Below are 142,656 nucleotides of genomic sequence, written 5' to 3'. Positions count from 1 at the left end.
TGCAACAGGACAGTGATGCTAAGCTCATAAGAAAATGCCTGAAAAAGAAAAGAATCAAGGTGTTGTAATGGCCCAGTCAAAGTCCAAACCTTAACCTGATTGAAATGTTGTGGCAGGACCTTAAGAGAGCTTTGTATAAACAAATGCCTGCAAACCTCAATGAATTAAAGTATCATTGTAAAGAAGAGTGTGCCAAAATTCCTCCACAATGACGTGAGAGACTGATAAAGTCATGCAGCAAACACTGTGAGCTACAGAATCATGGGGTGTACTTTGTTTTGTTTTTTTTACAAAGTCTTGTGAAAACTTTCTTTTTCACATGACTGTTTGAACAGATGATACCGGATGACATCAACAAAGCCAGTTCCTCAGGAACCTACTCCATAAATCATACATGACTGATGTACTGAAGAGGAGCCAGCAGGAGAGCCCTGCACTATAGCATTATCAACACTCACTCACAGTTTCACTATCGCTTGCTTTTTACCCAACCCCCAACTCCTGAGGCTCTAACACACATCTAAAGAGTCAGAGAGGAGACGTGCAGAGGATCAAAACTTGAGGCAGAACACAGCAGATAAAGATGTGCATCAAGAATGAGACAGTGGTAGGAACGTGTTGATAAAGATGTGACAGAGCTGGATAGGAAGAAAAATGAGACAGACAAGGGGGAAGAGGGGGAAAGAGAGGATTGAGACAGTTAGGGGAGGTAAGAAGCAATGCTGTGACCTACTAATGCAGAACTGAGGAATTCTCACTGCTGACTCCAAACACATTCCTACAGCTTGCAAATATTAACCCCCACCTTACCACCTCTGCTTGCTTTTGAACACAGAAGGCAGCCACCTGGCCCGTATATGAGGAAACTATTCATTCACATTAGAATAGTATAGAATAGAATAGAATTCAACTTTATTGTCATTGCACATGCACAGGTACAGGGCAACGAAATGCAGTTTGCATCCATCCAGAAGTGCTTTAGTGATATAGATATATTAACAATATATATTAGCAATAATATAGATATGTGAGTATATTACAGAAATGGGTCTATTATGGTGTGTTATAATGTACACGGTATGAAGTATGTTGTGAATATTCTATAACTATAAGTATGTACAGGCTGTAGTGAGTACAAGCTATGTACAGGCTATGAACAGGATATAAATATGAAAAACTATACAGAATATGAAATAAATAACTTTACAGAAATCTGAGATATACAGCTATACAGAAATGGGAACTGTGCAAGTTGTAAACAGTTGTAGGATTAAAAATTATCGAATGTACAGAATGATTATTTACACAGAGCTATACAGTAGTGCAGTTAAGATAAGTGAGATATAATTCCTACAGAGGCTATATAAAGTGCTAGTGGTTGTGAGTGGTGGTGGTTCAGTCCAGGTTAGCCAGGTTCAGAAAAGATTCTGACACACTAATAGGTGGGAGGACAAAAAATGAAAACACCCTCCACCCAGCGTGACACAGGCTCACTGTCCTCTCTGTGCTCCAATGCACAAAAATCAGGCAACACCATGGAGGCAAATGTACCAGAAGACTCATTTCACAATACCAGAATATAAAGAAGAGCTAAATAAGCAAACACATGTTAAGTGTATACAATTTTCTGTTAGTCTCATTGAGTTGAGAGAGAGTCATGTTACATATTATCATATTTTATTTAAATTCTTAAATTCAACGTGTTTTATAAAAGCCATAAAAGAGGTGACTTATACCAAACACTAAAAGATTGTAACAGTAGCCACTGAAGTTAGAGGCTGATATGGATTCTGAAATTAATTAAACATACATTTTTAAAGAGATGTTACTAACATATGTGCTAAGCAATTGAGAAAAAAAGCAATCATGATGATTCTAAACTATATGCACATCTCAGAAGAAGGAGTGCAGTAGGAGTGAATTTTTCTAGGCCTACAGTTCTCTACTGCACTCCATGTTAAGGCTTTACTGTTTAATGGGTACAGCACTATCGCCTGTACCAAGCTCCTGGGTTCAAAGAAACTTCCTGTACCCGTTCCTTTTCAAGTGTACAAATGAATAATAATAATAATAATAATAATAATAATAATAAAATATATGAATAAAGAACCCCTGTACCTGCACATTTTTAAAGGTCAGCTACATTAAGGTACAAATTTGCCACCAGAGGTTCAAGACTGGGCTCTGTGAGGTACAAATAAGTAAAAGCACGCAAGTACGGTTGCAGCACCTTAAAGAATGCCACTCCAGTGACAAGCCATGGTTCCCCCTAAAATACAAGAAGGTACTTTATGTTCTAGGAGCAAAATATCAATGTTAGCTATTAAAAATAACAGCAAATGAGTGCTATCAGCTCCAGTTAAGCATTGAATATAAACAGAAAGTGCACTACCCCGCTTAATAAAAAAAAATCCCTGCACTGAAGATTTTACTTGCATGGAAGTACAACATATTTTAACAGTGTATTCATTTATATCAATTTGTATAGCATTGCCTGATGGATATTTAGGTGTTAATGTGTAATTAACGTGCAGTTGGTTAATGTGTATGGTATAAAAGATTGAGCCTTTTATTGCATTCAATATACGGCATTTGAACATTTACACATTTCAACAGAGACAAAGCATCTGCAGTAATAAACCAGCTTGAATGTATATGAAACATTGCTAGGCAGCTGAAAATAATTCAACCCATGCATTTTTTAGAGGTAGAAAATTTTCTTTTACAAGGTCAGTTAGAGATTTAAACTGGTGCAAAAACTTGCATCCTATGCAACAGAGAGCTTCGTGCCAATAAAGGAGGAGGGCCCTATGGATGTCCAGATGGAGCTCTCGCAGCTCCGGCCCCATTTCAGCCCCATATCCTAGAGAAGGCAGACAAACACTGATGCAACTGGAACACTGAGTCCAGGGGGAATAGTTCTCACTCAGACCGTGAGAGAGCATTAGTACATCTACAGCAGTCACGTGGTTCAGCGCTTTCTCACGCTGGGCCTGGCTGCCTGTTGTGTGTGGCCCTTTTTCCTATCTCTTTCACACCAGAACTACATAATTGATAGCGAAGGCCAAGTTATGTTTTATAAAGTGAAACACATGAATGGCTTCCTCTCCACTCTAATGTTTAGATATACTCGGGTAAGTAAGTGGCAGCCTCAAGTTGAGAGGTTTTAAATAACTGATAGGTTCTTTGTCACTTCAAAAAGCCATGGCAATCCATTATTTCTGCCAAAGGATTCAGTATGGCAAGACACTTCTGTGGCCATGTAGTCAGCGTCGAAACTGCTTATTTGCTCTGAGTGTTGAAAAGTGATAATTAGTGCTTAATTAGCTTTTTTTTTTTTTACAGTTTCCTTATTTTTTAGTTTGGCATAACATGATTAAAAATAAAATATACAACCCGCTGATGTATTAGTACCAAACTCAAAATGTGGGTAAATCAAGCTCCAAGGAATTTATCATTAGTGTAAATAATGTCTAAATAATCCTACGTAAAGGGCAAGAACAACAACAACAAAGAAAATCGCTATAATAATTCAAAATGATGCACGGATCCCAAATATCATCATCCCCCGTGCACCGTGTATACCACACAGCTACACTTTGTGATGTACAAGCTGAAGTGCCACTCACTAATGCAGGAATTAAGGTCAATGAGCTGTACAATTATCCAAATTATTTCTGTGATTTTGCTGTACGTTTTGGTTACACTGGAGTTGAAGTTGTTGCTGCTTAATACAAACTAAATCAGTAACTGCACTGATAACGATTAGACTTCTTAGATATGAATATTTGTGAGGTTAATGAAGTTTTCAATTATAGTAAATTGAGTATGTTGTGGTTTTAGATGTTTCGGCCACACTATACAGTTGACAGCTTAGGCAACATTTTGACTATGCTTTGATATTTAAATCCACTACTGGGAAAACACCTGCCACAATAATTATTGTGAAAATAAGCTATTTACTATTCTCTTATGTGTTTCTTTTACACTAAATCTAACTCTCATTATGCAGTCAAATGCCTGAATATGGGGGTATTTTGTGCCTTCATTTTGTGATAATACAAAAGATTTTATACTTTTGGCCAATAATGCATGGTACGTAAACTGGTATTCCAAAGCATTAAATTGGGTATCTAGCAGTGAGTTTTTGGTGCAACCATTAGCACACTCTCCGTTTTGGTTCTCTTCCGGTCAATCAAAGGGATTTCTCATATCTACTACTCTATATCCATCTCCCAACTATGAATTTAGAAGGAAAATGAATAAAGATTTGCTCAAATTTAACTGGGCATGGTGATTTGGTGATTGATCTTCATTGTTCCATTGCTACAACCTGTACAAACCAGCCACCAAGGTCGGCGGCCTGTTAGTTTTGTACCAACACTAAGTCTTGGTTTAAATCAGATGTATTCAGATCAACACTCGGAACTGCGATCGTCCCCCTATTCAAACTCTAATCCTAGTCACGAAAACCTTTTTACTCCCCTTTGTCAAATGGCACACCCTTGCACAGAGACTCACTATCTGTGCGTTTTGGAATGAGCGCCTGGATCATATTTTCTTCAAAATGGACAGGATGGATTGTTAAGAATATATTTCAAAGACGAGGTTATATTATAGATTTCCAATATGACAGTAACTTGTCAAAACTACCTAATGAAGGCGAGGCCATGAACAAACAGCGGGGTGAGGACGAGATGAGAGGGATGCATACTGATACCACAAACAAACAGTGAGGGGAAGTAGAGGGTGGGACGTGTCGGTCCCAAAGTCGGGAGCATGATGGCCAAATAATCCAAATTCAATCCAAGTTTCATATCAGCTGAAGCTGAAGATCCAAAACTGGGCCGAAGACACATTCACTATGTAACACAATCATTATTAACGCATTATTAATATATTGAAGATTTACAAAGACAACGACAGACACAAAAACGACACAAAAGTGAGTGCCCCAACCCCATTCTTCTTTCCCCGTTATCCTCCCAGCTGGGCCCCAAAACCAGCCCTGAGCTGTAACTGAACGAGACTTAAGGAAAAACGGTTTTAAAGCAAACGTGCAAATTCTGCTAAGCAAACAAAAATGATAAAAGACATGTTTGAAAGATTGGAGAAGGATGGAGATGGGAAAAATGTTTCAGTGGGAGTGGGAGGAAGGAAAATGACTTTATGTGCACAAATCAAAGCAGATCCGAGAACAGGAATGAAAGAGGCAAAAAAAGGAAAGAAAAAAAACCACGATTACTTCCCAAATAAAACGCCGAAAGAAGGAAATAAGAAAATATTATAATAACATCTAATTCCATTTTTCTTTTACCTTTTCCCACGTATATTTTCCAACTTGAATCTTCCTCTCAGTCCCCTCATCCTTACTCTCGACTTAGTGCTTTGCCTCTTGACTTGCAGCCCTGCATCTCTATGTCACTCCAGCCGCATCACATTTTATCCACTGTTGTCTCGCCTCGTCTTTCACACAAACCATTAAAAAACAAACAAAAAAACCCCCATCTTTTCTTTATCCCGTTGTGGACGTAAGGGGAAACATGCCTTACAGACAAAGGAAATTAACACCAACCATGAGGAGGAAAAAGTGCAGGACGGAAAGGCGGCCGACAAAGTCAGAGGCAGTAAAGTGAGAGGCAGGCTGATCCGCTCCTGCTGCGGCTGCTTCTCAGTTTGTAGCTGGGACAGCATGGTGCTGGAGCTGTGCAGAACGGCTTCCACCGCACGGTTATAACCAGAGGACAAAAAGCCAAAAGTCTCAGAGGTGCCACAGAGAGCTGAGAAAACAGAGAACGCACGAAGAGGAGGGAGAAGGCATCAGTCATCGTGTGAGTGTGTGTAGCTGTGTGTGTGTGTGTGTGTGCGTGTGTGTGTTTGTGTGTGTGTGTGCATGCAGGAATGAAGGCGAGCGAGAGGGAGGGACGGAGATTGAGAGAAAGGAGGTGGGAGGGAATAGGAGGAGTGTATGTGGAAAGAGGAAAAGGGGAGGAGACATTTTTTCCCCTTTTTCCTGTTCACATTTTTTAAATTTTCTTTTTGTGCATGTGTGTGTGTGTGTGTGTGTGTGTGTGTGTGTGTGTGTGTGTGTGTATTTGCGAATGAGCCCTATACTGTCCTCAAGTACATGGCTAACATATCAGCAGGGTTATTATTCCACCTTTCCATGCCTGTTTTCTCCTCATCCTGTAACCCTTTGTTTATGGCCAGCTGTGTCTTTAAGCCCGTGCACTTGAACTCAGAGAGTGCTTTTCTTTCTCTGTGTACTTCCCCTCTGCTGGCCCCCAGCACACAGGAAAGAGACACAGCTTGCAGGAGAGAGAGAGAAAGACAGAGAGTGAGACAGAGAGAGAGAGAGAGAGAGAGAGAGAGAGAGAGAGAGAGAGAGCAGGACAGAGGGCCAGAAAGGGGCAGAAAGACAAATGCAGATGGGGGATGGGAATGGATTTTTAAATGGTGGTTCAAGGCTATGGAAGACTTAGTTTAAGAAATACAGTAGCATGTAAAGTGTGCAGACATGAAAATGAAACGAGGCTGAGCACTCTTTTCATTTTCATGGGCTTCTCTGATATTAAAATAACGATTGATATGTGTGAACATGTGAAGGAGAGGTGGGAGAACAGGCTCCCTTTTGAAATATTGATTTACAATATGAAATATTCCACTGTGATTGTTACATCATGGAAGCATACAGTGGAGAAAGTGCAAGGTTAAGGTCAGACCATTAAGCAGAGCCCTGCATATCTCCACAAAATCTCCATGGCAACTGCTGACATACAGGTGAAATGTTTCATAATAAGAAAACTCATTTGTGCTGTGGGTCATAGAGTGGACTATTATGGACTATTATACCAGCTTATCCTTTTATCCACTTGCCCATTTTTAAAGAAATGTACAGTTACCTCACCTTCACTGGTTTAATTGTTGAGACAGCAAAAAAGGGGGAAGGGGTGGACATAATGGACTCCATCGGAAGGCCATGGAGGTACACAGTAAACTGAACCTTACGCGACGCCTCTCAGACTTGCAAATGTTTAATTGCTCTTCAGCTGTCCCTCAGCATTTTCCAGTTTGCATAACAGGTTCTAAATACACCCTGTGACTGGAGGGTGCTTTAAACGTTATAGGGTTCATTTAAGAATCAATAGCATAAACATATTTTAAACAATGACGAATCTCCATATGTAAATCCTATTTTCCTAACTTTAATACCAAACTAGTTGAAATCCCAGAGCTTATCAACTCACTTCTCAGGTTTTTGAAATTCTGCCCTGACCTTGGAGTTTCACATTCACATGTAAATCTAAAAACCATCTAGCAGAGCGCTAGGAGAAAATTTAGGGGAATCAAGAGAGTGTTTCTTGAAATTTTATTTTATTTTTTAAAAAAACAGGAAATGCAATTTGCAAGCTTTTTGAATCTGTTTGCAGGCTGGTAGATTTTCCACCCACCACAATTCCCACCTGGAAATGTTCATTTATGAAGTATTTTCCCTTCTCAGATTGTTTCTTGTGTGAACTACTTATCTGTTTATCATCGGTCACTCGTTTTTAACAGGACTGCCTTCCAGCTTACTTCTTTTGGGCTTTTTCCTTTTTTTACTTAGCAACTTTAATCCTCCTAATTTGCCACACCTCTTGAAATTTAAATACTATCTGTCCACAAACAAGGAATAAACTGAGGAACCACTCGGAAAATATTGTGGAGAACTGGTGCTAAAGAAGAGAAAACAGCTACTTCACCTTCCTCCTTATTCCCAATAGCAGATATCTCCACAGGTTTGATTTTTTTATATCCTTCCTGGTACACACCCAGTGATTTGATTAATTCACCTAATTAATTGGACTCACTGTAAGAAAAAAAAAAACCCAAAAAAGATATTTCTATATTACATGGTGGAAAACCTGGAAATTTTCTGTCATTTAATTGTTAATCTATCAGTTAAGTACCGTATTTCCCGGACTACAAAGCGCACCCGAATATTAGCCGCACAAGCTAAAATCAGGGGAAAATCCTGTTTTGTACATACATTAGCCGCACCTGACTAAAAGCCGCAGGTGTTTCAATGTTGACTTATCTTATGTAAGAGAATATGCACAAAGGGAATTGTCAGGAAAGAGATGGCTGTTTGGAGACATCACTTTTATTAATATTTTGATATTTGCATAACTTTTTAGGTATATGTACAAGTACCGGTAATTACAAGTACAAAACATGTACTGTGCTTCATAAATGAGTAACAAATGTAGTACATAACAATAACCTACAGCACACCAGAAAAATAGATTCGGACTACCTTTTAGGCTCAGGTGCAGTGACACGGCTTTAACAAGAAGAAAAGTCAGTCATTCACCACCATCTGCGCACTAAAACCACCAAAGTCCTCTTCTCCAGTGTTGGAAACGAACAGGCTCAGGATGGCTTCGTCATCCACTCTCGTCATCCCAAAGAAATCCTCGTTGTCAGTGTCAGAGTCGAACACCCTCTGAAGGGCCGTGGCGGTGTCCTCCTCGCCATCATGCAGCAGTCCAGCCCTTCGAAATCCGTTGGTGATCGTGGATGTTTTCACACTTTTCCACGCAGTCAGAATCCACTGGTGGAGTTGGGCATAACTTGCTTTTCGCAAGATTATTGCCGCTCATCATCCACGCCTCCCGCTGAACGCGTAGCACTACTTTGAAGTTTGTTTTTCGCGCTACTTCGTACGGCACTACGTTGCCTGTGACATGTGACCAACATACCACTCTTGAACCCCGATCCTTCCGCCAGGCAACGTAGTGCCGTACAACAGCGGAACAAACAAAACAAATCCTCTTACGATATCACAAAAATCATGGACAAGCCATAGAAAAGCCGCACCTGACTAAAAGCCGCAGGGTTCAAAGCTTGTGCAAAAAGTAGCGGCTTATAGCCCAACAATTACGGTACTTTGTGTAGTATGGATTGAACTAAGGGGAGGGGTGCTGTAGTTGTGAAAGCTGCAAAGCCTATAAAAATACAGTTCAAAGTTTATAATCTATGCACCCCTTCACATTTTCTAAAGCTGTCTAGTGGGCAAGATGAGAGTCTTGGCTGGGCCGATTCTGGTCCCCGGGCCTTATGTTTAATACACCTGCACAGCACTATAGCACCATCAAGGATTGCTGTGAAAGACCCTTCTATTAAAAATGAATAAATAGAGGAGGGCTGTTGAACTTAACGTAACCAGATAATGAGCCATTCGTTCATTTTCACTTTTACAGTCAGATGTGGTAACAAACTTTTTCTAACAAGTTCACCGCATAATTTAATGGTGGCGTTCTGGTAAGAGTTTCTTTCCACTGCCCCCTTGTGGCTTACAAAGGTATGTTTAATTACATCTCCTGTCTTCTTTAGCGACATTTTAAGAGCATTTTTCTTTTGACATTCCTTCTCAAATCATGAGTCATTTTAAAACCTCTCAAAGACCAAAACTTTTACACCCACAGGTTGAGAGCAACACAGCCCCTCCCTCATGGAGAAGATGAAGGCTTGTTTCGCTCTTCCACAGCTTTAAATCATTTATGACGGGCTGGAATCTGGATTCTCTTCTGATTTTTGCTTGCCCTCCTTGACCTCCTATCTTTAATTAGAAAATCAGAAAATATGACTTTCTGTTTTTTTAACTGCTCTACGTCACTGGTGATTTTTTTTTTATTTTTTTATTTAGTATTACTTTTTGCATCATTGTGGCTGTGCATATGCCAACAAATTCTGAAAAGTTTGAGCTTCTTGTCAAATTCCCCAAAGCTCCCCACTACTTGCGCAACCAAAATAATGCCTCTGAGCATCTGAAGCACACTCGAAACAGGCAAAAATTTTCAGCATAGTGTTGTAATGGACTTAGCTAATTTGCTAAAATATCAGGTGCTCCCTTTATTACTGTCCCAGACAATTTTAGTTTTAAACTCTTTATTAGCAAACAGTAATTATCCTTTTTTTTTTTTTTTTTTTTTTTTTTAAAGAAAAGAAAAGAAACAAACACGTGTGGCTCTACAATTTCCCTCATTTTAAGAGTTTTGTCTTCACTTTTCGCTTTTTTTCTGCCCAACTGCTTTACTCTCACTGGTCTTCTCAAAAAAAGACAGCCCACCGTCATCTCCAAAGAGCACACAAATAAGGCAACCAGCTGGTGAAACTACAGGAGAACTACAAGCAAATGACAGGAGCTTAAAAAACAAACAAGTAAATGCTGGACTTACCTCAGATGACGACTCCACATCCATCCGCCCTCTGTTACAGAAAAACCCGTGTACATGGTTTGGCTAACAACTCTACCATGGAAAGAGAGTGTTAGCACCGCCCCCGTGTGGACGACAGAAGGTAGGTTTAAACTATTGCTACTATTTCTTGCAAATAGTATGAGAATTTTTCCTTTTTCACATTCTCGTTCACATACCTTTCTAGAGCAACTGCAGTTTGCACATTATGTCAATAATTATGTACATGGAGAGCATTTTATAATATTATAAAACACAATAAAAAAAAGAGTCTTTATAAACTACATCTTAAAACTTTAAACTTTGCACTGATATAGGTTTATAACTTCTCCTGAAAAATAATAGCATTTAGGTTCTCATAACAGGGACAAAGAAGTTACATGATACAGGGACACGCTTTGAACAAAAATCTTATTTCCTTTTAATTTAGCCTTTTCTTTATTCATGTTGTATTTATGCAGAATCAAAAATAATTTATGCACTTATACACACAAAACAACATTTTGTGTGTATAAATCCCAGAGCTTACCTTCTCTCTCATCAGAAATCTGAAAGTTGGCATGGGAACTGAAGATTCACATTCACGTTTGAGCTTCAAACCATCGGCAGTGAGCTACTGTACAGGAGGAAATTTTAGGGGATTCAACAGGGTGTTTCTTGATGGTTATTTTTAAAAAACAGGAAATATATTTTGCAAGCTTTTTCTAACAGAACCAGAATAGAAGAGCTTTTCTCCAAACAGAAAGTCAAACTGAACCAACAGTTATTTTGGTTTTTGTTTTTTCAAAATGATATTCTGTATTGAAATGTTTGTCCATTAATGTATGACTGGAGCTTTATTGTATGCCGTGTTTAAAAAACAACCACGTGACAACCACAGAGACATTGAGCCTTCTTCAAAGCATTAGAGGATAATTAACATGCTTTAAGCAAAAATTGTGTTTACTTATAATTAATCAATTAAAATATCAATGGGATAAAGTAATGCGAGTTCAGGTTTGTCCTCTACATTATTACTCCATGCACCTATTTTGGTACAAACCCCTTTTATTGCCAAACACAGTGATTGGCCTTCCCTTCACATTCTTATCCTATTATTTCTCAGTTTAGGTCAAACTTCCAGTTTTGCAGTCCAATCTCACTACAAGGAGTACAGGTTTGAAATATACATTATTTACCTATATATCTAATGTGTATACATATATAAAATAAATTTCCATGCGGGGGCTTGTGACAAAGTGGATGAGCAGTTGTAATACTCTCCACTTGTCCCAGAAGTATTGACTTATTGACTTTTTGCACACTATGCACATTATTACCTCTATATATTTATTTGCTATAATTTGCTATTGTCAAAGTAACATTGCTGCACTTACTATCCCGGGTTTGTTTGTGTAAGCATTATGTTGCCAGCAAAACAAACATTCAGCAAATGAAAGCAAATACTCAGTTACATGTTGCTTTATATTTTGTTATGTTGCATAATTAATTCATTTGTGCATACTTACTTTGTTTTTTTTTATTTGTTTTCAGTCAAGGTGTAGGTCAGGTGTAGGGAAAAGCCCGCCCAATGTTTCCTGATTTTTAAAGTACTGATGATGTCATCTCTGACATGAGCTGGTTAAACCAAGAGGAGGGGTTTCTTTTACCATAGGAATGCTTCCTTTTGTTTGTTTTAAGATACAAGGGGATTTATTGAATATTTTTTCTTATTTAGAGCCATTTAGTTAGTAAAGATGTCAATCAGAAGAGTGGGGAGCTAACTGCAGGGAAATTGATAGCATTATATATAGTCAATCTCTGCTTGATTCGGAGGAGGAAGGAAAGGTGAGCTGTTTTACTGAATCCATGTACGTTTGAGTTTTGTTAATTAAGTTAATTTGAGGGAGTTTTGTTAAGTTTCACATATGATGGAGGTCACTGTAAATAAATTGCTCATCTCTAGGAACCCCAAATTTCTGCTGACCTATTACCTTTCTTGACGCTCGAGTAGGAGTACCTCACAGAGGTCTGGGAGTTTGAGAATCCTACGCAGTATCTTTGCTGTTCTTAGGACTGCGCTCTTCCGCTGGGGTTCCTTGCGTAATAGTAGTCCAACAGCATCCTGTTCTCATCCCTTGTCCATCTATGCCTTCTTGTTCCAATAGTAAACTTCTCATCACTGTGTCCTGGTTCTCCCAACACCTGAATGAATCAATCAAGCAATAGAGCAATTTTTTACAGTTTTTAACACAAAAATCTTTCAAGAACATGATATTTGAAGACCCTAATTATAAAAATTAACAAATACAGTTGACCTTATACCATTGTCCTGAGAAAAACAAAGTACACTCCAGGATCGAGAAGCTGAGAATCACTTTTAGCAGCAGTAACTTGAAGTTATAATTTTCTTTATGAGTTTTTATCAGTCTCTCACGTCATTGTGGAAGGATTTTGACTCACTCTTCTTTACAGCATTGCTTCATTCAGGTTTGCAGGCATTTGTTTAAGCACAGCTCACTTAATCACTTAAGATTCTGCCACAGCCTTTCAGTCAGTTTGAGGTCTGGAGTTTGGGCCATTGCACCACCCTGATTCTTATTTTCAGCCATTCTGTTGCTTCTGTATTTGGGATCATTTTCCTGTTGCATGATAGAGCTTTTGCTTAACTTAAGCCGTCTGACAGACGGCCTCACGTTTGACTCCAGAATACTTTTGGTATACAGAGAATCCATTGCCAAATCATCGGCTCCCCATCACCATGCTTGACAGCTGGTGTGAGGTGTTTGTGTTGATGTGCTGTGTTTGGCTTTCACCAAACATGACACCGTGCATTACCATCTCCTCTTTGCTCTCCTGTCCAAAAAACATTGTTCCAGAAGTTGTGTGGTTTGTTCAGATGCAGCTTTGCAGATTTAAACTGTGTTGCTATGTATTTTTTCAAAGAGGGTTTCTCCTGGTAGTCTTTCCAAAGAAGTTGTGCTTGTTCAGTCTTTTTCTAATTTTACTGTTATGAATTTTAGCATTTAACATGCTAGCTGAGGCCTCCAGAGTCTGAGATGTAGCATGTGGTTGTTTTGGGGGTTTGGTACGGTCTGACCTTTGGGCTGTGACATCCACCCCTGGTGAGATTGTGGCATTGTGTTAAGGCATGCCTGAAGTGCTCACACTTCCCAATGATCAGTTAATCAAAAAACATTTGATTAGCACCATCTGGCTGCTACTTAAAGTCTTAATTCCTATGGAAGCAGTACGGGTGTATAATATATTTATTTGTTTATTTATTTAATTTCCAGTTGATTTTAATGGTGAAATTGTTAACATTCATTTAAAATCAAACCTGCCTGCAAGACGGGAACTTGAGAAAGACCAACTTTTTTTAATCTAAAAAGAGGGAAAGGGTGTAATGCATTGCAAATACAAAGAGGTATCGATCCACTGACAGGTGGGGAGAAGGAGTGGGGTGTGGTGAGGATTGATAAAGGTCAAAGCATGTGTGTGCTGCATCTGGCATACCTTTTGTTAAAGAGGAAATTAAAAGTTCCATACTCATCCGCATTACTGGGGACCAGAGAGAGGAGGAGGAGGGGGATGGATGCCCAGAGAAACAGTTTTCTGTCTTAATGCAGACAAACTCTTCCCTCAGGCCAAGGACAATCATTAGCTGAAGGGAAAGAGCCAGCATGTGTGTTATAAGAAGAGATCCTTATACTGGCACTGATCTTGAAAGAGCCTGGACGATCGATCGCATTAAGCTCCCTGTGAAAGAGAGAAATCAATATGTTTTTAAAGGCAAGGCAGGCTGCATGTGGCGTATGCGTGTGGGCTTCATTGATACGGCCAGATGCATTCAGGGAGAAGCTGTTCCTGAAAAAGAATCACATTTCGAGGTCAAGTGGTCTCATTTCCAATACTTCCACAAAATGGCAATGCTTCTGAGAGAGCCATATAACGGGAAAAGGTGGCAAAGTGTGTCTGAAGAGTCCCAGTTTGGGTTCCTGTTATCACAGCAGAGTATCAGTCAATGTTTGAAGAGCCCAGATGACACACTGGCAGGGGGAAAAATCAATAGTTTTCAGTTGGATAAAGTTATACTAAGTGAGGAGTGTGAGAAATACGGGAGGGAAAGGAAAAGATAAATGACCTGTGAGTGTCAGAGAAAAGTCAGTGTTAAAGATACAATTCATTGCCTGCATGGGTTAATGGGAGAATATGGAGTGGGGCAGAGGTCAGCGAAAGAAAAACAAAGAAAAACAAAGAAAAACAAAGAGAGAATTGAATTCCAGTCAATTGTCAAAACAATGCTAATCAATACAAAACACAACCGCCACGCAGCAGATTTGTTGCTCTCACCCTTGCCTTGCCTATCTCTCTCTCTCTCGGGTATACTCACAGTAATAATTGACTCTTTTCATGGTATCTGGGTGAGTGAGTTCAACCCACTAAAGGCAGGAGTGAAGAAAAATGAACCCAAATGAGACAAACTCCCATGAGGCACACACACACCGACACACACATCTTATAAAGCGGGCTGTTTTTTAAAACAACCCTGATCTGATTTGATTAAGGGTGGTTCGGGGGGGGGGGGGGGGGGGGGGGGGGTACCAGTCTGTGGTTGCATAAAAAATTGAAAACAATAAATGGGTGGGTAAGATTTGAGGGGGATAATTCAGGAAGTAATATGTGAGAATGAAGATAAAGGAAGCAAGGCAAGAAATTTCAAATGTGGCTCAGTGTTGTAGAACAGGCCAGTGACTCTTCTTTTAAACAAAATACCACACTGCCCTCACATGGTCACAAAGAGAAACAAACTGAAGTGTTGAAGCACACTTCTTGCTTGAGTTTATCTTCTTTTTTGCACATAATTTGCCACTATAGTCAGAAACATTGTACATATATTTGTATTTAAATTGCTGGAATAACCAAGACCTTCACTAAAATATTTTTCGGCATTAATATAACCTTTATATGCATATTCTAAGTATTTTGTTTCACATTTGTTAGTAGTTTTTTTTTTTTTTTTGCTGGTATATACATAGAAAATAAACAAAAATCTCAATTTTAGCACTTCATACTCTCTCTGTAATATATATATATATATATATATATTTAATTTAATATAAAAACAAATGCAAACATTTCTTCAGTGATTTGAAAATAGTCACTGCATTACATCAAAATGATGAAGAAAAAACAATAAACCACCAAGATTGACTCGGGTGGTGGATTTTCTGCCATTTGTGATTCATGTGGAAAAGGAAAGTTTATGACATTTTTTGGTCTGTTTTTCAAAGTCTAAAGATTGTTTTATGATTAGTTTGTTATACACCATATTTTAGGAAAAAAGTCTACTTTTCAACATTGTAACAGTTGAAATATGTTCTAGTTTGATTTACTGTGAATTTAGAATTCCCTTTTTTGTCTTTTCCCCCAAATTGTTTTCTTTGATAATTTCAGAGAAAATTGTCGAAGTTTTGCTATTGTTTTCATATGTATGGCTCTCTGGCTTTTTAACTTTTAGCACCCTCTTGAGGTTAAAATATTTTGCCAAAGATGCTGGCTGATTATCACTCAGGGGTGGAGTCAGCACTGGTCTGTTTTGGAGGCTCCAAGAATAAATTTGTTACATATTTTTTAATCTATGCAGACTGTCCCATTTTTTTTCCTTTAAGAAAAAGAGAAAAGCTTTTACAGCTCTTATATGCAATTCTTGTGTCAAACTCTAAAAATGTGTTTGGTTGTTTTTTACTATACATGCACAGTAATTGAACTGTCATGGGCTGGGTCTTTTGACCCAGCATGTTGAGTTTCATGCCTTTGTATTACAAAGTTTGTGTTTGTATAGTTTCAACTTCAGTTGGTTCTGTTTGAGTTCTGTTTTTTCTATCTAGGTTCCTCTCATCTCCCCACTATGTTGTTTATAGTGCAGTGTCCTCTGTGTTTAAGTCTCCCTCGCACTTCGTGTGTTTCAGTGATGTCTTTGTCTTCCTCCCGTCATCTCCTGTTGTTTACATGTTTCCCTCCTTGTGTTTCATTCAGTCTTCCCCGTTTGTCTTGCGTAATCTCCTTGTCCATTTAGGTTCTCCTTGTGTCTCTGTCCTGTTTCCCTCTCTGTGTTTATGTGCATATGTCCCTTTTTCTACTCCCATGTTCCCCTTATGTTCATTCCATGTCTCCTGCCTATCTTGTTTATCCATGTTCCCGTGTTCCCTCGTTTAGTTTTGCTTCCCCTGTGATGTCATGTTCATTTGCATCAGCTGTTTCACCATTTGTTTTCACTTCCCCTGATCGCCTCCTGTGTGCATTTAGTCTGTGAGTTTCATTCATTCCTTGTCCGGTCGTCTGCTATGTCATGCCATGCTTCCGGGTCTTCATGTAGTCAAGTTGTCACATTTAAGGTTTTTTCATGTTTAGGATGTTTCATGTTATATTTCTGGTTTTCCCCAGTTTAGGTTATTGTTTTGCTTCAAATTGATTTTGCCCTTTTATTTTTCTACTGCTTAATCAGCCATAATAAATAGCGCATTTTCTGTTAGAGTCAAGTTTAGTTTTTGCGTGTCTGCATTTGGGTCCTCCTCCTCACTCCACACAGTCAGCTTCCACCTGACTGTGACATGAACTTAGCACATGAAGCTCAAATTATGCAGTGACTCTATAAACTAAAAACGCTGCTGGCCCATGCCTACAGTTTTAGCAAAACTGCAAGAATTACAGGCCTTTCCTTCCACATTACCATATGTAAAAGCATGATTTTACCTACCAATCAAACATTTTGTCTGGATAACAGCACAAATAGTAAAGAGGGACATCTGAAGAAAGATGAGGAGAAGGAATAATAATAAGATGGAATGAAGATCACTAAGAATCAGTAACACAGCTGTGTAACTGATTGAAGCAGAGTCGATGTAGCTGACTTTGTTGTGGATCATGCATGTGCAAGGCTGAACAAGTGATTCAATTAAATCAAGCAGTGTGTCCGAAAACACCAAAATGATACATGCATCATCCACATATGTTGAAATTAAAAAATAAATAAATAATGTGTTTTCTGTAATCCTACTGAACTTTTATAACGACCAACATACATCAGCAAGAATAAGTTCGAGTAAGCACTTCTCATCACACTTCTCTGTTCATACTCTCTTCTTGAATTTTTCTCTGGATTAGAAGCTGTGTGATCATCAGCCCACTGATCAGCTCGTCTTCACAAGGCTTGAGCAGACACTGATCAAGCTTCATGTTAGGAATGGAAACAACACTCTGGGTGGCCCTCTTCATGTTGCCTAGCTAAAAATACATTTTCACAACATGAAACAACAAGTCAAACAAAAATGAACTCATTCTGAGTTGGGATTCATAGTAACATAGCATTGTTCCACAGCTTTTGCTCCAAGAGTGGTTGGTATATTTGTTTTTCAAATGCAAGACGCTCAACTATGGAACGCCAGGACTGCCATAATGAATTAATTAAATACACCATTAAATAATTAATTAAATGTGTCAATAATTAATTAAAATTGGAATTAATTAATTAAATAAATAGTTATGACACATGTAATTAATTAATTATTGACACATTTAATTAATTATTTATGTATTTCACATTTTAATTAATTATTGACACATTTAATTAATTATTGACACATTTAATTAATTATTTAATGATATATTTATTTATTTCATTTTGGCAGTCCTGACGCCTGGCTCTCGTCATGAAATAATTTTATCTGTCAGCCTCACCCATCAAACTCAGGGGGCGGGGGTTAACGCTGCCCATGCAGCTTCTCTAACATTTGATTGGTTGCCGTGCAAAGTAAGTCAAAACAGGTCGATCCTAGAAAATCGATTGCTTGTGTAGACTTGGGGCAGCCAGTTATCCCAGAATGCAGATCAAATCACAGGCAGCAATGGTGGTGGTGTAGTTTTAAAATACCCCGTTTTTCTGTCACCAGCTACACTTTTAACAGTGTTTTAGCCGCGAATGTCGCGACGTATGTCTGGTCAGGTTGTCAACATAGAACATGTTTGCAAAAGTGCTCAGATGTTTTCAGAGATTTCACTAGCTCTGCTAACAGTTAGCATGCAGAGTGCACCGAGGGGGTACATTAACCGGTTTGTTTACATATTCCACTCTCCGTGTTCCACATGTTGCATTCGCAGATTCTCATTTTCACCGAACGATCGTCTCTTTCCGCCTGGTCTTGTGTCTCTGTGCTTCTGTAACATAAAGAACGAGCTGACATTTTTCTCACGAAACCAGCGATCAGCTCAACAGACCCTCAGTTTACCTGCATGCATCCTCCTCCTCATCTGTCAGCTGTTTAACACCTGCTGCTAATTCAAGAAACACGCCTAGTTACCTGGTGATAGTCACAGTTTAACTGGGCAGCCGGTGCTCGATATAACGCAATGTCAGCGCATTTTTCTGCACAAGATAAGTAAATATAGTGTTTTCCCCGAGCGCAGAGCTGCTGGAGCTCGTTTCCTTACAGAGCACTTTATAGGCGAACAGCTTTATCAGCGGCTGATGTCCAATCACCAGCACACAGCTTTCAAACCTCAGCTGAGTTTTAGCTCTCAGTGGTTAAATGCTGGACTTCATTCACTCAGGTTCTGTCTGTCGGGTCACGTTTACTTCGCTGTTTTATTTACAACTGAGCAAATCGGTTTGGCTGAGGTTAAAGTTACGTTTCATAACTGCATAGTTTCACAGACGTTTAATGGTTCACTGGCACATGTGTTAGACTGAACTATCATCTAAATATCATCTGTTTTTTAATAGTTATTCAACTGTATTCTAAGCACCAGCTGTCTGTTAGAATGTGATTTTTTTTCTCTCTCTGTTGGCAGAGGTATAAAAATGCGCAGGAAAATCTGACATGCATGGCGAACTTCACCGACGATATTTAGGGAGGAATAAACACACATCAAACATAAATGAACCATTTGTCTGTCTCCATAATTGAGAGAATTTTCTCTTCTTATGTCAACACTCTCTCTCTTTTTTTTTTTGCTTTTTTTTTGCTTTTTCGGTCATGTTATGTTTACCTGTCAAAGGCTTGTTACAAACTATGAAACACATTGTGCAGACTTCTGGATGTTAGAAGAAAACTAATACTGCTCATGAATGAGACTAAAGGCAGGAAGGTGTCCTTTAAAACTAAACATGTTAATAGGACCTCCCTGTTTATATCATAGTTTATGATATAGCACGTGTATTTCAGCAAATTCAAAAGTGTTAAATGTTTTGGTGTTAGTAGTCTTCTTGCAAAAGTAGAGTTAATTTTACTCTAAGCAGAGTCACATTCTTTTAATGTAACTCTGAGGTGTAAAATGATAGTAGTTAAAATCGAGTGTTAAAAATGAGTGTTTCTCTGTCAAATCTGGAGGTGTTACAATGGAAACATTAACTCTTGACCTCTTAACTCTGAACTCCTAGAGGGGCTATGACACCAATAGAGTAAATTCACAGACTCCGCCCCCAGCACGGCTCCAATCGAAGCTGAAGTGAAGCCGTTTCAGAACATTTTGCTCTACATATTTGAGTTGTTTGCCATGCTTGGTAAGTCATTTTTTCAAAGATTGTTTCAATTATTATCATGAGCTTTTACTTCTGTGGCTCTTTGGAGTTGAGACAAAGCTGTGTGAAAGGCATTAGCCATGTTGCTCGGTGATAGCATAATATTCTGTTTTAGCTAGCTGAAAGGTATTGTTTGCGGGCAAATACCACAGCCATGAAAAAAGCTTGCATGTGAATTTTCAGTCAAACTTTTGGTCAAATACACCTAAAACAATGTCTAGAATGTGAAATGTTGGTATAATGGTGCTACTTGAAGCCTGAAAACGATCGCCCATAAAAAAAAATCAAAAAATGAGCAAACAGCAGTAGCAGACGTCCTGACTGGGTTCTACGTTAGCATTTAGATCCCTCCAGAGTTTTGTGCACACGGTTTAGGTAAAACTGAAAAAGGTTGAGGTTTTACATTTGGTTCAGTATTACCTGTTTCCTGTGTCTTTGTCTTTTGGGAAAATACTTTACACAAGTAATGACTCAAAGAGGATTCCTTTTTTTTTTTTTGCTGTGCTGCAATTGTTTACTGGATTATTTGTGCCATTAATTAGTGTCAACCAATTTTTATTCAATCCCCGCACAGGATATGCTTGTGAAGATGGAATATGGGGGAGAGCAGAAGTGCGTTGAAGTTCCACAAAGGGATGAATGAAGGACATGCATATTGTATTGAAGAAATAAGTGATGAGAATGCTGTTATTTGCATTTACCAGCTCACCTATGTCAGACCTTTTGATAAACAAAATTCTAATGAAAGTGAGAACATGTACACTGTTACATCTTTCAGAAAATGTTTTGAAATTGTGGTGCACAGTTCAGAATAAATGTTTTTCAAAAACCATTGCATCTTTTTAGTAAATGTTTATTTCCAAAAGAAATTTCTAGAAGTTCAGAACAGTAAAATTCCCGCTTTTTACAATGAATTAGAAGATAACTCTTAAGTAGTTAAACTAAAATACTCTTTGAGAGTTAATATATAAACTCTTAACACTAAGTGTTAAATTATCAACTCCAGACAGATTTGGTGTTTAACACTAAATCAGAGTTAACGTACCAACTCTCCAAAAAGAGTTAAATTAACACTCTCTGGTGTGGACCCATATAGACACTTTAATAGTGTTGAAATCAAATCTGACAATGTTAATTTGGACATGCTGGATTTGCTGTGTAATAGCCTGCTGAGGCCACTATACGTGCTGGCCTCATATCAAATGTGAAGGCAGACTGAGTCTATGTTTGACGTTTTTTATATCTAATCTTCCTTTTCAAACATTTAAACAGCAGCGAGTCTGCAGCTGAGGGAATACAAATTCAAATTGTCGGAACAGGTTTGCTCGTTTCTTGGATTCATTTGGTGATTTATTAAATGTATAACTGTTATTCTAATCTGCTGCTGAGTCTCTTACACTTTTCTTTATGCTGTATATTTTCACGTCTCTGGAATAGTTGGCAGTTAGATAGTCAGCTGGGAAACTTTGTGTTAACTCATGGAGCTGAGGATATCGTGGATATGCTGACCTCGCTGCGTGGTGTACAGAGCGAGGTCAGCATGATTAATATTCACAATAAAAATATTAGCCGAACATCATGAAGTCTGTATGTGTTTCATAGTGTCGAACAACCTTTGTACAGTTAAAGCCAGCAGTTACTACATGACGGAAACACCAACGTTATCTCTTTTATGTGTTTATACACAGGTCACGCTGATTACTGAACAAAAACCCAAAGATCAGATGTTAAACAGATTTATTTGCTCTCTCTCCTCCTTAAACATGTTTTTAATGTTAGTTATAATTCAGAATTGGCGACTGAAACACGTAGGACACATAAGAACATCAGGAAATAAAACACCGATAAATATAACCTCAGTAAAAGAAGTCACCGGGGGTTACTACAGCTGTGTACTGGGGCCTGCGCTTTGTCGGTGGGATTGCTTGCGAGGCGAGCGGGTCTATCCCACGCTTTGCCGTGAGACTGGGCAGACATCTCCGAAATCATCGAAACACTTTTGCAAAGAGGCTGTATCTTGACAAACCGACCAGACACATGAAGATTAAACCACTACATTCTCGGCTAAAAAAATATTAAAACGGTATTTGGTAACACACAAACAGGGTTTTTCAAAGCTCAGTTCTGTTAGCTTCCACATGCCGGTTGTTGTGTGCTAGAAACAATGGCCACCAGGCCAAAGCAATGGTTTTGACTCGATCAGCGTTAACCCCGCCCCCTGAGTTTGATGGGTGAGGCTGACAGATAAAATTATTTCATGATGAGAGCCAGGCGCCAAGACTGCCAAAATGAAATAAATAAATATATCATTAAATAATTAATTAAATGTGTCAATAATTAATGAAATGTGTCAATAATTAATTAAAATGTGAAATACATAAATAATTAATTAAATGTGTCAATAATTAATTAATTAAATGTGTCAATAATTAATTAAAATGTGAAATACATAAATAATTAATTAAATGTGTCAATAATTAATTAATTACATGTGTCATAACTATTTATTTAATTAATTAATTCCAATTTTAATTAATTATTGCCACATTTAATTAATTATTTAATGGTGTATTTAATTAATTCATTATGGCAGTCCTGGCGTTCCATACTCAACCTGTTGCCTGGTGTTTTTAATTTAATTCATTTTAGATGTATTTTCTATGTATGTTTAGATTTTGTTTTTGAAGCAAGTATCTGCATTTCAGGGGATAGGAATTTTTATTTCTTTGAAAAAAATCTCTCAAGGTGACTGTGTGTCAGTGCAGGTTCTCAGTAAAGCTGGAATTATATTTTCTGGGCCCCTGGCTCTCATGCAGACTCATTCGGGTCTGCATGACATATCTACATTAAAATTAACAAACTATGCATGCGCCCCAGGCAGGTTACTTCAAAGGGACTTCAAGGAAGCATAACAGAAATGACTACAGGGTTCCTGGATCTCCTGCTGTCTGTGTCCGTGCCTACAATGGAGTACAATTGAGGCCTTATAGGCCAACTAACACTGTTGATAAAATAGTCATCTTAAGAGTCTTGAATGCTTTAACTGAAGGCAGCTGGTTCTTGAAGATGCTTCATCCCATATCCAAAAGACTTCTTCAGTTCTGAAAACTGATCCAGGGTATTTAACTTCTAATGAAGCTATTACTTTGTGGTGGTCCTGAGCTTAAGACCCAGTAACACACTCAGACAGAAACTGGGAGGTTGAACTGCAATGCACAGAGTGCACTGACTGAGAGGTTTTCAGAAATGCTACGAAGAGTCATGGTATGACATCATATATCAGATTCTGTTTGGAAAGCTCTATACCATGACACACAAGGATCAGTTATAATATTAATAAGCACTGGTTCACAGCTAAGCTGGTTAGGCAGAGACTGGGAACGGAGAAAGTGTTGTGAAGTGGGGACACACAGGGAGTTTCAAAGTACAGCCAGTCCAGTTTAATCCTGTCGTTATCTTTAGGCCTGCTCAAAGGAGTGACACCAGTTCTCGGGAAACGACTTCCGCTCATGTCTGGAAAGGTCTCAAGCAGGCAAGCCTAAATCCCCACTCCACAAGCAACAATTCACATCTAGTGAACAGACTAAAGGGCCAAAAGACTCCCAACCTCCACCCAGTACTTTTCACCCATGTTCCCATTTCACCACCTTGACCATTCATAATACAACAGGTCTAGACATCCCCCTTATTGGTCATCACTTCAGAGGACTCTCCCCAACTACCACAGCCCTTTAAATATACTTTCAGTGCCTTCTTTTAGGACCCATAGTAAACTTCAACTGAATAAATAGTTCAATTTATCAATGCTACATGGATGGAACCTGATTTTTTTTTTCTTTTTTGATTAATGCTAGTACTAATCAAAGCAGAACTAGAAAACAATATTGTGACATGATTAGGAACAAAGACATTTAAATTGGAATTTTAAAAAGCTCCTTGAAGTTTATGACAAAAAAATATACTTGTGGGGTTTGCACCGACCCCAGTTGATAGGCTATGGGTTAAAGGAGAAGGGACACATGGACAGAGAAGGTAGGTGGTTTGAGAAAGGAGTAAAAGAGTCCATCTACAGTTCATAATTTGTTAGACAAAGTGACAATGTTTGTAGTTTTGCCTCTGTATGCTTCTGTATAAAACAGTTAAAATGTAGTTGAAGTACTGATTTTCTGCTTTAATTGAACAGGTTAAGTAAGAAAAATTAGTTCAGGACTTTGGATTTAAGTCTTTAGTCATTTTTATTCATAGTCCTTTATTCTCAGAGGCTCAAACATATTTGGACAAACTAACATCAATATAAATGTAAATATTGTTTTATCACTTGAATGAAAATCCTTTGCAATCAGTGACTGCCTGACGTTTAGAACTCATGGACATCAAATACTGTTTCCTACCTTGAGATATTCTGCTAAGCCTTTAACTTCAGTTGATGCTTGTTTATCTGCACTCAGATTTCTATTTAATAACTGAAAAACATGTTCTGTTGAGTTGAGATCAAATCAAAGATTTAGCCATTCATGAATATTCAATTTCATTCCCTAACAAAACCCCTCTTGTGTTGCTTTTGCAGTATGCTTTGGGTTATTAGATATTTCCACTGTGAAGCTCTATCTGGTCATTTTTGTTGCATTTGACAGAGTATGATCAGCGACTATTACCTTGTACACGTCACATTTCATCCTGCTACTTCTATCAACAACATTGTTAAAATTGCATCCACCATGTTTGCCAAATGATGTGGTATCCTTTGGATAATGACTTGATTCTTTCTGCGTACTTCATTCTTCTCAAGTTAGTCTTGATTTAATGTCTTCAAATATGTTTTTCTGATATGTTCTGATGTTTACCTGCAAAACCTTCTTGTTCTTAAGTGTAACCAGTGATTTGCACTTTGCTGTAATACTTCGTTTAAATTCAACAAATAAATTCAACCTCCTTGAGCTCTCAACTCGATTAGATGTTGGAAATCATTCTGTCATTATCCATTTTAGTTTGTCATTTGTGAGCTTTCGGCCATTTGGTGTTTTTGAGATGACCAGGTCATGCCTTCTTTTTTTGTAATTTTGACCACTCCTAAAGTTTTTGCTGTCTCTATGGTAGTTTTATTCAGGATTTTTAGCCTTTTTTTAGCCTCCTTCACCTTGAATGGCATCACTTTGGGCTTCATATTTAAACTTACAGTGAAATTCTATAAAATACAAATTCATCACTTTTCATTAATATGGCTGCTTCCATGAAACTGCTTCTCAATAAAATCCGTTGAATCAAAGCTGAAAATCTGCACTTCGATCACATGTTCAACAGCTGATTTAAAATCCTCTGTGATGGTGGGCAGAGGCAAAAATAAATTTTGTCTTTGTCTTAGGAATTATGGACCTAACTATATATCCACTTGAACTAATTGAAGCTAATAGTATACAACACCAAATACCAGCCACCTATAAAACAATTCTGACATCTCTTTCTATGTGTTTCATAACCCCCATTCACACATTGAATTGACTTTAGTGATGGCAGGGTGGTGAATCGTCTCATGGATAATTCACACCTGGGTTCATGCTACCCCACCTTTTGACTGGCTTTGTGACCCCTAGTGATGACAGGGTGGGTCAACGACTCTCAAGACGACAATTTCTAAAGACAACTGTCCCATTAAAGGCTAAATACCTGAGACCTCCCATTAGCTTTTAGAACTGAAACAAACTCAAGAGATAACTGTTATTATTATTGGCAGCTAGAAATGCTATGACTGAGGTGTGTGTGTGTGTGTGTGTGTGTAGCAGGGGGTCTTCATGAATTTTATACACTGAAGTCCTTCCAGCCTTAAGCTGTTAGAATGGGCTGTTCTAATGACCTAAATAAACCTGAAGGCTGTTTGTTTGAATGGCTTCACTATATAAAATTCATGAAGACCCCCTCCTACACACACAAATGGTAAATGGCCTGTATTTATATAGCGCTTTACTAGTTCCTAAAGACCCCAAAGCGCTTTACATATCTGGTCATCCACCCATGGGTGATGGCAAGCTACATTGTAGCCACAGCCGCCCTGGGATGCACTGACAGAGGCAAGGCTGCCGGACACTGGCGCCACCAGGCCCTCTGACCACCACCAGTAGGCAACGGGTGAAGTGTCTTGCCCAAGGACACAACGACCAGGACTGTCCAAGCCGGGGCTCGAACCGGCAACCTTCCGATTACAAGGCGAATTCCCAACTCTTGAGCCATGATCGCCCCAAACATGCACACACATGCACTAAACCAACTCCCAGTTTTGGGTTTGGGAGACAGAAACTCCAGATTTTTTTCTCCAGATCAGTCTTAAAACTTTGATTTTTGTTAAAGCCTATACTTTAAGATTTGTGCCTCCCTTAGCACTAATTAGCATCTATCTGTCTCTGTTCAGTGAATCCATGCACTTTATAGATGCTGCTTATTAAACAACCAGGCTTGCAGGAGTTTACTGACAACTTCACCCTAAAAATAAATAAACTTCTAGTATAGATCTCTCTCCTCAGGGTTCCTTTAAGGAAAATTAAAAATAATAATAATAATAAAGAAATGTAAAATAAAATAAAATAAAACAAAACAAAACAAAATAAAATAAAATAAAATAAAATAAAATAAAATAAAATAAAATAAAATAAAATAAAACAACGATTTTTGGCCCTCATAGACTCGAGGCAATAATTTTTAATTAAAGTGTAAGAACTAAAGAAACTGTTTGGTATAAAATGAACATATAAGATTCAAATACATTTCATTTGATCAATTACATTAAATCTAATGTACTTATGTACCAAATTTACACAGAAAATCATCATGTGATCAAATTACTTAAAGTCAGCATTTTGGGCATAAACATTTTTTAGATCGGTCAACAATTGCTTCAGACCAGTGAGTCTAATATTTTATTGATTTTTTTTATGTAGTTAAAAGTTGAAAAAGTTAACATCCCACAATTTTAGTCTGTAAATGACCATTAAAAAAAATCCACGTTTGACTTCAGTGAAAGTGAGTTCAGCACAATAGCACCACCCATCCATTCTAGTTTATTTGGTATGTAACAGTTATGCAAATCAACCTCTTGAGCGCTTAAATAGTTGTAGGATACCGGCCAAGTCACTTCGAGGAACACTGACAAACAGCACTCACCTCAAACAGAAGGAATCTCTGCTCCCTATTGTAAGTAAAATTTGATTTCCATCGTTAGTTCTGATAAACACTTTTAATTGGTATCTTTCATTTGGTTATCTTTTGAAAATGTCCTCATTTCATGTCCGTGTGAACCGTGGACAGGTTTTTTAGATTCGTCTCAGCAACCCTGGTTACTGTCTAGCACGAGACCAACAGAGACCAATACTTCTTCTCTGTTCCTGTAAATCTTTAGTCATTTATTTGCGTTATCGTTCACACATTGTCGGACTTTTTAGTCTAAGCCACATTCAGACATGCGCGTCTTTATATTTGGTTCTATATGTTATATGGGTATGTCACTTTCCGTAAGCACCTGAAATTGGCAGAACTGGTCATTATGGGGGTGTCTCAGTCCATTGTAAGTAGTTATCTTGGCCAGGGTAATTGCTACATGTATTCCAACTTAATTTGTGTTTATATTTGTTACAAACTGCGGCCCTCTTGTCCAGGTTTGTCCAGGATTTCAATAGCAGTAAAACTTGACCGTGACATATATAAAAATTGTATTATATAAAAATCTCAGATGTAAAGCCACAATAATCTCTCCAAAATCACAAGCCTTTACCCCTCATTGGCATTAAACTGTAAGTTAAATTTAACACAGACTTAAAATTTCTACAAATTTACAAGATAAATCAGCATCTAACAGCAACAACACTTTAACAGTCTTAAGCGACCCGTTTACCCGTGACTGGGTCTTGGGTTATTAAGGTAATTTTCAAATTTACTCGTCAAGTTCATCTCACCTTATATAAGCTCATCATTGTACTAATTAAGTTATTTTCAAATGTAGCACGGCCTTCAGTTCCAGTTTCCCGAGACTTCAACAGAGAGCGTGAGAGAGGTGGTAGGCGTAGGCGTGGGGGAGTACTGTACTACTTATGCAAATGGTCACCATAGCAATGCAGCCCGCCGTTAGAATCGGTTATATGGTAATAATTAGCCAACGAACAGTTAATTAAGTCTGCTGCTAGTGAAGCTTCAGGTATGTAACAATCAAGCATGTAAATCCATTAAAACGTAACTTCATAATGATATATGATTCATAGGAACGCATTCCCTATGTGACATGTGTGTAGCTGTGGGGTACAGTTAATTACAATCCTGGGTTTGTTTGTATAGCACATAGTTGCTAAGCGCTTCACAGTTTGGGTGAAACCACACCTTTAAGAGGTGAGGACACTATTATGTATCCCCCCACCCACACCCTCTTCCGCCTAGAAAAGCAGCAGAGTGAGGGATTTCGCTCTCTTTCACGCTCATCAGCTGTTTACTCCGGTATTCCATATTTGGGCCGGGCGGGCACTAGTCACCGCTTGCTCACTACACACAGCGAAGGAAGTGAGTCACGCTGACGGTAATCCTACGTCTCTGTTGCTTTACAGCCGAAGAGAACAAGGAAGGAACGTGCCGCCACGAGAGTTCCAGCGCATCAGTACCGAGGGGCAGACAAATACAGCAGGAGGGCACCGACAATAACTACGTTAAAATGTGAGTACTCACTTCTGTACTTCTAACTTTAATTTTATCGCGTTTGGTTGTGTAATGTGTTGAAGTTTTGTCGGCTGTGTTACGTCTGTTTGTTGTTGTAAATTTTATTTGATTGTATTTTATTAATGTTTTTTAAACATTTTATTTATTTATTTATTTAGTTAGTTATCTAATCTCATCTCCGGAAATACCCCCCCATCCAAAATACATTGTTTATTAATTGTTAATTAATACGTTGTTTGGGTGAGCTGCCTACAGCTGTACGTTTCTCGTCACAAACTTTCTGAATTTCCATTTGGGGGTTTCCGCACCGCCTGAAAACTCAAGCGCGTTATTTCCACTAAGTAGTGTGACGTTCCCTTCATCACAGCTGGCTGGAGGATATACATTTTTCGCTTTCTTATATTCTTTGTCTGGCTTTTTTATTTTGTATCCCAACGGTCCACAAGCACGTGAACACGCTTTGCGCCGTGTCCTCATCTGCAGGCGCGGGGGGAATATCGACGAAACCGCTCCTAAAAATGGCTCAACTAATCTTTCCTTTTCAGGGCGACATTTTAACAGAGTTTTGCCCTCGTAGTTAAACATTAAAGACCGCAGTATAAGCAGCTGGAACAAGCCTGTGCCTGAAAATAGGTCAAGTTGTTCCAAACAAACCTGTATCAGAGGTTTGCGTATAATGACAGCCGCTCGCCTTTAAACGAGCACAGTAAACATGGTGTGCAGACTGAGAAGCTACCTCATTTTCGAGCTCACCTAACTTGTGATTATAGAGAAAACAAACACCCCCAGTGATGCGTTTAAGTTCCTTCAAAACGTAAATCATCCATCTGTATAACTCCAAATGAACGTGTGTAAGACCATCTGTCTTCAGTAACATGCTGTTACATTTTGTTAATCATCCAATTTAAGGACTTCATTAAGAACAAAAGTTCAAGATAAACCAGGGATTTAAAATAAGAACATCAGTTTTAAAACAACCTTTTATAAATAAATCAAAGCGTTTTTACAGGCATTTCTTACTCTTTGTTCGACAGTAACTAAAATCACTGGTTCAAGTGTCTAAAAATGAAGGTGTAGGCCTGCTATAAAAAAGAAAACAGAAAACAATATTTATATTCAATTCTGCAGATGTGTGGTTTAAATAACTGTTGCGGTCGCATGTACCACAATCGTTGAAGCAATTCTTAAGATATTGTGCTGTTATTAATGGCTTTAATGTCTCTTAGCACTTGTCACCCAAACCATATTGACTCTTCATTGCAGATTCTAGCCTACCCCTGTTTACCTCACGGACAAATTATAAACTGGAAGTCCGAAATGGTGTCTGAGGGAGATAACACATCGATGCTCTCATAGTTCATGCGACAGCAAAACATTTGTTAGGGATTTAAAGTTGCTGCTTGTGTCACAGGATCACGGCTACCCTTAAGGGAAGGCTGTGGCTCCATATAGTAGAGAAAATGATTATTTTCTGTGACAACACATTACCCAGACTGAAGCAAGAGTGGCACGTCGCAAGCCACAATAACAAAGTACAGTTTGCAACTCAAAAGTTCAAGGATGGACTTTCTTGTCAGGGATAACAGGAAGATGTTAGCACTGTCAGCTGGTTTGTCTGCAGTTGGCCAAAGCCTTGGCCCAATTAAGCACATTTTTTCTCTCTCTGATCAAGTTGACACTGACACTCAACCCAAAACAGACATGCTATCAGAAAATAAACAGCACAATGACCTCAATGAATTTGCATAGTCAAATTACTTGGATGTCAACCTGGCATTTATAGTTTGCATCGGATTTGCCCGTGTACAAACTTTATCTTTTTGTTGGCACAGAGCATGGCAATATATGTAAAATTCACTCAGGACATCTCACCCATGCTCAACACTGCCCTGAAGGCAAAGAAAAATAAATATACACTTCAGGGAAAACTGCACAGGGAAGTGTGATAACTGAAGTTCACGGTCTTCCACACCTCACTGAAGTCATAGCAAAACACATGCACAGAATCACATGGATAAATTGTGTGGTTTTCTTCCTTCTTTCTTTGTCTACAGTCACAATGAAGCAAGAGATCAAGGCCGGGGTGGACTTCCTCAAACGAATGGCTGTGACACGTGGTAACTTAGATGGTGCCAAAGCAGAGTTGTTTGCAGAAAATCTTCAAAGACTTCTATGTGAAAAATACAAGGATCACTGGTACCCCGACTGTCCCAGCAAAGGCCAAGCATTTAGGTAATCATCACTGTTTAAACATTTACACAGTGGTCAGTGAGTGACTTTTTCCTGCAAAGAAAGAAGGCACCTAACTTTTAATTCCTGAACTTTTCACAGATGCATTCGCATAAACAGAAGCATACCCTGTGATGAAGTGGTGTTGCAAGCCTGCAAAGAGACTAACATCATGCCCACCAGCCTGGGATTTCCATCTGAGATGACTCTGTGGATTGATCCACTGGAGGTGTCTGCAAGGTGAGTCACCGGGTGCCTGCAGAGGCAGACAAAGACGCAGCCATTTCTCAGTCTGTTCTGTTCTGAACGAGTGACAGTTGTGATGCAATATGTGAAACAACAAGTGCAAACTTGTAGGAAGTCACAGGCTGGAAAATGGATGGCATGACTTAAAAATCATTTACTCCCTTCTTCACAGATCCAAAGAGAACAACAGTCCCTTTAAAGTTGCTTCTTTCGACAAAGAGGAGGAAGAGGAGAATGAAGAGTGTGTGAAGGATGACCTGGATGTGTCCTCACTGGACTCACTAAGCCAGGAGACTTCAGATTACCACTCTGCCACATCTTCGGATTGTGGTTCAGCTTCATCGAGCGACACGGAGGAGGAGGCGAAAGATGGGGATGTGCAGCGAGAAAAAGAAAAAGAAGGGCAGGTTGCTAAGAAGGGAAAGATGGAGGATGAAAGCTGCAAAATAACCATGGTGCCCAGGATTCGAAAGCCACACGAAGATGGATCAAACAGGGTCAAATACCCAAGAAATATGGTACGTTTTTCTTGCTTTCTTTTCTTTTTGTTTTCTTTTCTTTTCTTTTCTTTTCTTTTAACAATCTGTTGGTCATTTATTTACCACAATGCTTCTTAGAGCAGTTATCTATGTGGCCAAACCTGTGCTTATGTTAGTAAAAGAAAGCACACCAGGGCTCGCAAAATCGCTAGCCCGACGGGGAGACCAAAATCTATCTCAGCCCCGCCCGTCGGGTTATCATATAGCCCGACGGACGGGGCTGAGATAGATTTTGCGAGCCCTGCACACTAATTAACAATAGTGCTACAAGAAATGACTTATTTGTTACAATGAACCTGAGTACAGTAGCCTAGTCAAAAAAACCCACATGCAGCATCCAGCTGCCACAAATATACACTTACAGATTCTCATCACATATCAGTTCAATTCAGTTTTATATAGCGCTTCATCAGCAGCAGTGATCAACATCTGTTGATCATCTCAAGGCAAACACCTAGCGTAAAGACCCCACAATAATAAAGAGAAAACCCCAACAATTAGATGACCCCTCTTTAAGCAAGCACTTGGTGACAGTGGGAAGGAAAAACTCAGGAAACCTCTTTCCATACCTTTTGTAAAATTTTTTGGCTGGCCATTCATGAGGTCTTGTTGATGATGATTTCCAATAATGGAACGACCTCTCAGAGTTGAATGAGGTTTGAATGAGCTTTAAGGACTCTTGTCTACATAAAAGCTAATCCTAGCCTGCCTTTGTTGTGGTGTAGCAGATGTCTTAAGTTGTTGTGCTGGAAATCTGGTTGTCAATTCACACAGTTAGATCACTGCCTTAGCATTGCGCGACTATAAATCTGGGCAACTGAGCTACTGAAGGCAAGATTTTTTCCCTCTTAGTTAATTCACTTATTATATAGAATTAATGGCTTCAATAACCTATGCAGCTGAACATTTCTCTATGAAATAAGCGTGAGTTATCTGTGAATTATGCGTTATCCAGTTTTAAGGATTTATGGCCTTGTTGTTAGCGACCGTATAGGTCCAGTGTTGTGATTCATTGGATTTGTTGTTGTTATAAGAAACTGGCTTTATTTCTTTTGGATTAACTGACTCACACTTTTTGCAATTTCTTCCTTTACACAAGTAAGATACATGAACAGCTATTTTTAGTTTCATTTGCAAGTTGTTGTTGATGTTAGCTGCTGCTATATTATTACAGTGTTATGTTTTGTTGTTGTGTGCTTTAGAAAGGATTCATCACATATGGAAAAAATGTGTCTGTTACCATCCTTTCAGATTTCACTCAATCCAATCTTTGTCTCTGTTCAGGTGCCTCCTAACCTTCAGGTCATCTACCACCCTACACCAGTGTGGCCTCAGTTCAAGAAGCATGCTCCAGTTTTCATCAGCACTGTGCCACCACCTCCAGCCCAGCAGGTCGTTGGATACTACGTTGTGCCGCGGACCTTTCCGCAGTTCATCATCCCTCAGGCTCCCCTGCAGCCATGGCGAGCAGGGAAGGAGTAGACCAATTGTGAACTATGGGGAGGGCAAGTTTGGGGGCATTATAAGCATTATAAGCTGAGCCGTCTGATGTCAGGCCTGAGTAGAGATCTTCTTGGACCAAAAGGTTTAGCTGTACAGTTTAATTATTCCTTTCATAATCTGAAAAAAAAAACTCTTTTGTTTCTTCATTTTTCTTTGTCAACGACGGCTATTACTCTGCACAGGGATACCCCACAGCTCAAGTGAAAACTGCTCTTTGAATCTGTTGTGTTTGCACTGCTGCTTTTGTATTGATGAACTGTACTCAACAAGAACAACATCAGTCACTGGGTGCTTGAAGTTGAACTCAGGAATTCTCAGCAATATGTTTAATGCCAAAAATATGTCTTTTAAATTTTTTTTACCATCTGTAAATCTTTGCAGGGTGTAAAAGTCACAGTTAATCACTGTGAAATGTGATTCAGGGTTTTTAAACTACTGTAGCAATAGTGACAATATCTGTCTATTAAGTAGAAGAGGCTATTTTTTTACTAAGCTGCTTGTAAATATTACCACATCCGATGAGCACTTTATAATCGTATATTTGTTGTAATTTATTCAGCCACCAATGGATGGCAGTCAAGTCACATACAGTCAGTTTTATATATATATTTCAAACTTTGGTTTTACTTTAGAAACTTCACTTTTCCAAACGTGAACATGTTTATTTAATAGCTTAAACGCTCTCTGCTGTAATATACAGAACGCTTGTGTCACTGTCTTTCTCTTGTTTGTTTGTTTTTTAATTTGAAATGGGCTTGCTTATAAAGTCGTGACTTTTTTATTGTTCATTGCTTGCTATGAGGTCCTGCTACAGCTTTATAAACCATGAATTGTTACTTTTCATTTTTTATTTATTTACATTTCACGCTTACGCATTGATTGATTTTGTTCTTAGTTCTTGCTTGAGCCGCTTGTTTTATCGCAGAAGATTAATCCATGCAGTTTTTTCTGAAATCATTGTTCTGACATGAATCGTACTTTTCAGTAAAGTCTTTGCTGTTGCGTTTAAATCCTGTTTGTGTTTCTTCTTTTTTTATTCACTTGGCTGGGAAATCACCTGTATAAAGTGTATCCTCGGGCAGAACTCTCACTGCCGTCAGCGGAACAGCAGGATCTGGTTAGCGGAAGTACTCCAGTGCGTTGGATGCGTCACGTTGCCCAAGGTCATGACGCTGTGCCTCAGTTGAAAGGGTTTAGGAGAAAGGCTTTTTTTTCTCACTTTTTGTGTAGTCTATTTGGGGACTTACCTGTGCAATTTAATAAATATGGAGACATCGAAATCAGAGGGCACAGTTACATGAATGTTTTCAAAATGACAAGAAAAACATTTTCAGGTAGAAATGGAATAGTGACAGCAAACGATGTTAGTGAACCCTGACTACTGCATTGAATATAACCTAGTGCAACTCATCCCCGCCACGGCTCTGTAGCTATTGTGAAACTTGCGCAGTCCAGGTTTCATTGCGTCAGAATCAACTTGAAAGATTAAAATAAAAGCACGGGGGTTACATAACTGAATTTCCATACATTTGCCGTTTGGCGTTTTCTCTCAATTAAAATAACAATGATTGGATTTTTTTTCTTACACATCATCAAATAAAGAAATGTACAAAAGTTTATGTCATTTCACTGCACCTGCAACCTTCCTGTGCTTCACTGCTAAGAGAGTGCGCCACGCACGTGACGAGCGCATCCACCCACGCACAAAGAAAGCGCTTATCAGACCAGCGCACACTCTTAAATAATAAGACATGCAAATAAGAGCGCAAAGTCCGCTGCAGTGTGGACAGTGTGACGGCGGTGCGCGCGAGCAGTGCGCGTAACCGCTCCGCGCCGGTTGGGCTGGAGCGGTGATTGTGGAGAAGACCCGAGAGTTTTGGTAAACCCGCATCGTGGATGAGGAACGCAAGTGAGAAGGGCCTGCTACGCGACTGTGCCATCGGACTATGCCTTACCCAGCTCTGGAGGAGAGCAACAGGCAAAGCATAGGGCGGGAAAGCGCAAGGCGACAAGGAGAGGGGAGCAGGCGGGCGTCTCGTGTGCGCTCCGGAGATGGAGATGACAAACCGCAGCCTGCACGGCGACTCCAAAGTCGACTGCGTGAGCTGCGATGGCCTGATCAGCCGAAACCGTGGGGACTCCGCAGACGTGTCGGTGCCACTGACACTCCCCGGGAAACGGACAACTCACATGGAGGGAGACGACCTTTACAGACTCCGAGACAGAAAATTATTACTGGAGGATAAAAAGCGTCTGTGCGCGTGGACTCTGGGCACCGCTCTCTTTGGGATACTGCTCATGATAATCCACGCAGAAATATGTCCCTATGTTTACACTCCGGTAGGTTTAAGACACGAAACACGTCAGTGTCTTTCAGACATTATCTCCACACCGAAATGCACAGCTTACATTTGAAATTAAATTAAATGTTTAACGATAAAACTTTATCTTGTATAGTTCGCTACCTTCTGTGTCAGCTGCCGCCTCTTATTATGTGGATTCATGTGAATATTTTTCTTAAAAGTTCTTAAAGCCCACGCTAGAAGTGATGTGACACATTGCTCTTTTGCGCATGTTGTAAAGCGTTTAAATGATAGCATCTTTAATGATAGCAACTTTGCATCTGCAAAGTTAGTCCGTTTGTTCAGCCCTTCTCTGGAAAGAGCAGACAAAGCTCTGACAGCAACATTAAGCTCACTTTCTATTTTCAGGAGCTTACTTTTTTATTGTTTGCCCTTGGACTCATGCTCAAATGCTAAATGAACAAATGAACACTACTGCTTCTACCTTAATTCAGAGGAACTAAAGCCTGTAAAGACTTGTTCCACTGCTGGCAAGCAGCACCTCAAATCAATGTCAACCTTTTAATAATACACACCTAGATTTGATTTTTCTTAGAAGCACATTTCAGGACACAGCTTTTCATGACTAAATTCTTGGTTAACAAACAACACTAACCGCTTGCAGCTCCAGCAGCATAATCTGCACCTGGTGTTTGACCGTCCGTGACCCGTTAATTAGTTAGTTCATTTCCAGACAGTCTATTTGGTAGCACAGACTCATGATATTAAGATGCAGATCTCAAGTTCAAGTTCAAGTTCAACTTTATTGTCACTTCAACCATATACAGTTTAAAAATACACAGTGAGGCGAAACAACGTTCCTCCAGGAACCAAGGTGCTACAAGACAAGTTAGTGCAAAAAAAAAAATATATATAATATATCTAGTAATAATATTGTGCAAAAGAGCATTTACAGGTTGGTGTGTGCGATGGTTTGGTGGTGTAGGTCAGTGTGTTTGCGCTTTGTGTTGGTTAGTCAGTCCAGTCTCAATGTTTTGAGGTATTTGAGTTAAGCTGAGTGATAATGTTAGTGTGTGTGTATGTGTGTGTGTGCGTGTTTATCAGTCAGTCCCTTTTTGCTGAGGAGACGGATGGCTTGTGGAAAAAAGCTGTTGCACAGTCTGGATGTGTGTGCCCGAATGCTTCGGTACCTTTTTCCAGATGGCAGGAGTGTGAAGAGTGTGTGAGAGGGGTGTGTCCGATCAGCCACAATGCTGGTGGCTTTGCGAATGCAGCGTGTGGTGTAGATGTCCTCAATAGAGGGTAGAGAGACCCCGATGATCTTCTCTGCTGTTCCCACTATCCGCTGTAGGGTCTTGCGGTCTGATATGGCACAGCTCCCAAACCAGACAGTGATGCAGCTGCTCAGGATGCTCTCAATAGTTCCTCTATAGAAGGTGGTCAGGATCGGTGGTGGAAGCCGGGCCTTTCTCAGTCTTCTCAGAAAGAAGAGACACTGTTGGGCTTTCTTGTGCAGGGAGCTGGTGTTGAGGGACCAGCCGAGGTCCTTCTCCAGGTGTACACCCAGGAATTTGGTGCTGTCAACGATCTCCACAGAGGAGCCGTTGATGCTCGGCGGTGAGTGGTCGCCTCGTGTCCTCCTAAAGTCAACAACCATCTCTTTTGTCTTGTCAACATTCAGAGACAGGTTGTTGTCCTTACACCAGTCTCAGTGGATAACAATGCCAGTCTACACAATCAGCGAATGATTGACCCCCCCCCTCTCGCAGCACATGCCAGTTCCACATGTGGAAAAAAGTTACGACACGTGCTGCAGAACATCAGACCACATCCATGCTGTGAAGTCAGGGATTGATCATGCTGTCAGAGAGTCTCACATTTCTAATGCACACCAGGTACACCGCTCTGTCTGTTACATTCAATGAGGTTGACCTGGAGAAATTATGATGGTGAAACTAAATGTACTGGCATAAATATGAGTTCAGAATTTCAGTTTACAAACATGAACCAAGAACAGGTGCTGTTCAACTGCTCCTAACAGCAGGCATCGGCTTTGGTATGATGGAAATGCTGATGCACTGGAAAAGTGTTCTCTGCCCACAGTAAAAGCATATTATTTTGGAGAGGCTTCAGTTCTGATTTAACCATAGCTTATATAACTCATGCCAGGATTCATACTACTTTTTGTAACTTCATGCAGTGCCAAAGTCATGAATGTGAGCTGCACCATGGACTCTTTTGGGGGGGGGGGGGGTTATCACATAACAGCAGCGTTAATCAAACATAGCATCTATATCTTTCCCTGGAAGTGCACCATATAATATTATTTGTTTTTATGTCATTTTTATGTATGCTGCAGCATATATTTGGAGCGGCTCTATCAAAGTTAGCAATCGTCTACAAAGTTGTATTCAAGCAAACCTTTTTCGTGGTTATGCACAAAAACAAAGCTATTTATGGAACCTTTTTCCACATTTCACCTCTTCCCCTGCAGCATGATTGTTAACAGTACTTCAGGCGATCTTTCCACATCATTTAGTGTATAATTAGAGCGTTTGCATGGCTAGGCTAATGGTCTCTCTGTCTTGACTAAGGTTGTTCTAGTTGCCAGGGGGATGCACTTTGACTTGAATGTGACCTTGTGTCATCTTTTCTGCTGCTTTTTTAATTAACTGGCTTTTACAGTTTGAAACAATTTACATGCACCGAGACTGAAAATGTGAGCATTCGATCATTATTGCAGGCATTTGAGTGATTCTGAGACTACAGGTCAAAAAGAAAGTTTGTGACAGATTGGTCCGCCTGAACATAAATGGGAGATTTTTGTCTCATACAGAAAACATCATTTGGTAGACAGCCCATACATTTTTATAGCATCCTATTGTTGTATCAAACAGCACCTCTCACTAATCATTACTTTGCAGATTATATTTAAACTTAGTCAAAAGCATTCCATGTGCCAAGCAGGTGAAAGTCCTGATAATGAATGTCAATATCATTATCACAACTTTAACGTGGCTATATTTCATCCACTGACTACACAGACGTTTGTTTTTTAAACTCATCACAGCAAAATAATCAGCAGAAATGGATCATCTGATCAAAGGTCAAACAAAATGGGGAGAACATTTTTTTTTCACACACGCAGGGCAGCCACATTTGGTATCCGTGTCCCAATCCCCATAGTGGAAATGACTTCTGTGTGAGCTTTGCTTTTGCTTGATATGGGTCAAAAATGATGTAAATCTTTCTCTTTTTGAATTTGACTTATGTAAATGTAGGCTGTGCAAGCCAGATGTGTGGGTGTGCTGCAAGTACTACACATCCTGTTCTTAAAAATGATGAGTTTAATGTTTCGGTGGTTGCTTTTCCTGTTTCACTTTTATGAATCTACATTGCCTGCAAAGTAGCTGCTGGTAGTGAACATAGGTTTGCATGATTATGCCCTTTGCACTAAGAAACTTGGGAAGTCACTGGCATTCTTTGAAAATATGAGTACACAGCATGCGTATATCAACAGGATGAGCTGGTGGTGAGCTTCAGGCTTGGTAGGTATAATGTAGACATCAAACAAAGGAGGCAGCTTGATTAGGATGGATTTTATTTTGTTTGCTGCTTCCCTTTATTGGGATGGTAGTTTGGAGGTTAGTACTGTTGCATTATGGCAACAAGGTCCTTGCTTCAGATACAGGGTGGGCATGGGGTGGCTTTAAATTAACTATAGGTATAAATGTGAGCATGAGTGATTGTCTGCAACCCTGAACTGGACAAGTTGAAGAAGATAAATGGATGCTTCCCTTTCATTTGGTTGAAAGTTTTGAGGTAATTACTATTATTTCTTTAAACATTTGTTAGCAAATGCTTTAATTTTTTCGCCTACTCTTGATTTAAGACTTACCCAGTAAACATTCACTTTATAATTTTCTGTTTCTAAATAGTATATTCTGAACTCATATGGGCATATGGCACAACAGAGAGATTTCAATGTATATCACCAACCAGACAGCAGGAATGTAAAAAACAAAATGAGATGAAGAGGCAGTCAAAACAAAGCAGCATCTCTCTGACGTTAAGAATGCAAGATTTTTTTTTTTTTTTTTACCTTTTCCACTACACTACTTTTGATCTTGTCTGATATTCTTTGTAAACCCACACTTAAATTTATTGCAGAGAATGTACATGAACGTTAATGAAACCACAGTGGCTAACAAACCAAACTCGAAAACTAAAGTCAGATGCATGTATTATTACTTTGGAAAGTATTTATTTATTACAAAACTCAACCCAGACCGCTGACTATTGCGCTAGATATAGTGTTTTGTTTTGTTTTTTTATATTGTTTTGCCATACCTTGGGTGGCCTGTTCTGGTGACACTGGATCCTCATTTGTCCAAGACCATCTGTCCAAGTCTGTTAACCCAAAGTAGGTTAAACAGGAAAATGTTACAGAAATAATTTTAGAAACTTGGCACGAAACATGCTGTTGAGCTCTGTGTTATGGTGTGTGGTGAAATGTTGAGCTTTTGCGGGGTCTTCTAATTAGTGCTGGATGAATCACAGACGTGATGTGGATGCTACGGGAGAGACTGTGGAAAACAATGTACCTTGCCAATGGACGTCACACCATACCACCTACACACTCAACTCGCCTCAAGTTTGAAAGTTTGTAATTATCTTTTTGTCAGTAAAACCACACTGAACTATGCTTCTTGTGAAAAAGCAAAAAAGCTTCCACTAATACATCACCTGCACTGACATGTATGGCTCAGCATTATAGACAAATATAGGGCCTTTTAAAACTGCTGAGACCAAGGTGATTTGGTTTTTGATTCATCACGTGACACCGTCTCAATTTTACGATGGAGCAAAGCATTATGGTGTGAGTATCTGAGCCTGTAACTGCTTGTTCCGTGGAATGGAAAGTATTTAATTACAAGCACACATTACTTTAATTAAGTGGTTTTGTATGTATTTTTTGGAGTTCACTGTAGAATCAGTAACTCCTTTTTCATTAGGACTAATTACTGTAAATTATGTGAAGCTCATTTTGGAAAGAGTCAAAAAGTAGCCTGCAATTGTACTGTTATGTAACAGAAAGACAAAAATTGTTCAATATAATATATTATGGAAAGAGAAATTCCAACAATACATTCATCATAAACAAAAAGGGGGCTAATGTACATTTGAGAAAACATCAGATTGTAGAGACTGATTGGTGACCATGCAAAGTAACAGAAGTGCAGCCATTATTGGGCAGTAATAAAATACATGCAGTTTGGCTAGTAGCTTTTTGATTTGTTTTTACTATTTTGTAGTTGTGGATAGCATTTCGTGTTTTATAAAATTGAATATCTTAGGTCTAGTATTATTTTTTAACCTGGTGAGTGAAATACTCCCATCTGGGCAGTTTCTGGAAGGCAGGTGTTTGACTGACAGCCATTGTATACAACAGCAAAATGGTTATTCCTACTCTTTCCCAAGAATAGTGGGGAATTTTATTTTTTATGTTTGTTTTTGATCATTGAACAATTTGGCACTTTTTTCCAAACAAAGCAATTGACCGATCCCTCCACTGGCATGAAACCTTTTTTTTTTTATTATACTTTGTGAATACAATCCTAATTCCAAAAAGGCTGGAATGTTGTGCAATATGTAAATAAAATCAGAATACAAAGACTATGAAACGTTTTTTTTCATGAAAAATGTTACCTCGTTTTGAATTTGATGGCACATCTCAGAAAAGTTGGGATGCAGGCAACAAAAACAGCTGGAGGAGCATTTTGCAGCTAATTAGGTTAACCACTAACAAGTCAGTAACATGACTGGACATAAAACAAGTCTAATCTTAGAGAGGCACAGTTTTTCAGTAAATATGGGCAGTTGTCTACAAATCAAAAAAGAGTGGCTACAATGTTTTGAACATTTCAGAATAACGTTCCTCAACATAAAATTCTAAGGATGTTGAATATCTCATCATGTACAGCATGTACAGTCATCAAAAGAATGTGAGAATCTGGAGAAATATCTGTGCTTAGGGGACAGAGCATCTATTGTTAATAAAATATCAGTTTATGAGATTTACAAATCATTACATTCGGTTTGTAGTTACGTTTTACAGGGCCAATCTTGGAATGGGGGTTGTGTTTTATTATTATTTATGTATTTTTTCCACTGTGATGGACTTATGACATGTCCTTCTGGTGTCCTGTGAGAGCTGCAATAGGTCCCAGGCTCCATTGCAAACCTGAGCTCTGCAAGCATTTAAGACAATATATTGATAGATTTTTTTTCAGATTTTTTTTCAGTGGATTCTTTAGTTTAGAAAGATGAAAGGATAAAATTTACAGTGTCACACAGCAGACCAAGACAAAGACGTGCGTTCTCTTCACAATGCCTCAGAATAAATGAATTTTCCTTAGATGAAACAAAGCCAATCCCCGTTTTGAAATCAAAAGAAAAATGTCATATACAGACTGCACCAAGGACAAACTTTTTTACTGCAAATGGAAGAATTTGACTCTACCTGAGGAGCATGTTAACAGTCTGGAACCCATACTGGCTAACAGTAACCATATGTAGCAAGTTTCTGTCCGTTGAGAGCTCTTATTGTGTCTTTTCTTTTTTTTTTTTTTTGTGCATATTTAGACCAAGAAGAAAAGAATGTTCTGATATATATTTATATATATATATATATATATTAGATAATTAAAATATTGTGGTTAAAAGAAACATATTACAGCAACTTTTAAAAATTATTAGTTATTTATTTTTCATCTTTCATCCCTTTATGGTCTGGTTTGATGTAATTTCAGGATATTGTTTTTATTTTAGGTGGATTTCTAGTAAAATGTTGTTTTTTTTTATAAAACAGGTGGATGAAGGAACACTAAAACATAATTTCAGCAAATAATTTCTCATACTCTAGACTTAAGAAGTCACTTGGATGAGTGAAGAAACATTTCTCCCACTGAAAACGCTGTCCACATGAAAAGAATCCACTTATTGGGTTCTCATTCTCTAGGTTTTTTTTTTTTAAATTAAACTTCATTCTGCACACTTAATACTCAACCTGGCCTGGACATGGCACCCCTGGCACACTGGTTTGTGTGCTGTGACATGTTTTTCAAAAAGCTGGTTTCCTATTTACACTTTGGCATAATCAGATTGTTTGTTGTGGGTTTTCATGCTTTTTGAAAAAACTGACCTGATTTCCAAGTCATTTAAATATAATTGATAAAGACAGGAGAGTTTAATGCACTAACATTGCATATCAATCAATCAAAGCTTTATTCGTCACATGCAGGTTGCCCTGCAGTGAAATGCCCCCCCCCGACCTTACACATATAGCACAAACATTACATAGGGATACAGGTCGGAGATTGGCAGAATCAGAGAAAAAACATTGAAATGTACACTACAATGGGGAAAGTACAAGAGGAAAAAAAGAGACCCCTACTCATGCTATGCTTCCATGGTAGGACAACATGAGAACAGGAAACAAAAAAACTCCTCTGCACAAAAAAGCACATAAATGTCCACAGCACAACATTGTGAAGACATGACAAGCCACAGGGGTGGGTGGGGGGTGAGGAGTAATCCGAAGCGAACACAGCAGCCGCCCTGCACAGCGCTACCATTCCAGCGCGGCACACAGACCCGCCGTGTTCCCTCGCAGGAAACAAGCATCGAAGGCGTTGGAAAGGGAGGGGGGATGAGTGAGTGCCTATCAGTGTAAGTGTATGTGTGTGTGTGTCCATAGTTCAGCTGAGATATATGTTATTAATGATATAAATCAATGGGGTAAAAGAAGAAATCAAAGATATATTTGGTGTGTGTGTGTCTGAGAGAGCGTATATTCATATGTCTTGATGCATTCTCAATCATCCAGGTAAGTAAATCTCCAAAAGTTGATTCTGTTGAACAGATGAACAGAATCAACTTTTGGAGACGTGTGTGTGTGTGTGTACTTACTTTAAAAAAGACTTCTTATTATGGACAGTGGGTGCCGTCATATTGCCTGCTCAGGCTCCTCAGAAGCTGATAGAGTATGTCCTAATTTGAGCGTTCACCTTCCTGCTCCGCTATCTGGCCTTCCTCCACCTCATCTCCTGATAGCTCTAATCTGACTCTCCTTCCACAATTCTGAGTTTAATCTTTTCTGTCTCTCCCTGCCCTCTTCTTCCTGAAATAGGCTGAAAATATGAGGTAGTAAGTCCTGCTGTCCACTTCAAAGGAAACTAAATAAAATGCTTTGTTTCAGAAGAGATAATATCACTGGGCATTTCTGAAATTCTACTAAATCAAAGTTAAGACTAATTGATGAAATGATTTCGTTTATGGGAGTAGAATCACAATATCTGCAAAAAATGATCACTTAATCTCCCTTGTGGTCATAAAATGTAGAAGCTGCAATTCCTGTTATTTTGAAAAGAAAATCCATTTGCTCTGTTTGCCAAACAGACACAAATATAGCATCAATAGAAAGTGCATTATGTCCTCTTGACATTGCAGCAGGACTCGTATAGATTGCATAAATGGCCTTTGACGTAGAAGTCAAGTACTTGATTTGCATGTAAGTGTTTTCGCTCAGTGCTACAGAAGGGACTAGCAGCTATCCAGTTCTTGGACTATATCAAACCTTGATATATGAAAACATGAAAAGCAGTGAAATTTTAGACATTGCAGAAGAACAGCTGTGTTTTCATCACTCACGGTTCTGTTTTCTCTAACTCTATCTGTTTTCTTCTCAGGGCTCAAACATTGCATTGATCATCAACTGCTCCATCAGCCTGTCAACTGGGTGTCTTCTGATCCTCATTATAGCTTTCCATTATAAGGACATCCAGGTGAGTATGCTTTTTATGTTTTTTGGCATCGCTTATTGAACTATTACTTATTGTAATTCAATGTAACTCAGCATTAGTTTGGTTAAAATTCAATTTTTTTAGAGATACTTAAAGGCAGCTTTTTAAAAAGCCCCTCTCAGGCCATGTCTGGTAGCCTCAACACTGATTGTCTGTGATATTTGCTGCATGCAGGAAAACCCCAAATAAAAATCTCAGCCCACACAGGCATGCGCAATATTGCAGCTGTAATGTTTTTCCAGTCTACGTGGCTTGCTGCCGATTTGTGTGGGAATTTAATATACATGAAGGGATTTGGTTGAAATTAAACAGAGTAAACATTCTTTCATTTCCCCTCTTGCAGTCACAGCATGCATGTTTAAGAGTAGTAACAACAACAAGTACAGAAAGAACTGTGTGTCTGTTTTGTAACAGTTTCTTTCATTTTTGCCTGCTGGGTTTGTATTCTTACCTACAGAGTGTTTAGTTTGGTCATAAGTCGCGTGTATCTGATACAAGAGGGGTACTGTCCAAGTGTGTAGAGGAGATAAGGAAGGACAGGCTTAGGGTGGGGACTGATATAGAGACAGTGTGCAGTGATGCATGATGTAACTGGTGTCAGAAGTGGCAGGCTAAATCATCCAGACCGTCTCAAAGTGTCTTAGTTGGTGGATTAAAGACAAAGTAATAATTAACAAAATGATGAAAGAGGAAGTTCTAAGAATGTCCCTGCTTCACTTTCTTAAACAAAATAAAGCTGCAGATTGAAGAAGTGGAAATATCTGAGTCACAATTTCAATACACATTCATAGTTTATCTCACAGGCTTCTGTCAAATATTTCTGGTTCAAATCTTTAGCGGGCCAAAAATAATTTTCTTATCATTTCCCTTTTAGCACAGCCCAACTATCGTATACTTGCAATCTTTCCCGCTTATAATGCAAAGTATGCATGTCGTAGTAATCCACATAATGAGATTATACTATGCGTATCCCAAAGTATTTTGTTCTTTCTAACAACTTTTTATTCCCCATCATAACTTTGCTGAGGCAATTGATAGAAATGGAAGTCATATAGTTAAAAAACACATCAGCAAAATGAAAGCACCCTGCTAATGTCATTAGCAAATATTGTAGGCAAATTCAATTCAGTTTAGTTTTATTCATATAGCACCAAATTATAACAGCAGTCACCCTCAAGTGCTTTATATTCTAAGATAAAGGCACTTTCATAATACACAGAAACCACAACAATTGGGCGACCACTTGTGAGCAAGCACTTGGCGACAGTGGGAAGGAAAAACTCCCTTTAAAACAGGAAGAAACCACCGGCAGAACCAGGCAGAAGAGAAAAGAAGAAAAAAAAACAGACTATGGAAGACAGCCAGAGATGAACAGTAACTAATGCTAACTAATGATTAAATGCAAAGTGATGAATAAACATATAGTAAGTGAAATAAAAATGGAAGATGAAGCTAATGACAGAAGCTTTGGAGAAAAAACATCACAGATTTTATTGACACCATATTTACATACCATCATTACATTAATTGCATATCCACTGTATGAGAAGAAGATGCAACTGTAATGTTATTGTCTTCCATCTCCAACTGCACTTTGATCAAATTCCTTTCTATTTTTACTCTTTACTGTCCTTCCTCATCTCTCAGCTGTTCATCATTGACCACAACCAGGTGGACTGGCGTATCGCCATGACCAGCCACAGGATTATTGTCATCACCCTGGAGCTGTTAGTTTGTGTTATCCATCCTGTTGGATCATACTGGGGGGTGGGCCTCCATGTGAACTCCTCTTCCACCGTTCCCACTCCATCTCCACTGTGTGTTTCCAGCCACCACGGCGAGACCCTGATGGACATGGAGCTGCTGTTATCAGTGCTGATGTTCCTCCGCTTGTACTTGGTGCACAGAGCCATCTTGCTGCACAGCAAAGTGCTGCTGAGTGCCTCCTACAGGAGCATAGGCTCACTCAACAATATCAACTTCACCTTTCGCTTTGTTCTCAAGGTACTGATGAACAAACACCCAGCACGCATGCTGCTAGTCTTCATCCTGTTCTTCTGGCTCACTGTGTCCTGGATGCTTACACTGTGTGAGAGGTATGAAGCACAACTGAGACTTTGTGTAATCAAACTGATTCATAATCGCATTAAACTGATTTTTCATTTGCACGAATGCAGGCATTACAATAACGAACCAAAGATTTTCAATGACAAAATGAAAGTTTTCTCATAAAAAAAAAATTAATTAGCTCTTTTTCTTAATCTCTCTTCCATCTTCACCCAGGTGTCAACTGACTATTATACACAGAAACACCAAAATGCTCTCCAGTAGTTTAACATTCCTCTTCAGGGTTTGATAGTCAGTTTGACTTTCTGGTTCAAGATGGATTTCCAATAAATGATTTCATAATTCTCCCCTAACAAAATTCTTTTTGACGTCTGCCAGCTAAATGTCAGCCTGATCCTCTGCAATCTGCCTGGCTGTTTAAACAGCGTGAGGTCATTTGTTCGTTTGAACCTTAATGGGAGGTTTGCCTTCAGTTTTCCACTTCTTTCTCGCATTCGTGTATATTTTGACATTTTGATTTGTTAGAAGTAATAAAAGAGCTTATTACTGATAGCAGATAATTTCACCAAATCTGTCAACACGCAACCATTATGCTAGCTGATTACTAGATCCGTGAGCCAGACGGATAAAATGATATGTTATCTAGCTGTGAGGCTTCAGCAAAGTTTATATTGGGCTTGTACTTTTGATGTTTTACAAGTTTATACTGGTTTCGACTTCCCGAACTCCTGAGTGCTGTAAAAAAATCTGCACTGATAAGGCGGTTTGATTAGTACGCCACACCTTCATCAAACAGACTGTGTTTGAGATGTTAAGAAACAAAATGAAGAACCTCAGAGAGTCAGGGAGAGTGTCACAAATAAACTTATCCATTGCATCACTTCAGCTCTTAATTGTATTTGGTGATTCACTGAAATAGTTAAATATAAGAAGGGATTTAGCCTGTAACTGTATCTATAAACAGGTTTCTGGATTAGACTGATATTAGTCAGAATTATCAGCTGCTACTTATACTTATACTCCAGAGCAGTTGTTGAATAGGATTAGAGAACTAATCCTATTCAACAACTGATATTAGAAAACAAACAAAGAAACAACCATACATACAAAAAAAAAATGTTTTCTATCTCATACAGTTTCACAACTGGGGGGTGGGGTTAATTGTGGTAATGTTTATTTTTTAACTCAACTAATACCTCTTTATAATATGTTTCATTACACTTCAGTCTCAGTGCTACGTTGTTTCCCCTGCAGGCAGACCAAAGAATCAACAGGCCATATGGATACAGCGCTGTGGCTCATAGCCATCACCTTCCTCACAGTTGGCTATGGGGATGTGGCACCCAAAACCAACTGTGGCAAGGCAGTGTGTCTCTTCACTGGAGTCATGGTAACTAAGCTGATTTGAGAAAATGTAGTACTGAAAATGATTTTAGATTCACATAAAAACTAAGGGCATACTGAATAAAATAAAACACACAATGCTTGTTCTTCATCAAATGATTGTTTTGGCCTTGTATCAGACAGTGTATGAAAAAGGGAAAAGTGTAGCATCTTTAGCATAGCATCTTTATTTTTAATGCACTTTACATCCAACAATGTTGGCCAAAGTGCTACAAATATAAAACAAAGAGAAAACAGTTTAAATTACATATAGAATACCTTAAACTTAAAAAAAAAATAACAATTGATAACAAACATATTAAGAGACATCAACAAGTCCTGCTGTGTACAGTAAGGCCCAGAAGTATTAGAACAAAGACAAACATGAAGATTTTCAGCTTTAATTCCAGAGGTTTAACAAAGGTATTCCATGAGGAATCACAATCATTTATATACAACTTGATGAACTTGATGAAGTTAGACTGCCTAAATTCTAGCACCCAGTCGCGTTCAAAGTTTGGTGTTTGTGAAGTGTGCAGTCTCATTTAGATGTTTAATCTGGCAAAGTTTAATCTGGCTTTATTGTTCTTGAGTCTAACCAGTGGTTTGCACCTTGTTGTAAATCCTCTGTAATTCCATTCAGTGAGTCTTGATATTAGACTTTGTCAGTGTCTGCCTCCTGAGGACTGCTCTAGATGTTGTGAAGAGGATTTTCTTATCGATGGTAATAATTCTGTAATCATGCACTTTAGTTGTTAGTGGTCTTTCAGGGCATTTGCTTTGTTACTGAGATGACCAGGTCGTGCCTTCTTTTTAAGACTGTAGCAGGATGTTCACAGCTTTCATTATCTCCCTGATTACTTTAATATGTTTTTTCAGCCCAATGATGGCCTCCTGTTTGCTGTTTACAGGAAGCATTCAGCAAATGCAAATTCAACAATTTGAATCAATTTCAAATCTGTTATCTGCTTATTTTGTCATGGAATAAAAAGGAAAAAGACCTAATTCATCTGAAACTACTTGGCATTCAATTTTCCAATTATTTTTGAGCCTCTGAAAATTAGGGAATGTGTATATTGTAATTCTTAAATTCCTTAATTGAATACTTTTGTTATACTCCTAAAAGTTTGTACTTCAGTCGCATCTTGACTGTTTGAATCAAAGAACTTTGTGGTGATGTATGGAGACAAAATGATAAAAACTGTCTCACTGTACAAACTGTTATCTCCTTACAGTAGCTGTGAGACAAAAACCCTCAATTCAATAGGGAGGCACAGGGAGTGGAGTTTTTTTAATCTTTGCTTTGCTTGTCTTTGTTACCACTGAAACCACCCGACACACTTTTGAGTGCAAAAACAGACAATAACACACAAAACCAAGAGCTTCTGTCACTGTTTTCACTTTGTCACACTATGTTGTCTCTAAATAGGTTGAATTTTCTGTTATCTTCCATTTTGTTTCATTTCTTCTCTGTTCTGTCACACTGTATTACATGTTGATTTCATGGATAGCATGAAATCAACATGCTATCCATGTTGATTTCACTGGAGGACTTCCTTTTGCGCAATTGATTTCATTCCTGTACTGTGATCTATTAGCATCTTTTATCGTCTGCTAGGGTTTATTATGTTTTATCGAATCCCTTCTCCGTGTATTTTAGCGTCATTTGTTCTACTTCATTCTACCTTCTCACCCTTAATGTTCTGTTCCACGTGTTTGTTTCATTCCCTTCTGTTCCACTGCAACAACTATTCATCCATTTTCCTATTTCATTTTTCCTATTTCATTTTTCCTATTTCATTTTCAGGTCAGTTCAGTTTGGTTCAGTTCACTTCTCCGCTGTTTGCAATCCAGCCTATTCTGCACTGTTCCACTAGTTATCTTTGATACATTAAATTCTTCTTGCTTGAATGCCTTCCTTCCCTTGTGTGTGTGTGTGTGATTTCGATTGCAGCTGTAAGTTGACACAGTGTACTTCTGCAAGACCTTGATATTACCAGGCGCTCACATGAAAAGACTGAGGGAGGGAAGCTGTCAGCATGCAGTGTACCCTGTGCAGTTGCACAAAGATCTATGTGAAGTGTGATGGCTCTGCTGAGTGTGCCATAGTGTCTCAGAGAATTACAGCCAGGTTTAAGGTTTTTCATGTGTAAAAGAGCAAAAAAGGACATATATGAACATCTTAAAGTGAGATGTTTTTCTTAAAACAAGTTCGTTTTTTATGTTAATGCAAAAATGTTGGTAAGTGAAGACTGAAAAAAAGCTGGAGGGAAAGGTCAAGTGAGGGCAAGCAAGGAGTGGCTCCGTGTTTGAAATGGCAACACATTTTGCTGCTGCCTTGAATTCTGGTACAAGCAGATAAGAATCTCGGCCATGGCTCTGGATGTGGGCACAAGTCCGGTTTAGACACCTCTGTGACAGAGTGGAAAACAGTCCTCCCAATCTTTCCCTCTCTCTTTCTCCATCTCCCTTGTTTTCATTAAGTTCCCCCCTTATAAGGCAAAACTTTCCACCATATCCATTTTAGGTGGTTTATTGCCTTTGGCACCACTACAACAGGAGGGTGTGCCAACCTGTGCCCAGGGTTTGGAAAAAAATAGATTTCCCACTCCCATCAGCAGCTCTGGGAGCTAGAAACTTGGGGTGATACTCACACCTGTAATATGGTTGAAAGCTTCAATGTTCAGCACTTTGGCCTCTGTCCAGCTATAACTCAATTTGCAGCTGTTTTAAGGAGTTGACACCACTTTTTGCATCCCATCCCTGTGTGAGGATGGATCCAAGGAAAGAGTTTGTACCTCCCAGGTTTAGCAGACGATGTAATGATAGATATTTTGTGGCTGGTGGAATGAAGGATAAATATATCTCTCAGAACTCTGGCTCAAGCTTTATTGCTCATGCTTGGTCTTTCTCTCTCTCTCTCTCTCCTCTCTTTCTAATGCAAGCTGAAAAGTGGAAAACAGGTAAAAACTGGTTAACTTTTATCTTTATTCGTAATGGATATGAGTGCAGTGTTTTGTCTCTGTCTCCACTGATACATCTTTTTATAGATGTGGATGTGTTTTGCTTTGAGACCCATTCGAATATTCACCATCATTATGTATTTCCCTATCCAGGAATAGCGCTAAGCTATTCTCAGAGGAAACCCACACTATTTTAGTGCCACTGAGGCCCGTCTAAGCATTGAACTTTTTGTGTAAATTTAGTTTTGATTTATTAGATGGAAGTACAAGGATCAACACTGAGTTTTCTGAAGAAGTTCTTTCCTTAGAGGGTAATGGACACGTAAAAAGACACGCTGGCCGCTGTCATTGAGCTTAACTTGCAAATTCAGGCTCATCAGTTTTGTCTCAGTATTCTGGATCAGTCTTACACAATCGCTGACGATCTGTTGAGACGACAACAAAAATACTAAAAGCTCTGTGTGTCTTGGGTTTTAGGGTGTTGCCTGCACCGCCATGCTGGTTGCAATCGTTACAGAGAAGCTGGCGCTGAACAAAGGAGAGAAACATGTGCACTTCTTCATGATGGATATCCAGATTTCTAAAAGGGTAAGAGCATGCAACAATTTTCTGCAAACCTGTATAAACACACAGTAATCAGCCGGCATGCCTTTTTTTATCAAGTTCTTTCTTTTTTTGTTTTTTTCATTGCTTCTATTTGAAATATTCTGTAGTGGGTCATGTGACATTTGCATGTATGGGTCTTTTCCTGCTTATTATTCTTTTACTTCAAAGTTGATATTTGTGGTTTTGCTTGTTTTCCCCCTGGAATCGCTGCAAATCATATATCCTTTGGGCTACATGAAGTAGGTTAGTAGTAGCTATCGGTAACTGTTCATACCCACATTCAGTGTGCAGATTTGAGAACCATTTAATTTAGATAATCCCTCACAATGAACACCATGTCCGTGTTTGTTGCTGTCAGAGTCAATGGGACAATGTGTGGTAATGCAGTTGTAAGAACAGAGCAACTGGAAGTCTGTGCTGCATTGCCACACAGCATTGATACAACAAACTAATACACTTTGGTATGCTTTGTATACTTGGTATTCTGGGCAATAAAAAGGAACCCACAAGAAAAGGAGAATTTGAGTTTTTATGGTTCGAAATTCTGTGAAAGTTTAAAGAAAATATTGTTTACTAATAGTTAAATATAAATGACATCAACAGCTCTCTTGTCCAACAAAAAATAATCTTGATAACAATTTATGTTAATATAAAAGTGTAACACATACATTTTCTGAGCTGTGTTGAAGTTCTCATAAATAGTGGCTCTAATTTTTGTAGCATTTGCATGAAAATTTTTGTGCAACAATCCAATAAACATGTTGTAACCATCAATTACCCTCCCTCCCATCACTGGTAGCTGCAGTGTTGTAAGCCAAACAAGAGACAGGATAAAACGGATAGAGATGTCAGGATGGATGAGTCACTGCTTTCCATGTTGCATGCACGCTTTGGTGTTTGATTCCTTTACTACAGGATTGTGTGGGAAAAGAGAAGGGAGAACTGCCGGGCTCTTGATGTCCTTTTCAAGGCGTCAAACAGAGGAAATAATCTTATCTCTGTCAGGAAAGAAACTTGTGTCACTTCAGGCCTGTGCAGCAGCGGGCAGGAAACTGCTGACGCGTGTGTTTTGCTTTTAAGGGTGTCTGAAAGTAAGTAGGAGAGGAGTGTGGTTGCAAGTGTCTGCTTGTTGATGGGAAAAAGGGAAGTTACAAGAAATCATTTTCAGTGTCTTGGTAATACGCAAAAATGTGTAATGACTGACAGATTGTGCAGGCTTGGTTTAAAGCTGTGTTTTGTATAAAGCAGTACAGCTCCCCCCCAAACCGTGTAGCAATGTCTGACTGAAGTAGAAGCACTGCTTTGGAGGATACAACCATTTCCTCTCTCCTGGTGGCTGCATCCTGTCACAAGGTGCATCTTTATGCCTCGCTTTTGGTTGTTTTGGTTTGTGTGTGTGCATGTGCATGCATCCTCCTGAGCTTACTGGTGCAGTCCAGATTTACACTGATGGGAACAAGGGAAGACATCTGGATGCAAAACACTGACAACCTCTATTAATAACCCTCACAACAAGGTCGTAGTGACATCATCACAGGGTAGTTACAGTGATTTGAGCAGGAAGGTAAACAGACATGAATAGAATCAAAGAAAAAACAAAACAAAACAGGAGAATACAAGCGAAATCTAGAAATCTCAAGTTCCTAGTTTAGCCGTTATGGCCTGTTTTATAAATATCTGTATATAAGACTCACTGACCATAACAGCCACTATCTGAAAACAGCATCATTGTACAAAAGGGTGGAACAGGAAAGGCTAGCTGGATTTCATCAGCTGGCCTGGACGATGTGTGCTGTACTAAAATCTTTAAAAGTTAACAGTTAGCGGCTCTGCACGAATTTTATCAGTCGAACATCCAAAGTTGATCGATATGTGCTGTCACCACATTTCTGTATGTTTAAGCAGTCAGTTCAAATGTTTCTTTTCCCAGATCCGCCATGCTGCTGCTAATGTGCTAAGAGAATGCTGGCTTCTTCATCGTGCAAACGTGACAAAGGGCAACCGCGGTGAGCACAGAAAACACCAGAGATGCCTTCTGGAAGCCATCAGAGTGTGAGTTACTGTATTGCAAAATAATACCTTCAGGCGGGGTGTCTGCGTGCGTGTTTCAGTCTGTGTGAGGGGTGTACAGTATGTGGGTGGTGGTTTGTGTGCCTTACATGTGTATTTTATGGGTCATTAACTAATTGTCAACATGCTCGGAGTAACCAATTTAAAGATGCTAATTTAGATTACTAATTAGATTTGTTTGCCTCTTTTATGTGGACAGGATATGTGTGAACAAGTGTCTGTTCTTCCTGGCAAGTAAATAAATAAAAGGCCCCTTTTTTAAATGATTATTTGAAGTTTTTGACAATAACTGACAACTATTGTGCAAACCTTTCGGGAGATACTTTTAAGAAGAATCACTTTTTTTCCTCCATAAATTGTGTCTGCTTGTAATTGAACAAGTTTCTCTTCTAAGAACAAGTGGATTACACAAGACAGGATGTCCGAAACGCTGATCATGTGGTACATTATCCTGACAACAGCAATACATGTGTGAGAATATGTCAGCCTGTGTGAACGGGGTCGTACTTCCTGCTTTGAACTGATCTAAACTATTATAAATAAACCCTGTGTGGAAAGTGTGAGAAGAAGGCCCCTCTCTACTCTAAGAGTAGAGACCAGGTGCTTGATTGCAAAATTGGTTTTCATATGTCTTTGTTAGCTGATTGTCTGGATTATCTATTGAAGGAACTAAATTTAGACCTTTTCCACATTCGCCGCAAACCTTCTAGTAATGTTTTATAGCATTTCAACAAACTCAGCATGACTCCTTTAATACTGAGTAATTGAATACTTGATTGTCAGAATATTCCTCAAATCAGAGTTTCTGTAAGTGTTTTATCTCAGTGTAGTCACTCATATTGGACGATCAACACTTCACAGCATTTATTTTGTTTACATTCCTGTGCCTCAGGATAGCATTTAAAATACGGTCTAATAAAATACAGTTTGAATTTTTCCACGTGTCTCAAAAATCACATTTACAGTTGTTGGGGTTTTTTTTAACTTCACAGATTTCGGCATTTACGCCTTAAACAAAGAAAACTAAGAGATTACGTCAGTGAGATGGTGGATCTCCCAAAGGTAAATAACAGCACATATGATTCACTGTAAAACTCCATTTATTTACACTTACAGGCCATTACATTTGGTATACATGTTCAGTCGCTCTGTAATGCAGATCTCTAATCAGCCAATCACCTGACAGCTACTCAGTGCATTTAGGCTTGTACGTCAGGTCCAGGCGACCGGCTGAAATTCACACCAAGCATCAGAATGGGGAAGAAAGGTGATTTAAGTGACTTTAAAACAGGGTTGTTGATGCCATACCGGTTAGTCTGCATATTTCACAAATCTGCTGTGATTTTCCCACACAGTCATGTCTAGGGTTTTCAGAGAATGCTCTGAAAAAAGGAAATATCCAGTGACCAGCAGTTCCCTGGCCACTAACTCCTTGTTGATGTCAAAGACTGAGCAGACTGGCAACAGTAACTCAAATCTCAAATAACCACTTTTTACAACCAAGCTATGCAGAAGAGCATCTATGAAAGCACAGCATGTTTAACCTTGAAGCAGATGTGCTACAGTAACAGAAGACCACACTGGGAGTGACATCTGCCAGCTATGAGGAGGAATCCGAAATTAAATATTGCTGTTTGGGGTTTCTTAGATAGAGCAGATAAATGCATACAAAAAAAACTGGATGATGAGATTTTAATTTGTCAGAAGTGAACAGGCACAGAAAAGGTTTCCATGAGGAAAAAACACATTAAAAAGACATCACCTAGTGAGAGTCACAAATGTAATTCTGGAGCGCTGTAATTGCTGGAATTATATGAAAATGTGCCCAGTTTCACTAAATAAGCCGTTCTATGGTTACCTTACAGTCAGTTACGGTCTAACAATCTACTCCTGCTTACTGACTGAGTGCAGCTGAGCCGCAGCATAAAAAACAAACAGCTTCAAACAAAACAAAAAGCGATCCAAATGTTTTTGTCTGATTCCCTCAAAATCACTGTCAATCAGTCAGTAATCCACACAAACTCTGCAACATACTTTTAAAATGTATCTGCACAGAGTTCAGTAACGTTAGACTTTTGGTTCTAGTTTGAACTCCAAGTGTGTTTTCTTTTCAAAGCCAAAATATTTGTGTTGTGTGGTGGATTTCAACAGATGCAGATGATTATGTGCGACCTCAGTGCCAACTGGAATAACTCCTATCGGGAGCTGGAGCAGCGAATCCTCTCCATGGAGCAGAAGCTGGACGAGCTGAGTCGCTGCTTCCAACAAACGTCTGATCTGCTGTCTCAGGTTGTACGTCACCGCAACCCAGAGATCAGGTAAACAATACTTACAGATGCCAGTGTCCCTGCACAGATCTGCTAAAAAACACACTGTAAGATGTCATATATCATACGTATATTCACTTTGGAGAATAACAAAATTATTTTGTTGGGGTTTTTTTTGTAGGTGACACGACTGCACGCAGTTGTTAAAAACAGTCCGTAGTGTTTTCATCTGAAGTATCCACGAATCCTCTCCAACCAGAGCTGCTTTAGACTCTTAACATGCTGAACCACTTGGAGGACTGGCATACTCACTAAAGATCATCTTTTGGCCCCATTCTGAGTATACTGCACAGTGACTCACTGCTGTTAAATTATACAGATAAAATAAGACCTAAATTCACTGCTGGGAAATCCGAGTGCATTTTCAGGAAATCTGCTGGGCTTTCAAGCAAAAGGATTGGTGACAGAGCCCAAGAACTAACCTGATCTCAGTCAAGGACTGTGGAGGATCCCTTAATCTGCAATAACATCAGATCTGTAAACTTCTATTTGCAAGATATTATTGATGCTCTACATTCCTAGCTTATTCCTGTGGAATAAGCCATTTTGCATGTTTTAATTTTTGCAGTATTTCAGTGTTAATCCAACCATTTTCCATCATCTGAGACACACAGTGTCTCAATAATTCATCACTGTTGTGCTCTCCTGTAGCCGTTTAAGTAAATCTTGAATGAAAATGTGTTTAACGGTAATAGACTTTGGTGAGTGAAGAGAATGAAGTGAATGTCAAATTAAACTTGATGAAAAGAAAGTTTTATTGCAAACTCTAAGTCGAAGGGATCCCATGACTATTAACTGAAACTTGCAGACTTGCGTCGGCCACAGTTTGACGGAAGAAAAAAAAACATCCAACACTTTACACCTGTTGAAAATAAAGAAACTTCAGTGGCCTTATAAGCTCATCTTTTAGCAATCCAACTGCTCCATCTAGTGGACAATATTAAAACACACAACAATAATCATAATAATAAAAACTACACGACTTTCTTCCTGATAATTTCGGATTCTTCAGCATCTCAAAGGAGCATAACATTTTCAGCTGTATTAAAACAGAAAACAAGATTTAATCAAACCTCTGTACAAATGTCACTAATAAGAAAGCACTTTGTGAGAACAGCTGCAAAACTGGACCAACTCTCTCTCTCTCTCTCTGGAGGATTAACTGGAGTTTTGTTTAAACTTAATCCAGTGCTGGAAAAAAAGCCTCCTTGTTGGCTACCTTTATTTTTATTTTTTTTCATTTTATTTTATTTTTTTTAACTCCGGTAGTTAGTGTAGCAGCAGAAAAATGTATGAGAAACTAAATATGTAACATTTGCACATGGTAAACATGTTAATAACCATCTAAAACATGCTTATAATTCAAAGTCATTTAGAATGAGTGTGTTTATGTTTTTGCTTTATTTCTGTCACTGGAGGACACATTAATTAAACAGACTGGTGACAAGCAGGTGTCATGTGTGGCATATCTATTTTGATTTGTTGCTTGAAGAAATAAAAACTGATCTATTCGTACTTCTGTCACACCGTAGGCTTCTTCGGTTTGTTACTTGTCCTGTTTTTAAGCTGGTGCCATATGTATGCTGAAGGCCTGGGAAACAGTTCTCCGCAGTCACATGTGAAGGGCATTCTGCATGTTCTCTTGACTTTTCTTTTCCACGTGCAGCCAGAGGGAGGTTTTTTTGGAGACCCGCCCTTCAGGTGCTGCGCCAGGAGTTTAGCTCCTGTGAAAGTGTCCCCACAGCTAACACAGATGTAGCTTATGGCCTCCGCGTGCTGAATACAGTGTCTCAGGAGGTGCAGCCTGTGTTTAAAAGCTCGTCCGCATGGGCACTTGTGCGACCGGTGGCCTCGGTGGAGGTACCGGTGGCTGATGATGAGCGAGGGCTGCCGCAGGACAGCGCCGCACTGCCTGCAAGGGTAAGGCGCCTTGGAGCGCCAGCTGCTGTTCATGCGTTTCATCAAAGCCAAGCGATGGCTGTCATTCTCAAACATGGCTAGGATGGTTGGCATTGGTTGTGAGGGGGGGTTAAAGAGCGCACCCTCTTGGTATGTGTCCCGGGGTCTTGAAAGCACAGGAAAAGGGGAATGAAGGTTACTTGAAGGCGGTTGGTTTGGCTGAGCTAGGGCACCATTTGTCCCTGACGTTTGGCCATCACTGTGTGTTCCATTAATGGCCTTGCTCACGAACTTGGTTGACTGCAGCTGGATTTTTGTGCTCTGGGCTCCTCGGTTATCCTTTGCCAACAGTGATGGAGTAGTAACAGTGCACGCCTTGGTGCTGACCACTGACGTGTGAACTTTGGTTACGTGCTCTACTAAATATTTCTCAGAGGTAAAAAGGAATTTGCATATGTTGCATGCTTTCGGCATTGACTCAGAGCAGAAAAGCACCAAAGGCGATTTTCTCCCTTTGGGACACTGGTGGCTATAGTACAAGTTTTTGTGACTGAAAACTTGGCCACAGATGTCACAGGCATACAGAGCCAAGTGGTGTTTCTTAACAGCACTCTCAGTTAGAAAGGCCTTCTTGCACAGAAAGCATTGATATTTTACTCTTACGCCACTGCAGTGCAGCAAGTGGAGCTTAATTGACTTAAACGGACCTCTGCCGCACACAGTGCACATTACACTATTGGCAGCAGGAAAGGGTGCACATGTCGTTTGGGAATCTGGACGGTCTGAAAAATGACCAGAATCATTGGGAAAACTGGAGTTGGAGCGACCATTTGTTTCAGAGTGATCTGGAGGCAGTTTATTAGGTTTAGAGTGTGTCATGACTTCATCTTCAGAAGCAGAGCTTGTTGAATCTTCTGCCATGTCGGAATCACTTTCAGTGCTAAGATCTTCATCATCTGCACCCAGTATGTACGCCACACTGTTTTTAGGCATCTCAGGCTTTATATCAGCTCTCTGTTCAGACCTCAGTGCTGGCAGTGAGTCATGTTGAACAGTATCTGCATTTTGCTGCATTGTCTTCTCATTAGGAGAGCCGTCACTGCTCTGCCTCTTACAAATCAAAGAGGAATCTTCTTGGATAAACTCAGAGTCTGTACAGTGTTTCTCTGCATGCTTGTTCAGCTCCCAGACATTGCTGAAAGACTGATGGCATTTGTTGCAGACAGGTGGCAGATGCGCATTATCCAAGTGTGTAGAGAGTGACGTCAGGCGACGGAAACTAACCTTGCAGATGTGGCATGTGGCTTTGGTATTGTGGCTTTTATAATGTGAAATCAATTTCTTTAAGTTGTGGATGTTCTGCCCACATTCCCAACATTTTGATACCAGGTGCACATCTTCGTCGCTGCTCGAGTCTGCTGACATAACAGTCTGTGAATTTTGAACAGAAAAGACAAAAATCAGTTGAAATAGTCCAGAATATAGCACCTTGTTCCTGCATTTACTTTTATACCTGTGGCCCCAGAGACATGTGGACAATGAGTGGACTAAACATTCTGACATGGTTTGTAGTGATGCACTTTGGTTCGCTCAGAGTTCTCTTTAATTGGGCTTCTTCTGTTAGCCATTTAGCATGAAACCAAATCATGGGGAAAAGCTACAAGTTTACCAACTCATCAACTGATTTGGACCAGAGAAAACAAACCACAGGTGTGAACATGCTCCTAAGATTTACAAACACTGTCTGAAATGGCTCAAAAACAAATGGTTGAACCAGATTTTCTAATGAACCATACGTTGGTGAATAAAAGATGGACCGATGGCTAGCTCACAGCACATCAGTGACCGTGAGCTAAAGTTCAGCCTCACACACCTGCTCACATGGCTGCAGGCTTTTCGTTTGTATTTATGATGTGTGAAGACATAAAACATTGTATAGAAGAGACAGAAAAATACATCAATAAGACACTGAAATATTAACCATTGATGAGGCCACAAGATTAGAATTTTTACAGTAGCCATTTTAGTTTTTTGAAACCAGACTGATGTGAAATGGTAAATGTTAATGGCACTAATGGAAACCAGAATTAACTAAATTAACTTTTTTTTAAATCAGGTGATTTGCCCCCTGTTGGCCATTAGATGAGATGGTTCAATGAATGATTAAGGAACTTTAGCACTGGCTTCACTTTTCAGAACCGGAAGCTACATCTATCTTTTTTATTCAGTTAAAGAGCTTCTAATATGTCAAAAATATAGTGTATAGTTTTTCAACCTTATTGTAAAGCAAAGCTGCCCAACCTTTAAAGTATTTGTGGCATTTTTTTTTTATTTGCACAAGTTGGTAGTCTGTACTTGCAGTTTTATGCCCTAATGGAATTAAAGTTAGTTAACAAACTTCCATGCTTTATTTCAAGAAGAGCGCGAACCCTAAGGTAGTCAAGTGGCAATCTGTGAGGCAGAAAAATTAAGTCGTCATGGAAATGCTAAAAACTAAAGTTACTCTTGTTGCCAGCTGATCCACTTTCCAAACACTCTGGTATTAAAAGTCCTAAATTTGTTCTCAAAAGACAGGTAGAGAAAAACTGTTTCGACTTCCATTAGTTCCCCTGTTTACTGCAACTCCAAAATAATATGAATATTTTTGTAACTCAACATCGGGTGGAGCTAGAACAGGCATTTGCTTCCACATCCATCTTTTACGTGCAGTCTATTGGCTTCCACAACTAAATAAGTTAATAATAAATTAATATTTATAACTGAACAAACATTTAAATGCCATCTACATAGCTTAATATCTGTTATTATCTGGAAGCTTTGTTGTTGAGTAAACCAAGGTCTTGGCTAGAAAAAAAAAACAAAGCAAAACAAACACAAAGAAATTAAAATCACCCCCTAAAATTCAAGATATTACCTCTCTCCTGTGATGCTGTGACAAGTATGCACTTTTTCAAAGTACACAGGTTAATAACAAAAATAAAAACAATTCAATAAATTTTTTCAATACTTAAAATAAACATACTTTGTTTAGTAATGACTACTCTTCTCAGGCATCCACACTCCAGTATCACAGTGCCACTTTGCCATTGAACTATCAACATTTGCTGGAAGAAACAACACACGTTCTCTCTTGTGGCTGACTTAATACTATACTAGATGCACTTACCCCGTCCACAAATACCGGTAACAGCAGACGGTTCGTGCAACTCATTTACTGTGAAAATATAAGTAGCTTAACTTGGTATAATGAGCAAATCCAGCTGTAGGTGGGATAAAAAACAGGTCTCCATATTTCAAAGAGAAAAAGAACAATTCACTTTTACCTCGGGAAATCCTCCTGTCCTTTATGGCGTCCAAGATCGCTGTTCCGAACTCATCTACATCCGGTTTGAACCGGAAGAGATGAGCCTCCATCTCCCACAATGCATCGATGTGCTTTACCCACTGAGTGGACAAGCCAAGGCAACTCTAAATTATTCTTACTACAAATATAAATATTTTGCAGCTTGCTGCTGCAATTTTTAATCTACAGATTTATTAAAAAATAAATCTTTAATGCAAAGCGATCTCATGCTAAATTGCTAACAGAAGAAGCCCATTATTTATTTTATTTTATTTCATTAATTTTTATTTAAAGAAAATTATGAGACACCTTACTTTTTTCTTTCTGAAATCAAGCTTATACACTAAGAAACGTATTCCCCTGCATCTTCTAAATATCTCTTTTTATGCATATATGTTTATATGCATTTTATGTTAAATAAGCAGAGTGAGTGGATGCCTGAACAATGGAGAAGATTTGAAGAACCCTGGTGATGTTAGAGCTGTAGTAACTAAAGAGGGATAACGCTTATACCAGGAAGATATGGCAAATAGTATTTTAAGCTGGGTTAAGAAGAGAAGTGATGGTCAGTGAGCGGAAGTAATAATTTATGCATAGAAGGAGCACTACAGATGTGATGTTTGCCTAAAGGGAGGGTGTTACAGCAAACAAGAGGAATGAAAGTTTGTAGAAGCAAGATGGAATTCATGTTTGAAAGAGCGAGAGGCAGGTGTAAGAGTGCAAAGTTGCAAAGAGTAGAGGTAGTCAAGGTAGATGAGCTTAGATATTTGGGGTCATCCATCCAAAGTAAAAGACAGTGCACAAGAGAGGTGAAGAAGAGAGTGGAGTGAGACAAGTGTCAGGCGTGATTTGTGTCAGAGAGAGGGCAGCAAGAGCAACAGGGAAGTGACACCTGTCATGATGTATGGCTTTAAAAAAAGAAAGACAAATAAGATAAATGAACCAAAACAGTTAAACAATGTGAAGCAAAGGAGAAGATCATAAAGATAGATTTTCCTTATTCATTTATAATATTATCCTTCCAGATGTGTTTAGATCAGTGTCATATTAAAACAGTGGGGTTTTTTTAATTACTAGTTGAAATTGAGATTGTGCTGCAAGTCCTTGACGATAAATAGATTAACTTTATAAATTAAACAATTCAATAGATTTTTTGGCTAGGAGCTGAGCATGCCGTTTTTCTTGTTTTTTTTATGAAGAGAGAAAAACAAAACAAAACACAAAATACTGCGGGTTTACTTAACCCGAGATCAATCCAAATGAGTGCATAATTAAATAGTCGAAGTCAAGTTTTATTCAAATTTTTAAAAATGTGACTCTTTTTTGAAATATAGATTAAAATGTTCTTGTGTAACAGCTTTATCAGATTTAATTCATTCATTCATTTAAAAATGAAGTCAAGTCAATAAAGTTTAATTTGACTTTGACTTGACTTCATTTTTAAATTAGGATGAAACTATGAAAAAAATCTGTTATACAGCTTTCATTACTGGGGAAATTTCAGATTTCAAAACAATGATTAAAACTAATTATATTATATTATATTATATTATATTATATTATATTATATTATATTATATTATATTATATTATATTATATTATATTATATTATATTATATGTGTGATAAAATAGTTCCTGACAGGGGAACTAGTCATGTTTTAACTGTGTTTCAAATCGACTTCTTTTACATGACGAACAAGATGCATTTGTTTTGTACAAAAGAGATTTCCAGGCGGGTGGAACATTATCGCTTTCCTTATCCGCTCAGTTGAACCGTACACGGCAAACGCCAAGCCACGAAACAAACACTTCACCAGGAAGTCTTGGCTAGCGTTGTTTATAACCACCGTTAGGGTTGACTTATAATGATAGCTTCTAGCTAATTTTTACGTTTAAATGTTAACGATATTAAAAGCCATACCTTGAGGCGTCGGTATTAGAGGTCTGTCTTTTAGGAAACAGAATTTTAATTATAAATAATAGCTTTATCTCGGCTCTACTACCCGTCGTTTACAAGCTTTCTGTAAACATCAGCTGTTCCAGGTGAGTCGCGATATGTCCGAGTCCGGTCACAGTCAACCCGGCATGTATGGGCAAGGGCGCAGGAGGAGGCGACGCCGAGGGGACAGAGATGTTGGCCCTCCGGGGCAAAATCTGTCCGGACCCAGTCGAGATCGGGATTACCAACCGAGAGAGCGAAGGGTACTTCAAACGATATACTGCTTTGGCCTCTGATTTTATCTTCTCTACATCAAAATACTTACTCGAATCATTTTCTTTCCAGGATGGAAGCGAGGATCCACCAGGTCCTCTAATTCAGAAGACCCCCATCATTCTTGCAAAACCTCCCGGAGAAAGGGTAGGTGGGCTTGTCTTTGAGACCACAAACTATAGTCTACAGTTTAAATTTGTGAGGTATCATTTTGCTTACCCTAACCGAATAGGAAGAATAGCCAAAATCAAAGAATATTCACAATGCCAGAACAAAACGAGCCGTGCTTGTTTGTGCTTACGAAGCACTTCCATCTCCAATTCGTGCTGTTGTTTATATATTCTAAGGCTAAGCCCTCACAAAATACACCTGTCAGTGGAACACCAGTCCTTGAGAAGCCCATCATGCTAATGAAGGCCAGGGACGATGGAGTGAAGCCAGGGACACCTACTGAGTCGGCTGCACAGTCCTCTGGTCCACCCTCTAAGATAGAGAGGGAAGGGCAGCGACCTACTCAGCCTGTATACCAGATCCAAAACAGAGGAATGAGTGCTTCTGCATCGAGCAGTGCATTGGACCGTGAGTTGTTATAGACTCTACAAAAAGACATTTTATTTTCTTCTCCAAATTCAAAAGTATGTTCATGTGCAATAATTAAGGCCACAAGCTTTCATGTGACTTCCAGCCATGGTTGGGCAGTCCAAACTCCTTCCTCCGGAGAAAATGAAGCACAGCATTAAACTGGTGGATGATCAGATGAATTGGTGTGACAGTGCCATGGAGGTAAATTCATAGCATTTAATACATTTAGTTGATTTTGCAGATTTAAACAGTGCTTTCAGTTTACTTTATGATATGTGATCAAAGGAAACTGAGTGATGTTGTTGTGATGTGTTGCAGTATTTGAGGGACCAGACAGACATGTTGGTGGTGGGAGTTATTGGCTTGCAGGGAACTGGGAAATCCACCATCATGTCGCTGTTATCTGCCAACACTCCTGAGGAAGATCAAAGGTAAGGTTAAAGAATAAGATCAAGATGTAAAGTGTTCTGCACTACACACACTACTGAGGTTTTTGCAGACACATGACAACTAAATATACGGTGTTCAGTTTGGACCTGTGACAATCATGCTGATGGGTTAGGATGAAATGAATGGGACACCAGTTAGAGACCATTCCACACCTGTATAGCAACCACTGGGAAAAATCTGTATTTCCTGGATGGAGGTTGGCGGCAGTTGCATTGAAATGATTGCCAAAGTTTCAGTTACACCGGACTAGATACTATTTCATGACTTGCATTTAAAAATTTGGAGTCCCTGATGGTTTGGCAAAAACCTCCTTGTTGAGCAATATCCGCATGACTCACGTGAGAAATATCAGTAGTGTTTTGGTTTGGGCCAAACTCATGCACATAGGCTTAACTGGTGATTTTTAAATTGCAGAAGATTTGAAATGATGAAAGTGCTTAATTACACAAAAAGACAGGAAAAAGGTCTTTGGCTTGTCTTAAAGCACGCTGAGTGGTCACTGATAATAGAAAAGTACTCTATAATTGCCATTCACTTAAATTGATCCAACACACAAACTGTAGGGAACGGCGATGTGATGGCTGAAGCTCAAGAGATGGCGCATTTCATTTACTATTTAGAAGGTTATTGGTTTAAACCCTAGGTGCTCCAGTCTGCATGCCAAATATCCTTGGGCAACAAACTGATTCCTAAATTCCTCTCCGATGCATCCATCAGAGTGTGACGCACATAACCCAGGAGGTGCCCAGGAGGCACTTTCCCTTATTCAAGTGAAATGCCTACTTAAGTTAAGAGGGAATGAGGTAATACAACCGTAGAACTTGTCTGAATACATTTTATCCCTGCCATCAAAACGCAGAACATCTAGTTCCCAACCACTGAGCCGTGGCACATAGGTGTGTTGTGGAAGATTGTGGTTCCACTCCTGCAGGGAAAAATTATCAATATGCTTTTTGTAACATTTTGTTTGGTGGTGTGCCATGTGATTTTTCTAATATGAAATATACTCAATATAATACTCTATATTTGTCTGATAATTACAGATGCATTTCTTTTTTTAAAGGATCAATGCGAGTACTTTAATAATTAATTTGAGAAAAATCACTTGAACAGTTCTTTGGAGGTGATATTGAATAAAAACGTGTGTTTGTTTGAACAGGAGTTTTGTATTCAGACCCCAGACTCAAGAAATCAAGGAAAGAGGTGGAAATCAGAGCACAGGGATTGATTTCTTCATCACACAGGAGAGAGTTATCTTCTTAGATACGCAGGTATGAATGAAGTATTGTGATTAGAAATGACAGTTTCTACGGTTTACTGTAGTATTTTCTTTTTGCTGTCAGAATGTAAGTTGGTACAAACTGTCTGTAATGTTAACCTTGGAACTGCAAGATGTCTAACTATGGTTAAGGATTTGTTGTGCTGAAGCAACAACATGTTTCACTGTGTTTAAATGTCATTCTTCAGCCAATGCTTAGCCCATCAATTCTGGATCATCTTATCAACAATGATCGGAAGTTACCTCCAGAATACAATCTTCCTCATACATATGTTGAGATGCAGGTATGTGGCTGGCCTGCGGAGGACAGTATATAATAATATGAATGCTGGTGCTAAACACCTGTGAACTTTAGTTTTGGGATTCATTGTTTGATGTTGGTTTAGTGATCGTATTTATTCTTTTCTACAAATAAAGCATGTTTGTACTCTCTGTATAATTCTTCTACAGTCTCTTCAGATCGCTGCCTTCCTGTTTACAGTGTGCCATGTTGTAATTGTGGTTCAAGACTGGTTCACTGATTTGAACCTTTACAGGTGAGTATTTTAGGTCTGCGATGGACCTGTGCTCTCAAGATGGTTGTGATTATAATTTTAAAGCCCAATACTCTCAAAGGAATGCTGAACATTTCATGCTATATCTTAAAAGGATATTTGTTTTTGCTTTTTCATAAGCTCAGCAATGTTGTTCTTTCAGCCAGTCTGACATTTTAAACAGGCAAATCCAGACCTGTGTAAAATGTCAGACTCCATGCCCATCTAACATGTGCTGACATTTATTACCTTTTGTACGCCACAATCCATTTGGATCAGTTCATGACTCATTTTCTTCACACAGCATAACAAACAATCTGAGCAACTCTGGCTATGTGATTAAAAACCTTTTCCCTTTGCATAGCATTCTTGCCTAATGCTGAAAATATTGCCATTAAAAGCAAGTTTTCACTGGCTTTGTACATAGCTTAAAATGATATCTCTGTAGTAGAAAGCTACAGTTTTAATCAGCACAAATATTGATATGATTATGTATTGTTTTGGCATCCTTTGGTGAAAAATCAATGTCAGATTACCAAACAATGGTTTTTACCAGGGCTATTGCCAAGTAGCATCTCACATTGGCACAGCAGGAAAATGGCAGATTCTGTATATTTACATATGTAACTATCCAAGCAAATTTTACCTGTACTCTTTCCACTCAGTAAAATGATCTAATTCTCATTATTATTGCTTCTTGTGACACAAATTGATTCCACAGCTGAAGTTATATTATGGTGTCACCTTTATGGACAGGTTTCTTCAGACTGCTGAGATGCTGAAACCTTCCACACCATCTGCAAGCCACGACAGCACCGGCTCTTCAGGCAGTGATGACGGAGCAGAGTATTATCCACATATAGGTGGCTGTTTAATGCTGACGCGCTATATTTGACACACAAACCAAATTTAAGCATGTCAAAGTTTAAATTTCTTTCTCCCCCAGTTTTCCTCCAGAACAAGGCCAGACGGGATGATTTCTGCCCAAGAAATCTGAAGAACATGCATATGGTGGTCAACAAATTAATGGCTCATTCTCACCTCAAATACAAAGGTGCAAAACTACAACAAATTTCTCTTTATGTTAATGTTTTATGTGTAAGTAGTAATGAATGCCAGTAAGGGAGCTGGTAGAAGAAAATGAATGTGATATGGTGGCAAAAACAAGTTAAGTAAATGGTAAGAAATTATCTACATTTAAAGTACTGGGACGATCGTGGCTCAAGAGTTGGGCGTTCACCTTGTAATCGGAAGGTTGCCGGTTCGAGGCCCGGCTTGGACAGTCTCAGTCGTTGTGTCCTTGGGCAAGACACTTCACCCGTTGCCTACTGGTGGTGGTCAGAGGGCCCGGTGGCGCCAGTGTCCGGCAGCCTCGCCTCTGTCAGTGCGCCCCAGGGTGGCTGTGGCTACAATGTAGCTTGCCATCTCCAGTGTGTGAATGTGTGTGTGAATGGGTGGATGACTGGTTGTGTAAAGCGCTTTGGGGTCCTTAGGGACTAGAAAAGCGCTATATAAATACAGGCCATTTACCATTTACTGTGCAAATCTTGAGTCACCCCTCAAAACATGAATGGAAATGCAGTGTATAAGGAAAATACGAAACTTTAAAGTCAGTATTTGGAATGACTACTTTTTCTCTCCTGAACTCTCTTAGGAAAGCTTTGTTATCATTTCTTTAAGCAGTCTTCAGGAACTGTTCTCCACATTTATTGAAGGACAGTCAAAACTCTTCTTTCGACGTTGGCTGCCTTTTGTTACATTTTCTATGGATGATTGCAAACAGTTTTAATTATTTTTGATGTCCAAGTTCTGGGGAGGCCAATCCATGACTGATATAGGGCTGGGCAATATGAGGAAAATCTATATTGTGTAATTTTTTTACTATATCAAGATACATGATATATATCGCGATATGTTTAAATAACCTCCAAAACAAGTGTCATTTTCAATCATGCAGTGCCAAAAATGACACTGGTGTACTCATTTAAATTTTTTCTACAAAGAATCTGAATGAATTGACATGTTTTATTTTAACAGTAACCATCAGTTTCATACAGGGATTTTTCACAAATGACTATGCTGTCACAGTAAGTCTCTTTCTGTGGTCAACACTACACCTTTAACAAATAAAGATCATAGCAGCACAAAAAACTTTGAGCAATAATTAACGAGACAAAACAACTGAAATTAAAAAGGTGCTCCTTTGTGCTTTACAACATATAAAAAAATGTGATGACCTCAAATTATAGAGACAAAAGTCTACATAATGACTATAAAAACGACTGACCAAGAACAGTCACTGTTATCACAGATGGTTTATTTGAGGTTTTCTTTGGTGTGGGGAGACATTGACATGCAGAGTTTAAATTGGTCTTAATTTTGCAGTTGAACTTGTGGTACTGATACCTTTAGGGGCATAATTTTACAGCATGTTTCGCAAATTACCCCATTTTGTTTGGCATCCTCCTTGTGAAAGTCAAACAATAGCGAGTCTCATTCCCTTGCTCATCCGATACTCATGCTGTTGCTATTTTTCCTTATCCAGGAGTATATAGAGACATATCCTCAACGCAGTTGCTGGGTAGAAGAATTTCTGGGTGGGGGGTTTATAGCGCCCACCCCCAGACTGATAGTGTTCCTGTGAGTGTTTTTCTAGCCAGGTATGCTTTCATGGCATTGACAGTGTGTTTGGGATCATTCTCCCATGATCAATGTCAAAATTAATCCTTTTCTGCATTCATAACTCTATCAACACCACTGGCTGAAATACCTCCCCAAACTATGACCCTCTACCATGTTATACAGATGGCTGTAGACAATCACTGTTGTGCCTCTCTTCTGACCTCCATACATATCACTGATGATTTAACCCAAAAGTTCTAAATGTGCATTCAGGAGTGGTAAAAGGCTCCATCAGGTTTATGGTGTTTCTAGATGAAAACCTTTTGTTTGCTTTGTACTTGTGAGCAAAATGATATTTTGTGACTGTTCAAAGGTTTTTAGTGAATGTGTTTGGTTTTGTAGTCCTGTAAACAAAGCATCACTTCTGAAGTGGATTAACAGGCTGGCCACAACTATAACATGTGTTTTATTCTCAGGAACATTATCCATGCTTGACTGCAATGTCTTCCCAGGCCTGGGGCAGGACTATCTGACAACCGAGGTCAATATGTTTTTGCTTCCTGTGCAGGAAAATGACGGGGAGGATAATTTGACCAAAGCAGGTTACAAACATTTATTCTTCTCATAAGGTAAAACTCAAGTGACATCTCGTGTGTTGTGTGAAAAATAAATGAATCTTTGTACGTTGTTTAGGGTCAGGAACGTACCCACTGTTCTCTCTGCTCCCCGGCTATAGAGGACACCCGGCCTTTTCCACCATGGTTTCAAAACTCCGCAGCCAAATACTGGCCATGCCCCGCTGTCAGCTGTCACACACTATTCTCACTGAGAAAAACTGGTAAACATCATATCAGTACTATTTATTTATAAATGAATAATTATTTTATTCATATTCCACTATTCAAAAAGTGTAGGTGACTAATCCATGGTAAAAAAAAGTGAGACAACCAAGTAAATACATCCTGCACCCAGGGTGAGAATCAGTTTTATGTTTTAAACTGGTTTGCTCAACAAAGCCATCATAAATGTCATTGTTTTTGAACTCTCATAGAAACAGTTTTTAATCCCTGTGGAAGAAATGCAAAATATCTATTAGAGATTAGGGGTCTCTCTGCTTCCCTTTACTTTCAGTGACTACAACCTGCTGTCTTTTTGTTTTGTTTTTTGTAAACAACAGAAAATGAGCGCTGGTGGTTTGTTGTGAAATAGTTTTCTGAGGTGCAACTTGCTGCATGTACCTACAAGCACAAAACTTTCAGAGTAGTGAAAAATATTTCTTGCTGTGGGATATCAGGTTAATTTTTTTCTGAACATGCTTAAAACAATATCAATTGAAAATGAAATACTACAGTGAAAAGAAACATATTTCCATGCCATATAAAGAAAGTAAAAGTGTTAATAATTAAGGTTGGTGCAGAAATGCATAAAATTTTTGATTTTTTTCTTCTTTGTACTATGTCACTGTAATTTTGTGAAATCTTGAGACATTATTGGGATTTCGTTTAAGTTTATCCCTCTGTTTCCTGTCTTAACTTTCTTTGTTTTCACAGGTTTCACTATGCAGCTCGTATCTGGGATGGTGTGAAAAAGTCCTCTGCCCTCTCTGAATACAGTCGTCTGCTCTGCTGACACGTGTTTAACTGCTCTTATGTACAGTTTTATTTCACTGATCAGATCACACAAAGACAAAAGAAGTGCAGCTGAATGGGATGTTGAAAAAAAAAAACATCACTGGGACATAAAATAAATATAATTATTCAGACTTTGAGTCCTGCTTGTTCTATAGTGTCCTGGGACTGTCCTCAGGAATTCTGATAGTTACAGATAAAGTTACAGCCTGTGCAGAGGTGGTGAGCGGGAAAAGAAAGTGTCTTCTCTCAGCACATGTCTAATAAAAATGCGAGAATAGTTTTTAAATTCAAGTCATTCTTGACTGTGTTTCAGTTTTGATGCACTGATACTTAACATGTTTTATAAGGTGAAAATACAGATTTCTGTCTTGTTATTACCTTTGTAAAAAGTATGGTAAAAATGAAAGAGAGAACTGGTGGGCCTGGTTTTTTAAAGATATATGTTGTATTGTAGAATGCATGTAGCATGCATCACAGTCAGTTTTTTTTTCATTCAGTGCCACTAGAGTGGTTGCATGGTTAAAACATACTCTGCTGACAACTGAAACAGTCACTGGTTATCAAAGAAAAAAAAAACAATTCACGTCCGTTCTAAAAGAAAATGATTTGCAGCCTAAATGGAGCCTAAACATATTTTAGCAATAGAATGAAACGACTTTAAAGAATATTCCATCAAATATATGATACAAAAATCAGCAATTTAATAACACTAAAACTTCAGCTATGAATAGAAGCATATATATAGCCACCTGTCATCAATACACTGATACAAAAATCAATAAGGCATTTTATTATCACTAAAACTTCAAACAAATAAACAAACTGGAACTAAACAGGTTTTTAAACTAGTTTTAATAGATATTATTCTTCCTCATACATATGTTGAGATTCAGGTATTCTATGTTATTCTATTTTAACTTTGGAGAATTCTAACTAATACCAATTTAATTATCTAGATATAGGTTCTATGAAGTCTATTCATATATACATATATGCTGTTTCAAAGGCTTGTTTTTGATAGTCAGGTTCTTTCATTGTCAAAGGAGGAGTTAAGGAGTGGTCACAGCAAGAAGACCACTTCCCCCCAATAAGAATTACTTATAAACTGAACAGAAACTAAACAGAAATTCACTTCTATCTGACCATCACACAATGCAGATCTTTGTGCTGATCCTTGGGATTGTGCTGCTCCCTAAAGGCAAGTTTTTGTTCAGTTATCTGTTCTTTAACATTTTTAAACCAGCAAGTTCTGTAATATTCAATGAAATGTTTTCTTTTTTAATGCTTTTACAACAAGTGTCATTACATCTTAGTAAAGGTTTGTCAATTCTACAAATGATTGCACTATTTATTGTACTGTTAGCCATCTATTTTTCAAACTGTTTTAGTGAATGTTTTAGAATATGTCCATGCATTGGAAGCAAGAGAAAGTTTACTTGTCTTTATCTTTGTTTTATCAGTCTGTGCTTTGAAATGTTACGAATGCATACCGGACCTCTCTGGAAGCTGCGCTCAGACAACAAAAAAATGTCCTTCCAACACTCAGTGTGCATCAGTCAGAATAGCTTCATACGCAGGTTTGATTTTGTATAGTTCTTATTTTATTCTTCTTTTAAACTGGTTCAGTTTTCAATGGTTCGTCTTTTTGTTGCAGGTGGTTCAAAACTGGTTGATATTAAAGGTAAAAGTTGTGCTGCGGCTGAGGAGTGTGTTCAGGCCTCAATCAACTTTGGAGGCGCCCGAACTCTAATTACCAGCAAGTGTTGCACCTCTGATCTTTGCAACTCTCAAGATGCCCCTGGTAATTTCTATCATGCTTCTTGGTATTTTGAAATCTAATTTCCTGTTCTTGAAACTTAAAAAATAAAAAATCTTTTTATCAAATATGTTGAGAAATTTTAAAGTGGGTCAATCGTCGTATTTGCTTGAATAGATCAGGGCAAAATAATCAATCTGTGAAAATTTCCTGATTGAAAATTCTCAAACAAACATATTAGTAACATATTGTTTTCTGTTGGTTTTTTTTCCAAGCTGATGTTTTTGGCACACAGTTAAAATAAGCAGGGAAACAAATATTACAAATATTTCTGTATTCAACAGAGGGCAGCATCTCATCTCCAAATGGGAAAAAGTGCTTCCAATGTGTTGGAAACGATTGCACACAAACTCTAAACTGCAACGGAAATGAGGACCACTGCATCTCATCAGCAAGTAATATACCGACAGGATTCAGTGTCTGCATGTTTGTTCTTTTCTGCTCAGACAAATGTTCTGTTATTCCTTCCTTTCATTTCCTCAGTGACTGCAGAAGGACAAAAGGTGACTGTAAAGGGCTGCGCCTCCAAGCTGATTTGCTCAAGCACACAATCTCCACAGATCACAGGAATCACTGCAGCAGAAATCAGCTGCTGCCAGGGTGACCTCTGCAACAGTGCTGGGATGACAACTACATCACAGCCCAGTAGTACAACTGCTGGCACTACAGCTGTTGGCCGTCTGCTCTTTGTCACAACGCTGATCTCTCTGGTCATGTTCTCTTAGCTGATGAAACAACAGCATCACATCCCAGCTTTTCATATGACTGTCACAATGTTTCCTCCCATTTCACCAGACCTTAAAAAATTATTGAAAATTTTGTAACTAAATATAATTTTCGGTTTGTGGAAAAAAATTAACGAATAAATTTCTTAAAATCCTATATGCATCTCTGTTTCCTTTAAGTCTCAAAATCATTTTGCACGCACATTTAAAGGTTATCGTAAGGAGTCAGTGAGACATTTTCCTGAATTAATAGAAAAGTAAAATACAAATATGGTGGATTTTGACAATTAAATTCAAATTTCAAATTCAAATTTTATTTGTCACACACACACAACCATACACAGTATGACATGGGGGTGAAATGCTTGTAGCTGTACAATGCCCGACCATTAAATGACAGAAGAAAAGTTCTACAATATTTACAATTTACTACAAAAATTTACAAATTAACTTAGGAATTTACAGTAAAGAATGTGCAAATACACTCAAAAAAATGAATGAGGTGGATTGTTCAGTGTATATTAATTATTTATTTTCATTTTACTTAAAATATATGTTTTTGTTAAGTTAACATATGTTTTTCTAATCAAGTCTACGTAATTGTGTCTATTATTCAACGTACATAATACTAATGTGTTACTTGATCGCATAACATTTAAGTTAAGTCAATTAGGATCGATATACCTTGTATATCCACAAGGTGGCAGTAATGCAAAAACAGTTGTAATGAAACCGCGCAGAACAAGAAGGTTTCACGGCTTGTGCCTGCTCATGCACAAGACTTCAAATTTAACTGAAAAAGGCTGTTTTGGCGCCAAGCTGCTGTTTCTTTGAGAGGTAAGACCACTTTTTTCTTTGACTATGTTGTGTAGTATCTATATGTCCAGCATGGTTATATTTTGCGTTTGTCTTACAAGACATGTTATATCGTTTGCGTGTGCTTGTTTTACATTAGTTTTACTGGGTCCTGGACATGCTTATTTTGTGGACTGTGTAAGAAACATTTTTATTGTTTTTTGTTTTATTAAGGGATTAGCTACAGGTAGTGATGGGCAGATGAAGCCCCATGAAGCACTGAAGCTTTTCATCCAATTGGTTCACCCCAACGCGAAGCTTCATGAAGCTTCATTTGCTCTAGCAGGACACCTACTGGACGTAAAAATAATAGCTGGCATGAATTTGAAGAGTGTGGCATTTTGCACACAGCCTGTAAATGTCAACAACAAAAGGAGTGTGTAAAACATGTATATTGTAGTGATGGCAGTATACTGTGTATATTTATAGTGGCAGTATGGGAAATGATTATTTGGAAATGCTTGAAATGGAAATGATCATTTACTGTGAGGTGAGGTGTGGTTGGGGTGTGGACAGTGGTTGTGCTTTTGTAACGTTGAGGTATGGACAGCTACACACTGAGCCTCAGTCCTGCCTGTTCACATTTTATTCTGTAAAAACTAAATTTTCACTGCTTTTATGACCTTTTTAGTGGGGAGAACATAGCTAGGATTTAATGATTTAACAAATCTTTTGAATCCTTTGTCCTCCACAATGCTAAATGGCTGGGAGTCCTCAATCACCATGCTGACCAGGTCTTCATCTATTTGAGATTGTTCTCCTGAGGAAAGACAATAAAGATAAAGCACAAATATAAATATCACACACGTAACTTATTACAGTTGTATAATATTGTTATATCATTTAGTAACATTACTGCATGCTATATTATCATTGCATTTGATGGCTCACCTGGTCTTGCTCCACAATCGGTGTCCCCCTTATTCTCATGCAAAGCTCTGTAGTGCCTAAGCATGGATGAGGTGTTGCTGTTATATCCCAGCTCCCTGGCACACAGCAAACACTTCACCTTGTACAAAAGTCAAGACAGCTCAACATAAATTGTATTGCACCATCAGTATCATGAAAATACATCTTCTGTAGAAATTTACATACCTTGTTGGGAGGAATAAGATCAAAATGTTCCCACACAGGGGAGGACATCCTCCTCTTCTTAGCTGGCTCTATTCTCTCCTGACTTTCTCTCCTCACTCTCATAAACCTCCATACGGTCTCCAAACTCTCACTAACCGCAACTCTCCATCAAACACCCACATTTTTGAATGAAGTCTGAGGGGTTTATATCGCTGTCATATCTCGCGGCAAAGTTCGAACCACTTCATGAACCAGTCACGTGGTACAGCCGGGCAGCGAGGCTTCGGACGTCATCATTTTCAGCTCCTCCCATAAATGAAGCAAGCCTCGATACGCGCTTCGCGGAAACGCCCCCTCCATTACTCGACACACGCTCCGAAGCCTCGATACAGAACGTCCCATCACTAGCTACAGGGGTTCATGGGGTTATTCTTTCAAGGGGTTATTTTTCCATTTGCTTTCTTGGGATTCCTTTTCTGTAATCCGAGAGTCGGAAATATCGAATAGGATAGCAAGGATAGCATAAAGTGACATTTAAAATCCAAAAAGTCAAGGGCGAAAGCCACTGTGACACCATTGTTCTGCTCTATCAGTAATCTGTATTATGTAAAAATGGTCTGTAAATACAGCATGTTTCCTAGCGGAGTTATACATATCAATGTAGTTATAAATTACAGTTTGTGAAAGTACACACTTAATTTTTTTAATAAAATTATTCAAGACATATGAGTGGACAGACAATGGAGGTCGACAGACCTGGTGATAATTGCTTCTATAGAAAGTTAGCACATGGCAGTGTCAATCTCTTGCTTTTCTTCTGAGTAGTATTTTATTTAGTTGTAATTCAAACAATAATTTGCTTCTTGAAATTAAGGAATTAATTTTTTTTTTCTTTATAAATCTCAGATCCTGCCTTTACCTGCTCCCTTCTATACTGATGTGGTGTATGTGGTATTGCTGAGCTTGTATGTGGTATGTGAACTGTTATACTTTTAAAAACAAAACTGTTTTATAAGTTAAGTTTTCTTTTGTGACCCATCCCATGCCCCTGTTATTTCTTCTCCACATCTGAACCATGGTATAGGTTGCAGTTCAAGGGCCTGAGGCATGAAATTCTTTTCAGATCAGCTGTGATCAATATTTTTTGGAACTTGATAAATAACAATAAAAGCTGTAATGGCTCCATTAGCATTTTGTGTAAATGTTTGTGTTAAAATTATAGCTTTAATGAGGTCTTACTACATTAGTTTTAGTTTGTATATGTGTACATATAGTATGTATATTTACAGTACAGTATGTTGTGTTTGTTGACATATTTTCAGGTGGAAGCAGAATATGTGAGGATTACTACTGCATGTTCCAAGGCTTTTTACACAACTTGACCAATACACTGACCAGCTCATAAAAGTCTTCAAGAAAAAAGGAGGCGTTGCAGGGAAGAAAATTAGACAAACTTTGGCCCCAGCCACACAGGTGCGTTATTCTGTTGGTAGCAAAATATTATGGCTAATAAGATCATTTTCAAATTTAAACAGCTAGTGTATGGTAGCTGCACAGTGCACTTACATTTATATTAAGCAAGACAAAGTTTGGTACTCAAAACGTTGGAAAATTTAAATTACCTAAACATATGTAAAATCTGATCCCTTGATTTAGGTTAAACCAGAAGTGAATGTTTTTATGTTATGTTTTGAATGCAAAAAAGATGATGTATTAGTTTGTCTTTACCTCCATTATGGACATATATAATGTGGTGGAAACCCTGCCCAACAGGTTAACTATTCATGTCCATGTGATGATTAGTTGGTCTTGTGTACATGTCTATCTGTGCAGTGGATATGTCATTCATTTTGCGTATAATGTGAGTTTCTGTCATCCTAAAGTATATCTGTTTTCTCTTCCTGTATCTCTGCCACTCTCTACAGAAGGAAACCATTGAAAAGGGGAGGGAGTGTGTCCTCAGGGCACTACCTTTTTACCTGAATGAAGACCCAAGCATCCTCTTCAAAGAATAATTGGTTGGTAATTTTAGTTTAGTTTTTTATCTGTATTAAACCAAATTTTGAATAACTAATGTTGTTGCATGTTGTAATGTTGTTGTTGTTGTAATTTGCATGGAACCTGTTTAAATGTTTTGGGAAATCTTCTTGTATACCCAAACTATTTATATTTATCGTTGAATCTGTAGTCTAAAATAGTGGCACACTGGGGTGCATGTTCCTAATATTGTGTTTACGTCATTAAAGGGTAGCTTTGGCCCTTTTTCTTTCTTTTTTTAAAACTGGATGCCATTTTTCTATGTTTTTGTGTCTAAGCTACAGCTGTTCAGAGGGAGCTGGAACAAATTACCCTTGCTATCTTTACCATCGAAAGAGCTGATGCCAGCACTCCTCCAGCCGATGTGGGTATAACCATCTAGTGTGTCCTGCATGACCTGGAAGACCTGGCCTCTGCATGTGCACTCTTAATGGGTGGGATATATGCACTGAATCTCAGTTAACCTCAAGACTGAAAGCTAAGAGACAATCAAAAGCATTGAGATTTAAAGGATTTAATTGAGAGATGATACTGCACCAGAAATGTTGAAGGGTGGTGTGTATATTAGCGTTCAAGGCATATTGTTATGAGGTGGAAATATATTCATATTCAGTTTGTGTTACATTGTGTGCATTGTAAAGGTAATTGCAATACATACTAAAAATAAGGGTAAGTTAGGAGGTTGATCTGATATCCTCGTGTTGGTGTTGTTCCCAGATCATCATACTAAATGTTGTTCCAGGATCAACATTGCAAGTGACCAATCAGAATGTTGTGACGTCATACTTTTGCGACTTCGGGAAAAACCGGCGTAAAACAAAAAACTGTACTTAAGCTGCATGAAACCGCCTCTGTCCGCCGATCAACTGACCCTAACCCTAACCCTTTAATAAACAGTAAGCAGAATTGATATTGTCCTTGCAACATTGGAATTTCATAAATGCACGAATGGCTTGGAATAGAATAACGTCACAACAATGTGATTGGTCACTTGCAATGTTGAACCTGGAACAACATTTTCATGATGGTCTGGGAACAACACCAACACGAGGATATCAGATCATCCAAGTTGGGAATGCAGGATGAATGTATATTTTGTGGACTTTTAAAGACGAACAATTGTTTCCATGTTAAAATGTTTACATCTGAAGTTTTTTGCCCAAACACTGGTAAAATAAATGTTGACAGTGGCGAGTGTTAAATGGTTACTGCTGTGCTGTTGCAAAAAAACTGAACGCTGACAAGCTGTTTTATTGTTAGACCATAATGTTGGCATGTTTTGTTAAAGTTTTATTTGGGATGGTGATGTAATTTTCTTTGATTGCTAATATCAGTGGACTATTTATTATTATTATTATTATTATTATTGTTGTTGTTGTTGTTACTTTTTTTTTTTTTTTTAAATTGTGGCTGTTGAGGTGGACACTTCACTTTGCATTGTTAAAGGAAAGCACTTCATTGGCATTGTGTTACTGGACTGACCCTAAGCAATCATTGCAAATAGCAACTTTGCTATCCATTTTAGACACTAAAAGAAAAAAACACTCACAGACCTTACTAGCATCACATGTGCATAACTCAAGTGTCATCTTATCAATGTGTTATGTGATCTTCAATGCGTTTTTTTTCTCTTCTATTTCTGGTAGATACAGACATTTAATTTAAAGTCTTGATGTTGCATCTGTCTACATACTGTTAATTACTAACCCTAATGAGCTGTTGTGTTTTATTTTGGACTGGGTTTACACAAATGCTCACTGAATGTGTTGGCAATAAAATAAATTTTAAAAAATAAGTTGGATGTACTTAATTCATTTGTGTGGAACCTGTTGACAAAATAGATTTATGTAAAACTAATTAATAAAGCACAAGGTGGCTGAAAATATAATATTTGAATTAATCTAACTTAAATTTAACATTTTACTGCCACAAATAAGAAATGTGTTGAAGTAACTAATCTAAACTATCTAACCTGAAAATATATCATCTATGTTCATACAACATAACTTGATTTAGTTAGTCTTAAATATGTCTTGTTAATCTTAAGTAGTTTTTTTAAATTAGATGAACTAAAGATTTTTGCTTTAAACTAACATAATTCAATTTCGTGGAACCTGTTGACAAAATAATTTTAATTAAAGTCAACGTTTCATTTTTTTGAGTGTAGCAGAAGAGATTATAAAGATAAGGATTATAAATTATAGGAATTATAGGATTATAGGAAATGTGTGGTGGTGCGTGTGGTGACGTGTGTGAGAGTCCAGTCTTATAGTGACGTGTTTGGGAGAGTCCAGTCCTACACCTGGTTCAGGCCCCGAATAGCCTGGGGGAAGAAGCTCCTCTTCATTCTCTCTGTTTTGGCCTTAAGGGAGCGGAAGCGCTTCCCAGACCTCAACAGTGAGAAGAGTCCATTGTTGGGATGGGAGAGGTCCATCATAATCTTCCTAGCTTTGGACTTGCACCGCTTGGTGTAGATGGACAGCAGGTCAGGGAGCTCTGATTGAATGATGCGTTCTGCCGAGCGCACCACCCTTTGCAGATCTCGTCTATCCTGCTTGGTGCTGTTCCCAAACCAGGTGCAGATGTTTGACGTCAGGACGCTCTCGATGGTGCAGGAGTAGAAGTTCTTGAGCACCTTCAGTGGCAGATGAAAGTCTCTAAGTCTTCTGAGGAAGAAGAGACGCTGACGGGCTTTCTTAACCAGGGTGTTGATGTGACAGGACCATGACAGGTCCTGAGTGATGTGGACACCCAGGTATCGGAAACTGTCCACTCTCTCCACTGGCGTGCCACTGATGATGAGGGGTTTGTAATTCCTCGCCTGCTTTGTAGTGAAGTCCACGATCAGCTCCTTAGTCTTGCTGATGTTTAGGAGGAGGTTATTCTCCTGGCACCAGGTCTCCAGGTTCCTAATCTCCTCCAGGTAGGCCGTCTCGATGTTGTCGGAGATCAGGCCCACAACAGCAGTGTCGTCAGCAAACTTGACAATGGAGGTGGTGTCGGATGTGGCTACACAGTCATAAGTCTACAGTGAGTACAGCAGGGGGCTTAAAACACAGCCCTGAGGCACTCCAGTGCTGAGTGAGATGGAGGGGGAGACTTGTTTTCCCACCCTCACTGATTGGGGTCTGTCTGTGAGGAAGTTGAGGATCCACTGACACAGTGATGAGCTGAGTCCTAGATCCGTCAACTTGGTGAAAAGCTTAGAGGGAATTATTGTGTTGAATGCTGAACTGTAGTCCACGAACAGCATCCTAACATAATTCCCTCTGCCAGTGTCCAGGTGACTCAGGGATGTGTGGAGCAGGTGAGATATGGCATCGTCTGTGGAACGATTAGTCCGGTAAGCAAACTGAAGTGAGTCGATGGTGGGAGGAAGTGAAGAAGTGATGTGATCTCTCATCAGTCTTTCAAAACACTTCATCACAATTGAAGTCAGTGCTACTGGACGGTAGTCATTGTGGCAAGCGGGCTGTTGTTTCTTTGGAACAGGGACAATAATGGACCGTTTGAAGCACGTGGGAACCACAGCTTGGGCCAGGGAGAGGTTGAAGATCTCCGTGAACACCGGTGCTAGTTGATCAGCGCAGGCTCTAAGGACCCGGCCAGGGATTGCATCTGGTCCTGCTGCCTTCCTGGTGTTCACCCTCCTGAAGGTGTTCCTCACGGCATGCTCTGTGATGACGAATGCATTTTCTTCACTGGTGCACTCCGAGCGCGCGCAGCCGTTTGTTGTTTTAATTGCTGCGGCGTCGAAGCGAGCATAAAACGTGTTCAGCTCATCAGCCAGTGAAGCATCGGCATTCATCATTGAAGAAGCTGGTCGTTTATAGTCCGTTATAGTCCGCAGTCCTTTCCACAGGCTCCTAGAGTCGCACTGTCGTAGCTGTGACTCTAGTTTTTCCCCGTAGCTCCGCTTTGCCTTTCGGACCGCGCTGCGCACGTTGTAGGACGCAGCCTTGTATAGGTCCATATTACCGGAGACAAGCCCTTCATTGTAGGCAGCGGTGCGTGATCTCAGAGCGTCGCGGATGTTTTTATCCACCCACGGCTTCTGGTTGGGAAACGTTCGGATGATAGTTCTTTCTGCTGTGTCGTCCGCTAGTTTCCCGATAAATCCCACAACCGCTTCCGTAAACATGTTGATGTCATCAGAGCTGCGCCGAAACATGTCCCAGTCTGCGTCATCCAGTGCGTCCTGCAGCGCGGCCACCGATTGGTCCGTCCAGCGAGCGACCTCCCTCCTGATTGGTGGTTGCTGCTTTAGCCTTTGTTTGTAAGCAGGTATGAGGAAGATGGCGGAATGGTCCGATTTTCCAAATGCCGGCAGGGGTTGAGCCTTGTAACAGTTCTTGAACGGGGTGTAGCAGTGGTCTAATGTCCTCGTGCCCCGGGTGGGGCAGTTGATGTGCTGGTGAAAGTTGTGAAATGTCCGTTTGAGATTCACTCTGTTAAAATCTCCCATAACAATGAGTGCGGCATCTCGGTGAAGTGTTTGTTGATGTGTGAGAGCCTCATGTAGCTCACATAAGGCAGTGTCCGAGTCCGCGTGAGGCGGAATGTAAACAGTGCAGGCAATGACCGCAGTGAATTCCCGAGGGAGATAGAAAGGGCGACACTTAACGATCAAAAGCTCCAGATTGGGCAAGCAAGAGCGTGTGAGTGGGGAGATGTTTGTGCTGTCGCACCATCTGTTGTTCACCATCAAACACACTCCACCACCTCTTTTCTTCCCCGACTCCATTGTCCTGTCCATGCGGTAAACCGAAAAGAACCCCGTTGGCTGCACGGCGTGGTCTGGTATCGCTGGGTTCAGCCAAGTCTCGGTGAAGCAGAGGAGGTTGCAGTCCCGAATGTCTCTCTGGAACTTGATTCTGGCTCTGAGGTCATCAAGCTTGTTCTCGATGGATTGAACATTGGCTAGCAGGATACTGGGCATGGGTGCGCGGTGTGCGCGAGCCCGTAGCCTGTTCCTGATGCCTGTTCCTGAATTATGTGTAAACAGAATAGCACAGAGTTAGTGAAGGAGTGCTTACAGTGCAAAGTGTACTCATTATTCTTGAACTGTCACCTACTAACTGCCTTTCAAGTTTGTGTGACTAACACACAACCAGATGATGATGTAGAGTCAAAAGTGTAAATACACTGATCATGGGCATTATTGGTCCAGCTAGGTTTGGGTGATTTGCATTTTTTTTTTTGCAGATTGTATTTACTCTAATATAATCTATTTAGAGTATTTATATTATAATATATTATATTATAATCTAATTTATTATATTAGATTATATAATAATTATATAATAATCTAATACAAACTCATATAAGATTTGTTTGATGTTCTGGCATAAACACACATATGAATACATTCTTAAAATGTATGTGTACGCAGTGTTGGGAAGGTTACTTTTAAAATGTATTCCATTACAGAATACAGAATACATGCCCCAAAATGTATTCTGTAACGTATTCCGTTACGTTACTCAATGACAGTAACGTATTCTGAATACTTTGGATTACTTAATATATTATCATGCTTTTTACAACAACGTGAATGTACTAATGCTGTGTGATTTATTACTATTACTGAAGGTCCGCGTCTCCGAACTGTAGTAAAGGGACCTCTGACTAATACGGCGGGGTCTCTGTCGGCTCGTAGCCGAAAAATAGCTTTACTTTGTTGTGTGGGTCAACTTTTCTTGCGAGAGACAGAGAGAGGCGTTGAAAGACTGCTCCAATTGTTTTCGGAGGAAAACACGAACACGGTGTACAGTCGAGTCTTAATAGTTTACTTACAACTGGGCTCGTCAGGCACTCTTCTTGGCTGAAGTGGTTGTTATTATATTTACATGCTTCCAGCTCCCGTTTTTCCTCGATGACAACTCGTACCTTTCCACTCCCCTTTTTCTCCCTCCTCGCTCACAGACCCATAACGTGTATGGCAGTCCATTCTCCCTGCAGCACGGACTACACTGCCCATGATGCTACATTCTTTAGAGCTATGCTTGTAGCATTCTGCCTATTAGCTTAGCACAACAACAACAACAACAACGAAAAGGCGCTCTCTCACCCAGGAAACACACAGTCGCAGAGAGAGAGAGAGAGCGTCGCCCTGTAACCATGGCAACCGTAACGCTGCCGCCTGGAACAACAGAACGTAGCTGTCAAACAAAACCCAAACAGTCCTGACCCGCGACAATATGAAACAGGAAAGTACCGCAGTGTAATCCATTTATTTCAACAAAGTAACTGTATTCTAAATACCACCTTTTTAAACGGTAACTGTAACGGAATACAGTTACTCATATTTTGTATTTTAAATACGTAACGGCGGTACATGTATTCCGTTACTCCCCAACACTGTGTGTACGCGATAGTCAATATTATGGGTTATCAAATTAATAAGACATAAAGAAAATATGGCTGAACTAATCTACCGATCCGCAGTAACTCGTTAACAGATTTGCCGCATTATGGCGTTAATGTCATTTTAAGGAGATTAACGCTGACAGCACTAGTGGGAATCCAATGAATATGACTGCACATTTACACCGACATCATCCTAGTGCAAAGGCAAATGGAAGCAGACAAAAACTACGGAGCCCCGCAGGGGACATGGGAGAAAAAAAAATTAAGACGGACTTTTGCGAGATCTCGCAAAACTACGGCGCCCCGCAGGGGACATGGGAGAAAAAAAATTAGGGAGGAAAAAAAAAATTAGGGAGAAAAAAAAAAATTAAGACGGACTTTTGCGAGATCTCGCAAAAGTATTGCGAGATCCGGAGTTTGTTTTGCGAGATCTCGCAAAACTCCAACAATGGCGGCAGCTACTTAGTTGTAATATTACTCTTTCTGGGTCACAAAATACACTTTTAAGATATTTTGAGGCGTGAATGTAGTTGTGTAAACGTCAGATACCTGCTCGGTTTACAAGACATCACATACTTGCAAAAGTGCTCCAACGTTTTTGGAGATCTGACACCCACTAGCTCGAAGCTAACGGGAGGTCGAGACCTACTACAGCCCGGAGGAACACCGCTTTCCCGGCACATCGTGCCTCGACCTCCCGGTCGGCTTCGAGCTGGCGGCCTCCGAAGAATGCGGCTAAAACTTTTGCGATACTTTTGCGAGCTCTCGCAATACTTTTGCGTCTTAATTTTTTTTTTCTCCCTAATTTTTTTTTTCTCCCTAATTTTTTTTTCTCCCATGTCCCCTGCGGGGCTCCGTACAAAACAAACTCGGGATCTCGCAAAACTTTTGCGAGATCTCGCAAAACAAACTCGGGATCACGCAAAAGATCCTGCTCCTTTTTGATAGCGTTTCAGTTGAAGGGTGCGGTGCTACGGTACGGGGCTCCATGCGGTGCGGACATGGAGGAGGATTTAGAACATTTCTTGCGGTCAAGAGAGGTCCCACACGACGACATCATGCACATGCAACAAGACAAAGTACGTATAAACAACAAAGCATTAAACACCGCGGTTCAAAAGGCGAGTAACTTGTTGAAAAACCGAGGTCATATATGCAGGCCTTTAATGTTAATTCTTGTAAATATGTTCAGGTTCATTAAACATAACTCGTTAAGTGCACATATGTTTTGAAATTTCAAATCGTGTCCAAATTCATGGGCTGCATCCTCCCGAGGACTCGGGCTTCGTGGTCTACGTGGGCTGGGTCCTCAGAAGGTCGGGTAGGCCGGAAGTAAATGGCTGGGGAAATTGGACGGTCTAGCCTTCTGATTAGCGTCACCGCTGTCTCGGTGGAGTGTAATAAGCTCGTCCGTCTGCTCCTTTCTATCTAAAATATAAGACGACACTGGAGTAAATTCTCGACCATCTCACACTTCTGTTTAATCAGTTTTCTGTTTGATGTTGATTAAGCGGTGTAAAACCAAGGTGGAACCCACCTGGGGGATTAATAAAGTTTTATTTTATCGAATTTAATCTAATAACTTTAATCTCAGCCAAACCGTTTTACTCACGAACAAATGAAACACTGAAAAAAGCCAAACATTAACATTTTTAGGTTGTCTAAGTGTTTTATATATTACGTTTAGCCTGAGTAGCAAAAGTCCGTGGTGATCTGAAAATAATATGCCGGGAGTTGTGCCGTTCTCGGCGGCTTTAGTGACCCTTGAGCTCTTGGCTACCTATCGAGCTGGTGGGTAACAGACATCAAGGAAAACGTCGAAGCACTTTTGTAAATATGCGATATCTTGATAAACCGAGCAGATATTTCAAGTTTATACACCCACGTTCTCCCCTGAAATATGTTAAAAGTTTATTTTGTGACCCAGAAAGATTAATAATGGTCATTTTAAAACTTATTAATGGCTGCCATTACCGGAAACTGGAGTTTGGCTGGGCCGCACTTTGAATTCTGGGATATGGTGGGCCACGAAGCACACACCCGACCCATCCTTCAAATTCGGTGAAAAGTGAATGTTTGTAATTCTTTGTATTACACCCCCTGGCATATGTTAATTTTGTTCTGGTTGTATACATGTTCTGTATACTGTTTCTTAATAAAGTTCAATAATTTAAAAAAAAAAAAAATCGGTGAAAAGGAGGACGCATTTGTCCGCTGCATTCGGAGGAGTTTACGAATTTAAAATAGAATCTTTGTAGAGATTAGAGATGGCACGATACCACTTTTTTATGTCCGATACCGATACCGATATCATAAATTTGGATATCTGCCGATACCGATATGAATCCGATATAGTGTTTTTTAATCAACAAAACTGTTTTTTTAAATATCTTGCTGCATTTTGCAAGTCTGCAAGTTCATACTCAAGTTTAAAACAACAACTACACTAAAGCTATTCTGTTATACCTGTATACAAAAAAAATATTTCATAGTTCAGCAATACTGATCAATCTAATAAACTTAGACCTACACCATCCTCCCTATTCTGGTATTTTAAAGAGTACTTGGCGTAAATATTAAGCAACCTAACTAATAGGGTTCCAACTCCCAGCAACAACAAAAATAAATAAATAAAAAATAGGGAACCACCCCTCACGCGCCACCTCATGATGCTTAATCGACGTAATCAACCTTAATTTGATGCAGTGTGAAAAAAAATGCACAGAAATCAATTATTTTTCAAGAAATATTAAATAGATTCAACATCTTTCTTCAACAAAATTGCAGACTGCACAGATGGTACCTTCCCAAAGTAAAAAGTACTATAGCTTACTAGGGTATATATTAGACTTAATAGTCACTATATACAGTAATGGACTTCTATTCATTTTACATCAAATTAAAACTTTGGGTGTCAGATAATTATTTATTAAAAGCTCGACATTTTAAATGAGAATAAGAAAGAAAAGTATGTCTTTGTGCCCCCTTTTCCCTGTTCATGCCCTATCGGCCCCCCTGGCTAAACTTTGCTAGATCCGCCCCTGCACAGTTACCAGCGTCAGCTACGTAGAAAAAGATCCTCGAGTAGAAAGTTATATTAAATACATTCTAACAACAGCTTATCAAGCTTAAACGTTCTGCTGTTGTTCAGCCGCTGGTTTCCTCTTTCTGGTACAAAGTGGGCCAAAAACAAACAAGACAGACGGACTCGCGACAGAAAAGCCGATCAGCTGATCATTAGCAGTTTCACGATTGAAGTAGCAGCCGGAGAGCGAGAGGCAGTCGCTTGTTAAGCTTAACGCGGGAATGCTTTACAAACATTCAGAGATGGACTTACACACGTGCTTTACTTCTCTCGGGGATAACTTTGTCGGAGATGAAATGCCAGGTTGCTAGCATCCAGACCACCGACAGGTCCGGCATGCCACAGCTGCTCTATCACATGATGCATACTGCTCCGACGTGCTAACGTTCTGAGGTGAGTTACAGCGTGTTGCAAGTTTTGTGAGGTGCTTTCGTGATATTTAATGGATCGGATTACATTTTTTATTTTTCTCCGATATCCGATCCAGTAATTTAGGTCAGTATCGGACCGATACCGATACGTAATATCGGATCGGTCCATCTCTAGTAGAGATTGCCATAATTGTTATACATTTCTGTGCAAATTAAAAAAAAAAGGAGTCTATGAATTTGGATCGCATCGCTGTGACATAATCGGTCTACAAAAGCGTCCTCAGGAGGATGCAGCCCATGAATTTGGACAATGTGATAAATAAAGTTAAAAAAAAAAGAGGTTGCAGCCCATGAATTTGGATGTTGTTATCTGGCTGTGCCATTACCATGGTAACATGGACACCATGGCACCAAATACTTGGTGGAACTTACCTTACTTATACCTTACTAGCAAAATACTTGGTGGAACTTACCTTACTTATACCTTACTAGCAAAATATTTTTTAGTAACGTAGTATATAAATATCTACTACTATTACTATACTAATACTAACACAGCAACAGTAAAGTAATAAGACAGAAGTTGACAGAGTAACTTTTGATAATGATCATGAACAGTGATTAAGAACTCTATTCTAATACAGTTAGTATTCCATGTGTGCCAGTGTGGCTTCCTAGAGTAAAAGTATATTAATAGCATTTCTCTAATGTTTTATGTCTGCAGGTGGATAAGGCAGTGCTGTTCGTCATGACTGATGGACAAATGGCAAAATACATAAGGACATATGGTGACAGAGTAGCTGTCCAGTCCTTCTGTCAACAAACTAAGTACAGCACAGATAAAGAGACTCTTCTGCAGAACCTAAGAGATAAAATTGCGACACGGAAAGTAAGATCAAAAACCAAAGGAATGCTGTGTGGTTCATCAGGTGTGTTCCACAAGCAAAGTGAAGGGATGGCAAGACAGAGAAATAAAATACTGCAGGAGAGAAGACCTGCAGAAAAATTGAAATCGGATGGCTTCATTTAAGCAGTAATGAATACCGTCAAGTGAGAACCAGAAATGGTGGAGGAACAAGACATGCAAGAAAGATGAAACACTGTTAACAGTTCAGTCCTCATCTGAAGAGGATTTTTCTGTCAGCATAACTGAAGAAGATTCACCGGTGACATTACTTGGATTTGACAGTGAGACAGATGATTTTGTCCCAGATCTACTTGAACATGGGGATTCATCTGACAGTGACACTGGCAAACAGGTTTGTTAAAATAAGAAAGTTATTATTACAAATAATGATCACTTTAAAGTTACTGTATTTTGTCGTGTTTAGTAGTGCTCGGTGGTAACATGCGACATTTTCTAATTTTGTTGTACTATTGTACTAGGTATGACTGTGCAACTGCAATAAAGAGTTGTCTTATTCAAGTGCTTTATGTACATCTACGAATATTTGCACTTCTGAAGGATGAAATTATTCCAGGAATTTGTTGTTGACTTGTGTGGTAAGGTACATTTAATACATCTGTGAAAGACTTACAGCTTTGTATTCATTGACATGTACAAAATGACTGGCTGCTGAAAAAATAATTGAATTATTTTCGTTTGTGTCTTGTGTTTGTTTTCTGGTTCACAGATTCACAATTTCCAGATGGAACACAATCCAAAAAAACTGAAATCACTCTGTGAGGCAGTGACAACACAAAGTCCAGGAAAATCCCATCATATGCATTCAACCCCAACAGACATTAAAAACACTGTCGTGGGACAGCGGCAGCAGACTGACTCAAGTGATCATGATTTCCCTGACCACTGCTCTGAAATTATTGATCTGACCAGTATAGTTCCTAACAAATCCTTCAAACTAGAGTCCCGGGACAAACTTCCAGAAGATTTGGAATTTTGTTTTCCACACATAGACGAAGCGGATACGGTTGTATGGAATCCTGAAGAGGATCTTGTCAGAGCAGATGGTGATGACACAGTCGTGATAACCCTAAATTATGTCAACAGTGAGGATCTCAGACGGGTAAGACCATGGACAGTTGTGGTTGATATGGTTTAAGTGTGACAAAATATGGAAATTTATTAATAATCAAATTCAGTAACTTGCATAGTTCTGATTTTAAAAAAAGCTGATCATGCATTCCTGCTTGGACAAAATTTAAGTATGTGTGTTATTTTCTGTAATATTCTTTTAAAAGAAATAACTTACAGTACTGTGAAACAATTGCTCGATTTCTATTAATCAGAATTCATCTCTTGTTTGTTTAAAACTTGATTTTTTTTTGCAGCAATAATACAACATTTTAAGTAGTAAGAAGTACATCAAGATCTGATAAAAACCTGTGGAATTCCACTGTAATATGTCTTTTTACTCTTGTAAGTGAGACATGTAGGCTGAAAATAAAGAGGTGTATTTTTGTTCTATTTCTTAAGACCTATTGACATATTTTGCAGACTTTTTAAGAACATTCATGATTTAGAATAAGCCAAGGTAGAAGATTGAAGAAGAGTCTTCTAATCTTGAAGGGTTAAGGTGTCTGTTGTCAATTAATGCAATACATCCTTCTCAGAATGCTGACACAAATGGATTACCTATGGATGGTTTCCTGCTACCATTGTCTTCAACTAATGGCTTGCCCACACCCCATATGCAGTCAATACAGGAGGAAGCACCCCAGATTGCACAGGTAAGATGGATCAATTCAGGCAACCATAAACACCTACCTTTACATACTGTAGAGATGCCAAAATTTCATGCTATTTTCTGAGGATATGGCAGTTTGTGGGTCCATTTGAATTAAAAGGATATTGTCAGTTGAGAGACAATTCCAGTGTTTTACATTAAGATAAGATTAAACAGGAAATTTAGTCTTGAAATCAAATTATTTACATAACACAGCAGTGAGACATTGTTTTGGTGTCACTATTGTGTTCTCTACCTATTTTGCACAGAAGTGAGTCTTCTCATACATGTAAAGAACACTTGTATAATTTTCTGTGAGGCATACAAGGACATCCATCAGGCCACAATGTTAATGTTATATATAAATTGTCAGTGCAACCATGGTTTGGGAATGTACAGCCCACTAAAATTAGACAAATAAATTTCAAACTTTTTCAGAACATTGATATTGTGTAATCTGTACAATTCATTTGCATTTCTTATGGAATGTGCATGTTTTGTCTTTTACTCAGGACCATGGACTGAATTTCATCGCACAAGGTTTGCCTTTAGATTCAAGCAACCAACTTTCCCCATCAAATTCAGGAGACCCACAGAGCCCCCTACATGTATCAATTCACAGGATAAAAGTTGTTGATGATCTTTTGGCTGTATTTATGGACAGTCGCATTCTGAATGAGACTTTAAAGATGAACTTTGTAAATGAAAATGCTGTTGATGATGCTGGGGTGTCAAGGGAGGTTTACACTGCATTTTGGGAGCAATTTTTGGAACAGTGTGAAGGTGAAAATGAACGAGTTCCAAGGCTGAGGCCAGACTTTAGTGAGGCTGAATGGCAAGCTGTTGGGCAGATATGGGTGAAAGGCTTACTAGACCATGGTGTCTTTCCAGTGAGGCTGTCAAGGGCTTTCATTTTAGCTTGCATCCACGGAATGGACTCAGTTGATGTAGACATTCTGATTGCATTGTTTCTCAACTATCTCCCTCCTGTTGAGAGATCAGCTGTTGAGAAGGCGCTCCAAGGCACAATGGATGAAAATGATGAAGAGGACCTGCTTGACCTCTTTACAAGGATGGGTTCCCACTTCCTACCACCTAAGAACAACATGCAGCCTGCCATTGAAACAATGGCTCATAAGGCCATTCTCCAAGAGCCAAAGTATATAATGGATTGCTTCTCCACACCCATGGCACATCTGCAGCTAAAACTGGCAGACAAGGAAAGTGTGTTGTCTCTGTATGAGACAAAGAAGGCCACAGGCAAAAGACTAGTGCAGCTATTTCAAACAACAAAATTGATGCTGCCTCACGGAGAACAAATAACATTTAACCATCTTCAGCGTTATGTTAAAAACGCTGATGAAACCAAAGCTGAAAAAATCCTGCACTTCTGCACAGGATCTTCTGTGATATGTGTTGACAAAATTTTGGTGTGCTTTAATGCTGAAACTGGGCTCAACAGAAGGCCTGTTGCTCACACCTGTGGAGCTACCCTTGAAGTGCCATGCACTTACAGTTCTTATCCTGAATTTCGCACAGAGTTCAAGGTTCAAGGTTCTTTATTTGTCACATGCATAGTTATACAAGTATAACACACAGTGAAATGTAGCCTGACACGCTCCTCGACATGTGCAAAAAAATTGGGGGGGGGGGTGTAGAGGAAGAACATTATATATATATATATATATGTAGTATATACATTGGGTGAATGTGCAGTAGTAGCAGCAAGCAGGTGAATTCTGTACATTAATATGAATAGACAATCTGACTATTTTACAGGATAGACAATATAGACATATTTAAAATTAAAGGAATTGAAATGTACATTGTGCCTTGGTTTAGTGTCTGGAAGAGTCCTGTCTCAGTCAATTATAGATGATGTGAGCGGGCGGGTGTGTGTGTTTAGGGCACGGATGGCTTGGGGATAGAAGCTCCTCTTGAGTCTCTCTGTCCTTGCCCAGAAGATGCGGAACCTTCTACCAGATTGCAGAAGTTGGAACAGTTTGTTGCCAGGATGGGACGGGTCCTTCAGTATCTGCGCTGCTCTAGTCCGGCATCTCCTGGTGTAGGTGTCCTGAAGCGGGGGGAGAGCAATCCTGCAGCAGCAGCAGAGTTCGACAATGTCCTTTCCAGCAATTACTTTGAAATGGACATCATTTGAACTTGATGAGTGTACTAATGGTTACAGCTGTAATTGTTATTTGTATGATTATCCTTGAGTTCATAAATTCTGTCTTGTTTCATTTTGTCATTGAAGCATTTGATATATTCAGCCGTATAACAAGCAGTCACAAATGTAATTTTCTGATGGTTTAGTTGTATGTTAGGTCAGATTTCACAAGGACTCTTTATTGTTTAAAATTCTTTGAAAATGACCGCATCTTTAACTTCTGTTGAAAACAAGGTTTGTGTTTAGCGTTAGAGAGACATATCACATCAAAATTTGCTGTACACATTGTCATTGTTTTCTTTTACTCCTGCCATCAGCCAGAATAAAGGCTCTCTTTTGTTTTAAGTTCATTATCCTCTCTCTCTCCTTGTCTGCTTTTGGGTACGTTCTGTCAACACACCTGCATACCCCACAGTGACACACATTGGCTTGCTGTTTATCCATCTAGAATGTTTTGTTGTGAGTTGCCTAGTTTTGGGAGATATTAGCTGTAGAGATCTCTTCCTTGTTGAAAAACAACATGAAGCTACATAAGGTCTACATAAAGACATTGCTACTAAGCATTAAGTACCATGTGAAACAAGAGAAGGGTAGGCTTGTACAGTCAATATCTCTAAAATTGGGCAACTCACACTAAAACAATGTGGATTAAGGAATACTACAGCTAGTGAACAGAAAAATGTGTAAATTTGATTTTAGGGTGAAAAGTCCATTAATATTAGTAAAGAATGTCACTATGGTTGCGAAAGAAGTTATTGAAAGTTAATGATAAGATCCTGTTTACAAATTCTTAAAGCTGATGTGGCCTATAAACATCTTGTAACAATAAGTCCTATTTTCCCTTGATTAGCTTCCAAAATGTTTACTAGTTGTTTTGTTAAAAATCATATTGCCATCACAAGTTATTTTTTTTGAAAGGACTTTGCCATAATGTGACATACAGATGATTCACAATTCTTTATACCGTCTTATATAATTACAAATTAACAAGCAATGATAATCAGATTTAACAGTTTCTTGGATAAACAAGATTGTAGGCCAGGATTTCTAATTAGGTTAAATAGTATATATTGTTAATTATAAAATATTGCTACATTTTTGACAGATTATGCACTTCTGACTACCCTTCTCTGAAATTAAAGTGCCTGGGAACACAGGCAGTCAATACACAGATGTTGTCGATATGCTTTTGTCATTTGCAATTTTTTAGTTGTCTGTACTACATAGTCCAAAAAAAAATTAGAAATTGATTAGATTTCAGTTTATTTGTCCGGTAGTTCAACAACACATATCATCCTTTCAGAAGTGGTGAGTTTTGCAAAAATAGCATTCGAATGTAACAGAACAGGTGGGTGCAAAGAATTTGTTATTCAGCTGATAAAATAAGCTTCAGATAAATTCAGTGACCAAAAAAGAATGTTTATATCTATTAGAAATTCTAAGAGTTCAAAAGGTCTCAATTTAGTTCTTTATTTTTTCAGTTTTGTTTAACCAACATTAAAAAAACTAAAGCTCTTCTGGAATCAGAATAAATAGTTAAAAAAAAAGAAGCAAAAATGACATAAAATAATTATATTTTTAGTCAGAGAAACTTGAGTTCAGAAAAATGCCAAGGTGTCCCCTCTCAGATTATGATGCCCCTTAGTACCATTTCATGTAGCCTGCCAATGTGACAGTTGGCGTTATGATATATATAAAGCAACAAGGCATAATAGCATATCTCTTCGATTTTAAACAGTATTCTAGCCAACATCAACAACTAAACATTCCCATCATTAACAAATAGAGATGGTGTAAATAAAAACTCAACTCAATTATTACAAAATACTCAACATAAACCACCATTATCTGAGTAAACACTGTACATTAAAACTCCTAACACATTAAATTAAGATGTGTCTTATGTTTTGATCCATGTATCAAGCCAAATACACAGTTAAAGTAATTCGAAGTAATACACATAGACATGGAACTTGATAACATTTGACAGAACATTACAATGTTTTTGTGCTAAAGAACACTCAGAATATCATTAACAGGCAGAGACTTCCCTTTATACTTTAGTTCACTGACCCTCCTGGAACACAACAATAAATATTTCTATATAAGATATTCTCATAAATGACTGTGTACTAGAAAGCTTACAGTTTACAGTCTGTTTAACATCCAGAAGTTAGCTTTCTCACATATAGCACAGGTCAATTTTGAGAAATGTTCTCTGCTGCAGTGTATGCAATTTACACTAATGCCATGATGTTCTCTCTTAAATGCATGTACAAGTTCACAGCCTGATATGGGTCTGTTGGTGGAGTCAGATGGGACTCAGTCATGATGATATTGCACAGTTCATATAAATCGGGGTCACATGGTTTGGTCAGTTGAAAAACACACTCAGTTTTACACATTTCAACATGTTCTTCTTCAGTGGGGCAAAGGAAGTCTCTTGTCCCGTAGAGCTCAGGTAATGTATACATTACATTAGGTCGACCACTGGGGATATTGATGTTTGTTGATGGCCTGATGGAGTGTGTATTCCAAACCTGTGCAGTGTCATCCAGCTCATCTGTTAAAGCAGTGAGTAACAAATGCAGTTAAATATTGGGACAGAATGATCTACGTTCTAGAAAAATAAATCACTGGCTAATATCTATGATAAAAGTCAGCCAAGTGTTGATTATTTCAACCATATTTTTTGTATATGTCTTATTAATTTGATAGCCGATAATATTGACTTAAAGAAAATAGAGAAATGTACAGGACTTTAAGAAATGTATTCATTTATTTTCTCCACAAACCAAAAATTATGTTTAGTTACAAAAATGTAGTTATTTTTTAAGCTCTGGTGAAATGAGAGGCAACATTGTGACAGTCATAAGAAAAGCTCGGCTGTGATGTTGTTGTTTCCATCAGCTAAGAGAACAAGACCAGAGAGATCAGCGGTGTCACAAAGAGCAGAAGGCCAGCAGTTGTACTGATGGCACTGTTGCAGAGGTCACCCTGGCAGCAGCTGATTTCTGTTCCTATGATTCCTGCAATCTGTGCAGATTGTGTGCTTGAGCAAACCACCTTGGAGGCGCAGCCCTTTACAGTCACCTTTTGCCCTCCTGAAGTCACTGAGGAAATGAAAAGAGGGAATCACTGAATCACTGAGCAGAAAAGAACAAACATGCAGACATTGAATGCTGTCGGCCTGTTACCTCTTGTTGAGATGCAGTGGTCCTCATCTCCATTGCAATTTAGAGTTTTTGTGCAATCGTTTCCATCACATTGGAAGCACTTTTACCCATTTGGAGAGGAGATGCTGCCCTCTGTTGAATACAGAAATATTTGTAATATTTGTTCCCCTCCTTATTTTAACTGTGTGCCAAAAACATCAGCAAAAAAACAAACAAAAAAAACAACAGAAAACAAAAGAAAAACCATTTATGTTATTAATATGTTTATTGTTTGAGATTTTTTAATCAGGAAATTTTTACAGATTGATAATTTTGACCTCATCTGTTCAAGCGAATACGACGATTGAAAGAAAGGTTTTGACCCACTTCAAAACTTTCTCAACATATTTAATAAAAATAAATAAATTTTTCTTTTTTTTTTTTACTTTCAAGGACAGGAAATTACATTTCAAAATACCAAGAAGCGTGATAGAAATTACCAGGGGCATCTTGAGAGTTGCAAAGATCAGAGGTGCAACACTTGCTGGTCAGTAGAGTTTGAGAAACTCCAAAGTTGATTGAGGCCTGAACACACTCCTCAGCCGCAGCACAACTTTTCGCTTTAATATCAACCAGTTTTGAACCACCTGCAACAAAAAGACGAACCATTGAAAACTGAATCAGTTCAAAAGAAGAATAAAATAAGAACTATAAAATATCAAACCTGCATATGAAGTCACTCTTACTGATCCACACTGAGTGTTGGAAGGACATTCTTTTGTTGTCTGAGCGCACCTTCCAGAGAGGTCCGGTATGCATTCGTAACATTTCAAGGCACAGGCTGATAAAACAAAGATAAAGATAAATGAAATTTTTCTTGCTTCCAATGCATGGACATATTCTAAAACATTCACTAAAATGAACCGTTTAAAAAATAAAGGGCAAACAGTACAGTAATTAGTATAATAATTTGTAGAACGTAGACAAACGTTTACTGGGTTGTACTAAAACATGTTGTAGAAGCATTAAAAAAGAAAATGTTTCATTGAATATTACAGAACTTTCTTCAAAAGAACAGATAACTGAAGAAAAACTTGCCTCTAGGGAGCAGCACGATCCCAAGGATCAGCACAAGGTTTTGCATTGTGGAGCGGTCAGACATAAGTAAATTCTACTTTAGTTTGTGTTCAGGTTATAAGCAATTTGTTAGGTTTGTAGCATAAACCTATTCGCTGGAACGTTGAAGACAATATAATTACACTGCAAGCAAGACACAAGTAGGCAAACTTCTTCATGGTACTCGTGCACGGGAGAGAACCAGACAGAGCGCCGTTCCTTCGCTTGACCCCAGTAGCTCTCGTCCGTTCTCCCATACACTGTCCTTTTATTGAGGTTACATGAATATGCATAGGTTCATTAACATACGACGTCTACATACAAACAAAGAGTACCTTGCCTGTGTGTGTGTGTGTGTGTGTGTGTGTGTGTGTGTGTGTGTGTGTGTGTGTGTGTGTGTGTGTGTGTGTGTGTGGACTGCTGATCAAAGGGTCAAACATCCTTGGTCAGGAAGAGGGTAGCCTCCCCCTCACCCTAGATGGTTCATCCTAGATAACACGGTGAGGAAGTCCTGCAGTTCATCTAAACAAAGAGCACTTAGACTAGAACAGACGCAACTACGTTAATCCTACCATAAAATAATAAGACACGGTATGACCTCTCATGCTCCCAAAGTGCTGTCTAATACACACAAAGTTTGCAGACTATCAAGGATCAAAACCTCTACCAATCTACAACTAATTACAAAACTCTAAGCATATATAAGTAAATATTTCTAAGCATAAATGACAATCAACAATACAAATCTAACATTTCCCCCCTTTTTGACCTTTATGCCTGAAAAGTTCCCAGTTATGCATACCTCATGTCTGACAGTTTCAATGTAAACATTTTTTTACTCAGCATATGTCAAATCACCCTAAATTACTGTAAAGATACACAGTTTAACAAATGTATTAGCAGTTACCCCATTCATTGAGCTCATCTCATAGCAAACTGCATCTTACGAGCAACCAAAGAAATTGTTAATTTAATAGTGAAACTAAAAAAGTAACATTTTCAAAAACATCTCAGCTTGGTGATGCTTCCTCCGGGTGTGCACATCACATGTCTTTCTGCAGAGTGGTTTAAGCTCTGCAGGGCGTCATGAATGTCTCTTCCAGTTGTTTCCATCACTGTCCATAGGACCAGAGTCCAAATGTATGTAGAATAGACATTCAAACATACTAGTTGGTTTTGTGGTTCGTCAACATGGGTCTCAGCTATCATGAAAGCTGCAGACCTCTCAGCACTCTAGTTTTATGGCCTCTTACCAGCCCCCATCACCTGACTTCAGACCTTCGTCTTGTGAGGGGGATATTTATGACTCCTTAATTGTCCACGCTCTGCAGAAAAAGCTCTCTGTGGAAAGGGTGCTGGGTTCCGTCATCTTACTGCTGTTATGATCCCAGCAGCCTTCAGAGTGTCATCGTATGCACAGTACAGTGGCACAGCGTTAGGTGATGTTCATAGGAAACTGCTGTTATCACCACCATAGCTTCTGGTTCCTGTGCTTTCACAGAATCATGATGTCATCCTCGAACTCCTTCTGCGCTGTCGATGGAGCTTGGCACGCTCCCCTCATCCCACGAGTTTTCATGTTCCAACGCTGCTGAAGGTTTAAGGCAGAGCACGTCGTACACCTTAGTTGTCTTCCTCAGCGTCAATATTGAATCTCTCATTTTATTTAAAATCTCCTGGAAGCTCAGTAGCACAGCTCTCTGTGTGATGTCTGCTGTGCTGAAGATGATCTCTGATCCTCCTGAAGCCTCTCTCCTGGCCTCAGCTCCCATCTTGTGGACGATCCTCTCCTCTATTTTGCAGGCAGTTTCATGGTCCTTGCTGTGGCTCCAAGGTCTGATTTCATGATGGGCCCCAACCAGCTTGACCTTTGACCTCAACCACTGCCTGGCTGTCAGCTATGCGCTTCTCACTGGGCCTCTGAAGATTTCTCAGGAGATTACTGCTGCACCTGTATTTCCTTGCTAAGAAGAAAAACTTCTATTTGGAGAGCATGTCAACAATCATCAAACCACATTCTTTAGTTCAGTGAACTTCACTTATAGGCCATCAAAGCCTCATCTGAACATGGGTGCACCACTTGCATAGGTTTAATATTTGTAAATAAACGGCTAATCACACAAATCACTGCAACAATAATAAAAAACATTGTTTAATGTTAATCCTTGGACCCCTCCTCTTGACGCATGGACACACCCATGCGTCAACTCACCAAACCTGGATACCTGTCTTAAAGAAAAAGATTAGCTAGATCATATCCCAGGCAACATCAGGGCATCTCCTCCCCTGGAGCAGCACCACCCTGGACCTATAATCCTGCAATGAAAATGTTAGTGTGCTTTGCATATTAAGTTTGCTTAACACCTGGCTCTCCCAGGAGCCTGCATACACACCATCATGGCCTGGAAAACAAAATCTGGAAGTAAAATCAAACTTCATACCTGTAAACAATTGTATCATAAGAGTAATAAGCATTCAACATCAGCAAGACAAGTGTCATGTGCAGGTTTTCTCAAAGCAGTAACTACAACTATTACCCTAATTCACCTCAGACATGGATCATCCCATGTACTCTGTTAACATTAATGTAATCAGTGACTTCTCTTAAGCAAAGTCACTCCACTCATATATTATTATTATGGGTTCAAAAGTGGCCAGCAAATGAGCCCATAATAAACTATTCCATAAATACCGTAATCTCTTATTTGTTCTACCCATGTCACTTGTCCGCTTCAGCTGAATCTACCACAGCATTCTCAAAGAAACAAACATTAGCAATACACATTGACTGTGGTCAGACGGAGGTCAGACACAGGTCAACGGATTCTAGAGGTGCCATAAAACACCATTAAGTTAACACTCGCTGTGGAAACAGTAACACTGGTCTCATCACAGTATGTCTCAAACTATATTAATTTCTCCATCAACATATGCCTGTAACTACAGTTTTCTTCACACATAAACCCAGAAATCTCGTAGTAGAGAAACATTAGCCAGTATTCCTATAAATCACATGATCAAACACATGAAGAACCGTAATGCTGTAAAAACGAAAATGCAAATGTTAGCGCTTGCGCAGGCGTATGCATACTTTGTCACAGATATCTCTGTGAGCACACAAGCTAGTGAATGACGCACACATAGTAAATTCACAGACACAGAAAATGGCATTTAAAATGTTAAATCATCACGCAACCTCGAGTGTTGCTGTCATCTTTCTGCTCCTGTAAAGGGAAGCACACACAGACTCATCTGCACCCCTGCCAGGCGGGGGTCAACTTCACACAGTCGTGTTACATCAGTAAAGTCTTGTCAGCTTTTGTCAGCTTTTACCAGTCAGTCAGTCAGTTTGTTTTCCTTTCACTCACTCATTCATGCATTCATTCTTTCTTTCTTTGCTGATAGTGGAACCTATCGTTGCATTTAGTTTCCACTCTCAGCAAAATGACGTCATTTCAAAAAGAAAAAGAAGAACTTTAGTTTGGATTACATCGCTGAATCCTTTTGGACTGGGACTGTCATTTAATAATTGTCCCAAATAAGTGGCTTTCTCCAGAGTCCATTTAAATGTGGAGAACTCACTTGGCACAATTTTCTCGACGACGTGTAGCGCTTTTAATTCCCGACGTGCAGATCTGCTTAAATAACAGAGATTATCAAACAAAACTTTCAGTGCACTGTGAAAGTATCAAAATAAAAAGGCCTTGTTAAGTCATGACACAAGCTCCTCATCTCAGGAGGGTAAATCATACCATTAGCATGGTTCATCATACCATCATACTAATCGGCAGGCTCAACTTCACAACAAAAGAAAAATCATCAGCTAGATTCACTCCAAATCAACCATCAGCTGCACAACACACAACATAATCCTAATGTCTTATTAGCTATGAGTTTAATTACCAGGTCTGTGCTCTTCACTCATTTAGGCCACAGATCTATTTTATTCAATTTTCCTTTTCCCTTCATCATAAAACATGTGACATGCTGTCATGCACTTCACAAAACAGTCTGTTCTGACGTATTCAGAGTTGTGTATCTAAATACAGGATTCACTCGCACATCAAAGCAGGAAACTCAGTGTTTTAGAGTCTCTACTCAACACACAACAAACTCCAACACATCTCATTCACTCGTGCTAGAATTCAATCACCTTTCATTAATCTAAAACCGATCACTAATTTGCATATCAACTATTAACCCACTAAGTTGACAGGACGACAGAAAAGCATGTTCAAAATAGTATCACAAAAGACAATTTCCCTCATACAGTAAATTACATGTGCTGCCTCAATCAAGCAGGAAGCTTCTCCCAATTTACCATTTTAACAACTAAATTTATTGTCTGATCACTGGTTGGTCAAACCAGGATCTTTTTTCTCACAAAAGTTAAACTGTTGTCCTGCAACTTGGAGAGTCAATTTTTTTCTTTAGGATAAATTCAGCATTTGATAACAAGTGTCTGCTAAATTGACACTATTGTAACACTGATGAAAGATAACAAGCTAATTTTCATTGCATGGGTTTGTGTTATTAGGCAGGTCTAATGCATGTCTGTGGAGCTGCATCTCCAGCAGAGCATGTTCTTAAAGCTGCCTTTCCTACACATTTCTCTGCTATTATTTAATCATTTCTCAACTAATGTGCTATGAGTCTTCATGAGTCATTTTGTGTTTGGAATTGTTAGTAGGGTTAATGCATGTTCTGCTTGTGTGTGTGTGATTTTGTATATGTTTCTATTTTCGCAATATTTCAGACTCCGTCTCAATTTTCCAACTTAAGCAGTCAGTTTTCTTTTCCCCAGGTTTGCTAACCCAAATTTTGATTTCCCACATTAAATAATTCCTATGTGTTCTCACCTAGTCTTCTCACTCTGTTGTCCTCTCACTCTTTTGTCCTCTCCCACTTCAACAGTCCCGGCAGTTCTCCTTCAGCTTTGTCCTGTCTAGTAGCTGAAGTGCTGCTGCTGCCTTCTTGGGCGACTTCTTAGCAGCTGCTGCCGGTTTCTTGGCTTTGGCTGCGGCGGGCTTCTTGGCTTTGCTCTCAGTAGCCTTGTTCATCTTGAAGGATCCGGAGGTCCTGGTGCCCTTGGTCTGCACCAGAGTGCCCTTCGCCACCAGGCTCTTGATGGCGGTCTTGACACGGGCCTTGTTCTTGTCCACATCGTAGCCTCCGGCAGCCAGAGCCTTCTTGAGAGCGGCCACGGCTTTCACAATCAGCTCGCCCACGCTGAGGCCGACCTTCTTGGGCTTGGAAGTCATCGTCTTCTTCTTCTTGGCCTGAACCTCGGCGCAGGGCGTGTTTATGATGGAGCCTTTCCCACCACAGCGCTGGCACGTTGAACGCATCATGAAGGGTCCATTTCTTTCATGTCGCTAGCCAGCATGCTAGCTGCATGTGGCTTGCCCGAGTCACTCAGTCCTTTTTGAGCATTTCAACATGCTACCACCGCCATCTTGCTCGCCCCTCCGTGGAATTCATCCAATCAGACAGGAAGATGGGTTTGCTTTCTTCTGCTGCTGTTTATCCACATTGCTGCTGCTTTGCTGGGACTTTTTGTGCTCAGGACTTGCTGCTGTCTCTTTATCATGGAGCTGCATTCCTTATCTTCAGGGAGGAGTGAGCTCGCTTGTGAGGTTGAGAAACACATGGCACTGTAAATAAGTCAGCCAGAAACTTGGCCTGCATGTTTCCAATGATGTTAAACTATAACTTTCTTCCGACCGCTGCATGTGGAAAATTGATTCAGGTCTGCTTTTCACCTGAAAGTGACAAACTAAGACATTTCATTATTATCATCACTGCTTAATCAACACACATCTCTCTCTCTCTCTCTCTCTCTCTGTGTTTTTGTGAACAGTCTTTTCTTAAAAGCAGAAAATGAAATTGTAGTTGTTTTTGGCTGATCAACACAAAACCTTTTTCCTATGATTTTTCTTTTTCACTCTATTTTTTCTTTTTTTTTTTTCGTTACAATAGCTGGTGACCTGCAGAATCACCGCTCTCACTCACAATCAGAGGCAATTACTTTTACACAGCGCACAAAAACACTGTGATGTCAGACACATTCACACTCACTTTTTCATCTGCATAAATAAACCATATGGCTGGAGATATGTGCCATGGTGATCCACAAGCATGATCACCAGTTTATTTAATTATTTTTAATCCAACAAAACAAATAAACAAAAACATGATGCTGATGTTATGAACACTCTACACACAAGAGTCAAGATTCAGGAAAACTGCTCATGGAAACGCTGCACACTCCAGTTATCACAGTTAACATAGTGCTGTTTCCCTCTCTTAGAGTAGTTCTTAGACAGCTCTCGATCTGATAATGTGTAGTTTGCTCATCAGCTCAGAAAAAAAACTGCAACGCAACATCACACAGTAGTTGCTCTGCCCACAGCGGCAAAGTCTTACACTTTCATATTCAATTCAGCTTCTCCATCATGTACTTTTAGATGTTTCATACAGGGTTCAGCATATTAGTTGTTTTCACAGGTGTGCTCCATATCTCAACAATGGCTCATAACAAGATGACAGTCTTTCACACAGGTCAAGTGCCTCTATGCACTTCATTAGTTTAAATATTTACCTATATCACTTCACCTCACATGTCATTGTACTGAATTTAAGCAACCACAAGTTTAATGTAGGTTACTTTTAACAACTATCCACCTCAATGGTTTGGCACACAGGCTGTTAACATTTTGTGTCAGGAAGGGGTGGGGGGAAAGCCACCCACCAGAGCACAGCTGCTGATGTGGGCTGGCCTTCTCCACAGCTCTCCAAGGCTGGTGTGTTTTCTGAAAACTTCTAACATTTGAATCTCTTCCATTTATAAGCCTGCGATTAACCGCACGGCTCAGGTCCGCGTGACCGCGCTCGCGTGAACCCGCGCAGCTGTGGAACCGTCGCTCTCTCTCTTTTTTACATAAATACTTTGTGCTGCCAGGAGCAAAGTCCAGCACAAACGTCTTTCTCCCTCTAACTCACTCTTGGTTGCTTAGAAACCCATGATAACAACAACAGTCGGTGTTACAGACCACGTGTTCTGCTCCGCACACACTCACACAACAACAACAACAAAAACGACGACGACGACAACAATGACAACAACACAAAATAGGCCTACTCCGGACTCACACCGGACCGCTCGGGACCCTGACCCAGTTGTGGGACGCTCACCCACTCGCGCGACAAAACCCAATGAAGGGACGCTCGGGACACACACCCAGGGCGATTTCAAAACCGGACACTCACCGGACGCTTGGGACCCTTGGGCGATTTAACCAAAACTTCTTTTTCGGGACACTAACCCAGTTATCGCTCCACAAAGCAGCGAACTTCTCAACGCCTCACAAAATGGCGGAGACTGCACAACGACACGGTTATAGAGTCGGCCTCTTTAAACTTACTTGGCGTTGCTTAGCGTGTAATATCAGCCTGAATCCCGCCGATCGCCATTCATCGAGGAGAAAGACAGACAGCGAATCCACAGGAACTTCCTGGCTGACGTCAGTCTTTCAGCGTGCCTCCCCCCCCTCGGTGAATGCGATCCCAGGGATCCGGCATCGAAGGACCAATTAATGTTAGGTTTGTAGCATAAACCTATTCGCTGGAACGTTGAAGACAATATAATTACACTGCAAGCAAGACACAAGTAGGCAAACTTCTTCATGGTACTCGTGCACGGGAGAGAACCAGACAGAGCGCCGTTCCTTCGCTTGACCCCAGTAGCTCTCGTCCGTTCTCCCATACACTGTCCTTTTATTGAGGTTACATGAATATGCATAGGTTCATTAACATACGACGTCTACATACAAACAAAGAGTACCTTGCCTGTGTGTGTGTGTGTGTGTGTGTGTGTGTGTGTGTGTGTGTGTGTGTGTGTGTGGACTGCTGATCAAAGGGTCAAACATCCTTGGTCAGGAAGAGGGTAGCCTCCCCCTCACCCTAGATGGTTCATCCTAGATAACACGGTGAGGAAGTCCTGCAGTTCATCTAAACAAAGAGCACTTAGACTAGAACAGACGCAACTACGTTAATCCTACCATAAAATAATAAGACACGGTATGACCTCTCATGCTCCCAAAGTGCTGTCTAATACACACAAAGTTTGCAGACTATCAAGGATCAAAACCTCTACCAATCTACAACTAATTACAAAACTCTAAGCATATATAAGTAAATATTTCTAAGCATAAATGACAATCAACAATACAAATCTAACACAATTCTCATCGAGGGGAGTGGTCTCCTATCTCTGACCACTCCTTAATTCTGCCTTTGACAGTGAAGGAACCTGACTATCAAAAAACAGTCCTTTGAATAAGAATTTGAATTCTTTTTCCACATAATTCAAGTTAAGTGAATGGTAAAGTTTTTAAATTGCTTAATTCTCTATCTGCTGAAATATTTTTAGGCTGCAAATCATTTTCTTTGAGAACAGACGTAAAATGTTTGTTTCTTGAATGAACTGAATGAAAAACAAAACTGACTGTGATTCATGAGAAATGAAAGTCACCGACAACCACACAAAAGGTATGTAACCGTTATTGCCACATGCATTCTATCTTACAGCATATATCAATCAAAACCAGACACACCAGTTTTCAGTGGTATATTATTAACTTGCACGTTTCCCCTTATCTTTTCAAAAAAGGTAATAAAAAAGACAGAAATCTGTATTTTCAACTATCAGTGCATCAAAACTGAAACACAGTCAAGAATGACTTGAATTTAAAAACTATTCTCGCATTTTTATTAGACATGTGCTGAGAGAAGACACTTTCTTTTCCCGCTCACCACCTCTGCACAGGCTGTAACTTTATCTGTAACTATCAGAATTCCTGAGGAGAGTCCCAGGACACTATAGAACAAGCAGGACTCAAAGTCTGAATAATTATATTTATTTTATGCCCCTTTGATGTTTTTTTCAAACATCCCATTCAGCTGCACTTCTTTCGTCTTTGTGTGATCTGATCAGTGAAATAAAACTGTACATAAGAGCAGTTAAACACGTGTCAGCAGAGCAGACGACTGTATTCAGAGAGGGCAGAGGACTTTTTCACACCATCCCAGATACGAGCTGCATAGTGAAACCTGTGAAAACAAAGAAAGTTAAGACAGGAAACAGAGGGATAAACTTAAACGAAATCCCAACAATGTCTCAAGATTTCACAAAATTATGGTGACATAATAAAAAGAAAAAAAAATCCAAATAGTATGTATTTCTGCAACAACCTTACTTATTAACACTTTTACTTCCCATGCCTATATGGATTGGAAATATATGTTTCTTTTCACTGTAGTATTTAATTTTCAGTTGATACTGTTTTAAGCATGTTGAGAAAAAAAAACCCTGATATCCCACAGCAAGAAATATTTTACACCACTCTGAAAGTTTTGTGCTTGCAGGTACATGCAGCAGGTTTCACCATGCCTCAGAAAACTATTTCACAGCAAACAACCAGCGCTCATTTTCTGTTGTAAAAAAACCCAGCAGGTTGTAGTCACTGAAAGTAAAGGGGAACAGAGAGAGACCCCCCTCATCTCTAATAGAAATTTGGCATTTCTTCCACAGGGAATAGAAACTGTTTCTATGGGAGTTCAAAAATAATTATATTTATGATGGCTTTGTTGAGCAAAACAGTTTAAAACGTAAAATTGATTCTCAACCTGAGTGCAGGATGTATTTCCTCATTTATACTTGGTTGTCTTGGTTGTCTTGCTTTATTCCCCAAGTAGACCACATTTCATTCATAATGTTGTAAATTATATCAGTAAGGAAGCTGACTAAATATTCACTGATAATTTATGGGACAGGGGTGGGATTAAATAAGTGTATACTTCTTCCCACTCCCTTTCAACATGTAAATTAATCAGAATGTTTTTTTGTATGTAATTTGTATAGTATATTTTTTTTTCTCTCATTTCTTTTCTAAATGTACTTGTATATTGTTCACATGTTGAAATAAATTACCAATCAATCAATCAATCGTTTGCGTATAAATAGTACTGATATGATGTTTACCAGTTTTTCTCAGTGAGAATAGTGTGTGACAGCTGACAGCGGGGCATGGCCAGTATTTGGCTGCAGAGTTTTGAAACCATGGTGGAGAAGGTCGGGTGTCCTCTATAGCCGGGGAGCAGAGAGAACAGTGGTACCTGTTCCTGTTCCTGACCATAAACAACATACAAATATTCATTTATTTTTCACACAACACATGAGAGGTCACTTGAGTTTACCTTATGAAAATAAATCTTTTTGTAACCGGCTTTGGTCCTCCCCATCATTTTCCTGCACAGGAAGCAAGAACATATTGACCTCAATGAGATTTTTAGATTTCTTTTTAGAGATGCTTCTGATATCTCATTAAAGCTGGTAATAAGGAAGCATAGTTCAAACATGTCTTTATTTCAAAGAGAAGGCTAGTCCAACAATAAAACTTTTCAGACTTTGAATATGGTTTGGTTACCTTGAATGATTGACTAGCTTTGACTTAAAATCCAGATACGAAACTGTTGTACAAATATCCTGTACCAACAGTGGCGGTCCTAGCCTGTTTGGTGCAGGATGTATTTCCTCATTTATACTTGGTTGTCTTGCTTTATTCCCACGGATCGTTTGCGTATAAATAGTACTGATATGATGTTTACCAGTTTTGTCAGATAGTCCTGCCCCAGGCCTGGGAAGACACTGCCGTCGAGCATGGATAATGTTACTGAGAAAAAAAAAAAACACGAGTTATAGGTGTGGCTTGCCTGTTACAGTTTTTTCTGATTGCTTAAGCACATTTTTTTGTAACTTTTGGCTAATTTTGCAAAACTCTTCACACAAATAAGAAAACCTGTCACCCAATAATCAAAACATTGTAGTTCTCTTGTAAAAGCAAACACAGCTAGATTAACTCTTCACACCTTCGTAAAAATGGTCTTTCCGTATCAAACAGTACACACAAGCCATCATCTACTAAGCACACAATGCGCCAACTGCACACTGATGGTATGAATACAAAACACATCTGGCTTTTGCTTTCTCTGTGCACAAGGTAGGCTATGTCAGTTTGAGCTCATACTTCTGTCATAGATCCATAAGCATAGAGGGATCCAAACTTCAAATACTGGTGTTTATTCAAACACATCAAAACAAACACAAGTGTTTATTTCCAAGTATAGGATTATTTGCAATCGCCATAATGACTATATGGTTTACTTGGTCTGCAGTGAACATGCTTCCTCTTCCCCCAGCATCTGGTCATCTAGCAATTCTGTAAAGTAGCAATTTCAGTATTTTTACATCAATGGTATTGGTGTGTTTCTCATTGGCATATGGCAGTGCTACAAATCTTTGTGCGAAGTGACTGTACTAACCGATTCTCATTTCAAGATGTCCTTATGGTGCTTGCTACAGTGTAGCGGCTCGAGTTAGGCTGGACCCGTTGGCCAGCTACCCTCAGGGTCATTCCACGGTTGATTACATGGTCCACTATTGTAGCTCTGATGTCATCAGCAATTCTATTTCTTACTCTTCCTACCCTTCCTCTCCCCCCCTCCTCGTCTTCCTCTTGCTCCTCCTTGTCCTTGTCGTCCTCTTCATCCTACTTCTTCACCTCCACGTCCTCTTCCTCGGCCTCCTCTACTTCTCACTCTTTCTGCTCCCTCCATTGTACTCCGCACACACAGCTTACCTGGATTATAGTGCTTAGGCTGATTGCAAAGTGGACTAATTATCTAAAACAGTCTTCACATGTGAAAGTGTGCCAGACAGTTGGCAAATTAGTGTTAATGATAGCCATACATGTGTATACTTTTGCTAGGAGTGTGTTGGAAATTTGGTAATTGAGTGTTGTGCAGTGAATTGTGCCTACAGTTTTGCAAAGTGTGTGTTACAAAATTGCAAACTGAGTGCAAAGCAGTTTTTGTGCTTTTAGTTTTGCAAACTCAGTGAGTGGTTTTGCTATAAGTCTTAATAGTTTTAGAGATTGTGCTACAGGAATCACAGTTAGGGTTTAAGCATTCAGAAAAAACTGTAAACAAGTTGGGGCAATGACATCAGCAGAGAGAGGTCCACTGGTCACTTTTGTATATGCGGTTAATGCCATTGGCAACACAATTCCTCCACTGTTTGTGTTCCCACACATACATTATGCAGACCACTGTGTCAGAGATGGACCAGTAGGAAGTACTGGTAGTGGAAATAAATCAGGATGGGTGTGAGAAACAGATTTCCTCATCTTTCTGAAGCACTTTGCAAACCACACCAAGGTAAGCCATGATAAAAAGTAATGGAATTGCGATGCTGGTGAACAACTACATTTTTTCAGCTTCATTGTTATGTTCAAAATTGGTGCAAGAGTTGTAGGTTATAATGCCCACTGAGCCAATGAGGCCAAACTCAAGAAAGACCAACCAAAATTAATGAAATATTCAGTTGCAGAAAATTCCATAATTTGTCTTTTTTGGGGGGTTGGAATATGTTCAAAAGCTAGATTTCTGCATTCTGTCACACACACACAGCTACATAAATGGATGTAAGTGCATCCATGTGTTGAATAAACAAAGATTACATGTTAATGTTTTGTTAGTACCCTTATTTCATCGTGTTACATTTTACCCCAGGATATGTTACAACTAACCCAGACTATGGGGTTAATTGTAACATTTCACTCTTTGTGTCACTCTTTGGCATCCTCCTTGTGTAAGTCTCATTCTCTTGCTCATCTCAAACTTGCACTGTTGCTATATTTTTCTCTATCCAGGATTATATAAACTCATATTCCCAGCGCAGTGGGCCAGGTAGAAGATTTTCTGGTTGGTGGGGGTATATTGCCCACCCCTTGGCTGATAGTGTTCCTGTGAGTATATTTATTTATTTATTTCTTTTGCCTGTCCCGTTTGGCTCTTTTGCCATCAGAATTATTGTCTAAAGGCGAAGAAAGATGCCCAACGGATTTACTTTACCAAATGGACCATCCCAGCCTTGCCGTAATGGTCTATTTGATTCACCTTTTATTGTTCATTTTATTTTCACTTACTGAATACGGGACAGACTTGAATGAGGAAAAGAAAAGGGAGAAAGAAAGAGGGGGAAAAAAACAGCGGAGAAGAGGGACGGGGATAAAGGGCAAAAAACAAAAACCAACAAAATAAGCAGACAAAAATACATATATCAATCACCTGGATCACCTGTTGAGAAAGAAAAAAGAAAACAAGCATTTAACAAGGGATAAACAACATCATGATGATCTATGGGAATATAACAGTAAATACTAAGTGTTAAACATTATTGTGCAGCACGTAAGATCGACAGCGCACAGTGTGCTTTAAGGTAGGAGCCAAAAAGGGTGTATTTTGTGTGTGTGAGCACCGGTGTGTACAACTGTGAGCATGAACGCGCTTGTTTTTAAAAGGTTCCTTCATGTAATGATCTGCTAGAGGGTGTGGGGGGGCCACAGCCCCGTCCTCCAGGGCATGAAGCAGGTATGGAGGAGATCAAAACTCCAGACATCCAGAGGCCCTCAGAACACAAGAGACCAAGGAAGACCAACAGAGGGGCAGCCGCGCCACTGTCCCAGAAAGAGCTGAGGAGAGTCCCAGATGAGGGCTCACTCAGCAGCCGCGGAGCAGAAGCCAGGGGGAGTTGCAGTGACGTGCCCGTGAGCTCCGCCGGCAGCCAGCTGTGCCAGAGTGACCGAGCCCCAGGCAGAGAGGCCGAGGGCACCCCACCCCCAAAGTGGCCCAAGCGAGCCCCAGGCTCCAGGCCCCGAAAAGCAGCCACCAAGGAGTGAGCCGGTGTGTACCTGGACGCCCATCCCCGGACACAAAGACCCACCAACGCACCGATGTCTGAGGGCTGAGGGGAAGTGGTGGGGGGAGATAGGCCTCCATGCCTTGGAGGGCCTGAGATGTCCCCAGAGAGGTGGCGTCTGATACCCGACCTGATATATGGACACAGACATACAGGCACACACAGATACAAACATCCATTCCCACCCTCATGCTCTCATATGCAATTACTCAACACTCACCCAACGTGGAGACAGACATAAAGAGACGCTGTACACACGATCACACTCCCCAAGCGTACTCTGCCGATTACAAGATGAACTGCCAACTCTTGAGCCATGATGTTGTTCAAAGGTTTTTAGTGAATGTGTTTCTTTTAGTAGTCCTGTATACAAAGCATTACGTCCGAAGTGGATTACAGTTTTTTCTGAATGCTTAAACCCTAACTGTGATTCCTGTAGCACAATCTCTAAAAACTATTCAGACTTATAGCAAAACCACTCACTGAGTTTGCAAAACTAAAAGCACAAAAACTGCTTTGCACTCAGTTTGCAATTTTGTAACACACACTTTGCAAAACTGTAGGCACAATTCACTGCACAACACTCAATTACCAAATTTCCAACACACTCCTAGCAAAAGTATACACATGTATGGCTATCATTAACACTAATTTGCCAACTGTCTGGCACACTTTCACATGTGAAGACTGTTTTAGATAATTAGTCCACTTTGCAATCAGCCTAAGCACTATAATCCAGGTAAGCTGTGTGTGCGGAGTACAATGGAGGGAGCAGAAAGAGTGAGAAGTAGAGGAGGCCGAGGAAGAGGACGTGGAGGTGAAGAAGTAGGATGAAGAGGACGACAAGGACAAGGAGGAGCAAGAGGAAGACGAGGAGGGGGGGAGAGGAAGGGTAGGATGAGTAAGAAATAGAATTGCTGATGACATCAGAGCTACAATAGTGGACCATGTAATCAACCGTGGAATGACCCTGAGGGTAGCTGGCCAACGGGTCCAGCCTAACTCGAGCCGCTACACTGTAGCAAGCACCATAAGGACATCTTGAAATGAGAATCGGTTAGTACAGTCACTTCGCACAAAGATTTGTAGCACTGCCATATGCCAATGAGAAACACACCAATACCATTGATGTAAAAATACTGAAATTGCTACTTTACAGAATTGCTAGATGACCAGATGCTGGGGGAAGAGGAAGCATGTTCACTGCAGACCAAGTAACCCATATAGTCATTATGGCGATTGCAAATAATCTTATACTTGGAAATAAACACTTGTGTTTGTTTTGATGTGTTTGAATAAACACCAGTACTTGAAGTTTGGATCCCTCTATGCTTATGGATCTATGACAGAAGTATGAGCTCAAACTGACATAGCCTACCTTGTGCACAGAGAAAGCAAAAGCCAGATGTGTTTTGTATTCATACCATCAGTGTGCAGTTGGCGCATTGTGTGCTTAGTAGATGATGGCTTGTGTGTACTGTTTGATACGGAAAGACCATTTTTACGAAGGTGTGAAGAGTTAATCTAGCTGTGTTTGCTTTTGCAAGAGAACTACAATGTTTTGATTATTGGGTGACAGGTTTTCTTATTTGTGTGAAGAGTTTTGCAAAATTAGCCAAAAGTTACAAAAAAATGTGCTTAAGCAATCAGAAAAAACTGTAACAGGCAAGCCACACCTATAACTCGTGTTTTTTTTTTTTCTCAGTAACATTATCCATGCTCGACGGCAGTGTCTTCCCAGGCCTGGGGCAGGACTATCTGACAACCGAGGTCAATATGTTCTTGCTTCCTGTGCAGGAAAATGATGGGGAGGACCAAAGCAGGTTACAAAAAGATTTATTTTCATAAGGTAAACTCAAGTGACCTCTCATGTGTTGTGTGAAAAATAAATGAATATTTGTATGTTGTTTATGGTCAGGAACGTACCCACTGTTCTCTCTGCTCCCCGGCTATAGAGGACACCCGACCTTCTCCACCATGGTTTCAAAACTCTGCAGCCAAATACTGGCCATGCCCCGCTGTCAGCTGTCACACACTATTCTCACTGAGAAAAACTGGTAAACATCATATCAGTACTATTTATACGCAAACGATCCGTGGGAATAAAGCAAGACAACCAAGTATAAATGAGGAAATACATCCTGCACTCAGGTTGAGAATCAATTTTACGTTTTAAACTGTTTTGCTCAACAAAGCCATCATAAATATAATTATTTTTGAACTCCCATAGAAACAGTTTCTATTCCCTGTGGAAGAAATGCCAAATTTCTATTAGAGATGAGGGGGGTCTCTCTCTGTTCCCCTTTACTTTCAGTGACTACAACCTGCTGGGTTTTTTTTACAACAGAAAATGAGCGCTGGTTGTTTGCTGTGAAATAGTTTTCTGAGGCATGGTGAAACCTGCTGCATGTACCTGCAAGCACAAAACTTTCAGAGTGGTGTAAAATATTTCTTGCTGTGGGATATCAGGGTTTTTTTTTCTCAACATGCTTAAAACAATATCAACTGAAAATTAAATACTACAGTGAAAAGAAACATATATTTCCAATCCATATAGGCATGGGAAGTAAAAGTGTTAATAAGTAAGGTTGTTGCAGAAATACATACTATTTGGATTTTTTTTTCTTTTTATTATGTCACCATAATTTTGTGAAATCTTGAGACATTGTTGGGATTTCGTTTAAGTTTATCCCTCTGTTTCCTGTCTTAACTTTCTTTGTTTTCACAGGTTTCACTATGCAGCTCGTATCTGGGATGGTGTGAAAAAGTCCTCGGCCCTCTCTGAATACAGTCGTCTGCTCTGCTGACACGTGTTTAACTGCTCTTATGTACAGTTTTATTTCACTGATCAGATCACACAAAGACGAAAGAAGTGCAGCTGAATGGGATGTTTGAAAAAAACATCACTGGGGCATAAAATAAATATAATTATTCAGACTTTGAGTCCTGCTTGTTCTATAGTGTCCTGGGACTCTCCTCAGGAATTCTGATAGTTACAGATAAAGTTACAGCCTGTGCAGAGGTGGTGAGCGGGAAAAGAAAGTGTCTTCTCTCAGCACATGTCTAATAAAAATGCGAGAATAGTTTTTAAATTCAAGTCATTCTTGACTGTGTTTCAGTTTTGATGCACTGATAGTTGAAAATACAGATTCCTGTCTTTTTTATTACCTTTTTTGAAAAGATAAGGGGAAACGTGCAAGTTAATAATATACCACTGAAAACTGGTGTGTCTGGTTTTGATTGATATATGATGTAAGATAGAATGCATGTGGCAATAACGGTTACATACCTTTTGTGTGGTCGTCGGTGACTTTCATTTCTCATGAATCACAGTCAGTTTTGTTTTTCATTCAGTTCATTCAAGAAACAAACATTTTACGTCTGTTCTACCTTTTGTGTGGTCGTCGGTGACTTTCATTTCTCATGAATCACAGTCAGTTTTGTTTTTCATTCAGTGCAAGAAATTAAGCTGTCGTCAAGAACTACCACACAGAGTGATTACATGGTTAAAGCATACTCTGCTGACATTTGAAACAGTCACTGGTCATCAAAGACAAAAAAAACAAAACAAACATTTTACGTCTGTTCTTGAAGAAAATGATATGCAGCCTAAAATATTTCAGCAATAGAATTAAACAGCTTCACAGAATATTCCATTAAATATATGATACAAAAATCAATAAAGCAATATAATAACACTAAAATTTCAAACAAATACACAAAATTAAAACTGAAACAACATGTTTTCAAACTAGTTTTAATAGAATCCCATCAGGACTAAAAGAAAAATGCAGCATAGATGTTATTCTAATTTAACAGTGGAGATTTCTAACTAATACCAATTTAATTATTTAGACTCAAAAACACTGAGTTATAGGTTCTTTGATGTCTTTGCCCAGTTGGTTATTTAACTTTGCAAACAAAAGAAGAAAAGCTACATGGAACACAGAGGTCATATTATAACCTTTAAGAAGCAAAATACGGATGTGTTATAATGTTCACATGAAGAATTCAGCAGATTGCAATTCTGTAGTAGATTAGTGATGTTGGTACAGTAGCGGTTTTTGATACGGGCAACACGGGCGGTTGCCCGGGGCGGCATCGTGGTGGGGGGAGCCATCACGCGCATGTTGACCCGATGTCATGCCAGCCCATATTGGGAATGGTACAGGCACCGATCGGTTTTCTATCGCCCATTTGCTGGGAGTAAGGGCGCCCTCCGTTTGCGAGGTGCGCCTGCTGCTTGCAGCACAGGGAGGAGAGGGCGGGGCGGCGGGGGATTATCTGGCTGGAGCAGCATCTAATAACCAACTCGCGAAATAAAGCAAAATAAAAACAAACTAACAAACACGAAAACACCAGACATTATGATACAGACTTATAATTTGCGCTGATGTTTTTTCGAAATTCTATATGCGAAAAGTGAGCGCGAGAGCCCTCGGTGCGTCTGCTTGCTGCTGAAGTCAAAGTAAACTTTATTGTCATCTCCGCTACATACAGTCCAGTATATAGAGAGACGAGACGACGAGGCTCCAGTTACAGCAGTGAAAGTAAACAAACAATATATATAAGAAGAGTAAGAAAATAAATATACACTTTAGGACCAGGGGTAAAGGGATCAATAACAATTTAAAATTCATAATTTACAGTTTGATGATTTAAAGTCTCACACACAACCCGTGGAAAGGGGAGGAGAGTCCTGCTGCTTCCAAGTAGACCACATTTCATTCAAAATGTTGTAAATCCAAGCCTATTATGTATTCATGATTTGAATCCTGGGTTGTGCGAAATCCTCGAAATAAATAGACAAAGTGAACTAAGGTGTAGGTTTATTAGGTTATGTTGTGGTGATCCCTGAGTTGGGGGATGGGTGTTCATACTGGAGTGTAAAATTAAAACCAATGGAAGATGGACAAGAAAAGTTCAAAGCCATCATTTCTTCAGTTTAGAATAACGAAAAAAGAAGAGGAGGAGAAACGAGCAAAAGATACAGGCAAGCAGATATGTCATTAGATAATGGCAGGTCATCCTGAAACAATCAGAATCAGAATACTTTATTAATCCCTAAGGAAATGATGTGGGTTACAGTTGCTCCAAAAAGAAATGGTAAAAATAGTAACAGTAACAGAATAAACTCCAAACATTACATTATCTTACCGATTTTAATATTAATTAGTCAGTGTCAATTGTTGAGTTGTTCTGTTCTCATTGTATGATGAATTATGATGGCTGTTTGGTGGCTGTTTGCATACTATGCGCACTCTCTCTCACTTCATATGTGTGTGTGTTTCTCTGGTGAAATTCAGTATGGTTCCGACAACAGTTTTATGTTAATGTATAATCCTTAATATGTTTTATGTGTGTGTGTGTGTGTGTGTGTGTGGGGGGGGGGGGGGGGGGGGCGCCAGAGGGAGTGTTCGCCCAGGGCGCCAAACAGGCTAGGACCGCCACTGTTGGTACAGGATATTTGTACAACAGTTTCGTATCTGGATTTTAAGTCAAAGCTAGTCAATCATTCAAGGTAACCAAACCATATTCAAAGTCTGAAAAGTTTTATTGTTGGACTAGCCTTCTCTTTGAAATAAAGACATGTTTGAACTATGCTTCCTTATTACCAGCTTTAATGAGATATCAGAAGCATCTCTAAAAAGAAATCTAAAAATCTCATTGAGGTCAATATGTTCTTGCTTCCTGTGCAGGAAAATGATGGGGAGGATAATTTTTCAAATTCAAATTCAAATTTTTATTTGTCACATACACAGTCATACACAGTACGATATGCAGTGAAATACTTACACAACTGCTCGTGACCTGAAGAAGAAGAAAAAAAAGGCTATGAATAAGATAGGAAATAAATATGAAAAATTAAAAAGGGTAAATTTAACAAGGAAGGAATAAAATAAAATATAAAAATTAAAGTTAAAAATGAAATAACTGTACAACAACAATTTAGAATGAAGGGTAAATTTAACTGGGAAAGAATAAGATAAAATATATAAATTAAAGTTGAAAATAAAATAACTGTACAACAAAAAAGTCCTCGGCCCTCTCTGAATACAGTCGTCTGCTCGTCACAAAGACGAAAGAAGTGCAGCTGAATGGGATGTTTGAAAAAAACATCACTGGGGCATAAAATAAATATAATTATTCAGACTTTGAGTCCTGCTTGTTCTATAGTGTCCTGGGACTCTCCTCAGGAATTCTGATAGTTACAGATAAAGTTACAGCCTGTGCAGAGGTGGTGAGCGGGAAAAGAAAGTGTCTTCTCTCAGCACATGTCTAATAAAAATGCGAGAATAGTTTTTAAATTCAAGTCATTCTTGACTGTGTTTCAGTTTTGATGCACTGATAGTTGAAAATACAGATTCCTGTCTTTTTTATTACCTTTTTTGAAAAGATAAGGGGAAACGTGCAAGTTAATAATATACCACTGAAAACTGGTGTGTCTGGTTTTGATTGATATATGCTGTAAGATAGAATGCATGTGGCAATAACGGTTACATACCTTTTGTGTGGTCGTCGGTGACTTTCATTTCTCATGAATCACAGTCAGTTTTGTTTTTCATTCAGTGCAAGAAATTAAGCTGTCGTCAAGAACTACCACACAGAGTGATTACATGGTTAAAGCATACTCTGCTGACATTTGAAACAGTCACTGGTCATCAAAGACAAAAAAAACAAAACAAACATTTTACGTCTGTTCTACCTTTTGTGTGGTTGTCGGTGACTTTCATTTCTCATGAATCACAGTCAGTTTTGTTTTTCATTCAGTTCATTCAAGAAACAAACATTTTACGTCTGTTCTCAAAGAAAATGATTTGCAGCCTAAAAATATTTCAGCAGATAGAGAATTAAGCAATTTAAAAACTTTACCATTCACTTAACTTGAATTATGTGGAAAAAGAATTCAAATTCTTATTCAAAGGACTGTTTGTTGATAGTCAGGTTCCTTCACTGTCAAAGGCAGAATTAAGGAGTGGTCAGAGATAGGAGACCACTCCCCTCGATGAGAATTGCTTATAACCTGAACACAAACTAAAGTAGAATTCACTTATGTCTGACCGCTCCACAATGCAGAACCTTGTGCTGATCCTTGGGATCGTGCTGCTCCCTAGAGGCAAGTTTTTCTTCAGTTATCTGTTCTTTTGAAGAAAGTTCTGTAATATTCAATGAAACATTTTCTTTTTTAATGCTTCTACAACATGTTTTAGTACAACCCAGTAAACGTTTGTCTACGTTCTACAAATTATTATACTAATTACTGTACTGTTTGCCCTTTATTTTTTAAACGGTTCATTTTAGTGAATGTTTTAGAATATGTCCATGCATTGGAAGCAAGAAAAATTTCATTTATCTTTATCTTTGTTTTATCAGCCTGTGCCTTGAAATGTTACGAATGCATACCGGACCTCTCTGGAAGGTGCGCTCAGACAACAAAAGAATGTCCTTCCAACACTCAGTGTGGATCAGTAAGAGTGACTTCATATGCAGGTTTGATATTTTATAGTTCTTATTTTATTCTTCTTTTGAACTGATTCAGTTTTCAATGGTTCGTCTTTTTGTTGCAGGTGGTTCAAAACTGGTTGATATTAAAGCGAAAAGTTGTGCTGCGGCTGAGGAGTGTGTTCAGGCCTCAATCAACTTTGGAGTTTCTCAAACTCTACTGACCAGCAAGTGTTGCACCTCTGATCTTTGCAACTCTCAAGATGCCCCTGGTAATTTCTATCACGCTTCTTGGTATTTTGAAATGTAATTTCCTGTCCTTGAAAGTAAAAACAAAAAAAGAAAAATTTATTTATTTTTATTAAATATGTTGAGAAAGTTTTGAAGTGGGTCAAAACCTTTCTTTCAATCGTCGTATTCGCTTGAACAGATGAGGTCAAAATTATCAATCTGTAAAAATTTCCTGATTAAAAAATCTCAAACAATAAACATATTAATAACATAAATGGTTTTTCTTTTGTTTTCTGTTGTTTTTTTTTTTGTTTGTTTTATTGCTGATGTTTTTGGCACACAGTTAAAATAAGGAGGGGAACAAATATTACAAATATTTCTGTATTCAACAGAGGGCAGCATCTCATCTCCAAATGGGAAAAAGTGCTTCCAATGTGATGGAAACGATTGCACAAAAACTCTAAATTGCAATGGAGATGAGGACCACTGCATCTCAACAAGAGGTAACAGGCCGACAGCATTCAATGTCTGCATGTTTGTTCTTTTCTGCTCAGTGATTCAGTGATTCCCTCTTTTCATTTCCTCAGTGACTGCAGGAGGGCAAAAGGTGACTGTAAAGGGCTGCGCCTCCAAGGTGGTTTGCTCAAGCACACAATCTGCACAGATTGCAGGAATCATAGGAACAGAAATCAGCTGCTGCCAGGGTGACCTCTGCAACAGTGCCATCAGTACAACTGCTGGCCTTCTGCTCTTTGTGACACCGCTGATCTCTCTGGTCTTGTTCTCTTAGCTGATGGAAACAACAACATCACAGCCAAGCTTTTCTTATGACTGTCACAATGTTGCCTCTCATTTCACCAGAGCTTAAAAAATAACTACATTTTTGTAACTAAACATAATTTTTGGTTTGTGGAGAAAATAAATGAATACATTTCTTAAAGTCCTGTACATTTCTCTATTTTCTTTAAGTCAATATTATCGGCTATCAAATTAATAAGACATATACAAAAAATATGGTTGAAATAATCGACACTTGGCTGACTTTTATCATAGATATTAGCCAGTGATTTATTTTTCTAGAACGTAGATCATTCTGTCCCAATATTTAACTGCATTTGTTACTCACTGCTTTAAAGGTTAATGTTGGAAATGGGTAGAATTATATTTTATATTTTCTCCATCTAATGGACAAATCTTTTTATAGTATACAGTTTAAACATGGACTTTATTAACCCCACACTGGGGAAATTCACATGTTACAGCATCACATGTGTCAGGAAGAAAAGTGAATAAAAGATATAATATAAAAAAAATAAGAAAATATAGCACATCAAGAAAAAAGCCACAATAAACCTATAAAGACTAATTTGTACCATGTACAAATGTACATGCTTGTAAAATATACATGTGTATTTTAGAAGGTATCTATTATGTGTATGTGTGTATTGTTACGTGGTCAGTCACGTTTGTTTTGGTCATAATCCGGATGAGTTGGCTGTATTTTTCCATGTTCTCACCCCTGGGCGGAGCCTCATCACTACACCTGTTTGTTCACCTGTCAGTGATCCAGGGCTAACAACAGGCAGTATTTAAGGCCAGCTTCCTTATCTGTTCCACACCAGTTTGTCAGCTATCCTAGGTTGTTTGTTTGTGTTGTGTTGTGTTGTGTGTGGGTCCAGATCCATGCTTTGGCCTCCGGGCCCCATTGTTACAGTTTCTCCTAGAACAGAACCAGGCTGGGTTTTCACTTCGGGCTTAAACTGGACAACTGCACATTAAATTTTTGTGAATCACCACACAAACTGATTGCATGGTTAGAGCATACTCTGCTGACATTTTGAACAGTGTTCGGTCATCTAAGAAAATCATTTTCAAGTCTGTTTATAAAAATACAATTATTTGAAGTCCACAAATGCTTCAGTGGTGGGTCAACTATCTACTAGTGTTTGTCAACTATCTGACATCAAAATAAATGAAACATTTTAGTCAAGCAAGAAATGTTCCAGTGTCTTAGCTGACAAGAACAGCACCTGGTTTGGTTTTCTTCTGCTGCTGTAGCCTTTCTGCTCAATATCTGCTGTCAAATGCCTCAGAAAGAGCTAAACATATGATAGATATTAGATATTAGTCTCTTAACATGCTTATGCCTTAATACAACTTTCAGCTTTCATTGGTGCTATCAAATCAGATAATCAACATACAATTATAATTAAAGTAATAATTTTGATAAATATGTGTCCAAACCTTTGATTATAAAACTGTAACACTAAATCTACAGTTCACTGGCTGATTGGGTGTAATAGCAATATATTAAAAATGTATTAGATTGAACACCTCAGTATGTCTGAAGTATTGCAGTTATAATGTGTGGTTTAGTAAGACAGGAAAATGTTTGTGAGAGTGTACACATGAATGTTGCTGTGGTATTGTTGGCTAAGGGTAAACGTAAATACAGTATAATCGTAATTCACGTCGGCAGTAATGACACCCGGTTACGTCAATCGGAGGTCACTAAAATCAATATTGAATCGGTGTGCAACTTTGCCAAAACAATGTCGGACTCTGTAGTTTTCTCTGGTCCCCTCCCCAATCAGACCAGGAGTAACATGTTTAGCCGCATGTTCTCCTTAAATTGCTGGCTGTCTGAGTGGTGTCCAAGAAACGATGTGGGCTTCATAGATAATTGGCACACCTTCTGGAGGAAACCTGGTCTTGTTAGGAGAGACGGCATCCATCCCACTTTGGATGGAGCAGCTCTCATTTCTAATAATAATAATAATGTGTTAATAGACCTCTCTGCATTGAATCATATCTGTTATTAATCCCTGTCTCTCTTCCACAGCATGTCTTTATCCTGTATTTCTTTTCTCATCCCAACCAGTCGAAGCAGATGTCCCCCCTTCCTGAGCCTGGTTCTGCTGGAGGTTTCTTCCTGTTAAAAGGAAGTTTTTCCTTTCCACTGTCGCCAAAGTGTCGCTCATACGGGGTCATATGATTGTTGAGTTTTTCTCTGTATCTATTATTGTATGACCTACTGTACAATAAAAAGCCCCTTGAGGTGACTGCTGTTGTGATTTGGCCATATATAAATAAAATTGAATTGAATGTTAACTGCAGTAAAAAGGTTAAAGTACCACATGTGCTGTCAGTGCAGTGTCTGATCTCAGACCTGCACAGCTTCCGTTTTAAACACTTGATGTACTCAGCTGCATGAAGAGCACATGAGATTTTCTCTGACACAATTAAATAAAACATGATGAAGGTCAAAGGTCATCACTTGTATGCTGAACAAAAAATTGGTAATCTGGAAATCTTTCACAGTTTTTTGCCAATAGTGTGTTATTTACCATAAAGTAATTCAGAGTCATTCACACCAGAGTAAGAGAGGATAATATATTTTTAAATATACTTTCTACAGAACTAAATATAATATCTTTATGTAAACGTCCAGAGCCTCTGTGGATTTGCCAAGTATTTATAACATAACGCAAAGCAACAGCCTCCATCACAGTGTTCATGAAATGCTGGGTTTATCAATCTTGTGGGGCGGGCATATTGTTGAGTTCAGAAGATTTCCCTGTAAGGGACCTGGTGGTGAACATTAGTCTTCCGTCCTTGCGATGAACTTCAGTCTTCCTGATGTTTCTGAAATGGTGCATCTCTCAGTAGGTTAACAGAACATGTGACACCTTTCTGTGATAATAGAAAGGGAACAAGTTTCTCCAAACCTCTGGAACGAGGAAACCCAGCATGGTCTCCCTCACCAGTTTTCGCCCAGGATGGATGAAGCTGTTGATGATAATGTGGATAATCAAAAGAACAAATGACAGGTCTATGAAACAAGCTGCTGGTTTTATTTAAAGTTTCCATGTTAGCAGACCGTAGAGCAGGCTCCGGAGCCGCATGCGACTGTTTTGTCCTTATACTGCGGCTTCACATGGTTTGGGAAAATAAATTAGAAGTATTTAGCTGACGTGTATTTTATTTGTGTTTAGTTCTTTTTTTTTTAACTTGTAGTTCTAAATTGGAAGATTGTTGTGATATTGAAATAAAAATAATAAAATTATATTTTATTATTTTTCATCGCTCAAAATAAGCGTCACACTCGCAGAAGCCGGTATACCCGCCAAAACGCTGTGCATTTATCAAGACTTTCAACCCCAGATAGACCAATGGATCTTCGGATCCACATTATGTCAGCAGCTGTTCTCCACCGTGAACTATGTTAAAAACAAACACCGCTAACGCCTCACAGATGACAGCTTACAGTCCTGCGTAAAGATGAAAGTGACTTCAGCCCCGATTTGAGAGGCGGTGCCCAGAGGTTCAGGAGCAGAAGTTCCATTGTAAACATACCACGGCAGACCCGCTGCTTTTCAGCATCCCGTTATTGACCACTTGCTGTACGCATACAGTCGACGGTAGCTTTTCAGCTCACAGCCCGACAACACAACAGCAGAGAGCGTGATTGCAGGTGCCGCTCAGGCGCGTCCGACTCTCATGCAGCGGCACTGCAGACCACGCCCCGCCACACACATTAACCAGGTAAAATACATATTTAGGCAGAATTTTGCAAATATCTATTTTTCATTTTTTGGCAGCATAGTGCTCCCCCTCCCCCAATTTTTAAAAGTCAGATCAAGGCTCCAAAAGCCCAAAGGCAATAAAACAGTTTTTGTTTGCTACATGGATCATTTTAGTTCAGCTGGGTGTCTTTCCTTTTGTTATATTTCTTTAAGAGTTCAAAATGTGTTAATTACATAAATAAAATGTAATTTTCTCTGTAGCACTTCATGGATTTCATAAGCAACACATTTGCTCTGTGGATTCTTTTGAAAACCAGTTAAAAAACTTTTCTGTTCACACAAGCCTTTTGTTGATCTACGTATTTGATATTCTTTACATCATTTACACTTGATCTTGACTGCACCTCCAAGAACTCGGCTGTTAAACTCCTAACATTTGCAGATGACACCACTGTCATTGGCCTCATTCAGGATGGTGATGAGTCTGCATACCAGCAGGAAGTTGAGCGGCTGGCACTCTGGTACAGTCAGCACAATCTGGAGCTGAACAATCTTAAAACTGTAGAGATGACAGTGGACTTCAGGAGACATCCCTCAACTCTGCTCCCCCCCTTACGACATCAGACAGCCCTGTGTTGACTGTGAAGATCTTGAAGTTCCTGGGTACCACTATCTTGCAGGACCTGAAGTGGGAGACCAACATCAACTCCATCCTCAAAAAGACCCAGCAGAGGATGTACTAGGAAAGACAACTAGGAAAGTACAGTCTTCCACAAGAGTTGCTGATCCAGTTCTACATTGTGTCTGTCCTGTGCTCCTCCATCACAGTCTGATATGGTGCAGCCACTAAACAGGGCAGGAGCAGACTGCAGCGGACTGTACGGGCAACAGAAAGGATCATTGGCGCCCCCTTGCCCTCCATCCAGGATCTGTACCTCTCAAGAACCAGGAAACGGGCAGGGAAAATCATCACAGACCCCTCACACCCTGGACACAAACTTTTCTACCTGCTGCCCTCTGACAGACGGTACAGAAGTGTGTGTATATATATATATATATATATATATATATATATACATATATATATATATATATATATATATATGTATACATATATATATATATATATATATATATATATATGTAACACACCCCAAGCAAGAGGGCGGCTGACAGATTATGTCTGGTTCTGAAAAAAACAGATAAATTATGAGATGGACGACAGGTAGTGTGTTTCCTCTCTCGCTTCTGCCAGATCTTTATTTAAACACATTCATGTGTTCACAACAGGTTGCAAAAACTTCTTAACATCTCTGTCTCACATTCCCAAAGCCCAAAATCAGAATAAACTAAAATAGTATAATAATAGTATAAACAAAAATCTAAACAGTCATCTCTGTTGTTTGTTACTAAGAGCTATAAATCACACTTTTTTTCACACATCGTTTGATAAAGCAAACATTCCAGTATTGTACCATATACTAATGGCGTATCTGTGTAGTGGAAATCTCCACATCAACATTGCAGAGCGATCAGAATTATTATAGGTTATTACACTAACTTTAGACAATAACAGTGACAACATATCAAACTGTCTCTGCGAACACATTAACTCAAATATACAGGAGCCGTGGTGTACTTTTGTTACAAGAGGGTGCCTTAAGTTTAGAAAACAACAAAGCTAACAGCTACTCTAGGATGTGGCGAGCTAAGCTAGCTCCTACTCTCGATCGTAACACATTTCAATGAGCAAAACAGACGAATACAGATCCCAGCAAAACAAACTGCTGGTCAGGTTTTACCCTTATTTGGCATGTAAATTATGTGGACCACATGTGTGGCCTTATTACTTACTAACCTGAAAAAAACAGATAAATTATGAGATGGACGACAGGTAGTGTGTTTCCTCTCTCGCTTCTGCCAGATCTGAAGACGAGCAGTAGCGTCACACTAAACCATCTCACTGGGGCGGAAGTGCCCCCTTGTGGCGTAACTAGGGATCACACCACATGTTGGATCTCCAACAAAAATCACAAGATTAAGGCCCTTCCTTAACAAAACTACACCTAAAAGCTTAAATCACATAATGTGACCACACATTACAGTGTGTCACATATGTATATATATATATATATATATATATATATATATTACGGGTGCAACGATACACAAAATTCACGGTTCATTTCGATACTTTGGGGTCACGGTTCAATATTTTTTCGATAGAAAAAAAAATGTTCATGCCTTTTTAATTTGTCATTTATTAAATTTTCACGGCACATTCCGCACCACATCTCTGTGCGTTCATCATTTGTTTGAAGCCAGCTCACCTCCTGCAACTACTTTTCCGAGAATACATGCTTCTTTTGTGGTTCGGACTCCTGACATTTCTTTGGAGGTGGAAGAAAACCAAAGTAATTGCTTAAAGGAGCTTGCTTCTTCAACATCTTTAAGAGTTCTAAACAAATGTCTGTCCTCCTCCTGAAAATCTTATGTACGCAAACACACGTTGCAGTTTTTTATTTTGACAGCGAATGCGCACCTGCGGACCACTTATGTGCAGCCCTGGTTATTTAGCTCGTCATATTGCAGCCACAGAAATTCTTTTGTCCATGAAACCATAAAGCTGCACTTTCTTTTTGCCTTATAGTCCGATTTGTCATAACTTTTCCGTTTTGTGGTAAGCTTTTCTTTGGCTGTCACTGCTTCACCCTGAATTGGTGCGCAAATTATCATCAGTCACCAATCAGTACTGTCGCTCTCTATACACAGTTCGCGTGATTGCAAAGTGAAAGCAAAAAACAAGCGCGAATTCAAACGCGATTTCAATATGTCACATATTGACAGTGGCTCACCGATGCCAATGACATAATTACCCAGCTACATTTCTGAAAGAATGCAAAAGCATTGACATATATTTTTCCTTCCTACGATAGGCCGACGGGCAGGGCAGAGATAGATTTTGGTAGCCCGACTGGAAATATCGCTAGCCCCGGGATGTCGGGCTAGCGATATTTATATATATATATATATATATATATATATATATATATATATATATATATATATATATATATATATATATATATATATGTATATAAAACAACAAACAACACCCAGCACGCCCCTGCGGGCGGTTTATCCTTCAAGCTCGGGTCCTCTACCAGAGGCCTGGGAGCTTGAGGGTCCTGCGCAGTATCTTAGCTGTTCCCAGAACTGCGCTCTTCTGGACAGAGATCTCCGATGTTGTTCCCGGGATCTGCTGGAGCCATTCGCCTAGCTTGGGAGTCACCGCACCTAGTGCTCCAATTACCACGGGGACCACCGTTACCTTCACCCTCCACATCCTCTCGAGCTCTTCTCTGAGCCCTTGGTATTTCTCCAGCTTCTCGTGTTCCTTCTTCCTGATATTGCTGTCATTCGGAACCGCTACATTGATCACTACGGCCGTCTTCTTCTGTTTGTCTACCACCACTATGTCCGGTTGGTTAGCCACCACCATTTTGTTCGTCTGTATCTGGAAGTCCCACTGGATCTTAGCTCGGTCATTCTCCACCACCCTTGGGGGCATCTCCCATTTTGACCTCGGGACTTCCAGTTTATACTCGGCACAGATGTTCCTGTACACTATGCCGGCCACTTGGTTATGGCGTTCCATGTATTCCTTGCCTGCTAGCATCTTGCACCCTGCTGTTATGTGCTGGATTGTCTCTGGGGCATCTTTACACAGCTTGCACCTGGGGTCTTGCCTGGTGTGATAGACCCCAGCCTCTATGGATCTTGTGCTCAGAGCTTGTTCTTGTGCTGCCATGATTAGTGCCTCTGTGCTGTCTTTCAGTCCAGCTTTGTCCAGCCACTGGTAGGATTTCTGGATATCAGCCACCTCCTCTATCTGCCGGTGGTACATACCGTGCAGGGGCCTGTCCTTCCATGATGGTTCCTCATCTCCCTCCTCTTTCTTGGGTTTCTGCTGCCTGAGGTATTCACTGAGCACTCGGTCAGTTGGGGCCATCTTCCCAATGTATTCTTGGATGTTCCTTGTCTCATCCTGGACTGTGGTGCTGACACTCACCAGTCCCTGGCCCCCTTCCTTCCCCTTAGCGTACAGCCTCAGGGTGCTGGACTTGGGGTGAAACCCTCCATGCATGGTAAGGAGCTTTCTTGTCTTTATGTCAGTGGCTTCTATCTCCTCCTTTGGCCAGCCTATTACCCCAGCAGGGTACCTGATCACGGGCAGGGCGTACGTGTTGATGGCCCGGATCTTGTTCTTACCATTCAGCTGACTCCTCAGGACTTGCCTGACCCTCTGCAGGTACTTGGTGGTTGCAGCTTTTCTAGCGGTCTCTTCATGGTTCCCATTCGCCTGCGGGATCCCCAGGTACTTGTAACTGTCCTCTATGTCTGCAATGTTGCCTTCTGGTAGTTCAATCCCCTCAGTTCTGACTACCTTCCCTCTCTTTGTTACCATCCGACTACACTTCTCCAGTCCGAACGACATTCCAATGTCATTGCTGTATAGCCTGGTAGTGTGGATCAGTGAATCAATGTCTCGTTCACTTTTGGCATACAGCTTGATGTCATCCATGTACAGGAGGTGGCTGACAACTGCTCCGTTCCGTAGTCGGTATCCGTAGCCAGTCTTGTTAATGATCTCACTGAGGGGGTTCAGGCCTATGCAGAACAGCAGTGGGGACAGAGCATCTCCTTGGTAGATCCCGCACTTGATGGTGACTTGTGCTATGGGCTTGGAGTTGGCCTCTAGTGTTGTACGCCACATCCCCATTGAGTTCCTGATGAAGGCTCTTAGGGTCCCATTGATCTTGTACAATTCTAGGCATTCCAGTATCCAGCTGTGGGGCATTGAGTCATAGGCCTTGTAATCAATCCAGGCAGTGCACAGGTTGGTCAGTCTGGTCTTGCAGTCTCGGCTGACTGTTCTGTCTACCAGTAGCTGGTGTTTTGCGCCTCTGGTATTCTTGCCAATTCCTTTCTGTGTCCCGCTCATGTATTGACCCATGTGCCTGTTCATCTTAGCCGATATGATGCCTGACAGGAGCTTCCATGTAGTACTGAGGCAGGTTATTGGTCGGTAGTTGGAGGGGACCGGTCCCTTCTTGGGGTCCTTGGGGATCAGGACCGTCCGACCTTCGGTTAGCCATTCCGGGTGTGTCTCGTTAACTAACAGCTGGTTCATTTGTGCTGCCAGACGCTCGTGGAGTGCAGTCAGCTTCTTTAGCCAGTAGGCGTGAACCATGTCGGGCCCTGGTGCTGTCCAACTCTTCATACTGGAGACCCTTTCTTGGATATCTGCCACTGTGATGGTTACTGGACCCTGTTCAGGGAGGTCTGCCCTCAGATCCACTAGCCACTGAGCATTGCCGTTATGGGTTGCGTCCTTCTCCCATATGCTCTTCCAGTATTGCTCCGTCTCCAGCCTTGGTGGTGCTGTTCTCTTATTATTATTGTTCCCTTGCCACTGAGAGTACACCTTTGCTGGTTCTGTGGAGAACAGCTGGTTTATTCTCCTGCCTTCTATCTCTCTGGTGTACCTCCTCAAGCGGCTGGCCAAGGCTGTGAGTCTTTGCTTGGCAGTTTCCAAGGCCTCAGGTATGGACAGCTTGCTGTATTTCTTATGCACCTTCTTTGTCGCACCTTTCTGCAACTCCGTTAGTTGGCTAACCTCCCTCCGTGCTACTTTGATCTTGCCCTCTAGCCTCTTTCTCCATGGAGGGTACTGCCCCTTGTGGCTGTTCAACTTGTAGCCAAGCATCTCACTGATCACTGCTGCCGTATTGTAGATCAGCTTGTTAGTATCGGTAATCGTGGTTGTAGGTATTGTCCGTAGTGCTGCATTAACATCATCTAGCAGACCTTCTGAGGGTACTTCACGTAATCTTGGTAACCGGCTACGGGGGATCCAGGTTTCAAGCTTGGCCATGATCCTATTTTTCAGGTCAGTTCCTCTCGCACTCAACGATCCTTCTCCTGTCGCACTTGGGGCTATGTACCCAATCTCGGGTGGGGGTGATGATATCTCCCCCCTGACCTGGCGTCCTGACTCGTCCTTGCCGTAGCATTTGTGTTGTACCTCGTCAATCTCTAGCTGTGAGAGCAGTCCCTTCTTTATATATATATATATATATATATATATATATATATATATATATATATAAATATAAAAATAATGGTATCTATGGGATTTCTGTAAGGTGAGAACCTGTAGGTTTTTACAAAGGAATCTCTGAACAAACATGCAGAACCTGATTGACTTAACGCTGTATGCCTGTTACCTTCTGATGAGACGTGTTTGCAAGACAGGAATAATGAGTACATTTTCCTTTTTCTTTTCTTGAGATTTTTTTTAATAATAAATCAGCTGAATTTAATTCTCCCACACTGTTCTTCTCTTTTTTCTTCCCATATTTATACTGCACACTGAAAAAGTGTGTATAATGAAAGAAAACAGGTTTGAATTCTGCCCCCACTCCCTCCCCCAACCACATCTATCAATATGTACCCTCTACACACCCCTTGAATCTGTGTCATATTGTCATGATCCTGGGTCCTTTTGACCCAGCGTTTTGTGTTTTCTCTTCGTGATTTTGGTTCTGTTCTTCCTCTGGTTAGTGTTTACTCTGTTCTGCCCATGTGTTCCTGTATCTAGTCCACGTTTCTTAGTTTGTGTCCTTTCATGTGTAAGTTCCTGTTTTATTGTGAAGGTCTGTGTCTTATGTGAGTGTTTTCAGTTTGCCTCCCTGGTCTCGTCATGTTAATTACTCCCAGCTGTGTTCCCACCTGTATGTAACCCCCCTGTGTTCTCTGAGTGTATTTAAGTTGTGTCTTCTGTCATAGTAGTTGCTGGTTCGTCTGTGTTGTTTCCCCTCGGTCTCCCTGCGTCTCTCCGTATGTATTTCCCCGGACCTCCCTGCATCTTCGTTTCTGGTTTGTCTTATTAGTTTACCCAGTTTAGGTTTCTAGTTTCATGTTTTGCCACCCTAGCTGTTTGTATTGACCCACTATTATAAATAAACACTCACCTGCACCAGAACTGCCGCCCTTTTGGTCCTTACTACAAATCCACACGGCTTGCCCCGCAAACCGTGACACATATAGCCCCCATGACCAGTCACACTCCTTCCCCTTCAACCTGATCATTCCATATCTCACATCCACTTTTCATCTTTCTGTGCTTTAATTATTGCCTTTCCCCTTTGTCACCTTATACCATCCTCTCCTTGACTCCTGATCATGTGAGGAAGGAGCTGGAGAAGCTCAAGACCAAAAAAGCAACAAGCCCAGATCACATCATCTCCAGATTTCACTGGAACTGTGCAGATTCGCTATGTGAGGTGATCATGCCCATGTTTATTCAGAGCCTGGAAATCCTAAACGATCACCACAGTGACGCCTATTGGCCACTGAATGTAATAAACAATGTGCTTCAGAAAATAGTATTTTCTCCCTCTGTTACCTAACACATGTGAGGCTGTTTCACTTCCTGAGTAATTTAGTACAATGCACACTAAGCCAAATCGTAAAGTATATTGAGCAAACACTGCTATGTTGTTGTGTTAAACACATAGGTTTTCCAGTGGTTTCGGGACGGAGTCAGCTTCATTTTATGCAAGTTACCTGCCCAGTTTTGCAACCCTCAAGGAATTGTTTGACTGAAGCTTTGGCTACGTTCACACTGCAGGCGAAAGCGCATCAAATCCGATTTTTTTGACCCTATGCGACCCATATCCGATCAAGGTCTGACAGTGTGAACGGCACAAATCCGATATTTTCAAATCCGATCTGGGTCACTTTCATATGTGGTACTGAATCCGATACATATCCGATGTTTTAGAAAGCGACTGCTGTTTGAACGGTCAGGTCGCATTAAATCCGTCTTTTACGTCACCGACACAAGACAGACGCCAATTATCAGCGCCAGAGAAGCGCCAGAGAAGACATCGCGAACGCTTCTCTGGCCATCCCGTGTAGATATCAGTGAAACTGTTGGGAAGACAATGTTGGAGAAACGTGAACATTTTATTTGTACTGTATAATCTGCAGATTCTGACAGAAATCTGCAACTATCCTTTGAAGCACCGCTCCTCTCTAAAACAGCAATAAGGATCATTATTAGGTTATTTACATTATTATGTAAATAACAAAATAACTTAAAGCAAAAATTGGGAAATGTAAAGTCCGAACTCTTTATATTAAGGGTCATCTATCAAACAATACTGTTTGCTCTGGGTCTAAACAGAGCGCGTTGTGTGTGAAGTCTTCTTTTGCGCATGCGGGCCGCTTTGAGCGTTCACACTAGAGCGCGTTTGCTGTCGCATTTTATTTGTAGTGTGAACAAGCAGACAAAAAAATCGGATTTGATCAAAAAATCGGAATTGAGCATTAAGACCTGCAGTGTGAACGTAGCCTTAATGTGAATGTCATTAGGTCTGTTCTACATGCTGTTACAGGTAGAAACTGCTGGGACATTAGGTTTTATTTTTAAATAATTCAAAGGTGAATATACATGTAAACAAGACTAAATGTTCTTTCTTCTAAATAACTAAAAGATAAGAGCTCATTTCACATTGGCCCATGTCTTTTTGAATCTTGACATGTCTTGGTTTACAAGTTGCTCAGTGGCAGACAAGGAACCTTTCCTAAACTTTATTTGTAATCTATACTGCTGTGGATGACACAACTTGTGAAATGGATATGATGTCTGTCTGACAGGTTTGGATTACATTAAACGTGCATGCCTTTTGTTCTGTTGTAAATGCAGCCACCCTGGATGTTAACAGTCAATTCAATCATCACAACTCTGCTGATATGAGTTTGCGATTTTCTGCTGGGAAGCAGCACAGAGAGGGACAGGAAACGAGTTAATTGTTGTAGAGGGCCAGCTCTCTCATGGCCAGTCCCTTAGACCCCATAGAGGAGTTTAATGAGAGGAGGGTGTTAGCCAAGCAAATGTCCATCATGGACAACACTCAAACTCATCACCTGCATGTGGAGGATTATATTAGGCTGTATAACAAAACATGTTGTAAAGACCCCTTGTTAGGTTTTGTATTGTTGATTGTCATTTATGCTTAGAAATATTTACTCACATATGCTTAGCAGTGTATAATCATTTGTAGATTGAAAGAATGTCTCATCCTAGGAGGTCTGTAACGGCTCTGTGTAGCATGAAGGGGGAGTGCGTTCACTCCCTCTACAGAGTGTTCTGGCGTAGATCACACCTCCTAGGAGAGGTCGTATCTTCTCTTGCTGATATATGGTATAGCAAACACACGTATATCTGTTTAAGTATAAGAGCCTTTTGTTCAGATGGACCCGCTCCTGGCACCAGCGTTTGGGGAGTCTTCACAGGGTCACACCTTGACCCCACACACACACACACACACACACACACACACACACACACACACACACAGGCAAGGTACTCTTTGTGTGTATGTAGACGTCATATGTTAATGAACCTATGCATATTCATGTAACCTCAATAAAAGAACAGTGGTACGGGAGAACGAAGGAGAGCGACTGGGGTCAAGCGAAGGAACGGCGCCTGTCCGGTTTTCTCTCCCGTGCACGAGAAACATGAAGAAGCTTGCCTACTTGTGTCTTGCTTTGCAGTGTAATTATATTGTCTTCAACGTTCCAGCGGATGGGTTCAAGGACAATAGGCCTATTTTGTGTTGTTGTCGTTGTTGTTGTTGTTGTGTGAGTGTGTGCGGAGCAGAACACGTGGTCTGTGACACCGACTGTTGTTGTTATCATGGGTTCCTAGGCAACCAAGAGTGAGTCAGAGGGTGACAGACGTTTGCTCCTGGCAGCACAAAGTATTTAAAAAAAAAAAAAAGAGAGAGAGAGAGAGCGACGGCTCCTTAGCTGCGCGCGTTCACGCGAGCACGGTCGCGCGGGTTTCACGCGGACCTGAGCCGTGCGGTTAATCGCAGGCTTATAAATGGAAGAGATTCAAATGTTAGAAGTTTTCAGAAAACACACCAGCCTTGAAGAGCGTGTGGAGAAGGCCTGCCACATCAGCAGCACTTAAGATGTGCTGTGGTGAATGGCTTTCCCCCCACCCCTTTGCTGACACGAAATGTTTATTCTTTAGCTTGCCCTGATCGACAACAGCCTGTGTGCCAGACCATAGATTTAATTGAGGTGGATAGTTGTTAAAAGTAATCTACATTAAGCTTGTGGTTGCTCAAATTCAGTACAATGACATATGAGGTGAAGTGATATAGATAAATATTTAAACTAATGAAGTGTGCCGGGTGGCGGCCAGGAGCGGAGGCCCTGGCGGACTGACCCCCGGCTGCCAAGACTGGCAATAGGGACATGGAATGTCACCTCTCTGGTGGGGAAGGAGCCTGAGTTAGTGCGTGAGGTTGAGAGGTACCGGCTAGATATAGTCGGGCTTCACCTCTACGCATGGCTTGGGCTCTGGAACCAGTCTCCTGGAGAGGGACTGGACTCTGTCTCAGACTGGAGTTGTCCCTGGTGAGAGGCGGCGGTCTGGGGTGGGTATTCTAATATCCCCTCGGCTTGCTGCCGGTATGTTGGGGTTCTTCCCGGTGGTTGAGAGGGTTTGTTCCCTGCGCCTTAGGGTCAGGGAACGGATCCTGACTGTCATGTGCGCTTATGCGCCAAGTGGCAGTTCAGAGTACCCAGCCTTCTTAGAGTCCCTGGGTGGGGTGCTCGAAGGTGCTCCACCTGGAGACTCCGTTGTCCTACTGGGACTTCAATGCTCACATGGGTAACAACAGCGAGACCTGGAGGGGAGTAATTGGGAAGAACGGCCTCCCTGATCTGAACCCGAGTGGTGTTTTGTTATTGGACTTGTGTGCAAATCACAGTTTGGCCATAACGAACACCTTGTTCGAACATAAGAGTGTCCATAAGTGCACGTGGCACCAGGACTCTCTAGTCCGTAGGTCGATGATCGATTTTGTAATCGTATCACCAGACCTGCGACCATATTTTCTGGACACTCGGGTAAAGAGAGGGGCTGAGCTGTCAACTGATCACCACCTGGTGGTGAGTTGGATCAGGTGGCGGGGGAGGACACTAGACAGACCCGGTGCACCTAAGTGAGGGTGTGCTGGGAACGTCTAGCAGAGGCCCCGGTCCGCCTCCGGCAGAGCTTCAACAGCATTCCGAGGGAGACTGGGAACATTGATTCCGAATGGACCATGTTTAGCATCTCCATTGCCAACGCTGCTGCATTGAGCTGCAGCCGCAAGGTGGTTGGTGCCTGTCATGGTGGTAATCCCTGAACCAAATAGTGGACACCAGAGGTGAAGGAGCCACCAGGCAGAAGAAGGTGTCCTAACGGGCTTGGTTAGCCTGTGGGACTTTGGAGGCAGCTGACAGGTATCGACAGGCCAAGCGGAATGCGGCTCGGGCAGTGGCTGAAGCAAAAACTCGGGTGTGGGAGGAGTTCAGAGAGGCCATGGAAAAAGACTTTCGGACTGCCTCCAAGAGATTCTGGCGAGCCGTCAGGCGTCTCAGGAGGGGAAAGCGGTGCTCTACCTGCACTGTGTATAGTGCTCGGGGAGCGCTGCGGAAGGAATACTTCGAGGACCTTCTTAATCCCACTGACACGTCTTCCGAGGAGGAAGCAGAGTCTGGGGATGAGGGGGATGACCCACCGTCTGGCCCATTGTTACAGGTCATTCGATCCCTATACAACCGTTGCAAGAGCTTGGTTTGCATTTCTGGCAATAAGTCGGACTCGTTTCTGGTGGGTGATGGGCACCACCAGGGCTGCCCTTTGTCACTGATTCTGTTCATAATTTTTATGGACAGGATTTATAGGCGCAGCCAAGTGGCGGAGGGCTTTCACTTCGGTGGCCTCAGAATCTCATCTCTCCTTTTCGCGGATGATGTGGTTCTGTTGGCTTCATCGGGTAATGGCCTCCAGCTCACACTGGAACAATTCGAAGCCAAGTGTGAAGCAGCGGGAATGAGGATCAGCACCTCCAAATCTGAGGCCATGGTTCTCAGCCGGAAAAGGGTGGAGTGCCCACTCCGGGTCGGGGATGAGTTCCTGCCCCAAGTGGAGGAGTTCAAGTATCTCGGGGTCTTGTTCGCCAGTGGGAGAAGGGAGCTGGAGATCGACAGACGGATTGCTGCTGCGGCCGCAGTGATACGGACGCTGCACTGGTCCGTCTTGTGGAAGAGGGAGCTGATTGTAAAAGCGAAGCTCTCAATTTACCAAGAGCTTGACTCTTGTGAAATCTCAGGAAAGCTGTCACAGCAAAACTTTTTTTCTTTCATAATAACAAGCTTAATGTTATGCCATTCAGTCCATCCAAAACATGTTTGTGCATATGTCAGGACCAACCTGATACATAAAGTTCTGCTGGAGGACATTTATTAGTGGCAAAACTTTAGTCTGATTGAACTGATTGGTTTTTCTGAACTCACTCAGCCTGTGGAGTCAGTGTAATGGTCTCAGTCATATACACTACCATCACTTATATTTGTATGTTAGTTTTATCATAGCATTGCTCTGTGGCTTCAGACATGTAAAATTCATAGTAAAATCTGCAGATTAAATTTTGAGTGATATCTGGCTGATTTTTTGACACGTTATAGAAAGCTGTCCACTGTTTCATAGTCTTTCCTGCATACAAAAAATATCTGGCACTCTTGCCAAATGGTTTCAGTCTCCAATAGAAGGAAAATTGTAATACAAAATTTACTCACATTAAGACAGTGTTTAATTTATCCCATAAAATATATTTCTGAATGTCAAATTGCAAGAAAGAACAGCAAAATACACAAGCGAGGTGGCACAGATTTTGTGGCTTTTAAATATATTTTCTCCCTCTGCTGGTAATGGACCTTCTGGGAAAAGAAAGATTGAAATATCTATAAACTTTTTTATAAAAAAGAAGAGGAGGAAGAGAAAACCTGTGGCTCAAAACTAACTTCAAATCAAGTCTCATCCTCCTTTTTCCTTCTTCATCACTACAGAGTCATCACAACACAGTTACAACACTGCTTAGTTAACTCATAATCAGTGTTGGGCAAGTTACTTTGAAAAAGTAATTAATTATAGTTACTAGTTAGTAACTGAGTTACCAGGTTTAAAAACTCTTTACTTTGCCTTGTTTGGTATCATTCTTTTCAGCACAACCTCACGTGTCTGAATTTACAGTTATGTTTTCATTTTGACATACTGTATTAACACAATTTATCTAAAATCAGACAAAAAACATGAAATCTGTGTAGAAAAAGTTGTATTTTTGTACTGTAACAACCACACACACATGTTTAATGACTCATATTTCAAAATGTTAAATGCAAATAAAAACTGTCAATGTTAAAATCATATGCACAAGTTTTTCAAACAACAAAGTTATTTGCAGCCATTTACCTTTTACCCTTTTTTATAACCATTTCAAATTATTTACATAACAATCAGGTGTTTTGCATTTAATACGATGCCACACAAATTATTTGTGCAACTCCAAAAAAACAATTTCTGTCAACATCACAGCCTGATACCTGCAGGTCTGACAGCAGCAGGCGTATCACTCCTGTTTTCTACCTGGAGACAGCAGTCGCCTCATTGTTCTGACACACAACACAAACCTATCCACAACACTACACACTAACTACACAAGACAACACATTAACTACACACTCCAAACACCCTAAACGTCACAAATCTCTCACATCTCAAAACTCGCTCTCTCTCTTTTCCTGCTTTCTCTCTCTCTCTCTCTCTCTCTCTCTCTCTCTCTCTCTCTCTCGCGCGCGCGCGCGCCGTCACTCCTAAAACTTCCCCCTCTCCCTAAACAACCAATGTCATGTTTCCATATCATTTTGTGATTGGTTGACATGGTACATTTTTCTGTACATTTCTGCTATTTGTTTTGTTTTTTTATTTTTTGCTCATAAGCAGAGAGTGCTTGCTAGCGCTGTTCTTAGACAGTAAACGTGACGAAACTATTGCGGAAAAAACGCCGCATATGTATTGTTTATCATGACTGACGTGACATGACGTGGCCTATCAGCACAATTTAAAAACTGGTATATATCACCTTGTTGCTTTGTCATCTTAAATTGGTTGTTTTATTTGGCTTACCACGATTACTATATTCTTCCTCAGTCAAACAGCAGCACTCATGCAAATGTTTTGCCCCCTGAGCTCCAGGTGCTGTGCCAAAAAGTGATCGTCGGGCAGAAAGTGATTGCCGCCCGCGGGAGCGCGCGCTGCTGCTTAAAGCTGCAGCGCCCCGATTACTTACATAGACAGCTACTTCCGTACAACTGATATAAGGTGAGCTAAGCTGAAGACAGCTTCAGCTGTCTGTTTGTTGAAAAATAGTAACGTGGCCGCACCGCGTTTTTTTGTTAGTAACGGTAACGGCGTTGTAACGATAGAAATAGTAACTCGTTAGATTACTCATTACTGAAAAAAGTAACGCTGTTACTGCTCATAATTCATATTTTACAAGTGGAAAAATGTCTCAAAGCAGAAAAAAGAACAAAACAACTGATCAACTTGTTAGATTAACTGCTGTGATATTCTGCAGATTCTGTTCACACAACATTTGAAAACACAGCTGGCTGAAGCAAAATTAAAATTGTACTGACCTCATTTTACTGAGGCAGTGTACAAAGATGAGACAGGCCCTGATTAAGATTAACACTAGTGAGATGCATGCTACAACACTACACAGAGTGTAGAGACTGTTAATAATGATGATTTCTGAAAGAAACTGGGGGCATTTGCATGTAGGACATTGATCTAAATGTACTGGGGTACATTTAGATCAACAACTGAATCTATTTTTTAGCAGTGTACAGACAGAGAGGGACATTCAATAACAAGAGACCAAAAACTGGACCTTGCATGAAGTCAATGTAATATAAACATGATAAGTTGGTGAATTTGAGCAAAATACATAAATAAATAAAACCCTGTGCCGATCATAAGTGAGTCAAATTAGTCTTGAAAGGATAAAAACCTCAGTCCTCTTCTGTGGCACCTGGTGGCCAAAAATATGAAGAGCAGCTTGAATCTACAACTTGTACTGAACAGCTTAATTATGATTGCCCTTTCTACATATTGAATAAAGTGTAAGTATTAGATTTTTAAAAATATTGTTTGCTAGTTTATAAATAATTCTTCCCCCAGCTCCAGTTATTGCTAACTTCGTAGTTAAGTCATCTTGCTTTTGGGGATTTTTCTATCTGTGTGCATCTCTGTAATGTTTTTTATTGAGAACCTTTGGCAGCTAGGTCAGCCATAAAACTTTGCATATTTTGAATGTGATTTGGTTAACTTGAATGACTAAGCACTCAGTGGATATCTTGGGATACTTGTGGATAAGTCACTAACCAAATTTAATCCATCCATCTTCTTTTGCTTATCCAGGGACTGTCACCAATCAAATTTAATGAGCAGGAGAAAAAAAATTGTACATGTGAGGACAAGAAATGACAAAAAAAGAAGACATTAACAAAAAAAAGACACCCTTCCCCCATAATCGTTTATTTACAATATTGTATTTGGTGAAAATGTTCTGATTGTTCACGCACACATTGTTGTAAAATAATGTGTGCGCCAGTCTCCAACGAGACATAGCGCTGGAAGAGTAGTTATTCTCCGTTACACCACAAGAGGGAGTATCTCCTGAAATGAGCAGCTGAAGTGGGAGTAAACGAGCCAGGCCACTCACCTAATGCAGTGCGCCTAACAAAAGCTGTGTGAAAGTGTGTACAAGCGTGTAACAATATACTACTATGGCTATATATTTGCACTTAAGCAGATAAAAATAGTAAATAACTTGACCTTGGTCTTAAGATAAGTCCACATGGGGAATGTAGGAAAGTTGGCTGTTAATTCCCATCATGTGTGGTTAGTGTATATTTATTGTTAGCAATGTAGATTAGCCATGAAGCTACCGGTTAGCAGCTACAGCTAATTTGCCAGTTTGTGTGAAAACCTCGTGGCACTGTGGTTGATGTCTACCTGTACTGGGCTGTAATCACAGTTAATTCAGACCTGGGAATCAGACTTTTGTTTAGGGTTATTTCGTTTATGCTACTGTAAGAAGTATTGGTGTTTTGAGTTTGAAACAAGCCAGGCCACTCACCATAATACAGTGCGCCTAACAAAAGCTATGTCAGATGGTGTACAAGTGTATAAAAATGTCTATATATTTGCAGAAGTTACAGTAAAGGCGGACTCACAACGCTATGCTGGTTTCAATTCCTTTTAATCTAAGTGTGCAACATACAACAAGAATTGCATTTTACAGAATTCTTCATGTGAAAGTTATCCATGTTTTGTTTGTGTAACACAAAGTCACTCATAATGTGACCTCTGCTAAATGTAGCAATGTAGTTTTCATCTGTTGTTTGCAAAGTTAAACAACCAACTGGGCAAAGATCTAAGGCTAGGGTCCATAGCTCAGTGCTATCTGGGTCTAGATAATTAAATACATACTAATTAGAAGTCTCCACGATTAAAGAAGAATAACAACTATGCTGCATTATTCTTTTAATCCTGATGCTGCTCAAGGCCTTTTTAAAGCTTCTTTAAATAACTGAATTGTTGTAGTTTTGAGTTCATTTGATTGATATTTCTGTTTTATTAAAGTGATTTGTTTCTTTTTATTTTTGAATCAGTTCATTTACTGAATCCTCTTTAAGATTGTTTTATTTCATTGCTGAAGCATTATTAAGCTGCAAATAATTGTTTTCATAGGACAGACTTGTAAATTATTTATTTATGTATTTTTATGATCAGTGACTTTTTAGTAGAATATGCTTTGCAATCAGTTTGTGTGGTGGTTCTCAAAGTAAATTTCAATACAGTTTAAGTACAGATTAACTGTGATGGATATTTTAGATATATACGTATAATTACGTACACATGTTAACAATGACATGCACCTGTAACCAGATGATGTTTGAAGCCTTTTAATTATCTTCCTGATCTGATGTATGTATGTATGTATGTATGTATGTATGTATGTATGTATGTATGTATGTATGTATGTATCTCTCTCTCTCTCTCTCTCTCTCTCTCTCTCTCTCTCTCTCTCTCTCTAATGACATAATAATGAGTATACATACTTTGCACTTTTTGACACTATTTTTATGCATTTGTTTCATTTACAAGATTTGCCTGATGTTTTTTTTTTTTCATTTTAACCTTCGAGTATCAGTTCAAAATGTTTTAGAAATGTTAAAGAAAGCACAAATCCATAAAGTACATTTTTTTAAAGGAGCAAATTTTAAAATATTTGAGAAAAAATAAAAAGACTGTTGTTTATGAAACTTTATATTTTTTGAGCGAACTCTTGGTGAATATGTGGAAGTATTGTGAAGGTTTAAAGAAAAACTGGGCTGTGCTATTTTTTTTTCATCAGCTAAGAGAACAAGACCAAAGCGATCAGTGGTGCCACAAAGCATACAAGGATGGTACTTGTTGATTTGCCAGCAGTTGTGCTGCTGGGCTGTGATCCTGTTGTTGTGCCAGCAGTTGTGCTGCTGGGCTTTGATGCTGTTGTTGTGCCAGCAGTTGTACTGCTGGGCTGTGATCCTGTTGTTGTGCCAGCAGTTGTGCTGCTGGGCTTTGATGCTGTTGTTGTGCCAGCAGTTGTACTGCTGGGCTGTGATCCTGTTGTTGTGCCAGCAGTTGTACTGCTGGGCTGTGATCCTGTTGTTGTGCCAGCAGTTGTGCTGCTGGGCTGTGACGCTGTTGTTGTATCACTGTTGCAGAGGTCACCCTGGCAGCAGCTGACTTCTCCAATGATTCCTGAGAGCTGTGCAGTTTGTGTGTTTGAACAAATCATCTTGGAGGCGCAGCCCTTTACTTTAGTAGTTTCCCCTCCTGCATTCACTGAGAAAACAAAAATTATTCTACTGTGCTGCAAGTTTTAAAAAAGGAATCACTGAATATTCCTCTAAGCAGAAAAGAAACATACAGAAACTTAATGTTCTAGGCCTGTTACCTGCTGCTGAGATGCAGTAGTCCTCATTTCTGTTGCAGGTTAAAGTTTTGGTGCAGTCATTTCCATCACATTGCGAGCATTTTTTCCCATTTGGCGAGGGTATGCTCCAATCTATGAAGCACAAATATATATGTCATATTTGTTTCCTTGATTATTTTATCAAAGTGCCAAAAAACATCAGATATGCAAATACTGGATGCTTTAATCCTCATCCATCAGGAGAACTCAGTGATTGAGAAAAAATTAATTTTCCTAAACCTGGCTCACTTTGTAACTTTTTCCACAATATTAATAAAATCTACTTCTTTATCACAACAGGAAATACTATTTCAAAATACCAAGAAACATGTTGTAAATTACCAGGGACATCTTGAGAGTTGCACAGATGAGAGGTGCAACACTTGCTGTTAATTACAACTTGGGCAAATCCAAAGTTTACTGAGCCACTGAAGCACTGATCAGGCGTAACACAAGTTCTCCCCATAAATTTAAATTCTGAACCACCTGAAACCAAAGAGGAACCATTGTAAACTCGGTCACTTCAAAAAATAATAGAAGAACTATAAAATACCATTTTACCCATATTTGAAATCATTCTGACTGAACCACACTGAGTATTGAATGGACATTCTTTTGTTGTCTCATTGCAGCTTCCAGATGGTCCTGGTATGCATTCATAACATTCCAATGGACATGCTGATAAAAGACATTTAAATAAGGAGTTAAATCAACTTTTCTTGCATTAACCGTATGGACAAATCCTGAAACTCCAACTAAAATAAATAGATTCAAACAAAGGGCTAAAAGTACAATAAATAGTGCAATCATTTGTAGGAAGTAGACACATTTTTTGCTGGGTTGTAAATAACATGATGTAAAAGCAATAAAAAAAAAGTTTCATTGAAATTACAGAACTTTCTTTAAAATGTTAAAGAACAGATAACCAAGGAAAAACTTGCTTTTAGGGAGCAGCAGGATCCCAAGGATCAGCGCAAGGATCTGCATTCTGTGATGGTCAGATAGAAGTGAAATTTAGTTTAGTTTCTGTTCAGGTTGTAAGTAATTCTTATTGGGGGGAGTGGTTTCTCTCTCACTCTGACCACCACTTAACCCTTCCTTTGACAGTGAAAGAACCTGACAATCAAATTTTTTTTATTTGCATAGCAAATATTAGCCTTTGTTAAATTTGTAAATAAATCATCTTATTGGTAAACCTTGCATTTCACACACTTTGCATGCTTTGAATATGATTTGGTTAACTTCAATGACTGACTACCTTCTGGAAAAGCCACTAATGAAATGTATTCAATTAAAATCCAGGTACAAAACTCTTGTGCAAATATACTGTACAAATATTACTAGTCTACTAGTAGAATTGCATTCTACTAGACTAGTTGCACATTGCAGATTGCACTCACTGCTGCCACTGCTGTATAAAAGTAAATGGAAGGAGAGAGACCCCTTCCTCTACACTGGAAATTTTGCACTTGTTCCACAGTGTTATGACCTGGCTCAAAAGCAACAACATAAATAGGGAAACTAACACCAGAATTTCACAGGGAAGAGGGTGTAACACACAGGGATTAGACATGGTTTCTGTGGGAGCTCAATGGGTAAAGATGTTTATGATGGCTTTGTCCTGTTTTTTAACAGGTTATATGAATGGTTATATGAATAAAATGACAGACTATATTATTCTAAATGTGAAAATGAGTTTATAATGTTTACCAGTGTTTCTCAATGATAATAGTATTTGGCTGCGGAGTTTTGAAACCATGGTGGAGAAAGCAGGGTGTCCTCTATAGCCGGGGATCAGGAAAAACAGTGGGTATGTTCCTGACCCTAAACAATATGCTAAGATTAATATATTTTTGATTCAATACACGAGAAGCAACTTTAGTTTTACCTTATGAGAAGAAGCATTTTCTGTAACCTGCAAATTGTCCTCCCCAACAAATTGACCTCAGTTGACACATAGTCCTGCCCCTGTACTGGGAAGATATTGTATCAAGCATGGATAATGTTTCTGAGAATAAATCACGTGTTATAGGATGAGAAAAAGGTGTGGCCTGCCTGCTGAAGCAGCTCAGAAGTGCTGCTTTGTTTACAGCTGTGGTTCTCAAACTTTTCACAATGAGTACCACCTCATAAAACATATGGCTCCCTACCCATATGGAAAAGATATATATATAAATCTTATAAAGTTTCTATCTGTCTTGTGTGAAACTTGTATGAAAAGCATACAAGTGTTAAAACAGATATAAGATCCCTTGAAAAATTATATAAATGAAACTTGTATGTTTTGGATACTTCCTAAAACAATATATGAAAGTAATGAGAAAGTGGCCACTTTCATGAGTAAATCCTATAAGCCTTATATGATTCACTATATGAAGTAGGCCACATCTTATGCAAGTCTTTTATAAGATTTTACTGTTTCTTTTCCATATGGGCATGACCAGCATTATAGTAGTATTTAATAACATATACAGTTTACATGAGACAATTTTATTTTTTATATGAATGCTATTCATTTTAATTGTCATAAAAAGTAAAATAAACATAAACATAAAATTGGTTTAGGGCCCAGATGGCTTGGGGATAGAAGCTCCTCTTGAGTCTCTCTGTCCTTGCCCGGAAGATGCGGAACCTTCTACCAGATTGCAGAAGTTGGAACAGTTTGCTGCCAGGATGGGACGGGTCCTTCAGTATCTGCGCTGCTCTAGTCCGGCATCTCCTGGTGTAGGTGTCCTGAAGCGGGGGGAGAGCAATCCTGCAGCAGCGTTCTGCTGTACGGATCACTCTCTGGAGAGCTTTTTGGTCCTTCACACAGCTGTTCCCAAACCACGATGTCATGTTCTGTGTGAGGATGCTCTCCACAGCGCCTGTATAGAAAATCCTGAGGATCTTTGGAGAGACCCTGAACTTCCTCAGTTATCGTAGGTGGTACAGGCGCTGCCTAGCCTTTTTGGTCTGGACCTGAATGTGGGCAGACCATGTCAGGTCTGAGGAGATGTGGACACCGAGATACTTGAAGGACTGCACCCTCTCCACT

At 39.6% G+C, this 142,656-nt stretch overlaps 9 protein-coding genes, 1 long non-coding RNA gene and 1 pseudogene across 25 annotated transcripts; 7 read left to right on the top strand and 4 right to left on the bottom strand.

The window, feature by feature from the left end:
• Positions 1–18,799: 18,799 nt before the first annotated feature.
• On the top strand, positions 18,800–20,629 carry LOC146563582 (uncharacterized). Its single transcript, XR_014894259.1, has 2 exons — positions 18,800–19,779; positions 20,372–20,629. It is a non-coding gene; the product is annotated as an uncharacterized LOC146563582 (long non-coding RNA).
• Positions 20,630–26,960: 6,331 nt separating this feature from the next.
• LOC146563581 (protein BTG3) lies at positions 26,961–34,012 on the top strand. 2 transcript variants are annotated; one of them, XM_085290262.1, is made up of 6 exons: positions 26,961–26,979; positions 28,377–28,482; positions 30,540–30,717; positions 30,817–30,954; positions 31,133–31,478; positions 32,784–34,012. In XM_085290262.1, exons 3-6 carry the CDS (start codon positions 30,545–30,547, stop codon positions 32,979–32,981), a joined length of 855 nt encoding a protein of 284 aa, XP_085146388.1. In that variant the 5' UTR covers positions 26,961–26,979; positions 28,377–28,482; positions 30,540–30,544; the 3' UTR covers positions 32,982–34,012. The 2 variants fall into 2 exon arrangements, with proteins under 2 accessions (XP_085146388.1, XP_085146387.1); XM_085290261.1 differs by lacking the exon at positions 26,961–26,979 and adding an exon at positions 27,844–27,976.
• Positions 34,013–34,710: 698 nt separating this feature from the next.
• Positions 34,711–57,032, top strand: kcnn4 (potassium intermediate/small conductance calcium-activated channel, subfamily N, member 4). Of its 2 annotated transcripts, XM_085290743.1 has the most exons (9): positions 34,711–35,342; positions 44,056–44,151; positions 45,817–46,265; positions 47,491–47,626; positions 51,060–51,170; positions 53,119–53,240; positions 54,251–54,320; positions 55,410–55,576; positions 55,707–57,032. In XM_085290743.1, the coding sequence occupies exons 1-9, from the start codon at positions 35,055–35,057 to the stop codon at positions 55,708–55,710; spliced, it is 1,443 nt and encodes a 480-aa protein (XP_085146869.1). In that variant the 5' UTR covers positions 34,711–35,054; the 3' UTR covers positions 55,711–57,032. The 2 variants fall into 2 exon arrangements, with proteins under 2 accessions (XP_085146869.1, XP_085146870.1); XM_085290744.1 differs by lacking the exon at positions 55,707–57,032 and having other exon boundaries at positions 55,410–55,580.
• LOC146563579 (uncharacterized) lies at positions 56,323–63,287 on the bottom strand. Of its 4 annotated transcripts, none has more exons than XM_085290736.1 (2): positions 63,094–63,287; positions 56,323–58,915 (listed from the first exon to the last, which is right to left on the bottom strand). In XM_085290736.1, the coding sequence occupies exons 1-2, from the start codon at positions 63,100–63,102 to the stop codon at positions 57,107–57,109; spliced, it is 1,818 nt and encodes a 605-aa protein (XP_085146862.1). In that variant the 5' UTR covers positions 63,103–63,287; the 3' UTR covers positions 56,323–57,106. The 4 variants fall into 4 exon arrangements, with proteins under 4 accessions (XP_085146862.1, XP_085146864.1, XP_085146861.1 ...); XM_085290738.1 differs by lacking the exon at positions 63,094–63,287 and adding an exon at positions 60,808–60,951; XM_085290735.1 differs by lacking the exon at positions 63,094–63,287 and adding an exon at positions 60,651–60,798.
• smg9 (SMG9 nonsense mediated mRNA decay factor) lies at positions 62,598–70,424 on the top strand. Of its 3 annotated transcripts, XM_085290741.1 has the most exons (14): positions 62,602–62,771; positions 62,864–63,031; positions 63,114–63,188; positions 63,389–63,620; positions 63,727–63,824; positions 63,942–64,054; positions 65,233–65,344; positions 65,541–65,636; positions 65,803–65,888; positions 66,642–66,748; positions 66,832–66,939; positions 68,984–69,109; positions 69,201–69,345; positions 70,058–70,424. In XM_085290741.1, the coding sequence occupies exons 2-14, from the start codon at positions 62,885–62,887 to the stop codon at positions 70,134–70,136; spliced, it is 1,524 nt and encodes a 507-aa protein (XP_085146867.1). In that variant the 5' UTR covers positions 62,602–62,771; positions 62,864–62,884; the 3' UTR covers positions 70,137–70,424. The 3 variants fall into 3 exon arrangements, with proteins under 3 accessions (XP_085146868.1, XP_085146867.1, XP_085146866.1); XM_085290742.1 differs by having other exon boundaries at positions 62,598–63,031; positions 69,020–69,109; XM_085290740.1 differs by having other exon boundaries at positions 62,602–63,031.
• Positions 70,425–70,575: 151 nt separating this feature from the next.
• Positions 70,576–78,756, top strand: LOC146563577 (uncharacterized). Of its 5 annotated transcripts, none has more exons than XM_085290752.1 (9): positions 70,576–71,456; positions 71,599–71,715; positions 71,793–71,939; positions 72,239–72,349; positions 72,438–73,516; positions 75,515–75,580; positions 75,931–76,081; positions 76,534–76,626; positions 76,930–78,756. In XM_085290752.1, the coding sequence occupies exons 1-5, from the start codon at positions 71,291–71,293 to the stop codon at positions 72,677–72,679; spliced, it is 783 nt and encodes a 260-aa protein (XP_085146878.1). In that variant the 5' UTR covers positions 70,576–71,290; the 3' UTR covers positions 72,680–73,516; positions 75,515–75,580; positions 75,931–76,081; positions 76,534–76,626; positions 76,930–78,756. The 5 variants fall into 5 exon arrangements, with proteins under 5 accessions (XP_085146878.1, XP_085146880.1, XP_085146876.1 ...); XM_085290754.1 differs by having other exon boundaries at positions 70,576–71,336; positions 76,924–78,754; XM_085290750.1 differs by having other exon boundaries at positions 76,924–78,754.
• Positions 78,757–87,630: 8,874 nt separating this feature from the next.
• Positions 87,631–90,749, top strand: LOC146563576 (uncharacterized). The gene is made up of 4 exons (XM_085291037.1): positions 87,631–87,729; positions 88,105–88,497; positions 89,045–89,161; positions 89,670–90,749. The coding sequence occupies exons 2-4, from the start codon at positions 88,120–88,122 to the stop codon at positions 90,747–90,749; spliced, it is 1,575 nt and encodes a 524-aa protein (XP_085147163.1). The 5' UTR covers positions 87,631–87,729; positions 88,105–88,119.
• A 3,338-nt stretch (positions 90,750–94,087) lies between these two features.
• LOC146563575 (urokinase plasminogen activator surface receptor-like) lies at positions 94,088–95,626 on the bottom strand. Its single transcript, XM_085290760.1, is given in 5 exon segments — positions 94,088–94,440; positions 94,525–94,635; positions 94,983–95,129; positions 95,207–95,323; positions 95,581–95,626. Coding segments are annotated over 5 exon segments (624 nt in total). The 3' UTR covers positions 94,088–94,237.
• Positions 95,627–95,780: 154 nt separating this feature from the next.
• LOC146563574 (histone H1 pseudogene) lies at positions 95,781–106,513 on the bottom strand (annotated as a pseudogene). 2 transcript variants are annotated; one of them, XR_014894339.1, is made up of 4 exons: positions 106,086–106,513; positions 105,856–105,907; positions 105,641–105,786; positions 95,781–104,709 (listed from the first exon to the last, which is right to left on the bottom strand). The product of XR_014894339.1 is annotated as a histone H1 pseudogene, transcript variant X2 (transcript). The 2 variants fall into 2 exon arrangements; XR_014894338.1 differs by having other exon boundaries at positions 105,641–105,742.
• A 9,873-nt stretch (positions 106,514–116,386) lies between these two features.
• On the top strand, positions 116,387–118,031 carry LOC146563573 (uncharacterized). The gene is made up of 5 exons (XM_085290759.1): positions 116,387–116,534; positions 116,792–116,908; positions 116,986–117,132; positions 117,484–117,594; positions 117,679–118,031. Exons 1-5 carry the CDS (start codon positions 116,471–116,473, stop codon positions 117,879–117,881), a joined length of 642 nt encoding a protein of 213 aa, XP_085146885.1. The 5' UTR covers positions 116,387–116,470; the 3' UTR covers positions 117,882–118,031.
• Positions 118,032–137,915: 19,884 nt separating this feature from the next.
• On the bottom strand, positions 137,916–140,606 carry LOC146563572 (urokinase plasminogen activator surface receptor-like). Of its 3 annotated transcripts, XM_085290749.1 has the most exons (6): positions 140,561–140,606; positions 140,181–140,297; positions 139,962–140,105; positions 139,602–139,712; positions 139,345–139,489; positions 137,916–139,071 (listed from the first exon to the last, which is right to left on the bottom strand). In XM_085290749.1, exons 1-6 carry the CDS (start codon positions 140,604–140,606, stop codon positions 139,017–139,019), a joined length of 618 nt encoding a protein of 205 aa, XP_085146875.1. In that variant the 3' UTR covers positions 137,916–139,016. The 3 variants fall into 3 exon arrangements, with proteins under 3 accessions (XP_085146875.1, XP_085146871.1, XP_085146874.1); XM_085290745.1 differs by having other exon boundaries at positions 137,916–139,489; positions 140,546–140,606; XM_085290748.1 differs by having other exon boundaries at positions 137,916–139,489.
• Positions 140,607–142,656: the final 2,050 nt, after the last annotated feature.

Source organism: Mchenga conophoros, linkage group LG11 (assembly GCF_057382185.1).
Source record: "Mchenga conophoros isolate Kocher_MC1m ecotype Shallow Benthic linkage group LG11, M_conophoros_male_GT1.1, whole genome shotgun sequence".
Taxonomy (NCBI): Eukaryota; Metazoa; Chordata; class Actinopteri; order Cichliformes; family Cichlidae; genus Mchenga; species Mchenga conophoros.
Note: the sequence above shows the minus strand (reverse complement) of the source record. Positions and strands in the feature narration are given on the sequence as shown.

Coding starts and splice junctions, on each gene's coding strand:
- LOC146563581 (XM_085290262.1), top strand. CDS start 30,545: ATGAAGCAAGAGATCAAGGCCGGGGTGGACTTCCTCAAACGAATGGCT. Junction 30,718..30,816: donor AGCAAAGGCCAAGCATTTAG/GTAATCATCACT, acceptor AACTTTTCACAG/ATGCATTCGCATAAACAGAA. Junction 30,955..31,132: donor CCACTGGAGGTGTCTGCAAG/GTGAGTCACCGG, acceptor CCTTCTTCACAG/ATCCAAAGAGAACAACAGTC.
- kcnn4 (XM_085290743.1), top strand. CDS start 35,055: ATGGAGATGACAAACCGCAGCCTGCACGGCGACTCCAAAGTCGACTGC. Junction 46,266..47,490: donor ATGCTTACACTGTGTGAGAG/GTATGAAGCACA, acceptor TTTCCCCTGCAG/GCAGACCAAAGAATCAACAG. Junction 54,321..55,409: donor AGATGGTGGATCTCCCAAAG/GTAAATAACAGC, acceptor GGATTTCAACAG/ATGCAGATGATTATGTGCGA.
- LOC146563579 (XM_085290735.1), bottom strand. CDS start 60,695: ATGAGTTGCACGAACCGTCTGCTGTTACCGGTATTTGTGGACGGG. Junction 58,916..60,650: donor TACCGGTATTTGTGGACGGG/GTAAGTGCATCT, acceptor CAAAATTCACAG/ACTGTTATGTCAGCAGACTC.
- smg9 (XM_085290741.1), top strand. CDS start 62,885: ATGTCCGAGTCCGGTCACAGTCAACCCGGCATGTATGGGCAAGGGCGC. Junction 63,189..63,388: donor CAAAACCTCCCGGAGAAAGG/GTAGGTGGGCTT, acceptor ATATATTCTAAG/GCTAAGCCCTCACAAAATAC. Junction 65,637..65,802: donor ATACATATGTTGAGATGCAG/GTATGTGGCTGG, acceptor ATTCTTCTACAG/TCTCTTCAGATCGCTGCCTT.
- LOC146563577 (XM_085290752.1), top strand. CDS start 71,291: ATGCAGATCTTTGTGCTGATCCTTGGGATTGTGCTGCTCCCTAAAGGC. Junction 71,716..71,792: donor CAGAATAGCTTCATACGCAG/GTTTGATTTTGT, acceptor TTTTTGTTGCAG/GTGGTTCAAAACTGGTTGAT. Junction 72,350..72,437: donor CCACTGCATCTCATCAGCAA/GTAATATACCGA, acceptor TCATTTCCTCAG/TGACTGCAGAAGGACAAAAG.
- LOC146563576 (XM_085291037.1), top strand. CDS start 88,120: ATGGAACACAATCCAAAAAAACTGAAATCACTCTGTGAGGCAGTGACA. Junction 88,498..89,044: donor ACAGTGAGGATCTCAGACGG/GTAAGACCATGG, acceptor CATCCTTCTCAG/AATGCTGACACAAATGGATT. Junction 89,162..89,669: donor AAGCACCCCAGATTGCACAG/GTAAGATGGATC, acceptor TCTTTTACTCAG/GACCATGGACTGAATTTCAT.
- LOC146563573 (XM_085290759.1), top strand. CDS start 116,471: ATGTCTGACCGCTCCACAATGCAGAACCTTGTGCTGATCCTTGGGATC. Junction 116,535..116,791: donor GATCGTGCTGCTCCCTAGAG/GCAAGTTTTTCT, acceptor TTGTTTTATCAG/CCTGTGCCTTGAAATGTTAC. Junction 117,595..117,678: donor CCACTGCATCTCAACAAGAG/GTAACAGGCCGA, acceptor TCATTTCCTCAG/TGACTGCAGGAGGGCAAAAG.
- LOC146563572 (XM_085290745.1), bottom strand. CDS start 140,606: ATGCAGATCCTTGCGCTGATCCTTGGGATCCTGCTGCTCCCTAAAAGC. Junction 139,713..139,961: donor CAACTCTCAAGATGTCCCTG/GTAATTTACAAC, acceptor TGTGCTTCATAG/ATTGGAGCATACCCTCGCCA. Junction 139,490..139,601: donor CTACTGCATCTCAGCAGCAG/GTAACAGGCCTA, acceptor TTGTTTTCTCAG/TGAATGCAGGAGGGGAAACT.